Source organism: Takifugu flavidus, chromosome 3 (genome assembly GCF_003711565.1).
Source record: "Takifugu flavidus isolate HTHZ2018 chromosome 3, ASM371156v2, whole genome shotgun sequence".
NCBI classification, from domain to species: Eukaryota; Metazoa; Chordata; class Actinopteri; order Tetraodontiformes; family Tetraodontidae; genus Takifugu; species Takifugu flavidus.
This window is the reverse complement of record NC_079522.1, coordinates 18,744,275-18,866,170: the sequence shown is the minus strand read 5'-3', so window position 1 is coordinate 18,866,170 and position 121,896 is coordinate 18,744,275. Positions and strand designations below refer to the sequence as shown.

Sequence of the window (121,896 nt, the reverse complement as noted above, 5' to 3'; positions counted from 1 at the left end):
GCCCGGCCCTTTAATGAAGGAGAGTTTGTCAAAAAGTGCATGGTCAAAGTTTGCGACATCGTGTGCCCAGATAAAAAGCAAGAAATTATAAATGTGAGCCTGAGCAGAAACACCGTGGCTGACCGCGTGTGTGTGCTTTCCACTAATCTACATGAACAACTAATAAAAAAGGGAAAAGATTTTATTGCATACTCCCCTGCTGTGGATGAGAGCAGCCACACGTCTGATACTGCCCAGCTGTCAATCTTCATCCGTGGAGTAGACTCAAGCCTGTGCGTCACAGAGGAACTTTTAGGATTAAAATCAATACATGGCACCACCACAGGAAAAGATATCTTTGAAGAGGTATCCAAATGTATAACTGAAATGAGCCTGCCTTGGGATAAACTTGTGGGACTGACGACAGATGGTGCACCCGCGGTGTGTGGTCAAAAGAGTGGATTGGTCGGCAGGAATCAGGAGAAGATGCAGGAGGAAGATGCAGGTGAACTTACAGTTTATCACTGTATCATATATCAGGAAGCACTCTGTGGCAAAGCTCTGCAAATGGAACATGTTATGAGCTCTATAAAGCGAGTAGTCAACTTCATAAGAGCCAAAGGTTTGAATCACCGGCAGTTCAAGTCTTTTCTGGAGGAGTTGGATTGGGAATACAGAGATGTGCCCTATCACATAGAGGTGAGATGGCTAAGCAGAGGAAAAGTACTGAACAGATGTTTTAAGCTATGTGAGGAAATCTGTCAGTTTATGGTTAACAAAGGGAAGGACACAACAGAGCTGAGAGATAAAAAGTTTTTGTGTGAGCTTGCATTTCTGTCTGACACTGTGAGCCATCTCGATGTGCTTAACCTGCAGCTTCAGGGACGGGGCCACATCATCACAGACATGTACGCAGCAGTGAGGGCCTTTAAAACTAAGTTGTGTCTGTGGAAGACTCAGATGCTGCAAGGAAACTTGGGTCATTTTCCGTGCTGCCAAACCATGGCAGAGCAAATTTCTCCTGCTGTGCTGCCTAGCGCAGTTTGCTGAAAAAAATCAACGCACTCAGCGCCGAGTTTTCCCGGCGATTTGCCGACTTTGAGGCTCAGAAAGGGAGATTTGAACTGCTCAGTAAACCGTTTGCGATCGACGTGGATAGCGCACCAACCAGCCTCCAAATGGATCTAATTGAACTCCAATGTAATGACATGCTCAAATCAAAATATGACTCTGTTGGTGCTGCGCGGTTTCCATGTTTCCTCCCAGACACAATGCCTCAATTACGCACCCAAGCTGCTCAGATGCTCTCAATGTTCGGCAGCACATATCTATGTGAACAACTGTTCTCTATGATGAAGGTGAACAAAACACCTCACAGAAGTCGACTCACTGATGAACACCTTCACTCCGTCCTGAGGCTTTCCTCAGCTCAGAGCCTGACCCCAGACATTGATGAACTTGCATCTAAGAAATGATGCCAGGTATCTGGCTTAGACCAATGTGCAGAGTAAACCAGAGTGTAGCAAACTGAGCTTGAATATATCTGTTTCTTATGCACTTTTTCTACTGCAAGGCATGGTCTGTAAATGGTTGAAATGTTGGATTTTTATTGAATGACATTATTATTTTTGGTTCTTTTGTTGTTGGCTTTGAAAAATATTTACTTTAAAAAGGAACTTGAAAGGATACGGGGAGAGACATACTTTATTTATGTATTTAAATAAGGAATTAATACCACTGATGTGTCTTTTATTTCAAATTTAATTTCTCATGTATTTGTAATATCAAGCGTTGGTTTTTCCAGATTCAGTGTATAAGCAAAACTAAAGTTTGTTTCCATATGAAAAGGTTAAACATTACATATCAGTTGCAGTTAATTTTTCAATAAATGTTGAGTTTGGCCCGTGACTTTACTTCACCGCTTAATTTTGGCCCACTGTGAATTTGAGTTCTAGGGCCTTTGTGCAATACTCTGTATGCAATACGCTGATATTTGTCACGTGAGAGTTTTGACCAATGAGCTCAATGGGAGTGTTTTTATTTGCATTGTTGCGGCCGAAACTGGTTGCTTGTTCTGCATCGTAACAGCGCAGTAACGAAACCCCGGTAAGTAAAAAGAGAAATGTCCCTCAAATGTTAGCATGTGTGTAAGATATATCAACAATGCACAACGATATTGCTACAACAGCTTTTTGAGGTTTTTAATTTTGTTTAACACACAGCACAATGCCGCGTTGGTAAGCTAACAGCTAAGAGTGGCTAAACAGCTGCCGTCCTGATTATTTTATAGAATATAACAGTAAAATAAAACAATCTGTTTACATTGAGTATCTGTCATACCGTAATTAGAATATGTTTTTAGTTGCTGAAAATTGTATTGTAGGGTGAAATGTAACGGCATCGCCAATAGGCCCGGCGCCAGCATGAAGTTACTGCCCACTAAACATTAGACGTCTGATGGACGTGCAGGATATGTCTACTCTATATATTGCATCCGCCGGGCAATAACCGTTTCTGGACCTTTACAGGACGTGCAAAATACTTCTTATAATAAATTAAAAAAAAAATTAACCCTTTCATACAGGTGAAATGTGGAATTTTGAAAACATGACCTTGCCAAGAGGCTCCAGTAAAAATTAAACATGCAAAACCCACAAAAACAAATCGACAATACACCCCAAGAAATGCACATGTTCAGGGATAAGCATGGACAATCTTTGTATACATGATAAAATTTTGGATACATTTTTCATGTGAGATATTAAATGTCATAGAACACAATTTAATCTTGAAACAAAAATGTTCCTAAAATGTACATGTTTATTCTTTATAGAAAAAGAATTTTCTGAAAGGAGATCCTTTGTGAATTTGAAGTGTTCATTGGATATTGAAGTTGGCAGATCTTTGACAATGGTAAATATTGCTTCTTCTTTTTTTACAATGTCAATTTGTTAAAGGCTGTCTGGTTATATGAAAGTGATTGAAGGTTGAGTATCCGGCACATATTTTGGACTATTCAGGCTATGGCACATTTTTGCCTCTGAACAGTATTTAAAAATTTGTGAGAAGAGGAACTCAATCCGAGAGGATGACATGCAGCAATGGTGATCTTGGAGCTGAGGTGAAGGCTACCCTGGGTGTAAGTCAGGGGTTGACATACCGTATTTTCACGATCATAAGGTGCACTGTATTAAAATGCGCAGTCTCAGTTATGGGTGCTATTTCTGTATTTAAAACATACATAAGGTGCACCGTATTATTAGGCGCATGCTGAAACATACAGTAAAAAATGACAACGGAAGTAAAACAGTGAGTTTCGAGACATTTATTGAACAAAATATTCATTCTTCCGCCACAAAACCATCAAAGTTTTCATCTTCTGTATCTGAATTAAACAGCTGCACTATTTCAATGTCCAACATCCTGAATTCCTCTTCTTAATCATCTGAATCGGACTCAACGACCGGTTCCGGTTCAGCATTGATTTTGTGAAAGCTCTTCCAATACATGAAGATGGTATCATAGCCCATGCGTCTACAATCCACCCGCATATGGTGGCATAACTTGCCCACCGCTGCCTCATAGTCTTTGTGAAGGAGTGTTCGCCCTCCGTCATCCAGCGCTCTGTCTGTTTCCGTGGCAGCTGAGAACCACGGTGAACGACGACTTCTCGTGCCCCATTGTGCGTATCGCCACTGTGCTGGTCCCTTTTTCTCCACTTTGTGGGTCAAAGGGTTGTTAAAAGTCAGAGGGATCTCATCCATGTTGGTGATGTGGCTGGGTGCGGTTATCTTGTCGCGGAAGATGGCCACCCTCTCCTGGTTAGGGTTAGGGAAGATGGCCTCCCTCTCCTGGTTAGGGTTAGGGAAGATGGCCACCCTCTCCTGGTTAGGGTTAGGGAAGATGGCCACCCTCTCCTGGTAATCCGCGGGCAGCCGCTGCGCAACAGTTGTCCTTGCGCGTATCGAGAGATGCCGCCTCCTCATAAAGCGAAAACACTAAGATTGCTCGATTGCCATTTTCAGCCGCATATTCGATGGCCTGCAGTTTAAAGTAAGCCTCATTCATACGCGTCTCGCTTGACCGGCGCCATTTTAGGGGATCCTTATGCGTAGGTGTGCCGCTAATCTATTGGCGGAGCGTTTACCGTAGTGCACCCACCAAAGGCACACAGCAGATTTTGGAACTCAGTCCACACACAAAGCGCTCCATATTATAAGGCGCACCGTCAATTTTTGAGAAAATCTCAGTGTTTTAGGTCTGCCTTATAGTCGTGAAAATACGGTACTTTAACACTCAAAGAGCCTTTTGGACCCAGTTTCCATAAAAAAGAAATTGCCAGGAGCTGCAATTCTTTTTTGACATTTAAAATGTACCGTATTTTCCGAACTACTTTTTTTCCATAGTTTGTCAGGGGGTGCGACTTGTACTCTGGAGCGACTTATATAAATACATTATTACAGAATTTCACATGTTTGTTATTTTCACACTGACAACCACAAGAGGGCGCTCTAGGCGTGTGTACCTAAGGAACGAGTTCCTTTAGCGATGCAGAAGAAGAAGCGGTGCTTTGTCTATGGAGTTAGACTTGATTGTTTGGTAACCTTGCTCGGATGTTCTTTATGGTATAGTTATCTGAATAACTGTTAATATGTTACGTTAACAAAACAGACACGTACTCATAGTACGAATAGTGTTTTGAATTTATGTAATAAATAAAGTACTACAGAAAATTACATTTTATTTCTGTATACAACAAAACTCTCCTGAACCAGAGTGTTCGGTGTGTTCAGGTGTGTTGTCATGTCTACCATAAAAGTGCAGCTTTTCCAGTTACTCTGGCTGTTCTAGCTCTGAAAAGGCTAGCCCTTTGCTGCTCAGGAATGTTTAACAATTTCCAGACATGCAGTCAAATGCCTTAGCGCAAACCTTCTGGACAGCCACATCTTTGTAAGACAGCAAGACATTGAAGTACATACTTCCATCTCATCCAGTGACAAACGAAACTGAAGGCTCTTTAAAGTTTTTGCTATTTACAGTCTGAATGACAACATTCATCACCTGTGCATTCCGGCCGAAGTTTTTGAGTGCACAGTGGCAGTTATTGGCAGGTTTGCAATAAAATGTCAGCCACTTTCTGTCCTCTCTTTCTGAGTAATGGTGAGTGTGTCAGGCTATGGGAGTGAGTGATTGTTAGGAGTGTATTTTCCAAACCTTTTCTAATTTCTAACCTATATTGTCACCCTGGGTGGTGTTTAATCACATTGGGGAGCACTTTTCTGTAATTGTTGGTCGTTTGTTCACTGTCTTTTTTGGAATTTTTTGGCTGGGAGTCTCAAGGTTGGAAAAACTAACCCACACACATGCCGTCAAACTCTCCTTACCGGTGTGTCCATGGAGGTGTGTGCTGTGGGAAGGATTGTGGGTCACAGAAGCATGAAGTCTGCTTCCAGGATGAACAGCACGGTGGTGGTTTTTGTTGACTGCACCGATAAGGCTGATCAGCTGGTGGAGGCTGTAGTGGTTTCGAATGTCCCTCCCTTCCTCTAGAACAAGTTATGGCTGCGGGAGCTCAGCTGACATGGACGCGCCGTGTTCCCGATGAGGTGGATTCCTCTGGGCTGCAAGTCCCCACTGCTTAGACATCCTTTAGAAGACAAGTGTCCATAGTTCTAAGCAATAACAAAGACATCCCAAACAAACAAACAAAGAAACAAACAAAGAGATCCCCCCAAACCTGCTGTCCAGGATACAGGCGTTCATGGTGGATTTTCTCTGGGACTGTCTGTTTTGGATATCATAGGAAGGAGGACTTGGCTTGGTCCACCTGGAGAGCAGAGGAGCGACGATGTCAGGCTCCAGTTTGTCCAAAAGCTGCTGTGTGGTCCACCGGATCTGGTCTGGAGACCTGTGGCTAAAGCTGTGTTGAGGCGATGTAGTGGACTGGGGTTGGCAGCACCCATGTTTCCCAATGGACCTAAGAGGGGTCAGAATGGATGACCTCCCAGGGTTTTATCACAGACTTTCTAAGGTATGGAGGTTGTTTACACAGGGGAGATGGGCTACCTGCAACTCCATTTTCTGGCTTCTGGAGGAACTGGTGAGCTATGGGACCCATTTCGGGTGTGAGGCAGGACCACAACTGGCCCAGAAAATGCATAAGGCTGGTGTCATCCCACTGGGGCAGTTGGTGAACGTGTGTGGGCCCCGGTTGGACAATGCAGCAGCACTGGCTCGGCATGCAGGCGTGAGGTCAGTGAGGGTCCTGAACCAGCTGTTGGGAGGGTGGAGACATCAACTGGAGCTGATAAGTGAGTTCTGTAAAGGACGGAGGCCAGCTAATCATAACGACCCTTTTCTGGACGTGAGGTTAACACCCGCGTTGGGGAATGTTCCTGACTCGCAGCTGCTTTTGAAAAACGTGCAACCTACAATGGAGGATCCTTCACGGGGCTGAGTGTCCATCCTGTGACCACAGAGAGATGGTGTTCCACTGTTTCTCAGAGTGTGGTCGCCTCTCTGTGCTGTTCTTGATGCTCAGTCAGATGTTCTCCCTGCTTGGTGAAGCCTTCTACACAAACTGTCTTTATTATGGGTTTCAGATACAACAGGAGAGAGAAAGCTACCGTATTTTCACGACTATAAGGCGCACCTAAAAGCCTAGAATTTTCTAAAAAATCTACGGTGCGCCTTTTAACCCGGAGCGCCTTTTGTATGGATTACGGTAATATTGGTTAATCGCGGCTACCGTAGTCAGTAGGCGTGGCCGAGGTAACAGCAGTAAATTCAGTCCGAAACCGTTTCTGTCTGTAAAGACCCCAAAATGGCTCCTTGCAAGAGACGCGCTTTTGACGCAGAGTTCAAACTGAAGGCTATCAGTCACGCGGTTGAACACGGAAATAGAGCAGCGGCAAGAGAATTTAACGTGAACGAATCAATGGTGCGGAAGTGGAGGAAGCAACAAGACGACCTGCGCCAGGTAAAGAAGACTCAACGGAGCTTCCGAGGAAACAAAGCAAGAAGTGGATTAACAAAGGAACTCCAGCCGCTAGATATTGGTGTCAACGGGGCATTCAAAGCTAGACTGCGAACTGCGTGGGAGCGGTGGATGACGAACGGCGAACACACGTTCACCAAGACGGGGAGACGGCGCCGAGCGTCATACGTCACTATCTGCCAGTGGATCGTAAATGCCTGGGCATCGACCGTGGTCCGAGCTTTCGGGAAGGCAGGGATTGTCACTGAAATGCCAGACAACACCAGCAACACCGACCCTGATGACGACTTTGACGAGACGGAGCCGGCCATGTTGGACGCCGTATTCGCACAACTGTTCAATTCGGACACCGAAGAAGAAGAATTCGAGGGATTCCTGGATGAGGAATGAACTGCTAAAGTGATCTTTACGTGTTTCTTTTGTGTGTTTACAACTTAACAAGGCTGGTCATACTGTGAATATGGAAATTACCGTTTGAACAACGTTGTTATATTGCTATTGTTATATTGCTATTGCTATCGCTTTGCACTACTTCGAGAGTTCGAGTTACCGTATATTGTGTTTGCACTAACGTTTGATTTACCGCAACGGTACTACGTGATAAAAATGTTGCACTAAATCGAAGATTTATTAAACTCCACTATCCACTTGTGATAAAAATGTTGCACTGCCTGTTATAACTCGCTGTTATTAAACGAACTGTGTTACGCGAAAAAACTACGTCACTCGGGAAAAATAATAAAACAGCTGTTTATTCGTTTTGGGAGTGAATAGAGTTGTGAGAACGACGGTTTGCATTCTATTAATAAAGTTTGACTGACTTATCTGGCTGTTTTATTGACATTCCTTTTAGCGCAGCTCGATCTAGTGAACGCGTCATGAAACCACAGGCACTACGCAGTTTCTATGCTATGCGCCTTATAACACGGTGCGCCCTGTGTATGAAAATATTTCTAAAATAGGCTGTTAATTGAAGGTGCGCCCTATAATACGGCGCGCCTTATGGTTGTGAAAATACGGTAAGTGCCAGTTACTGAACTTCCATATGGGTCAGACAAAACTGGCCTACATTACATCTACATTAACAGGAGGAACAAGATAGGCCGATCTCTGGACTGGGATCTTCAGACCATCTTCTGTAGGATGGTGAAAGCTCGAATAAGAACGGATTTTAATTTTTACAGAGCAACACACAATTTTTTATGAGTTTAAGAGCGCATGGTGCCTCAAAGATGAACTATGTCTGGTGGAGGTCGAGGAGCTGGTCTTTGGAGGTCTCATCAACTGAATGTCTTTTTCTTTTTGTTTGGATCATGATTTTGTTCTGAAAATTACATAAATTAAATTGAGTTTTTGAAAAATCAATCAAATCTGTGTGTGTGTGTGTGTGTGTGTGAGAGAGAGAGTGTGTGTGTGTGTGTGTGTGAGAGAGAGAGTGTGTGTGTGTGAGTGAGAGAGAGATGGAGGCATATCTGGTTTTCTGCACAATATGTCTTTGAATAGATAGCCACAGGTTGGCGACCCCTGGTGTAACTGATTGTGAGGGCAGTGTAACCAGAAGCTAGGGCCTTAGCTCTCACATTGCTGCAGTGGTCTGGACCTAAATCCACTATCTCTGCTAATAGCTGTATGCATGTTTGAATGGGTGTGTGGTAGGGTTGATCTGGTTTTTACTTTTTCATTTAACTTCCATGTGAAACAATTTGTATTACATTGTATATATTAAAGTTGCATACAGATAAAGCTTGAAGTGTAAAATTCAGTTTACTCTTTCATCCAGCCTCCACCAATGCGTCATCGTTCCATGCGTGTCTTCATGAATGATGACCGACATGTTATGGCTAAACATTCGGTCATCTACCCAAGTCAGGAGGAACTGGAAAATGTACAAAATATGGTATCCCACACGGAGCGAGCCCTTAAGGCTGTGTCTGACTGGCTGGATAAGGAAGAGAAAGGAAACACAAAGTCTGAGTCTGACAGCACAGACAATGATAAGGAAAGGTTAGTAATTTTCATGAATTCACGACTGAATTAATCCATAAACAAGATGTGTAGTTATTTGTGAAGTTTTTTTAAACTTGTTTTCCTCCATCTGTTTTTATGACAGTGAAAACAAAGATCAGGCTACACGCACTCTGCGTGGTGTAATGAGGGTGGGACTAGTTGCCAAGGGCCTACTCCTGAAAGGGGACCTGGACATAGAGCTGGTTCTTCTATGTAGGGACAAGCCTACTAGTGATCTGCTGAAAAATGTATCAGAAAATCTTGTCACACAACTCAAGGTAAGAATATCAACTGTCCGTTATGTATTTTCTGTTATTTTTAAGGTATAATAAAATTATTTAATCATTTCTAAAAGTTGACATGCATTTGTAAAGATGCTTTATATAATTGTAGCCCTCTATTCCAATGAGGACCAGAATACATATTTTAATGATGACACATAAAGTACACGTTTAAATTTGTTAACTAAATACACTCCTGCAACATTAGATGCATCAAGGAACAGGACAGATTACAAAGTTAAACCCAAATCGAGTATAGTTCCATTCTGTGATACATGAGCAGGTTAATGCTAGTAGTTGATTTAAAAAAATAAATAAAGAAAATCATGCAAATCTTCTGTCAAGGCATTATATAGTGTATATAAATCAAAGAATATCGATTTCTAAAGAGCATCACAGTTCAGGAGAGGAGATTGTATAGGAGAAAATGGCAGAGAAAGATGAAAGTGTGGAGCAAGGAGAAGAGATCAAATGTGGCTGAATTTCAAAATGAATGACAATGAAAAAATTGAATGCAGAATACTGTCATGAATAACACAATTCATTACAGATGGGTCTTATTGGGTTTATTTTCATTTTCCCATTAACCCAGACCGTTGTACCCTGTGGTGTCCTATTGTGATAGTTGAGGGCCAGAACTATGAACCATTTCAGGACAAACAGCACTGTAAGCTCTTTCGGCAAAATTTCTTTGAAACCTTGCAGCACAAAAAGGGATGATATTGTTCTAATCTTAACAAATGAAGACAGATTACTTTGGTAATAGCCCCCTAAATTTCTGATTTTTACACTTCTCAAAGACCTGCCTTCTGACTCTTGAGGTGTTTATGCACCAAACAGCACCTGGTAATATGATCATTCGGTGTCCTCTTAAATTGGTTGCATAGGTTCATCTTTGTGGCAGCTTTTTAATTCAGTTTTTACAAATCATACACATAAAATAACATCTTTATTGTCCCCAAAGTTGCAGCAAAATTTGTGGAAACATCAGCTTTTGGTGCTTTGAGCACATGCTTAAAAATTTTGCCTGTAGCCTTTGTCCTTTTAACGAAGGACAGATATCTTTTGGATGTTGGTATGTGTTTGACAGGTGTCTTCTTGCATAAGTAGGATGTCACTCAAAGGAGGGGGGATACTTTTAAAGATGAATATGACTGATATTTTAAAATAAATTTTGATAAATCTATCACCCCCCAGGCCTTAATGGATATTTCAAAAGCAATAAAACAAGCAATAAAAATGTGTAATACCTTTATTTTCATTTTGGGATTTTCCGTGCAATTTTCTAGGCATAACATAACAGACCATAGCTGAGTACCATAGGTTCTTGGCTTGTTTCAATTTTTTTTAAGTATTAAAAATGGCCATGACTATGACACAATACATCTGCATCACATCCAATATTGGATACATGATTTTTCAAGGTTCTGCCACAGCTCTGCTTTGCAGTATAGAAATATATTTATGTATAAATGATATATCGTTGTTAAGTCAGCCCAACTTGTGACTTGTAACAAATTGTACCAAGATATTGAAAGATCCCTGGGAAGTTAGTTCCTATAACTGAGTTTATCCTTTTTTAAGGAAAGTGGTTTATGTCTTCAATATTATATCTTCAGGCAACAGAAGACAAGTATGTGGTGACAGCGAAAACAAATGAAGCTTGCATAATTATCAAGAACAGCAAGGTGCCTCCCCTTACTCTGACTATTCACCTGACCTCCCCAGTGGTTCGGGAGGATGTAGAAAAGGTTTCTGCTGGAGGTAAGTTTAAACAGAAGGACCTTGAGCTGACTGCTGAAGATTTTTTTTTTTTTATGCGGTTCCCCAACACAAATATTAGCAAAATGAAGGCTCACTGAGAATTTGCCCAAACATGGAAGAAACTACATTGTTTGCATGTTTTTGTCATGATGGACAGTTTGCATTGCAGCAAAAATGAGTAGCAGAACATGCAGTAAATATTGACCCAACAAATGACCAATTTGGTCTCTGACATAACAGTGAAGGCTTATGGTCACAGATTATGGCATGGGGCACTGTAGTTATGTCTAGCTTCACGCAGTTCAGCCTTGGTTATAACTTAGGTTGATGAGCATAAAGCTAACTACTGCAAAACAAGGTTTGAAATTAGAGGACAAAATTGTTTTTGCATTATAAGAGTTTGATAGTGATGAGTATTTCTTTGTATGTAGGGGATTAACCTTGACATTATCTGTATCCCTGAGCTAACACTGATACCCATTTTGGCTCTTTTTTAAGCCATCAGTTTTGCTGCAGTGTGGACTTGTTTAGATACACCCCTTTTGTGCACTTGATAACTTGTGAACCTCAGGTTCAAATTCTGATTCTCTCTGTCAAGCCTTCTAGTTTGTCAATTTATAGGGACGCTGGACCTTTGACCAACTGGCCGCTCTCTGTCTCGGAAGGGGCAAATTGCAGTGCACCCAGTATAGGGGAAAAGGGGAAGGGGGTTTTACCTCCTGTTAGTAACACCTAAATTAGAGCAGACCCTACCTCCCTCAGAAGCACTGTATGACGTATGAAGGGGTGCAGTGATTGTCAGTATGTTTAATTTTTTTACCAATACAACACAAGTACATGAGTTAAATAGAATAGAATACAAAATTTTAGTGGATTTGTTTTGCAACACAGTGTAACAAGTAATTGCACTTTAGAATTTATTTTAAATTTTGCTTTACACATACAGGTTGGAGACTTTTGCAGATGTATTGACAGACTTATTAGAAAGAGTAGTTAGATCTATTTGGTCACACAGTTGATTTGGTTGATTTTTTTGTTGTACAGAAAATATTTTCTGCGTATCATTGCACCTCTTTACCATTAAAAAAAAATCCTACTTTAAAATGTTGGTACTGTAAATACATGCAATAATAAATACATATTTTATGTATTTATTTTATTGAACATGAATTTTATTTTCTACTAAATACAGCTAATGACATCACATTACTCATAGTACTGGGCTTAGTTATGCAGGGAGGTTAAAATAATCATTCTGGAGAGATGTCTCCCCCTTCTCTTTCTCCTCCTGCCTGTGGTTTGGAAAGGCTGCTTGTGTTCCCCTTGGCCGTCTGACAGAACTCCCCTTGGTCAAACTGTACCTTGTCTTCTTATTCCACCTGCCAATAGAATCGCTTTCAGTCAACGATCCCCTGGATGTTCTGGACAGGCAGAAATGCCTAACTGCCTTGGCATCTCTTCGCCACGCAAAGTGGTTCCAGGTTTGGATCTCGTCTTTGTCTCTTAAACAGAATTAGTTTAAAGTATGGTTTTATTGTTGAATGTTCTTTTGCCTTTAATTTGAACATCCCATGTGTATATTGTATATTTTGTTATTACTCCTTTGAAGTGTACTTAAGGTGATTGTTACATAGGAAACCTTTATGATTAACCTAGTCATGTGTATACCTTCTGAATACCACTGCAGTATAGATATTACTGGAGTGTTGCATTTCAAACTGACTCAAGACCATAGTGATGAATGTTTATGAATCTCAAACTATATTAAATGAGTTTAAAGATATATGCATACTATATTGTGAATATATAGACCATATTCTGTCCCCATCTTTTCTGGGTAATTCTGGGCAAGTTTTGTCTTTTCAGTGTCCTTACCACTAGTGGTGGTTTCTGCACCCACACAGGGTTTTCCTGTATTATGGCTGATTGCACCCCACACTTATTGTAATCAAAAGGTCGACTTCTTATAGTTCTTTGTGGTTTGTTAAATACGAAGAGTGTGCAGGCAATACCCTTTTCCTTGGCCTTTCTGCTCAAAATGCCTTCAAAGTTTACCTATTTCAAACTGAAAAGAAGAATTTTCCGACTTTAAGGGCTGGACATTTTTACCGAGAGGAGACAGGCTACACCAGTGCAAGCGAAAGCTGTCACAGCCCCAAGAGGCCACTACTCTGAGACACACTCTAAGAAGGTGGTGCAAATACACAACATGGGGTCTTGTGGGGTATTCACAGCTTTGAGGTGTCTGGGAACACTAGAATTGGCAGTCACCTTGGTAGCCCTTACTCTTCAGATGAGAGCAGGTTAACACTGACCACATAAAACAGATTTGAGAAACTCACAGTTCATACTGCTGCCTGCAACATCTAAAGCATGACAGGTTGGTTAGTAATGATATGGGGACGCATATAGGGCTGGGCTGGAAACGGTATCATTATATACGTTTTTTGTATCGGTTGATATACACTGCTCAAAAAAATGAAAGGAACACGTTTTATTGAGCATGGAATCAAATCAATTGAACCTCTCTGATAATGATCTGATTGGTTAAGTGGCAGAGGGCATTGTTAATCATATCCAGCTATATTGGTTTTGATGGACTTAACAACAGGTGCACGAGAGTAGCAACAATGAGAAAACTCCCCAAAATAGGACTGGTTTTATACATGGAGGTAATTTCAAGTTACTCCCTCCTGATCTTTTTGGCTGGTTTTCCACTAGTGCTGGTTTTGGCTGTGATCATTATCACTACTGGCATTATGAGACGATTCCTTAACCCTATAGAAGTTGCACAGGTTGTCCAACTCCTCCATGATGGCACAGCCACACGCGTTGTAGCAAGAAAATTCAATGTGTCTCCCAGCACAATCTCCAGAACATGGAGGAGATTACAGGAGACAGGAAGTCACACTGGGAGAGCTGGACAGGGCCATAGAAGGTCTTCAGTCCATGAGTAGGACCTATACCTGCTCCTCTGTGCAAGGCAGAACAGGTTGAGCACTGCTCATGCCCTACAGAATGACCTCCAACAGGCCACTAGTGTGAAGGCCTCTGCCCAAACAATCAGAAACAGATTTCATGAGGGTGGCCTGAGGGCCCGACGTCCCGTAGCAGACCCTGTGTCCACTGCCCAGCACTTTGGAGCTCGACTGGCATTTGCAAGAGAACACCGGAATTGGCAAGTCCCCCACTGGTGCTCTGTACTTTTTACAGACGAGAGCAGGTTCACCCTAAGAACCTGTGATAGACGTGAAAGAGTCAGGAGAAGACGAGGGTAACACTATGTTGCCTATAACATCGTTCGACATGACAGGTTTGGTGGTGTGTCAATGATGGTCTGGGGAGGCATATCCATAGAGGGACGCACAGACCTCTACTGGCTAGAAAATGGCAGTCTGACTCCGATTAGGTATCGGGATCAAAACCTTGAACCCATTGTCAGACCCTACACTGGTGCAGGAGGTCCCGGGTTCTTCCTGATGCACGACAATGCGAGGCCTCATGTGGCACGAGTGTGCAGGCAGTACCTGGAGGATGAATGAATTGATACAATTGAATGGCCTTCGCGATCACCTCACTTAAACCCAATAGAACACCTCTGGGACATTATGTTTCGGTCCATCAGGCACTGCCAAGGGGCTCCTCAGACTTTACAGGAGCTCAGGGATGCCCATACTCAGATCTGAGAGGCCATGCCACATGACAACATCTGTCGTCTCATTAGGAGCATGCTGCAATGTTGTCAAGCATGCATACAAGCACGTGGGGGCCACACAAGATATTGAGAAGCATTTTGACTTGCAGAAATTGAATTGTGGAAAAATGGACTAGCCTGCCGCGTCATTATTTGACTCTGATTTTCAGGGTGTCTATACAATTAAAACCTCTGTAGGCTGAAAACTTTTATTTTGCTTAAAGGATGTGGCATTGCCCTGTCTATCTGTATAGATATCCAACATAATTTTTTGATGTGGTTTCAAAGTGTTCCTTTAATTTTTTTAAGCAGTTTATATATATACTGTATATACAGTGTGTGTGTGTGTGTGTATATATGTATATGTGTATATATATATATGTATATGTGTGTATATATATATATATGTATATATATATATATGTATATATATATTCTGCTACCAAAACACCTTCCATGTTTTGTCTGCACTGGGTCTTGAACCGAGAATCTTCTGTTTTTCAGCCCCTCAACAAAAGACTCAAATAATGTAAACAAAAGTACAAAATGAAAGAATAACATATGTAACAAATACTTAACAATGTTTAACAAAATAGTGAATTCTATGAAAATGTAAACAAGCCAAGAATAGTGCCAAGAGTAGGTGCAGTGTTATATGTTAAGCAATATAAAAATGGCATGGAAATATGAGGGGGTACTGATTGTAGGGATGCACAAGTTCTTTTCTGCCATCCGAGACAACCTGGAGAAATTATGTTCATGTTTTCTCCACCAGTCCAGAGGAGTATATTAAAGAAGCTCCCCAATGAATTCGGTTTCTTTTTCAAGCCCAATGGCAGAGGTGGTCCGCTGGTAGCCCTCCTTCTGCACTTTGGTCTGTTGCTCCCTGCCTGGCCTTGCCTGTGACCCTGGTCCTAGCCCTGGTCTTCATCCATGATTTCAGACACCAATCTCATTTTAACAGCCCCTACCTTTTCTGGATTGATGTATTGGAGCTTATAACCTAGGGTCCACGAGGGTAACCATATCAAGGAGATCAACTGTGTCAGCACAAGCATAGTTTTCATCAAGAGAGGCCATTATTGTTGTTTTCATTTCTTTTGTGAGCTAAGTGTCTCTCTCACTAACTTTCAGCAAATTGGAGCGGAAAAAGTGGAGCAGAGGTTTAATGTAAGAAACTGTCACATGCTACTCCCCAGAAAGGGAGTCTGTAAGGTTTAATGCTGCATTCATTGACTCTCAAGAATGTCAATATCCCACTATGTTGGGATCAGGTGTCTGTTGTGTTTGTCAGAAGAGAGAACTTCAGCGATGGCCTTTTGTTGCTCTAGAACCCTTTCCAACATCTTCTGTCTTGAGTCCTACCTAGTTTTTGACTCTATGACCAGCTTGTGTGTGGAAAAATGGAGATGTTTCTGTGATTTGAGATACCGTTGCAGAGTATCTCTCCATGGTGGACTGCTGCTTGTTAGGTAGTGCTGCGGCTGTAGACGTTGGACGTTGGCAAATACGTATTTGCTCCAAAGCTGGGCTGAGGTAGTAAAAAAAGGTTTGTTGTTTTGCCACTCTTAGTGGGGATGATGGTCTTACATACAGAAAGTTACAGACCACATTGGGCTGACTACGGTCCGATTTGTTGAAACCAAAAATCTGCAATATTGATGAGCTGATTTTGCTCGGTTTATTTACAATTTCTTTGCGCACTGCGGCACTCATTTACTATTTCCATACTCCATGTGAAGAACCAAATTGAGAAAATGGCGAAGTTAAACATACTGTTACATTATTGACTGTTAGCATTTCACTTTAACTGATCAGTGATCACTCTATGTTGACAGGTTACCAGAGAGCGAGTGCCTTTATTCAGGCAACCAACTGCGCTTCACAACTTCTGGTTTCTAACAGCAAAAGAAAATTATCACGCATTTTATCAAATGCATTTTTATTGATATTGACTGCATATCTATCGTGGAACATATCATTATCTTTTTTTCTTTTTTTTTGGCCCAGCCCTAGATGCATGTCCTTAAAAGGGTCCACACAAACTTCCATTACCAAACAATATGCTGGAACATAGTGCCCTGGGTTTCATCGGAAGCAATACAAATTAATGCTGGGTATATGTAGCTGCAGTATTTCAACACCTGAATAATGAAGGCTATTGAGTGGGCGGCTATTCCTCTGACCAAAATTTAGGAGACCATCTAATCAAAAGTATGCCTCCCAGGCATTGTAGGCTGTGCATTCAGGTGTGTGAATGCTTGCGGAAATCCACATAAATTGGATCAGCCTGTGGAACAGTTTTAATTTTTCCCCTTTGAATTTAGGTGATTGTATTAGGTGATTGATTTAGGTGATTTCCACTGATGCTTCTTTGATTATTTTGTTCTCACGTGGTTACACTATTTAATCAATGAAGATTTTCAATGACAAAATTTAATTAACTGAGATCTGGGATGTGTGATCTCCTTTGTTGTTTATCACAGTGTATATTGTTATGTGTGTACAGTATTAATAGCTTACATAAATGATTCAAATTTTAATAACTTTCCAAATCATACACAGTTTTTTTACGCTTTGATTAACCGAAACAAGACTATTACATCTTAACGTGCTTTTCTCTGGTAGTGCTCTAGACACGTCACTTTTTTTTTTTAAGAAACAATTTCATCTACTAAATTTTATTGATGTTCCGCTACATCTTTTTTGAATGGATTCAAAGGTTTAATTGACACCCATAATATTGTTTGCTATGAACATGCGCTCACAAATGTGATAATGTTTTTTGAATAGGGTCAGGAAAGCAATATTGTCATAATTATTTCCATACAGTCCATATGAATTCATTTGTATACTGTTTCTTGTACCTTTGTTGCCTCTTGTGCTTTATACAGTTAAGTGCATGTCTCGATCCAATTTGTTTTCCCAGGCCAGAGCCAATGGCCTACGTTCTTGTGTCATTGTCATCCGGATCTTACGGGACCTTTGTGCCCGCGTCCCCACTTGGGCACCGCTTCGTGGATGGGTGAGATGTCCTCCATTAGGAGTTGTATAATTTAATATATTTTGCAATCTTTTTAGCTTTATGTGGTGTCTATATTTCTGTCTGCCTGTCTGTCTGTGAATGATCACATTGTTTTTATTGAGTTGCTTTTTTCTTGACAGAAAATTGAGTCATTTTGAGAGTGCTGCTAAACAACATGGGGGTTTGATACTTGGAACTGTATCATAGACCTTAAAAAGTATATTTTCCTCATGGAATGCCAAGGGAAAATGTAAAGCACCATTTGATCACTGGTTTATAGCGCAGTGACCAAAGATTTGTGACACATAAAAGTATGGATATGTCCTTCCATGATATGCTCTGTAGCCTCTGGAGCTCATCTGTGAGAAAGCCATTGGGACAGGGAACCGTCCCATGGGGGCAGGGGAAGCTCTGCGGAGGGTATTAGAGTGCCTGGCTTCAGGAATCCTTTTGGCAGGTAATTATGTATGCCTCCTCTGTGTGTTTTAAGTGTTTTGTTCATAATGTTTTTAATATATTATGCAATATCCATGCTGTAGATGGAGCAGGAATCTCTGACCCATGTGAAAAGGAGGCCATAGATGCAATTGATCACTTGGATCTACAGCAGCGAGAAGACATTACAATAAGTGCACAAGTGAGTCGGATAAAACACTGTGTATTTGTGTATCTGTCTATTTTATATGGTGGTTAATGATAAACCAAACCCCATTTCTGGCATTCTCAGCATGCTTTAAGACTGTCAGCATTTGGACAACTTCACAAAGTGCTTGGAATGGATCCCCTTCCTTCTAAAATGCCCAAAAAGCCTCGTAGCGAAACACCTATTGAGTACACAGGTAAACTTTGACATATACACATCAGTAGGAGCTGCTGTTCTGTTTTTGGTTATTTATTTATTTTTATTTTTTTAAGATTTCTGTTATGTTGGTGCATTTTAAAATGTGCATAGTATGATCTTGTGGTAAACGTATATGTCTGCAATTCAGTGCAAATTCCACCCAGCACAATGTACAACCCTTCAATGAAAAGGCCTATTGAGGAAGAAGATGGGACTGATGACAAGAGCCCAAATAAGAAGAAGAAGAAGTTGCAAAAAAAATGTAAATACACATAATTAATATGTATTTATGTGTTTTATTCAACTCTGAACACTCCACATGTGTATGAAAATGGGGAGTCGTTATTTTTTTGTTTTCCAGAGCCTTTCAAGTCTTTTTTTCAATTTGTAATGTTGCAACCTTCTGCTAAAACAAAAGAAAAACTTTTAATATTTGCTAATCAGTCTACACTCCATACCCTACAACTGAAGTTTAGAAATATTTACAATTTTTAGAATTGTTTGGAAACATCAAAAGGCAGAAACAAAGATATTGCATTCACACAAGTCTTCACTTAGTGCGTTGTTAAAGCCCCTTTGACAGCGGAGGGTTTACACATTACATTACATTCTGTCAACATTATGGACCCGAGCTTATGTGGTTGTTTTTATGTTCAGATTTAATGGGTGATTTCTGTAAACAGCTGAGTGAAAAAATAGATGACGGCACACTGAAATGCAGTCATTCCAATATTAAATACAAACTGCCCTAATTTTGTTTATTATTCTTAAAACAGCAGGCTACAGTTATGTTTTAGGTATGTGGAAGTTTATTTTTATTTGATTAATTTTTCCACAAAAAAGGCAAGATGGACTCTGTATAGTGGTTGCTTAAAGCTCATATTTTGGAGGCCAAATATCTGGTCCACTCTGAGGGGCAAGAGCACCTTTGATACTGTTCAGTATCACTGTCTCAGCTGCCAAAAAAACCACTCCCAACCACATAATGCTGCTACTGCCATGCTTGGCTGATGGATGATGTATGCAGATGATGTGGTGCCTGTATTTTCTCAAAATCAAGCCAACCCTGAGACTTGGTTGTTTCAAATGTCCAAATCAATCAATCAACAATCAATCAATCATATAGCATCTTTTACAATCAAAATTGTTTCTAGGCGCTTTACAGAATCCCAGGGCCTGACCCCCAAACAAGCAACAGTGGCAAGGAAAACCTCCCCTTTAACAGGAAGAAACCTTGAGCAGGATATAGGGGGACCCTCCTGCTGCTGGCCGGCTGGGCAGAGAGAGAGGAGAAGGGGGAAGGGCAGGTAGAGGATAGAATAGGGAGGAGAGGAGAGAATAGGCAGGAGAGGAGAGGTAGAGGAGAGAATAGGTAGGAGAGGAGAGGAGAGGACAGGTAGAGGAGTGAATGGAGAGGTGAGAATAGGCATATATCATAGAGAATACATACAGAACTACATATCAGAATTATGGAGGTACATCTGTGGTAGATTGTGCCTCGAGACAATCCTGATCTCTAAAGACAAATCTTTTGACCTTGTGATTTGGTTTTTACTCTAAGACTTCAAATTCAGCATTAAGACCATGCACAGACAATACTGTGTGTCTTCACAAATTGTGTCCATTCAATTGACTTTACTGCAAGTGGAGATCAATAGTTTTACAAATTACACTCTCCTTCCCTATTCCTCATTCACTATATAAGGAATTGGCTTGAGTACACTACTTTGTACACTCAGTGATAAATCGGTCAGCACTGCAGTAGTGTTATTTAGTTTAATTTACTGATTAATAAATGTAAGATACATTGGTTATTTGCTTGTTGGTTTACTATTATGTCCTGAAAAGTTAACTTAATAATTAGCATCATGTTTAGCTTCCCGCATGTCACTTGTAAAAGATTATGGGATATATATAAGTCAAGGAGCATCTTCTTGTTATAAATTGGCAAAAATTCTGTTTACATCTGGTCACCCTTTCAGTATTAATAGGATATACTGATCAGTGATAGTGAATGTATTCATATTAGATGGTGATGAAAGGGTCTGGAAAATAAATACAAAACGTACATATATTAATATGTATACACATATATACCTAAATACGTGTGTGTGTGTGTGTACATATACATATGTGATTACTTGCTTCATCGCTGTGTTTTCATTTTATCAGCTCCAGAGGAAAAGACCGATCTTCCACAAACTATGAATGCATTGATGAGGCTAAATCAGCTGAAGCCAGGTCTTCAGTATAAATTAGTATCTCAGACTGGCCCAGTTCATGTTCCTGTCTTTACTATGTCTGTGGAAGTGGATGGAACAGTGTTTGAAGCTTCAGGCCCTTCTAAACGTACTGCTAAGCTTCATGTAGCAGTGAAGGTGAGAGCAGCATAAATTCAGTACAATTAACAGTGCATTCCATACTTTTCAGTCTTTCACATTTTGTTAAGCAGTAGAAATTGTTTGCTCTGTTTCATATCCCAGAATGACATGTAGACAGAATTTAGAGTTATTTCTAAATTACCTAGATGCTTAAGGTTGAGGAAAATCAACCTTAATCGCAATATTATAAAGTCGCAATACTTTATAAAAACCGCTTCACAGCACTGAGGACTTGGCTGATAAATCAACGATCTTTATCTCCTACATTGTCTTGACACAGTGAAGACGTAGAACTGAGCAGAGCCAAGTAGGCGTGCTTTTGTATTGTTTCCAGGCAGAGTCCTGGTTTAAATCAAGTGGAACATCCCTGGAGAGATCTGAAAATTAGGGATGCCACATTTTTATGCCTTCAAGTCATTTGCTATTGAGTATTGGTGAGTCCCAGTCCGGTACTTTGGCAATGCAGAATAAAATAAATACGTCCTAGTTATGCCTTCAGATTTCTTTTTATTATTGAAACAATGAACGGATCTATAAGTCATACTTATAGCACCAAGTTTGAAAAAAGTTGTGAAACTTGGAGTGGAGTTAGTGAAAAATTCAATAGTATGGGATTGAAATAGCAGAAATTTTAACTGCCACCACCCAATGTTTATGTTAGGCCCCCTCAACACTGCTTGTAGCTTTATGATTGAAACAACAAATATTAGACAAAGTATGTCTATTGGCTAAATGTCTTTGCCTTAGATGTTGCACTGTACTTTCATTCTGGGTGTGCATTTTTCTTCCCACCACATGGAATCCCCATTTTGCAGAAATTGCATAATGATCTAGCACTATCTTAACGATCCAGTTATTAGTGTTTCCAAATGGCGGCCATTTGATTTGCTTTTTCGAGCTTTATATCTGTACTTTCCTAGACTACCAGTGACTAACTCATGTCTCAGCTCCCTGCCACTAGCGTTAATGAATTGTACGCTTACTCATAGGAATATATGATATGGTGCTAAAAGTCTCATCTCCTCCTTGCTGACATTGAATGTGCCATAGAGCCTTAATAACGTGACTAAAATGTTCCAGCTTTATATGTCTATGCGCCTATTCTTTACTTTCTGTAAATTGCACATACTGATAACGTAATATTGCATTTTTGATATATCACTGATCCGGATCTTTTCTACATGATTACGATCCTTTGAAAATCATTTGATCAGATCAGGACATCCTTAATGGCCAACAACTAAAGGTCCAACTTGACAAAACCTAAGAGGCTCTGCAGAAAAGAATGACTCCAGACTGTTTGTCTGGAGTCTGTAACTGCCACCAAGTAGCTTCATATGTATTTATGTTTTTGTTTATGTATTTATGTTATGTGTCATGATTTCTGGGACATTGAATGAATGAGTAAAGAATTAAGAAATATCGCATAAGTGTGGAAAAAAATGTGGAAAAAGAGTTTTTCTGAACACTTTCCAACTGCATCTATTTTTGTTATTAAATTTTATTTTCCAATGTTCTCATGTCATCTTTTACAACTTGTTTTTCTGAATTAACTGTAGGTTCTTCAAGACATGGGCCTTGCCACAGGAGTTGAACTAAAGACTAAACCAGTAATGTCGGAGGATGAGGTCATAATGGCCCCTTTAGAAGAATTAAAGACGGTCATCAAACCTGTTGAAACAACTTCTGTACCCTCATTAACATCCAATGTAGAGGCCCCTGATACTGCAGAGGTAACAATTTACTCTATGACAGTAAGTAAAAAAAGTTCTTGAGATTTTCTTTTTTTACCAGTCATAACTCATTTTGTTTAGACTGTCCGGCAGCAGGGTCCAATTTTGACTAAAAATGGAAAGAACCCTGTAATGGAGCTGAACGAGAAACGACGTGGCCTCAAATATGAGCTAATTTCAGAGACTGGTGGCAGCCATGACAAACGCTTTGTAATGGAAGTGGATATAGACACTCAGAAGTTTCAGGGCAGTGGGTCCAATAAGAAGGTTGCCAAAGCCTACGCTGCCTTGGCTGCATTGGAGTGGCTCTCCAGTGAGGGATCTCTGGCAGACTTATCAAAAAAGAAAAAGGGACCACTCATGGTGAGCACTGAGACTACCGTACCTAACTAAAGCAGATGATTTAAGCTCAGAATTAGAATTTATTATACATCAAACTGCCTGTATGTAAAGTCACACTTGTAAATTATAATCTAACTAGAAAAATAATTGGGGGAAAATGTTTTTTTATTCTCGGTGTGTAGTGGTTTAGTAAAGATGTACCTTAACTTCTGAAGCAGAAGCAGCAGTTGTAAATTTATGAACCTTTTCACTCATTATAACAGTATTAGTGTCACATTCAATGTAATCTATTCTATCCTGCTTAAAATCATGTCTATATATTGGATTTTTATTTATATGCATTAACAGTGTGGTGCTCACCTTCCAGTCCGCTGGTATAAACATGTTGAAAAATCCTTGTTTTGTAACAGCATTCTCCAGCCTTTAGCATGATGGAAACCCTAGGAGTTGGAGATCCAGCTTCTTCACATGGCAGAGGGCGAGGTGGCCGAGGTCGTGGAAGAGGCAGAGCATTCCATAATGGCCAAGGAGGTAGTTGATAGAGTAGATGGAGTTTATATGGTGAGAAAGGGAGCATGTCTAACATGTCATTTTTGCAGGTGGCTATGGAACATATGGTTACAGCAACAGTCTTAACAGTGGATACAGTAAGTATTTATTTAATCCATTATAGTGTACTTTAGTCAAAGGTTGATTTACCAAATGTGTCCACGTGTAAACAATGTGTTGTGGAAAATGTCCTGATGCAGAATAATTAGGATTATCCCAGTTTGATGATTTTACATTTCTCTGCTTTAAAGCCACAGGATTGAAATCAGTTTTTGTCAAGCACCTCCCTTATTCAAGACTACCATTTTCCTCTTTGGCAGCCTGTTCTGTGGACTGACCTACTTGAGTGTGAGAGGGGCAGAGAAATCTAAAAAAAATCCAATTCCATTTAAACTCAATTTGATAAACACAATCAGATAATTCATTTAACTGCCATAATTATGGCATCAATATTACAAATCTAATTTTTTTTCTTCTCTGCCCTGTCTCACTCTTTAGGTGACTTTGTGTCAGACTTCTGTGGCTACAATGAGTTTGCAACATAGATCTTCTCCTACGAGCTAGCAAAATATATAGACTTCCATAGAGAGCATAAAAGGAGACAATTCACTTGTAGTGGTCCAGCAGCATCTTGATCTCCTTCATCTCCAAGTGCACACCCAGAGGAATAAGTGAAAAGGAACACCTCTTATGACATTTATATTTCCAAATGCAGTGGATTTACCTGAAGACCTGGGAACCCCACTGCCATAAACCACTGTATATCTGTTCTCTGGGAAATAAGACTTCATTTGAGTTCAGGAACTCTGCAAAAATGCTTCCTTTAGATAATTTTCACTTTGACCTGTGCTAAGATGATCTTTAGAAGTAAAATAGTTACCGTATTTTCACGACCATAAGGCGCACTGTATTAAAAGGCGCATGCTGAAACATACAGTAAAAAATGACACCGGAAGTAAAACAGTGAGTTTTGACACATTTATTGAACAAAATATTGATTCTTCCGCCACAAAACCATCAAAGTTTTCATCTTCTGTATCTGAATTAAACACCTGCACTATTTCAATGTCCAACATCCCGAATTCCTCTTCTTAATCATCTGAATCGGATTCACTGACCGGTTCCGGTTCAGCGTTAATTTTGTGAAAGCTCTTACAATACATGAAGACGGTATCATAGCCCATGCGTCTACAATCCACCCGCATATGGTGGCATAACTTGCCCGCCGCTGCCTCATAGTCTTTGTGAAGGAGTGTTCGCCTTCCGTCATCCAGCGCTCTGTTCGTTTCCGTGGCAGCCGAGAACCACGGTGAACGACGACTTCTCGTGCCCCGTTGTGCGTATCGCCACCGTGCTGGTCCCTTTTTCTCCACTTTGTGGGTCAAAGGGATGTTAAAAGTCAGAGGGATCTCATCCATGTTGGTGATGTGGCGCGGTTATCTTGTTGCGGCAGTAGGTGCGGAAGATGGCCGCCCTCTCCTGGTTAGGGTTAGGGTTAGGGAAGATGGCCACCCTCTCCTGGTTAGGGAAGATGGCCGCCCTCTTCTGGTTAGGGTTAGGGAAGATAGCTACCCTCTCCTGGTAATCCGCTGGCAGCCGCTGCGCAACAGTTGTCCTTGCGCGTATGGAGAGATGGCTCCTCCTCATAAAGTGAAAACACTAAGATTGCTCGATTGCCATTTTCAGCCGCATATTCGATGGCCTGCAGTTTAAAGTAAGCCTCATACATACGTGTCTCGCTTGACCGGCGCCATTTTAGGGAATCCTTACGCGTAGGTGTGCTGCTAATCGATTGGCGGAGCGTTTACCGTAGTGCACCCACCAAAGGCGCACAGCAGATATTTGAACTCAGTCCACACACAAGGCGCTCCATATTATAAGGCGCACCGTCGATTTTTGAGAAAATCTCAGTGTTTTAGGTGCGCCTTATAGTCCTAAAAATACGGTAATTTCATTGTTGCACCTGCTGTATTTGGTACTAACAAAGAGGTACAGCATAACACTCATAACAGCAGTTTGTATTCAACTTATTTTAATGTTAATTCTGCACTTTGTGTCTGCCAATTGCATGAGGAGCTATTCTACTATACTGATTGCAATATTCCATGTGTTAGAATATCACCAGGGCTTCTGGATTTATGTTTGTTAAATAAAAGGAATAACAGCCTTCATTGTAGTGCCAGTCATCAATTTTATGGAAATATAGGTTTTCATGCCAAGTTTAAGTATGTACCATGCATTTATTTCTCAGATTCCTTCAACTTTGATGGTAAAAAGGGAGAAGGTGGGCTATCCAAAAGCCCATCGACCTCAGGATCAGCACAGGGATCATACTACCAAGGTGATGGCTACAACACTCCCACATCTGCAGCCAAAGCCCCTAAAAAGAACCCCCCCTTCCATAAAGGAGGAAAGACTCTTTTTCAAGGACCACTAGGGACAATAAGTGCGGGGAATTACCTGTCTAGCAGTGGTTTAGGGCAACCATCCAATAACCAATATTGCCAGGTCTATGGACAGGGAAAGAGAAGTTTCAGCCACAGCCAGGGGAGTACAAGTGCATACACTTGCAACACAGCCTACCCAAGCCAGGTGACGGGGGGTTCTGGAGGAGGCCAGGAATACAGCTATGAAGGTGAGATTGCCTTTTGAGCACATGTTTTTGATCCCAAAGCTGGAATAAGGTGTCATAGCCTTGGGTGCAGCAATCACTACTGGCAATATGAGCCCACCCATAGGTATCACTACTATCATTTGCAATTATTACAACAACCACCACTGCTTTTCTATCATTTCTTTTGTACAGTTAAGGGCTATATATTTATGTGCTATATGTTTATGGCCAAAATTATAATCAGGATTATTTTATCAGTATTGAAATTGGGATTATTAATCTCAATTATTTCTTGTTAATTGAAGATATTTTTTGCACTTTTAAATAAATAGTATGTGAAGAAAGCAATTCTATTCAAAATGAAGTCTCAAAAAAATTTAATAAATAATTTTTTGAAAATACCCTACAGGCTTACAAAAGACAAATTGCCATTGCATAATGGACTTATAAAGTGCAAAAATACTAAAGCCTATGCATCAAAGGTACTTACTGCAAGAAATGGGAACATACTACAGGCCTACAAATTTAAAAAAAACATCTGTCCACATTTTCTGAAATTCGAGCCAACCTGAGGCAGGTCACTATATTCCCCCAGTGCTAAAGGCTCTTTTCCGAGGGGGCATTTGTTACATGTGTGGTCACGTATTATTTGGCCAGTGTTGATAGTCACGGTAAACTCAGTGGACTAGGACGGGTTGAGGTGGCTCTCCCAGTGATCTCCTTTCTCTCCAATATGCTGGGTGTATCCTTTGCTGTGTTTGAAGTCTCACTATTAATTGGGCCCGTCTTGAAAACAAATGTTTAATGAAATATATTTGACATCCAAATTCAAAATGTATATTAGAGCACATTAATTAATAGCACTTTCATTAGCACATTTTACATTTTTTAGTTTTTCTTGAACTAATATTCGCTATACTATGTATCTACAATTATTTACATTACTCACAGATGTAGTCATCTCAGATGCAAGTCTGGCCTGGATTGGTGCAACCCCTTCCTCATTTATGTATCACAGCTTGACTTGTGGATTCAGAGATGAAACCAGATCGAAAAGCTTGTGTCTTACATTCTTCTTTATCCTATTAAATTTAATCCAGAAGGTTGGGAGGGAGGATTTCATCATGTTTGAAAACCATGATTTCCAGCCATATTATATCAACAATGGAGGCAAATGCATTCAGGATGCTGACAGGTTTTTTTCAGAGATGGTGGCAAAATTACAAGTGGGGTTCTAACAAGAAAGCCTCTTCTGATCTCATTGAGTGCCATTGGTGTGTGTGTGTGGTGTGTGTGGTGTGTGGTGTGTGTGTGTGTGTGTGTGTGTGTCGTCCTCGAACATTGATGAACAATACTGTATGTAGATTTTGCTTTTGAAGTGGAAAGTAAACTCATTCAACCTGCCTTCATCTTCCATCTTGCTGTTGTGTTTATGCTTCTACAAGTAACCTCAGTCCCTTATGTTTTTGGGTTTGTTACAATCCTTGCACCCAAGCCTTTTACGTTTACATAAAGTATAAGCTACTCATTCTGTCAGCAGAAATACCTTATCTATATGCACGCATATATACACACATACACAAATGTGCATAAATATACACATGTATGTGTATATATACACGGATAGACAGACGTGTGTATATATATTGTGTGTACAAGATGTTTACCCTTTAAAGTGCACATTATTGGAAGACATTCTGACATATGCAAGACGAACTAATAATGTTTTTGTATCTGCATATGTTGCCAATGATAGTGTTACTAACATTTGTTTTACTTGAAACTATTTGTAGGTTTCAGCAATCAGTCCAACTACAACTCACAGGGTGGCGGAGAAGGTGGCAACCAGGGATTTGGCACTAATCACTCACATTACCACGATTCAGGTGGCTATATTAGAGGAGATGTAGGGATTACCAATTACCAATACAGATAGATTGTGACATGCTCTCTGGATTATTGACATCAATTATACTGTATTAGTTTGTGATTCCTAAGAAAGTTACAGATGGCTTGTAGGTGTTTATTGTATTGGCTTAAATTGTACTTTTTTTCCATGTTAACCTCAGTTATTTTGTGCTGATTTACAGCTGAACGTACTGTTTGGTGTTGTAATTACTGATTTTAGGAGTTTCTTTATTTTCAGAAAAATTATTTCTGATGGTTAAAAGGCTGATAAACTTTGTAATGCTTTGTGGTGTTTAAAAATTGCAAAAATCTGTTATTTTCCCCCTCCAGTAATGTGTATTTCTCATATACACTATATTGTCAAAAGTATTTGCTCACCCATCCAAATAATCAGAATCAGGTGTTCCAATCACTTCCATGGCCACAGTTGTATAAAATCAAGCACCTAGGTATGCAGACTGTTTTTACAAACATTTGTGAAAGAATGGGTCACTCTCAGCTCAGTGAATTCCAGTGTGGAACTTCGATAGGATGCCACCTGTGCAACAAATCCGGTTGTGACATTTCCTCATTTCTAAATATCCCAGTCAACTATCATTTGTAACATGGAAGTGTTTGGGGACAACAGCAACTCAGCTACGAAGTGGTAGGCCACGTAAACTGATGGAGTGGGGTCAGTGGATGCTGAGGTGCATAGTGCAAAGAGATTGCCAACTTTCTGCAGAGTCAATCACTACAGACCTCCATACTTCATGTGGCCTTCAGATTAGCTCAAGAACTGCATGCAGAGAGCTTTATGGAATGGGTTTCCATGGGCGATGGACAAGTCTGGGTTTGGTGGTTGAGGAGAACGATACTTGTCGAACTACATTGTGTCAAGTGTAAAGTTTAATGGAGAGGGGGATTATTTTTCAGGAGCTGGGCTTGGCCCCTTAGTTCCAGTGAAAGGAACTCTGAATGCTTCAGCATACCAAGACATTTTGGACAGCATTCAACTTTGTGGGAACAGTTAGGAGCTCTTCTTCTTCCAACATGACTGTGCGCCAGTGAACTAAGCAAGGTCCTGAAAGACATGGATGACAGTCTGGTGTGGATGAAGTTGACTCTTCTGCAGAGAGTGCTCACCTCAACCTGATGAATTGGAGGGGAGACTGAGAGCCAGGCCTTCTAATCCAACATCAATGTGTGACCTCACAAATGGACTTCTGGAAGAATTTTCAAAAATTCCCAAAAACACACGTGTGGACAGCCTTCTCAGAAGAGTCGATGCTGTTATAGCTGTAAAGGGTGTACTGATGTCATATTCAACCCTATGGATTAGGAATGGGATTTCACTTAGGTTCAAATGCGAGTGAAGGTGGGTGAAGGAATACTTTTGGATAAATAATGTGTGTGTGTGTGTGTTCTTATGTTTATTATTGTTATTGCTGTTATGTAATTCAATTATTTTTGCTACAAAATTTGGTAAGACAGTTTTAATAAAATCTAACATTTAATGACAGTTTTTTGTTTCTTTTTTTAAAAGGTTCACAAACTATGTGTTACACCAAATCAAATCAATCTTTATTTATATAGCGTCTTTTACAATCAAAATTGTTTCAAGGCGCTTTCCAGAATCCCAGGGCCTAACCCCAGACAAGCAACAGTGGCAAGGAAAAACTCCCCTTTAACAGGAAGAAACCTTGAGCAGGACCGGGCTCATGTAGGGGGACCCTCCTGCTGATGGCCGGCTGGGTAGAGAGAGGAGAGGGGGGAGGACAGGTAGAGGATAGAAAGGAGAGGAGAGGAAACCATGACCCAGTGGGGTGACAGGCCTGTCAGGTGATCATGTTTCTGGACCCCGGCAGCCTTGGCCTATAACAGCATAGCTAAGATGTTAACCTAATGATTAGACGACCCCCTAAGTATGATAATTTGTCTGTCTATGATAATAACTGGAACTACAGAATTAGTAACAATAAGCTTTTTCAAAAAGGTAGGTTTTAAGTCTGATCTTAAAAGTAGAGATGGAGTCAGCCTCCCGTACCTGGACAGGGAGCTGGTTCCATAGCAGGGGGGCCTGGTAGCTAAATGCTCGACCCCCATTCTACTCCTAGAAACTATGGGGACCACAAGTAGACCAGCATTCTGAGAGCGGAGCGGTCTATTGGGCTGGTAAGGTATCACTAGCTCCTCCAGGTAGGATGGAGCTAGGCCTCTGAGGACCTTGTAGGTCAGAAGAAGGGTTTTAAAAATTATTCTAAATTTAACGGGCAGCCAATGAAGAGACGCCATTACAGGAGTTATGTGATCTCTTTTGTCAATACCTGTCAGAACTCTGGCTGCAGCATTTTGGATCAGCTGGAGGCTTCCTAAAGAGTTGTTTGGACACCCTGATAATATAGAATTACAATAGTCCAGCCTGGAAGTAACAAAAGCATGAATTAACTTTTCAGCATCATGCTGCGTCAGTAGTTTCCTAATCTTTGTGATGTTCCTCAGGTGAAAAAAGGCACTTCTAGAGACTAATTTAATGTGTGAGTTGGAGAGATTTTGATCAAAAGTTACTCCTAGATTTCTCACAGAGAGACTAGATGTTAACGAGATCCCATCTAGAGTGATCATGTGATCTAATCTATCCCTGAGAGGTTCAGGACCAAACACCATGACCTCAGTTTTTCCTGAGTTAAAGAGGAGGAAATTTGAAGTTATCCAGGACTTTATGTCTTTAACTTCACTAACTTCTCTGTCTCCTCTGGTTTCATGGATAAATAAAGCTGAGTGTCATCAGCATAACAATGAAAATGTATCCCATGCTGCCGAATAATGTTCCCTAAGGGAAGCATGTACAAGGTGAAGAGGATTGGTCCAAGTACAGAACCTTGAGGAACTCCATGGCTAACCCGACTGTATGAGGAGGGAACACCATGGAAATGAGCAAACTGGTATCTATCAGACAATTGTGCTCCATTCCACCCCCTGCAGGACAAAGACAGACACACCCAGAACCCCAACACCCTACTTCCAAACCCGCACCTAACCCCAGCACAAGACTGGTTCACACATCATCGGCAATTCGTTGCTCAACCCTCCGTGGTAACAGATTGGCCCAAAACTCTTTTCTGACTGGCATGTTTGGTTATTCCTATTCTCGTGCCTTGAACTTACAGTGTCTGTCCTTTTTGCAGTTCTTCAACTTTGTTGCTTGATCCTACCCATCTCGCCAAGCCAACTTCAAACTCATTGACTTTTATTTTTGTGAATTGTGGGTTTCTACTGCCAAACCTCAGTAAAGACTTACACCTGACTCAGTAGTGTGTGTATATCTGTCTTTGGGGTTCAGTTCTTGTCTGACGTTCTTAACACAGAGGTCAACAACAATGGTAAAGCAGGTCAAAGAATGGGTCGTTGCCTTTGTGTTTACAAGAGGGCAGTGTGCGATAGCCATTTTTAAAAAAACGTTATTTACATATTTGCAATGCACGAGATAAAAATCAAGTGATATATTAGTAAAACCTTACTCAAAATACAGAATAGCAAAAGGAATGCAGAGGGAAAAAACATGAAGTAGAAAAAATATCTTAATCTTTATCTTTTGCAATTTTTTTTTACTGAATACAAACTATGAATCAAATTAAATGGATTTAAAGAACACCCATAATCCAACAACTACAAACTGCTTTGAAGACAGAAAGTCTGTTTGCATTCATGCTATTTGTGTGAGTTGAATAGTTAGATTTAATTGACGTGGAAGCACCCGTGATTATAAAGACATGAGGAATTTATGGCAAATGGAATAGGATGCAGATTCTAATTATAAGAGAACTTGAAACATTTCATAGGAAAGTAGAAAAGAGGAAGTAATCTTTTAAAAAGATTTTAAAGATTAGGATATTCAGGATTGAAATTAACACACTTGATACATAAATGAACAAATGCAATTATTGAATGCAGTAAGTGGGAAACAGAAAGGAAGGAATTAAAAGATAAAGTATGAACTGCATTGACTATGGAGTCAAATGATTTAGCCTGTTAGGGAGAAGGGACAAAATGAGAGAATGATCTAATGTTCTGGTGTTCTTCTTAAAAAGTTACAGGACGTAAATGCCGGAATGATTTGTGTGTCATCTCCCGCTTTTTTAAAAAATTGTTTGATATATTTAGATTGTAACTTGTAGTGCACGTTACCATGAGGTTGCACACTCCAGGACAGTAGGTGGCGATATAAACATTAACAAGTTGGTTGCGACCCGTAAGGAACGTAGAGAAGGAGATGTTCTGACACCTTCTCTTTGCCATGGCGGACAGTGGCGTTGTCAAGTCGCTTTTGCAGTTGCTTGAAAACTTAAACAATGGCATTGACAGCTTGGAGGCTGCCAGTAGCCTCGGCGTCGACCACCAGGCCATTGTTGGCGCTGTAAAAAGTCTGCAGGCTATTGGAAATGTGAGTTTCTATTGACTGCACATTAGCGAGCGTTATCTCGTCTCTATTATGGCTGATGCAACGTACAGTGCAAAAATTGCTTTAAATACTTTTCGTCTTCCTAAAGGTAATTTCGTGGCAAAAGTATTTTAGATTTTGTGTCGGAAATTTACTGTATTGCTATTTGACAAATACTAAAATGCTAAAGACTGAAATCTTATACCCCAGTCATATTAAATCAAACTTTAAAGTGTCTATTTTAAACACTCTTTTAAATCGTCGTTTTTACTGACACTGCATCCACTGTATCACTATTCTTTCGTGCAACCTAGAAGGCATTGTTCTGTATTAATTATCAGGTAATCTCTGCTGAATTGCGCTCCTCCAAACACTGCGGACTGACTGCGGAGGGTACAGAGGTAGTTGAGCAAGGCAGTCATGAAGCTCGGGTTTTCAACTGCATCCCGCCAGAGGGCTTTCCACACAATGACCTGATGGTAAGTGCATTCACATAGGCTGTCAAAAAATCTATATCTATAGATATATATTAAAGAGAGCCAGTTCATTGATTGTTAAACTGTACTTATTTTATAGAAATTGCCCTTTGGGAAAATTGGTTTCAGCAAAGCTTTGTTAAACAAGTGGATCCGACTTGACAAGACTTCTGAGGGTGGCCCAAAGATATTCCGAAATGTATGTATAATATGTGGCCCAAAATTGTACCATTAATGTCACCTCATGATCATCACTATTTTTCTTAATGTTCATGGGGCACGATGTTGTATTGGCCACTAGGTAAAGAACATAGAGGATCATGTCAGAGAGAAGCTGCTTTTGGTGATGAAGGGCAATGCAACTGAGCTGAATGAGAAAGACAAGACTGAATTAAAGAAGAGAACACTTCTTTCTGAAGTGTAAGTGGTAATGTTTCACTCACATACCAGTCAGGGCACTATTATTATCATAGTAGTGATTCAAATGATGAGTTTATGCTTCAATACTTGGCATGCTGTTTGTATGTTATGTTCACAGGGAAAAAGTATATTGTTATGGGCTCTCGGAAAATATAGTCGCTCTGCAACTCTTTTAAATGAATCTCAATTTTGGGTTTTGTACCCATCCATGAACTTTAGTTCTTTAAGATACATAAGCATTCTGGTGGTCTCTGCATCAATCCAATAATACGTTGGCAAAGTGTTATTGGAACTGGTTGCTATTTATAAAGCTTTTGCATCTAGGTTAGCTAAATATCAGTGAAATGATACGCATGCGCACAGGGCAGTTCACCATCCACATGCTCTTGTAAGTCGACTCGCAACCTAGCGATCTGGGGCTGGTAGTGTCTCTACATTTGGACGACTATGAGCTGATTGTAGTTGAGCTACGGTGTCCAACACTTAGACACACCTTGTGACAAGTTTAGGACTGGGGCAATTCATAGTCATCTATGCTGGTTAAGGCCTTATTATGCTTTTCCATCTGTGTAGCTTACAGGGGGTTTGCATTGGTATTGTAATAACTGGAACCGCCACAGAGACGCAATTTGCATCCATAAATTGTGCCTACACAGATAGAGGGGAGTAAAGCAGGGAAGTCATCATTGGTTTGCGAACATCATTTCTGGGTGTCACTTTTCCGACTTTACTTTTTGTTTTGTCGTAGGTTTTATTGTTTTAAGTTTTGTAATCTAAATTTGTTCAATATCAATTTAAATTAAACAAAGATGCTGGTTATTTAAGCAAAACATCACAACAGACCATCTTATACACCCGTCATACCATGGCTGGAGGGCGTTCTTAATTAAATTTAGCTTCTGCGGATTGTGTATCGACTAAAAACTGTCTGTGTTTCTGAGGAGGCACAAGGAGTACCTGGGATGGAAACTGATGAAAATACTAGGTCTGTGTAGCTGAGTTCACCATAGCTTTCCTGACAGGATAGTCACTAAGACCGTCATTGAAGTGGTGATTAGTGATTGTCCCAACGTCCATCAAGAGCCTGTTGTCCTCAAACCAATCTAGAAAGTGCTTCGTTGTATTATGAACACTGGCAATCTAGTTACAAGTCAAGAGCTATATTTTGATGTGAAATGCGGTGGCCTGTGAGCTGGGGAGCTCAGTGGAAGAAGTGGGCTGTGCGGTGGACTTGAAGAGAGCTTTGAGGAGTGTCTGGGGGGTCCACTTCAGGAGTAGGCTGAGAGGACGCTCGCTGACCAGAGGTGCGAGATGAAGAAGGCAAACCATCTTTTTTTGTGCCATTGCTGGCGCCTGGAGTGTCACTGAGCCTCATTAAAATGGGCTGATCAGAAGTGATGACACTTGTGTTGTCCCACATATACATATAAGGCTCTCCAGAATCCAGACAATCACCAAATTTGAATGAGCCCTTTGAGTCCATTATCAATATTTCCAGAAAATTGTAGGACATGGATATGTAGGACAAAACGCAAATTAATTTTGTGGAGCTTTGACAACCAAATATCTGCTCTAACAAACTGTGTCTCCCTCTCTGCTTAGGACGGTAAAATCATACTGGATTGTAAAAGGCAGCTCGTTTAGCACAACATTAACTAAACATGACACAGATCTCACCGCTGAAATGATTGTAGCGTAAGTAATACACTTGTATGTACGTATGTATTCTACCTTACTATAAGTGAGAAATAGGGAGAAATGACTGATGTAGCTTGCTTTAAAATGTTTTTTTCTGACAGTTTTTTTTTTAAATTTGGCAGTGGCAGCTGGAAAGGCAAGAAGTTTAAACCGTATAATTTTGATGCCTGGGGTGCGGCCCCTGATTCTGGCCATCTCCATCCACTAATGAAAGTGAGAACAGAGTTTAGGCAAATCTTCCTGGAAATGGGGTGAGTAGTTGGTACTATAACCACAATTTATTCACAGTTCATCTTAGTATAGTAATAGTAATTGCTCAACTAGGCCATTTAGTTGGAATGCAGTTATCTCTCTTCAAAAGCAGCTAAAACTGATCGTTTTCCCCCCCTTACAGATTCATATTGATTACCAGTTGAATTCTTCTCTCACCCAGGAAACATTGAACAAAAATGCTATTTATTGGCAAACTAATACTTATTTGTGCTGTGCAAAAATGAGAATCCATCTGTATTGGTAGATGCCCTCTATTTAGCAAATTATGTTGCTTTTGTCTTTATATATATTGGCTTCTTGTTTTGTTGCATCTTTAACTGACTAAAGGTCAATTACTAGGTTGTAGAACATGTTGAAAATGGTTATGACACTCGCTTCAATTTGAATCAGATTTTTGATAGTTGCAATATCAAATCTACAAATTCATTATTTAGGTGTTTGTTTAATATGAAGATTTCCAGGCTAATGCATTTCCAGACTAATGTTTTCACAGATTTAAATTACAGAAACTTTTTTTATGTCCTGTTTTAGTCACAGTCAAAATGACCTCCAATCTGTTTGCATTTTAAGCTTCACAGAGATGCCAACCAACAATTTTATAGAGAGTTCATTCTGGAACTTTGACTCCCTGTTCCAGCCCCAGCAGCATCCAGCTAGAGACCAGCATGATACCTTCTTCTTGTCTGGTGTGTTTCATGGTTTCCTCAACTACGCATTAGTTGTATACAAGTAATTTATGGAAATAATTTTCTTTCTGAAATAATTTTTTTAGACCCAGAAATCTCCCATGAATTTCCCCATGACTACCTTGTGAGAGTGAAAACGGTCCACACAGAAGGAGGTTTTGGTTCACAAGGGTGAGTTACATGCTTCTTTAATCCTGCAGGTCTTAATGCCCGGTACAGACGTTTTTTTTTTTTACCAACATTCTTTTTATTGTTTTCACAATATAACAAGAAAATACAGAAAAAATACAGAAAAATACAGTTACATGGTATGAACGAACATGTCAACGCCCCACCCCCGGTCATTACAGGCTTTCAGTTTCCTGGTTGGGAATTAAGTTATACAAGAAAAAAATAAATGATCGTAAAACAAACACTTCTGTGATCTTAAATACTAAATACTGCAACGCACTACTATTTACATGTCCCCAGGTGTTTCCAACATATGAGACAAGTCAGTCCTCGATACATAACTGATAAAGGGGTCCCAGATCCGATGGAAGTTATGCTGTTGGTGTTTTATTGTATATGTGATTTTCTCTAGAGGGAGAGTTGAAGACAATTCAGACAACCACCTCTTCACACTTGGGCTACTGGTGTTTTTCCATGAAAGGACTATTACTCTCTTTGCCATTAATACACTTAAATCTATAAATATCCGTTGATGTTTTTTAAGCTTCAAATTATCTGGTTATAGACCTAATATAAACAATGGTATTCGTTTATATGGTATACCATTCGAACTAATGGTATTCGAATTTGTAAAATATTTTGAATACATTGTTTTATTTCTTGCCAGAATTTTTGTATTTTTATACATTGCCAGATACAATGGAAAAATGTACCCTTTTCCCTCCCACATTTAACACAAGTATCAGTAACTGTTAAGTTTTTCTGGAGTGATATATGTTCGCATCAACCAGTTGTATTGTAATATTTTCAGCCGTGTGTTAGTAGATTTTGATTGTGCTCGAGAGCATGCCTCACCCCACTTTTCTATTGAGATGTCCTCCTGCAGATCTTCTCTCCACACTCCCAGCCGCCCTGCTGATGTTTCTGTACTTTCATCTACTAAACATTTATTTTTCTTGGTTGCTTGGAGGAGGAAGTGGAAGGTTTTGAAACAAATACAACAATTTGGGCATTATATTCATTTTAAGGACGTTTATTTTTCCTATGAGTGACATGGGTAAAGGTGTCCACCTTTCCAATAATTTTGAGATTTCTTGTAGTAAGGGATCATAATTACTGGCTACAATATGTTTGAGTTGTGGGACAATTTGAATTCCTAGATATGTAAAACAGTCAACAATTTTAAATTGACTGTTCTAGGAGGGCATTTACTTTCTAACTGATTTAAAAGCATTATTGACAATTTCGATTTGTTTAATTTATATCCTGAGATTTTCCCAAATATATGAAGGAGTTCTAATAATTCAGGGATTGATTTTTCCAACTTTCTAAGGAATATGATTACGTCATCTGCAAACAGAGCCAGCCGGTGTTCTTGTGGTCCAATTGATATGCCGTTTATATTTTTGTGTGTTCCTACTGCTATTGCCAGTGGTTCTATAGCTATAATAAAGAGGAGAGGGGATAGGGGATCTCCTTATCTACATCTCTTTGTATCTTAATGGTTTTGAATATATTACGGTTAGTCATTATTTCAGCAAATGGTTCTGTATATAGTAGTTTTATCCATTTATTAAAGTTGTCTCCAAAGCCAAAACGTCTGAGGATTTCAAATAAATAAAGCCATTCCACTCTATCAAAGGCTTTTTCCTCATCCAATGACAGAAGCGCTGTATCTGTTCCTCCCTTCTCCTCAAATAATATATTCAGGATTCTCCTAACATTATGGAAGCCTTGTCTACCTTGTACAAAGCCATTTTGATCTTTGTCAATAATTTTTGGAATTATTTTCTCCAGTCTCCTGGCTATTATTTTACTCAAAATTTTTAAATCCACATTTAAGAGACTGATTGGCCTAAAGTTTTCACATTTGTTATTTGGTTTGCCTGGTTTTGGTAATAAAGTGATTAGGGCTCCCCTTAATGATGTTGGAAGAATTCCATTGTGAAATTCACATATCAGGACCCTCAAGCAGAAAGTGCGAAGACTGGAAAGGAAGTGGCATTCTTGTAAAATAGACAGCTATCATGTAGCCTGGAAAGACTGTCTATTAGTTTACAAAAAGGCCCTTCGCAAGGCTAGAACAGCTTATTTTTCTTCTTTAATTGAGGAGAATAAGAGCAACCCCAGGTTTCTTTTCAGCACTGTGGCCAAATTAACCAAGAGTCACAGTGTTTTAGATCCATGTTCCCTTAGTGGTGAAGACTTCATGAGCTTCTTCACTGATAAAGTTCTAGCCATCAGAGAAAAAACTAACCAGGCCATCCCAACAACTGGACCATCACCAGATGTGCTGACTGTGGGAACATACAACCTGTATGTTCCCACAGTCAGCACATCTCCAACGAGCCCTTAAACTCCTTCAGCCCTATATATTTTTCTGAGGCGTCATCGCTATTTCAGAAATCCAAGACCACCACGTGTCTTTTAGATCCCATCCCAACACATCTGTTGAAGGATGTTTTACCAGTGATAGTCAGTTCTGTCCTGGACCAGATCAATGGTTCTTTAGTGACAGGTTATGTACCCCGGTCCTACAAGGTGGCAGTGATTAAGCCGTTGCTTAAAAAACCATCACTGGATCCTGATGTATTTGCAAATTATAGGCCAATATCCAACCTTCCTTTTATCTCTAAAGTTCTTGAGAAGGTGGTGGTGACTCAGTTACTGCTGCACCTGCAGAGAAACAGCCTGTTTGAGATGTTTCAGTCGGGCTTTAGAGCTCATCACAGCACAGAAACAGCACTTCTTAAAGTTACTAATGATCTTCTTATAGCTTCAGATCATGGACTGGTCTCTATGCTGGTTCTGCTGGACCTCAGTGCTGCTTTTGATACAGTTGATCACAGCATCCTGTTACAGAGACTGGAACATGTGATTGGGATTAAAGGGACAGCACTAGACTGGTTTAGATCATATTTATCAGATAGATACCAGTTTGCTCATTTCCATGGTGTTCCCTCCTCATACAGTAGGGTTAGCCATGGAGTTCCTCAAGGTTCTGTACTTGGACCAATCCTCTTCACCTTGTACATGCTTCCCTGAGGGAACATTGTTCGGCAGCATGGGATACATTTTCATTGGTATGCTGATGACACTCAGCTTTATTTATCCATGAAACCAGAGGAGACAGAGCAGTGAAGCTTCAGACCTGTCTTAAAGACATAAAGTCCTGGATGTCTTCAAATTTCCTCCTCTTTAACTCAGGAAAAACTGAGGTCATGGTGTTTGGTCCTGAACCTCTCAGGGATAGATTAGATCATATGATCACTCTAGATGGTATCTCATTAACATCTTGTCTCTCTGTGAGGAATCTAGGAGTAACTTGTGATCAAAATCTCTCCTTCAACTCACACATTAAATTAGTCTCTAGAAGTGACTTTTTTCACCTGAGGAACATCACAAAGATCAGGAAGCTGCTGACGCGGCATGATGCTGAAAAGTTAATTCATGCTTTTGTTACTTCCATGTTGGACTATTGTAATTCTTTATTATCAGGGTGTCCAAACAACTCTTTAAGAAGCCTCCAGCTGATCTCCAGCTATTGACAAAAGAGATCACATAACTCCTGTAATGGCGTCTCTTCATTGGCTGCCCGTTAAATTTAGAATAATTTTTAAAACCCTTCTTTTGACCTACAAGGTCCTCAGAGGCCTAGCTCCATCCTACCTGGAGGAGCTAGTGATACCTTACCAGCCCAATAGACCGCTCCGCTCTCAGAATGCTGGTCTACTTGTGGTTCCCAGAGTTTCTAGGAGTAGAATGGGGGGCCGAGCATTTAGCTACCAGGCCCCCCTGCTATGGAACCAGCTCCCTGTCCAGGTACGGGAGGCTGACTCCATCTCTACTTTTAAGATCAGACTTAAAACCTACCTTTTCGAAAAAGCTTATTGTTACTAATTCTGTAGTTCCAGTTATTATCATAGACAGACAAATTATCATACTTAGGGGGTCGTCTAATCATTAGGTTAACATCTTAGCTGTGCTGTTATAGGCCAAGGCTGCCGGGGTCCAGAAACATGATCACCTGACAGCCTGTCACCCCACTGGGTCATGGTTTCCTCTCCTCTCCTTTCTATCCTCTACCTGTCCTCCCCCCTCTCCTCTCTTTACCCAGCCGGCCATCAGCAGGAGGGTCCCCCTACATGAGCCTGGTCCTGCTCAAGGTTTCTTCCTGTTAAAGGGGAGTTTTTCCTTGCCACTGTTGCTTGTCTGGGGTTAGGCCCTGGGATTCTGGAAAGCGCCTTGAAACAATTTTGATTGTATAAGATGCTATATAAATAAAGATTGATTGATTGATTGAATGATTGATTGATTGATTGATTGATTGATTAATCTATAATTTTATTTTCCTGGTTTAGGTACAAATATGAGTGGAAGACAGAAGAAGCTCAGAAGAATATCCTTCGAACTCATACTACAGCTGTTAGCGCACGCATGTTGTATAAACTGGCACAACAAGTGAGTATCATTTTTGATGATCACTATACAGATCACTATACAGAATTTACACAACTAACTATATTTCAAACTTTTAAAAACTCAGCTAAACCAAAATTATTATTTAGTCATAGTTTTATTTTTTTGAAGTGCCATTAATAGATTTAGTTTTACACACAACTTAATAAATAATCAAGATTACAGCAATCGCAGTGATTTGGAGTGAAAGGCATGCCAACTACATGCAGCTTTGTTGCTTCTGTGCCCTCTAGATATGCACATTGCTTTGGGTTTTTTTTTTCTGTGAACAGCTTTTGACAAAATTACATATTTACAAGGTGAAAGTTTGAGTGTTTTTGTATTATAATGTTCTAAAGTGTTTATTACCGGTACTTAGAAGGAATTTATTGATAATTAAGGTAATCAGTCAACTTTATTTGCATAGCATTTTTCATACTACAGCAACACAAAGTGCTTTACAGCGATAAAACACAACAAAATAAAACAATACAAATAAAATAAAATAAACTCTCCCTCTCATTTCCCACAATTGCAATAACCAGAATCCACGCAAAAAAACACGTACATACATTTGAGCACACACCCGCACATAAAGCATACTTCAGGAAACATGGTACAGCACCGAAGACCCAAGTGAGAAAACAACTGGCCTTAGGAGCTGTCCATGGCTAGGTGTATCTCAGCCCATTGCCACAGGAAGTGCCAAGCAAAACACGCCAAACCTGGGAGCTTCCTGGCATTCCAGGGCCAGCGGGGCCCCAAGACATCCTCCACACGGGCCGAAAGACCAGACACAAACTTTGATGAGAATGGCCCCTCACAAGTAAAAACTGGAGCTGTGAATTAAATACAGAGCAATGCAAGTTTAAAAAAAAAAACAACAGTTTAAATACTCTAAAATAGTGTAAAGTGTAAATAAGATTAGCATTAACTAAAAGCTAAAGATGAGTCTTTTTGGGAAATATCAGCAGTTCCTGAGGTCCTGACGTTCTCCAGCAGGCTGGTCCATAAACGTAGGTCATAAAAACTTAATGCAGCTTCAACCTTGGTTTTAGATCTAACTTTGGAGATAACCAAAAGGCCGGTGCCAAAGGAGGGTCGATATGGTAAAAGCAGGTCTGATAAATATGAAGGCCCGAGGCTATTAAGACATTTAAAAATCAACATTTTGGGAAGGCCAGTGAGCAGAGCATGAAAGTAATTTAGTATAGAGCTAATTATATTTCCTTTAAATCCATTTTGATGGTGTGTAAATTATTTACATTATGTAAACCTAAAATCATGACACAGTTATAGTCCTCACTAAAAGGCTGAAATGTTCTACCTTCCAACTCTTTTACCAGGAGGAGTTCAGTCCTATCAAGTATTTCTCCATTGACCGCGTGTTTCGAAATGAGACCTTGGATGCCACCCACCTTGCAGAGTTCCATCAAATAGAGGGTGTTGTTGCAGATTATGGGCTCACGCTAGGAGACCTCATGGGCATCCTGCACCAGTTCTTCACAAAATTGGGTCAGTCAGTAACACCATAAATATAAGCTAATAAGAAAATATAATGGTTTCAGGCTCATCCCTCTTATCCTCATATCGAATTAATATAGAAACAACTTTCTCCTGCATGTGAACAAAATTAGTGGCTGATTGGCACGAGTTGATTGTCATCACCTGTTAATCAGATTAAGTGATGAGGGTCACTAGTATTTCAGTTCTCATCGTCATGAATATAGATTCCACAGGATCATCCTACAGCAAGAAAGGCCTGCTTTAACACTCAGAGCTTTAAATGTAGTTTGAAATGTAACGGAAATATGGCAAAGTCTATAATGCCTTATCTGGTCAGGCTTTTTCATTAGTGAAAATTGTGGTTAAAATATTTGAGGTCTGATTATTTGCCAATAAAGTTTGACTGTGTAACATTCTGTCATGAATATTGCTAAAGTTACTCAAATGGTTGATTTCATTTTTTGTAGGAATTACAAAACTGCGCTTCAAGCCTGCTTATAATCCATACACGGAGCCCAGCATGGAAGTGTTCAGCTACCATGAAGGTATAGTTATATATTACTATGTAATATATAACTACAAGAGTAGTTGCGAAAAATTAGGATATTGGTTAAAAAGTGTGAGGTTTAATCACTTTTTGCATATTCAACTCTTACCAGAACCAGGCAATCAGACCTAACCTATAAAATTATATAGAGAAACATAAATCTTATTTCACCGTAGACAAACACTCAAGTAGAACTGGAATATCATTTGAGTGTATGTCAGGTTTATTATTATTTTAAAATCTATTTTGCAATTTTTAGGATTAAACAAGTGGGTGGAAGTAGGAAATTCAGGTATCTTCCGACCAGAAATGCTGTTACCCATGGGACTTCCTGAGGATGTATCTGTGATTGCTTGGGGGCTCTCACTGGAAAGGTAAGTACAGTGGGACCTCTACTTACGAATGTCTCTACATGCGAAATTTTCAGGTTACGAAAATGATAATTGTCTTTGAGCAATATCCCTCAATCTTGCTGTATTTCTTGTAACATACAGGCCCACCATGATCAAATATGGCATCAATAACATCAGAGAACTAGTGGGACACAAGGTCAATCTACAGATGGTCTATGACAGCCCTATTTGTCGTCTGGAGTCCTGAGCTTTTGCTTTCGGTTTGTTTTGAATTAATAATCCCACTCAATTTACTAACAAGACTGCTTCTTGATAAAAACCTTTTGTATGTGGGATTCACATACAAAAGGGATTTGGTTTGAAACTTGCTTGATCGCAGAACAGAATTCTGGTACAATTTGTAAGTCTTGACAACAGAGCATTTGGTGTGACATTCTCCATTTCTGTATTGCTCAATAAAATGTTTTTTCCAAATACAACTAGATTTTTGTTATATTTCAGTTTGCCATTAGTTTTGATTTTTTTTTCCTTCCTACACAAATCCACATGAGATTATTCTTCTCATAAAATGTGCCCAATGCAGACTTCATTATGCATTTAGAAGACTGTATGATAGTGGAAAGCTCCCGAGGCTGAGGGCCTGAGGGAGTATACAGGGCCCTGGCCTCGAAGGGCGCCAGAGAGTCTGACACCTGATTTATACTTTTTTTTTTTTAAAACAACAGTGAGGCATCTAAGACACCAATAGAATTGGAACCAGGGAGGGAAGGGAAGCCAAAGTAATTCACCAATACAACAAATTAAGTAACAGTTACATGAGCAAAAGAGGCATAAGGATGGTCCTCATGACCATTCGTTAAGGTATAAAAAGACAGGCAAACTGGTTTTTAGTTCTTCCTTGGAGCTCTCTTGGGATTGCTCATGTTTATTCTCTGCTGTACCATCACTACTTTGGCGGAATAAACATTTTGGATTTTACTATTCTGTGCTCATTTAGACTCTGTATTTTTCTTATCACGAAGACGAGGAAATCGGCACGTCAACCTCATTCCACTGTATTACACGTGTGTGTGTGTGTGTATGTTTGGGTGTGGATGCACGTGCATGCAAATCATGTGTATTCCTCAGATTATCTATACAATACTGCGATGTAACTGTCAACTTTCCACAGCTTATTGCCACATTTAGACTTTGGATCAAGTTTAGCTTGAGTTACCGGTACATTGCCTTACACTGCATTTATTGTGGGAAAATGCCCCAGAATGAGTACGATGACTATGAAAATCAGTCCCATGAAAACCAAAACAAAAGATGCTCTAATTGAGTGGGAGTTCCTTGCTTTTTCAACAGAGTTTCTTGTAATGTTAAATGTGGGTTGTTTATGCAATTTCATGTGAGGAACTGTGAGGAACTGCTAGTCAAGATAAAATGTGATGATTTGATACTATGCAGTAAAGTCTTAAGAATCTTTCTCCTCTCCTCCCCTTTTTTGTTTTCTGCTAGGATGGGCCTGACAAACCCATCCTGTACCATTATGAATAGTAAGAATTTATTTTATAAATTAATCTTGAACCCGACTGATCGGGAACCTGTAAACCGATGGACAATTACAAAACAGACAAAAACCTACTAGACAAAAGAGAAAGGATATATATACATATATATAAAAAATCTCTTACTGGGCAGTGTCTCCTTCAGACTCGGGTCCTCTATCTGAGGCCTGGGAGTCTAAGGTTTCTATGCACTATGTTAGCTGTTCCTAGGAATGCCCTCTTCTGAACAGAGATCTCTGATGTGGTTCCTGGTATGTGTTGGAGCCATCTACTCAGCTTGGGGGTTACTGCCTCTAGTGTCCTAATCACTACTGGGACCACACACATTCTCTCCATCTCCTCTTTCAGCCCTTGGTACTCCTCCAGCTTCTCACGTTCTTTCTTCCTGATGTTGCTATCACTTAGGATTGCTACATCTATCATCACCACTGTCTTCTGGTGTTTATCTATCACCACTATGTCAGGCTGATTGGCCATCACCATCTTGTCAGTCTGGATCTGGAAGTCCCACAGGATCTTGGCCTGCTCGTTCACCACTTTCGGGGGTGTCTCCCACCTGGTCCCTGGGACCTCCAGTCCGTACTCAGTGCAGATGTTCCTGTACACTATGCCAGCCACCTGGTTCTGCCGCCCCATGTATGCCTTGCCTGCCAGCATCTTGCACCCTGCTGTGATATGCTGGACTGTCTCAGGGACATCTTCACACAGCCTACACCTGGTGTCTTGTCTGGTATGGTAGACCCTGGCCTCTATTGTTCTGGTTTTCAGGGCCTGTTCTTGTGCAGACATGAGTAGTGCCTCTGTGCTTTCTTTTCCAGCCACTGGCATGTTTTCTCATCAGCAGCCAATTCCTTTGTTGATGGCACATACCATGCATGGGCTTATCCTTCCATGATAGCCCCTCGGGCTACTCCTCCTTGCTGGGCTTTTGTTGCCTGAGACATTCACTCAGCAGCTGGTCAGTGGGGGCCATCGTCTTGATGTATTCTCAGAGGCTCATTGCGTCCTCCTGGACATTAGTTTGTACACTTACTAGTCTTCTGCCCCCTTCCTTTCGCTTCGTGTACAGCCTCAGGACACTGGACTTCGGGTGAAACTCTTCATGTATGGTGAGAAACATTGTTGTCTTGATGTCAGTGGCTTGGATCTCTTTCTGGCCAGGATATTTTGCCAGTGGGGTATCTGATTACTTGCAGGGCATAGGTTTTAATGGCTTGGATCTTATTCTTACCATTCAGCTGACTTTTCAGGACCTGCCTTAACCTCTGTAGGTATTTGGCTGTGGCTGACCTCCTTGCTGCCTCCTCATGGTTACCATTTGTCTGCGGGATCCCCAGGTATTTGTAAGCATCCTGCACTTTTGTTATGTTCCCTTTAGGTAGTTCGACCTCATCAGTTGGGATCACCTTTCCTCTTCTAGATATCATCCGCCCACATTTATCTAGTCTGAATGATTTCCCGATGTCTTTACTGTAGATTATAGTCAGGTGAATCAGGGAGTCAATGTCACGCTCATTCTTGACCTACTGTTTGATGTCATCCATGTTGAGGAGGTGGCTGATGGTTGTTCCACTTGGGAACTGGTACCCAAAGCCACTCTTTGTGATGATCTGGCTGAGGGGGTTTAGACTCATGTCTATGGTGTTTGGCAGCATGGGATAAATTTTCATTGGTATGCTGATGACACTCAGCTTTATTTATCCATGAAACCAGAGGAGACAGAGCAGTGAAGCTTCAGACCTGTCTTAAAGACATAAAGTCCTGGATGTCTTCAAATTTCCTCCTCCTTAACTCAGGAACAGCTACATAGACTGGAACATGTGATTGGGATTAAAGGGACAGCACTAGACTGGTTCAGATCGTATTTATCTGATAGATACCAGTTTGCTCATGTCCATGGTGTTCCCTCCTCATATAGTAGGGTTAGCCATGGAGTTCCTCAAGGTTCTGTACTTGGACCAATCCTCTTCACCTTGTACATGCTTCCCTTAGGGAACATTATTCACTGTTCACAAGTTCCCAAGTTAGTGCACCACAATACTGTAGCAGTACATAAGATAGAAACCATCCTCTTCAGTAAAATCTTCATTTTAGGGCGTGAGCCTCTCAAAATCAGCCATTTCAACACCCAAGATGTGAGCCCATGGAGGAGGGAAAAACAAATGAAAATTCCCAGCCGCTTGAAATTGAATTTGTCTGTGGATAGCATTGTACACCAATTGAATATCGAACTTGTATATGAACAATGATGCATTATTCTCATTTACAATCTGCTCCATTGGGGAGTAAAAAACCCTTCTCTGGTTTTATGACTTAAATTGCAGTATACATTAATGGACTTTATGACAGGAAGATTTCAAGGGATGGGAAACCCATCATGTGAAGCATCTGTGGAGTCATAAATCATATCCATTAATTCAGTCATAAATAATTTTTGTACAGGCGTAGATTTATACTCTCTGTCTGACTATTTTATACATTTTACAGCATCAGCCCAGCTGTTTTCGGGCCAATTTTTGCACTTCACAAAAGCCAGTGTTTTTTTTAACCACAAATCATACACCATTTTAAAATTTCCTCCACTATACAGTTTGCCAGGGCCCGCTTTGACCCTTAGTTCAGCCTCATAAGTTTCTGAAACTTGCATAAGTTCCCATCATTTGAGTTTCATCATTCCCATCATTTTGAGCGCCAGATGTGCTCGATCACTGTTAACACCTCATCCATTAAGCTAGAAATATTTACCAAACACTCCTCTCACTTTAGATATTTTTAGTGATGGGCAAATGATACCGAGGCTTCGGAGCTTGTGTCACTCTTCCCGAAGCGGAGTTATTCGAAACACTGTGTCGGAGCTTGTACGAAACACCAGTGTCACGTGACCGATGACGTTCGCTGTTTCGCTTCGCGCTTCATTGCTTCAAAATGTTTCAAAGCCTTTCATTGGCTCAGCCTTTCAGTATGTGTCATTGGCTCATGGCGTTTCAATGCATTCTGAGACAGATTTGAGTGGTTTGATGGCATATCAGCTATATAAGATGCATTAATATGCTCCAAAATTGTTGGGTTGTGAGGAGATAGAGATTTGGAGAGTGAGAGTTAGAGTATTTTGGCAAGTTTCATGGCGAGTACCACCAATAATCGACGTTCTAGAGTTTCTGAGGACAAATAACTTTTCTGCTTCTGTGAAAAATCATTCCAAATCAAACATAGGACAAAAGGCAAACCATTATCTTTAAAGGTTTTCCTTAAAAACACTTCACACACACAAAAATAATGTTTCTGAATTCAAACACCACGAGCAAAGTAGGAAGGATCTCTAATCCTGTTAGGGACTTTTAGTAGTTTTTAAATAAATCTCAAAGTGTTCAATGAACCCTTAACCAACACCGAACCCTTAATATAATTTGCATTTATTTTTTGGGTTAATCTTGAATGTGTTGAGTATCTGCATATTTTATTGTAAAGACGATATAATCATTATTTGGTATGAATGAACAAAACCCCTGGATGAGCACACAATTAACTTTTATTAGTGTCATGGGATTGAAACGGTGCCAGTGCTTCAGTCATGCTCTTTGGAGGTTGCTATGGCTTCAGCCGTCCACCAGATGTCACCGTCACTGAAGTCTCGAAGCTTTGAATCTTTTTCGACACAATTGTTAGGAAAGCCTCAGTGCTTCATGAGGCTTCACTTGCCCACCCCTAGATATTCTACAAATTTGTATTTGCATCTGCAACCAGATGCGACACCATAGAGGTTCTGTAACATTAGAGGGGGTATTTAAATACTATGGTCGCTGTGATTATAGCTTTTTACCAAGTCATGTGTGACATATTTACCCTTAAAAGTGCAATTAAATCTTTCAATCACAGGAGCCTTGAGCTTGCTGGCTGTAGTGAAATCAATAATACTGTGTTTCTTCATCAAAAACTTTTGTTTTCTCCATTCCAGCCTCCTAACCTTCAGCCACCTTCGGAGTCTTGTCTCTTAGTTATTGCCCTATTTGACCAGAATTAGACAGTTATTTGTATATTGTGTATTGTGCCCAGTGACTCCTGGTGGTCTTAATGCAGCTTCTTCTTTATTCATTGCTGACAAGACCTCAAGATTCTTTAATGCTGCATTACCACTACTGTAACCATACCCTTTTCACCCTTTAATCCAAGTCCAGTTATTACTACGTTAATCTGGTAAGAGTGCTAAAAAAGAACCTTTTAAGAGAAATAACATTCCAGACATTTTTATAAGATGTCTTGTCAAGCTAGACAACATACAGTGTGTGTACCAAGTTAATAATTTTTGCTAAAAAAAAAAAAAATACCCTTTACATTTTCTGTCATTGTTGAAATACTTTTCACACTATTCTTTTTTTAACTTTTGGGCTACTGGTATAGAATAGAATATACTTCATTATGCCTGAAGGAAAATATTGTGCAGTATTGCAAAGTACACATTTTACAAATGGGAATTGGTTATTGAAAAATGTGATATGATTTCAAAGATGAAATATGATAATGCAGTGGAAAAATATTTAGTCCATCACTTTAATGTTACATTTAAAAAAATATACAACAAATTACAGTTTAGCATAAAATTAAGACAAAACAAGGTCATAAAGGAAATTCACATTTTTTTCAGGAAAATCATTGCAATTAAAACTCATTTAGAAATAACAGGAGCAAAAAATATTTCTGTCAAATACAAATCACTGGATACCATTAAATTACATGCAGGCTTAGTGATTTGTATATTGCTACACAATTGCACAGTATTTTCTTCAATTCCTTTTTCTTTTTTGCCCTCCTAAAATTGAGCACTGTTAAGAGAAGCTAATAAGCTACTGTATTTATAAATATTTTCTTTATTTTATTGATGTATATGTGTTAAAAAAAGATTATGTGTTTGGTTGTAGAATTTGTGGAAGAAGGTGTCGAGTATATTACTATGATGTAACACACACATGCCATCTTCTAGTATACTATGACTCAAGTCAGTATATGTAACACACTACACATATCAAACCCAGCATTAAAATATTAAAAATTGAATATTCAACAAAATACGTTGTTCCAACAGTGGTACACTCTCTTAGCGTTAAATTATTTATGACAACAAATATAATTCTGGACAGGTCTTTTTATTGGTCCAGGGTCTTGCGTTATTTCTTATTGCATGGATCTGACCTGATTTGTGTTTATTTTGAAGTTAATGTTCTGAATCAACAGTCTATTGAAGTATCTGTTTCTTTCACTTGAATTGGGCCAACACATCATTGAAGATGTTGAGGAAAAGGTGAACATGGTATTCCTTAAAAATCAGCGCTGGTCGGAAGCGAATTGATCGATCCCCACATCCACCCAGAAGGACACCTGTCAAAAACAATGTTACAATATTGGTATTTATGCAGTATATGTGATTCAACTTGACAATACTACTGGATACGTTTTACATTTTTTTAGTCAGGACCCTTCATCCCCAGAATAAGATGAAAGGTGGCCTGTTGATCAAGGACCTGGACTTTGAATCTAGCTCTATAAAGGACTAGCACCAAGAGGCTTTGATCACAAAGCTCCTACTACATTGCAAGCTTTACTCAATCAATCAATCTTTATTTATATAGCGTCTTTTACAATCAGAATTGTTTCAAGACGCTTTCCAGAATCCCAGGGACTAACCCCAGACAAGCAACAGTGGCAAGGAAAAACTCCCCTTTAACAGGAAGAAACCTTGAGCAGGACCAGGGTCATGTAGGGGGACCCTCCTGCTGATGGCCGGCTGGGTAGAGAGAGAGGAGGGGGGAGGACAGGTAGACGATAGAATAGGTAGGAGAGGAGAGGAGAGGTAGAGGGAAGGGGGGAGGAGAGGAGAGGCATAGAGCATAGAAATACATACAAAAATACATTATATTGAATTAAATTGAATTGAATAAGCTGCTGGTTGAGTGGGTCAGCAGGGTTGGAGGTCAGTATACAGCTCTGAAGGCGGCGATACCTGTAAATGGATACAGAAGGGGGGAGGGGGGGAGCAGAAAAACTACACAGGAAATTACTACTAATCCAACTAAGCCCATATAATCAGCCGGCTCTATGTATGCTACATTGCACATTAGATAAAGATTTTAAGATCATATCTGTCCTCCCTTCTCTGCCTAGCTGGCCTTAGGCAGGAGGGTCCCCTCATATGAGCCTTGAGTAAGACCAGGCTTGCAGGGTTTTTCTATGTCACTGTTGTTTCTTAGGTGTCAGACCATGGGTTTCTGCAAAGCACCTTGAGATGATATGTAAAGATGATCCTTACTCTCAGCCACACCCAAAACTTTCATTCAAGTATGTATAGTGTGACCTCAGAGGGCCGTTTCTTGTAAAGTCTAAAATTTCTTGCCCATTAGCAGTTCATCCAACAACCTACTGCTATCTGAGCTTTACTAAACTGATGCATACTCTGAGCTCGAATCAAAATGCTCCTAGTAGTGTGGAGCTCGATCTAAGTGAAACCGAACCAAATACATCCATTCATAAAAATACAGCGTAGTTTGTTGAAATTTATGACTCGCATCTCATCTCACACTACAATCTTTTTCTGGAGGAAAAAATAATTTTATTAAATTATTATTTATTACTTATATTGTCTTTTGGAAAACAATACAGCAGAACCATCATGCTCTTTTAGGATTAAAATGAGTTGGTTTATTACTGTTGCTGTTTACTGACCTGATTCTGTCTCAATCAATCTTTATTTATACAGTGTCTGTTACAATCAAAATTGTATCTAGGCACTTTATAGAATCCCAGGGCCTGACCTTGAGCAGGACCAGGCTGTCTGTTGATTTACATTTGTTTGCCTGTTTGGACTTCCTACTGGTACAAAATTAATGAAATATTTAGACTTTCTGATTGGTCACTAAACTTGTACATAATGATCACATAAAACTATGCCTGCCTTTAAATTATACATTGGTCTAATTTTGAATAATTCAGATGAATGACTGTAAGAGGATTTGAATGACTGAATAGCTGAATAAACATAGATGAATGGCAATGGTAGTTCATCTAGTATATGAATATATATTATATATATCCATTTTCTACAGCCTTTTGCCCTTCAAGTGGTCCCAGACAAGTCACGTGCTCTCTACCCAGCCGACCATCAGCAGGAGGGTCCCCCTACATGAACCTGGTCCTGCTCAAGGTTTCATCCTGTTAAAGGGGAGCTTTTTCTTGCCACTGTTGCTTGTCTGGGCCTTGAAACAATTTTGATTGTAAAAGACGCTATATAAATAAAAATTGATTGATTGATTGATTGATTGATTGATGGCAGGGCTAGCAGACCCAACCATTCACACTTAATTGATCTTAGAAAATAACCTTTCGGGTCGACCGATGCATTGTCTTTGAACCATGGGGAAAGGGAGAGAACCATGCAGACACAGGAAAAACAGGCAAACTTCACATAGAAAAGCCTCAACAGAACAGAAAAGACAAGAAACAGAAAAGAGACAATGGTACTGACAGCACACTGCCCCACATAGACAACTCTTCCCGGATCGTTTTATACATTAATGGCATGTCCTTTGTAACAAACATTAGCAGTTTAGACATTTACAACTGTACACTCACTTTAAATAAATGTTTGCACATGCAAACTATGTGCAATGCACATTTATTAGTTCAGGAATTACAGTCAGTAACTCAGTTTTTATAAGCTTGAAAGATATCAATATATTCATCCATCCATCCATCCTCTACCGCTTATCCGGGGTCGGGTCGCAGGGGCAGCAGCCTAAGAAGAGAAGCCCAGACTTCCCTCTCCCCAGCTACTTCTTCCAGCTCATCTGGAAGGATCCCCAGGCGTTCCCAGACCAGTCGAGAGACATAGTCTCTCCAACGTGTCCTGGGTCTTCCCGGGGGTCTCCTACTGGAGGGACATGCCCTGAGCACCTCACCAGGGAGGCGTCCAGGGGGCATCCTAACTAGATGCCCAAGCCACCTCATCTGGCTCCTCTCAACGCGGAGGAGCAGCGGCTCTACTCTGAGCTTCTCCCGGATGGCAGAGCTTCTCACCCTATCTCTAAGGGAGAGCCCAGCCACCCTACGGAGGAAGCTCATTTCGGCCGCTTGTACCCATGATCTTGTTCTTTCGGTCATTACCCAAAGCTCATGACCATAGGTGAGGGTAGGAACGAAGATCGACCGGTAAATCGAGAGCTTCACCTTTTGGCTCAGCTCTCTCTTCACCACTACGGACCGGTGCAGAGTCCCTGTTACTGCGGACGCCACACTGATCCGCCTGTCGATCTCCTGCTCCATTCTTCCTTCACTCGTGAACAAGACCCCGAGGTACTTGAACTCCTCCACTTGGGGCAGGATCTCCTCCTTGACCCGGAGAAGGCACTCCACCTTTTTCTGGTTGAGAACCATGGCCTCGGATTTGGAGGTGCTGATTTTCATCCCAGCCGCTTCACATGCGGCGGCGAACCGATCCAGTGATAGTTGGAGGTCACGGGCCGATGACGCCAACAGGACCACATCATCTGCAAAAAGCAGAGACCCGATCCTGAGGTCACCAAACCGGACCCCCTTAACACCATGACTGCACCTAGAAATTCTGTCCATAAAAATTATGAACAGAATCGGTGACAAAGGGCAACCCTGGCAGAGACCAACCCTCACCGGAAACGAGTTCGACTTACTGCCAGCAATGCGGACCAAACTCTGACACCGATCGTACAGGGAGCGGACGGCCCGTATCAGGGGGCCCAACACCCCATACTCTCGGAGGACCCCCCGAGGGACACAGTCAAATGCCTTCTCCAAGTCCACAAAACACATGTGGACTGGTTGGGCGAACTCCCATGCACCCTCGAAGACCCTGCTGAGGGTGTAGAGCTGGTCCACCGTTCCACACCCAGGACAAAAACCACATTGCTCCTCCTGAATCCGAGGTTCAACTATCCGGCGGACCCTCCTCTCCAGTACCCCTGAATAGACCTTACCAGGGAAGAGTGTGATCCCCCTATAGTTGGAACACACCCTCCGGTCCCCCTTCTTAAAAAGAGGGACTACCACCCCGGTCTGCCAATTCAGCAGCACCGCCCCCGATGTCCACGTGATGTTGCAGAGTCAAGTCAACCACGACAGCCCTACAACATCCAGGGCCTTAAGGAACTATATTCAGTCAGAATATATTCAGTCCTTGCATATCAGGGAGCTTTTTAAAAAAAAAGAAATAACAGCCTAATGCTATTTCTAATGAGAATAATTTAACTTTCATTAATAGTCATGTTTTTGGCAAATATGTCTGAGGCTGATATATTGTCAGAAGGATTTATAAATCAATAGATTACCTTTTTTAGTATAGATAGCTGATTTGAACAAAAGATTTGCAATACAAGGTAATACAAGGTCGGACATTTTAAATGGACAGATATCCCTAGCTGGATGTATGGACAATTCTAAACTTGGCAACAATGGCATCTTCCCCAAGGGTTGTTGCTGCATTCTTAGATTTTTAAGAAAAGTTGACATTAGATGGTACAAAAGTTATGCTAGCACAGTGCCATGCGCTTGGCTGCCGACTCATCCAGCGGTGTATGCTGAAAACAATAAAGTGATCAAGAACATGAAACAAAATAAACTATAATTAACTGTATACCTTTGTCTCTTGTCTTGAGCAGGATACTATTGCGTGTTTCATCATCACAGACATCAATGGCACAAAATGTTCCCTGCCCTCGAGCGCAGCTTAATATTCCGGGGTATTGAACCTAAGGAAACATTTAGATATATCTATTGAAAATGTTAAAATACAAAGACCACAAGGTCATTAGTATTGTCATTAAAATATGTGTCAGTGAATGAAACTAATTCAACACAACTTTATATACCATTGGTACAATCAAGAGCATTTCAGCATCTGCATCTGCAAGCATTTCAGAAATTCAGTGCCTGACCACTGGGCAAGCAATATGGGCAATATGGGCTCTTAAGAATAAACACTCCAGATGATGGCAAGCAGAGTAGGATGAAAGAAAGGGGGAATAAACCTGCTAGTATATGTATAGTATAGATCTGCTTAAAAAACAGGGCAGATGAAAAACAATCTGACCTTGTGGTTTTATAAGCCAAAATGGTGAAAAAACTTCATAACAAACTTGAAAAATGAAATTTCATTCTAAGGAATACACCTAATTAAAGAAATTATTACAGGATACGCCTCTAATTAGCAGAGTGGGGACAAAGGAGTAAGGAAAGGAGAGAAAAGAGAAATAAATTAACACTAATCATAGGAACAAAAATAAAATCAGCCACAACTTTAAGGTGATTACGAAACTCCAATTTACTCATGTTGGCAAGCAGCAGTGTATCAAGAGAAAGCATGGGTAACAGTAATAAAGACCCAACTGAGAACATTTTTTGAGAATAAATACAAAATTTTCCACACTTTCAGGGCTAGAGAAGTAAAAATATCAAAAAGTTCAATTTAACTTGTCTGAAAACACTGACAACCAACATGAAAACATACAAAATAATGATAAATAATTTATGTTGTCAAATCACATAGAATTTGTTAGCCTTTTCCCCACTTTTGAAAAGCAAGCTCATGGTTGTTATATAAAATGGTCAAAATAGTTTAATTTCACATGATTTTAGGGTTAATTTTGTTTGTATCAAAAATGATGAGCTAATTATAGCACCACAATTTTGTCATCAATATTCACTCATACATGGTGCGTCATTAATTTTAGTTCAATAAAGAACACTACCTGTAGTTCTTGAAGGCCATCTAGCAAGGCTTTTCCAGAATGAGTCACTTGTTCCAGAAGGTTTTCTCTGCGAATAACATTAAGAACCTCAAGTAGAAACAAGTTCTTTGATGGGTCACCCATCCATGTATTAAAAATCCGGTACGGCTGAGGAGAAAAAAAGCAAAAACTGGGATTGAGAAAACAATAAGACTTGATACAGTACATTTAATTTAAAAAATACACATAATAAAGGTGCTGCAATTAAATAAAATATTGAAATCCTCCAAAATCCAACCTTATCAGCTTGTAATTCATCCTTGTGATAGTATCCACCAGTCAGAAGTTTCTTGCTAAAGGAAACAATATCAGCAGGGTCATCCATGCCCCAGTGCTCATGTGCCCAAAACTTTCCTGTGGAACCTCCACCAGTTTGGACTTCATCGACATGGAAAGCACAGCCATGCTGAAGTGACAAAAGATTGACAAGTCAGACCTTAATTTTGAATTTATTAAACTTTACTTTAGCCATTTGATTTTTTAAGTTTAACAAGGCAGATAATCATTACACTTTTTGGCAAATGTTGCATCCTCCATCACCCTCGTTCTTTTGACAGTGGCATTCAAGACTATCTTAAGTAGAGGATGCGAAGGTGGTCAGGGCAGCAAAGTCCTGACCACCCTCGAACACTGGCAAGGAGGGGTTGAGGGATTTCATGGGCTTGTTGTCCCCAACTGCCAACAGGTTGTTCATCACTGAACACAACGCTCAAACCTACAAGACCCTGAGGGACCAGCAGGAGGCCAGTTACCATGTGAGCCATTTACCTGTCCTGGACCACCAGGGACTCGTAGCCCAAGGGTCCCTATGAATGGCCCGCTGCTCTGCCCAGCAGCCTGGGCCCGTTACAGCAATAAGTGTTAGAGGTAAGGGGTTGATGGAGGCATGTAAGCCTGTCTCGCACTGGTGAGGGTTAGTCAGGGAAAAGCTTTAAATTGTCTGGTGGTCTGGGAGAAGGTAGAGGAATCCCATTGTAAAGCAATGAAGAACACAGCCTGGCAACCTGCTCCACTCTTGTTAGGCACTACTGTCTTTTTATCTTCCTAATAAGTGATTATTTTTCTTTGAACCCCTCCCGGTGCCGCTGCACTTCCTCCTGGAGCCATTGTTCCTGTCTCATCATCATCCAGCAGCAGGTGCTCCCTATCATATGAGTCTTCTTAATTCCATTGTGGATGTCCTTCGCCTCCATTAGCAGCCTGTGTGGGTGAGACTCTGAATGGAATATGTACCAATTGAGCAGTGTGTAAACCTACTGGAACCACTATGGGTATGTGAACTGTGGGATGACCTGCTCCGGTTGCTGCTCTAAAGGAAAATATTAGTCGGTGGAGCTGAGCACAGAGATAGGTGGAATTTAGCTTGGAGGGTGAGGCATGCTCTGATACTGTATTATCTATGATTTTTTTTAGGTTGCGTTGAATCTGGCCGGAAGCACCAATATTCAAGAATTAGACTTAAGAATTATTACTAGTTGGGTGGCAGATTATGGACTAGATTAATTTGCTGCCAAAGAGTTGGTCAGAATTTGTGGGTTGTTACCAGAGAGTTATTGCTGTTGCGTTGGGTTGATGAATTAGATCATTATGGAGCCAGCCAGGAAGTGAAGTCACTCCTTATAGCTATGGTGTATCTATACCATGTACTGTATGTTAAAAGTTATTTCCAATTGACTTTTTGTATAGGTCTGGTCCTTGGTGTGTTCCACTGAGCTGAAGTGTTACGTTAATACTTTTTCCATGATTAGGTCCTTCACTGCCAAACATGGAGCTGCTGAAAAGCAGGTTAACACAAATCAAGGTAGACAATGTAATAATTTCATTGATAACTAGAGACAGTAGCATGTAATATGTTGTGTTCCAAGATATTCCATGAGCCTGTTTCATTGAAATGTATTTTGGCATGATTTTTTTGTTTGTTTGTTTTAACCATTTACTTATTGCATTGTTTTTACTTGTCATAGTGGACCGGAAGAAAGAGCTCGGGCTCTTATAAATATGGTGGTAAAACACTCGCAATCTTTTTTGTTCATTGTGGATGACTGTGGATTCAAGAAGTTTGTGGGATTGCTTGAACCCACAGATGTTCTTCCCACCAGAAAAGCTCCCAAGAACATGGTCCTGAAGATATATGAGAAGGAGAGAACCAAGGGCAAGGCATAAGTGGTGGGGGACGAGGCTGCGAGTCTCAAAGAAGATATGTGGGTATCCATTAATATGAATGCATATCTTGCAGTGACCTGCCATTATGTGGAGGACCCTGTGAAGCTGAACCAGATACAGCGGCAAACATTAGTGCTGCTGCCAGGTCTCTTATTGGAGAATGGGGCTTTGAGGGAAAAATGACTTCAATTGTGACTGATGCAGGAGCCGATATGCTTGTCTCTGTCAGAATGCTAAACCTGAGACATGCACCCTTGCCCCAACCTTTTTAAGATGGCCAAAACATAATTTATGCACATCAGCATCTTTTGTACCACGTGAAAGGATATTCTCCCAATTGTGAGCAAAAAACAAAACTGGTTAAGTCCAAATACCGTTTGAAAAAAAATGTACCTCAATAAAATCTTTGAGTGTCCCCATCCTAAATCAAAGTAAAGATCCAACCAAATTGAGGTGTGTATGCGCCTCTTGTTCACTAATTACCCCGTGTAATTTAATTTGACTGCAAACCTGAAGTGCAAGACTCACTTTTCGCCAGAAGAGGACACTATAACTGAAGCTTTGAGTAATTAACTTATTTTCGAAACAACTGGGCCAAGTGGTTCAGTGGTTTACAAAAGATTCATTCACCCAGTTATTTACTAGCTACAGACATCATCTTAAGGTTGTTAACTAAAGCACAATGTTTAACTTTTTAGTGTAGTAGGGGGCTTTGTGATCAAATCCTCTTGGCACTGGTCCTTTACAGAACCAGGATTGAAATCCTGCTGGTGCCATCGCTGGACCACACCTTGCAGGCTTTCTTACAAAATGTGTATACACATAGTTTGCCATTTTTTGAAAGATTTGTGCCAATATTTTGTCCAAACAAACCAAGTTTTTCAGTGATTTATTAATTTTAGAAAAGCAGCTTCTTGATATTTGTACCTTGCGTGCAATATTGCGAAGGCTTCGGAAGAAGTCCGGAGAGGCGTGGTTATCTCCACCTTCAGCCTGGATTGGTTCAATCACAATGCCAGCAACAGGCTTTCCCCTCTGTCGCCACTTCACAATCAAATCTTCCACCTGAAGATAAACAAACAAAAAAATCAAGTAAAAATATGGATCTTAATCTTTGACACAAGGAACAACGCCACTTAATTATGCACTCTCCACATAATATACACACGTCTTACTTACACTTTAACGAGTGAAGTTTACATTTTAACAGATCTTGTTAAATGGAGTAAATGGTTTCAGCAAGGGTTTAAAACAATAATATATAACACCTTCAAAAAATAACAGTCTTGGCAGCCACTTGAATGTGCTTCTGCACTGAATCCATTATTTAGATATGGACTGTACAAGGTTACCTTTAATAAAAAGGAGACATTTTTAATCAATTGCACACTACCTCCTGTAAATAATACTGTACACTGAGCCTTTTTGCTTGAACATAGAATCTAATAGTTATCTAATATAATAATTATATAAGTGGATCTGATTGGTTTACATGTACTTTCATTTTTCTTTTGGAGTGAACTTGTACATACAGACTCAAAACTTCCTATTATTTGAAAACCTATTTTCTATTTAAACATAGCCAAGTCTACAGTCTTAGCATTAGCTGTCCTAATGTGGCATCTAACAGACTTGCATAATAGGCTACATGCTACTGCTGTTCTTTTTGTTTCAACAAAAAAGTTTTGTATTGTATTGTTTTTATTTCCGTTTAACACAATGATTTGCAAATCTTTTTAAACTTATATTCCATAGAATACACTACATAGACAAGATATTTAATAATAAACCCACCTTATTGTTTTTGACAAATATTTTGATTTTGATGCTTGCAACATGTTCCAAAAAAGCTGGGACAAGGGCAACGACAGACTTGTGAACAGGTTAATCGGAAACAGGTCAGTGTCACTAATGGGTATGAAAACAGCATCCCCAAAAGGTACAGTTGTTCACAAGCAAGGATGAGGAAAGGTTCACTACTTTGTGAGCAAATAGTCCAACCGGCTAAGAACAATGTTTCGCAATGTAAAATTGCAATCCATTGCTGGTGTCATATACTGTAATATCTGCGATATGTGGGTGGGATGGTTGAGGGTGAGCGAGTTGTCTCTATTTTGTTTTATAATGTATTGTCTTTATTGTACTGTATTGGGCAGTATTGTATTGTAATGTATTGTAATGTCTGTATGTCTTAGTATGTAGCAAATGTTGTATTTTATTTTTCATAATTCTGTATGTGTCTCCTGGATCCACTCGAAAATTAGATGTTGCATCTCAAGGGGCTATCCTTTAATAAATTCAAATTATCTACAGTCCATAATATCATCAACAGCAGAAATCATTGCATGGAAACAGCAAAGCCAAAAAACAGCATTGAATTGATATGACCTTCAATGCCCTTCAAAATGATCATTCTGTAAAGGATATGACTATGTGGGCTCAGAAATATTTCAGAAAAACATTCAATTAATGAAGTTTGTTACTACATCTACAAGTGCAAGTTAAAACTCCACCATGGGCCCGAGCTCATCTGAGATGGATGGACACAAAGTGAAAAAGTATGCCATGGACTGACAAGTCATCATTTCAAATTGTTTTGGAAATCACAGGCCATGTGTCCTCCAGTTCAAAGAGGAAAAGGACATTATGCAATTTTATCAGTGCAAAGTTTAAAATCCAACATCTGTGATAGCATGAAGTGTTTTAGTGTCCCTGGCCTGAGGTAAATTGCACATCCATGTAGAGACAATTAATGGTGAAAAGTATATACAGGTTTTGGAACAACATACACTGCCATCCGAGCAGTTTCTTTTTCAGAGACATCCAGGGACATTCTGCATGTGGGTTCCTTGTAAAAGAGTGCGGGTACCAGACAGGCCTGCAGTCCAGACCTGTCTCCAGTTGAAAATGTATGGCGCAATATGAAGCACAGGGAGTCGGTGTGCAACTACGCAAAAACGATGTCGGACTCCGTAGCATTCTCTGGTCCCCTCCCCAATCTGGCCAGCGATGAAATGTTTAGTTGCAGTTTTTGGGGAAAACCTGGTCTGATTAGGAGAGACAGTGTCCATCCCACACGGGATGGTGCCTCTCTCATTTCTAGTAACTTGGCTAATTTTATTAGACCCAAAGTCACCTGACAATCCAGGGTCCAGACCAGGATGCAGAGTTGTAGTCTTACACACCTCTCTGCTGCTTCCATAGAACCCCCATCCACCAATAATAACATATTTAACACTATAGAGGTAGTCTCTGTTCCACGGTTAAAAGTTCACCAAGCACAGTGCAGGGGAGCGGTCAATCACCATAATCTTATTAAAATTAATACAATAGCACAAATTGGAGAAACTAACATCACAATTAAATGTGGACTATTAAATATTAGATCTCTTTTGTGCAAATCCCTGTTGGTGCACGACCTGATAGCGGATTATCACATTGATTTATTTTGTCTGACTGAGACCTGGCTTCAGGAGGAGGAGTATATTAGCTTAAATTAATCTACTCCTCTTACCCATCTTAATTATCATATTCCTCGTGCTATTGGTCGAGGAGGGGCAGCAATCTATTACTCCAAGTTATTAATTAATCCTAGACCAAAACATGGCTACAGTTCATTTGAAAGCCTGACTCTTGGCATGACCCATCTGAACTGGAAGGCAGAAAAGCCACTTTTGTTTGTAGTTGTATATCGGCCCCCTGCTGGACCACATTCAGAGTTCCTATCTGAGTTCTCTGATTTCTTATCTGACTTGGTCCTTAGAACAGACAAAGTCATTATTATTGGAGACTTTAATATACATATAGACATTATAAATGACAGCTTTAGAAATGGCTTCATTTCATTACTTGAGTCAGTTGGTTTCCTCCAGCAGATAAACCAACCAACTCATAGCTTCAACCACACCCTATAGCTAGTTCTGACTTATGGTGTTGAGGTAGAACATGTGTCAGTGTTCCCTCAGAACCCACTCCTGTCAGATCATTCTTATTTTTTGATCACTTTTACATTTATGATTAAGGTTTCTTCTATGCTCAGTACACAGTCTTACTATAGCAGATGTCTTTCAGATAATGCTGTAGCTAAGTTTAAGGAAGTGATCCCTGTGCCAATCCCAGGACCACTGTGTGTTTCCCCAGGGATCAATCATTATAACCTTAGCCCTGCTGAGGTTGACTCTATTGCTGAAGGTGCAGCAACCTCACTGAGAATCACGCTTGATTCTGTTGCCCCCCTGAAAAAGAAAATAGTAAAACAGAGGAGGTGTGCCCCCTGGTATAATTCACATATCAGGACCCTCAAGTAGAAAGTGTGAAGACTAGAAAGGAAGTGGTATTCTTGTAAAATAGATAGCTATCATCTAGCCTGGAAAGACTGTCTGGTACTTTACAAAAAGGCCCTCCGTAAGGCTAGAACAGCTTATTTTTCTTCTTTAATTGAAGAAAACAAGAACAACCCCAGGTTTCTTTTCAGCACTGTGGCCAAATTAACCAAGAGTCACAGTGTTTTAGATCCACGTATCCCTTCTTCCCTTAGTGGTGAAGACTTCATGAGCTTCTTCACTGATAAAGTTCTAGCTATCAGAGAAAAAGCCAACCGGGCCATCCCAACAACTGGACCATCACCAGATGTGCTTACTGTGGGAACATACAGGTTCTCCAACGAGCCCTTAAAATGAAAAATGGCGCTGTCCCAGGCGGCAGCCAGTAGTAGCACTCCCTACACTTAAATGTTCTTTTTTTTCGTAGTGTTTGTTATACTTGTTTAGATTCTTTTATATTTGGATTTTCTTTCTTTCTTTCCATTTACAACTGGAGTATTCAGTTGCACCATGTTCTGGAGGCTCGAATACTTTTTTCTGTTTTGCGGTGCTTGGGTTATTCGTGGCCCCCATCAGCTGTGCCGAGAAGCGGACCCGTATTGTTTACACACGAGACCAGCTGATGGCTCTAAGACCACCATCCTTCGTGGTCGGAGAGAAACCGCAAATCCCGAAGGAGCTGAGGAGGAAACAACGAGGGAGTAAGGCTGGGGTTAAACAGAGGACGAAGAGGCGACGTTTAGGCAAGGCTCCTTACGCATATATGCCTACACCTCGGTATGAGCGGAACATTAACTGATAGAGTCATACCGGCTCAGACGTCGCCCGGGTCAACAAGGTCCGTGTCAGGGGTCAGGGAACCAGGGCTGCCTGATGTCAAATTGGCTACTGGAACAAGGCATTCATGGAGCAGGGCAGAGAACATGGTACTGATGGAGTGTTACTACGGGAGTAACCCCAGCAAGAGAGGGTACATGCAGAGGATGTGGGAGAGATGGGTACTTCGAAACCCCACATCCTCACTGACTAAGAAGCGGCTCTTAGCTCAGTGTTCGAATATCCGCAATAAGAAGCTGCTATCACAGCTAGAGATTGACGAGGCACGGCGGTCTGCCTCACCCACGGTACAAAATATGCTACGGCAGGGGGAGCCAGGACGCCAGGTCAGTGTGGGGGTGATTTCATCACCCCCCAATATCGAGATTGGGTACACAGCCCCAATGACAGACGGAATCGGGACAAGGGCAGCTGACCTGAGAGAGAGAATCATGGAGTCCTGGGGGAACCCAACTACCTCCCTGCCAAGGCTAACACACAAAGTACCAGATGAATCTCTGCTGGAAGACTTGAACACGGCGCTGTCAACCATCCCTACCACTACCATCACTGAGACCAATCAGCTGATGTATGCAGTGGCAACGGTAATCCTATAGATGCTTGGCTATAAGATGAAGAGCATGAATAGCCATAAGGAGCAAATGGCCCCATGGAGGAGAAGACTAGAGGCAAAAAACATGGCAACACGGAGAGAAGTCAGCCTCCTAACAGAGCTGAGTAGAGGCGTGAATCTAAGGACAGAGCGGCCCAAGAAGTACAACAAACTGTCCATACCTGAGGCACTGGAGACTGCTAAGCAAAGGCTCACAGCCCTGGCTACCCGACTAAAGCGGTACACAAGAGGAAAGTAGAGGAAAGGAGAATAAACATGGTGTTCTCCACTAACCCAGCAAAGGTCTACTCTCAATGGCAGGGCAACAAGATGACAACAGACCCCCCCAGGGCTGAGACGGAACAATACTGGAAGAGTATCTGGGAGAAAGAGGCAACGCATAACACTACTGCCCGATGGCTGCAAGACCTACAGACTGAACACAGCCAACTCCCAGAACAAGACCCAGTAGTCATCACCTTAGCAGACATCCAAACAAGAGTGTCCAAAATGAAGAGCTGGACAGCACCAGGGTCCGATAAGATCCACGCCTAGTGGCTTAAGAAGCTGACTGCACTCCATGAACGCCTGGCAGCACAAATGAACCAGCTGCTAACATCAGGGGACCACGCAGAGTGGCTAACCCAAGGCCGAACAGTCCTCATAATGAAGGACCCCCAGAAGGGCACAATACCGTCCAACTACCGGCCCATAACCTGCCTCAGCACCACATGGAAGCTCCTATCAGGCATCATAGTGGCTAAGATCAGCAGGCACATGGATCAATACATGAGCAGAGCACAGAAAGGCATAGGGAACAACACCAGAGGTGCCAAGCACCAGCTACTGGTCGACAGGGCAATCGCCCAGGACTGTAGGATGCGGCACACCAACCTGTGCACTGCCTGGATTGATTACAAGAAAGCCTATGACTCAATGCCGCACACATGGATACTAGAGTGCATAAAGCTGTATAACATCAACAGGACACTAAGAGAGTTCATCCAGAACTCCATGAAGCTGTGGAACACGACTCTGGAGGCCAACTCAAAGCCAATTGCGCAGGTGAGCATCAGATGTGGCATATATCAAGGAGATGCTCTGTCCCCCCTGCTGTTCTGCATAGGCCTAAACCCCCTCAGCCAGATCATCACCAAGAGTGGCTATGGGTACCAGTTCCGAAGTGGAACAACCGTCAGCCACCTCCTCTACATGGACAACATCAAGCTGTATGCCAAGAACGAGCGTGACATCGACTCCCTGATTCACCTCACTAGGATCTACAGCAAAGACATCAGGATGTCATTCGGGCTAGACAAATGTGGGCAGATGATATCTAGAAGGGGAAAGGTGATCGCAACTGACGGGGTTGAACCACCTGAAGGGAACATCACAGATGTGCAGGACAGTTACAAATACCTGGGGATCCCACAGGCAAATGGTAACCATGAGGAGGCGGCTAGGAGGTCAGCCACAGCCAAATACCTGCAGAGGTTAAGACAGGTCCTGAAAAGTCAGCTGAATGGTAAGCACAAGATCCAGGCCAAGATCTGATTACGCCCTGCCAGTAATCAGATACCCTGCTGGCATAATACCCTGGCCACTGGAAGAGATACAAGCCACTGACATCAAGACAAGGAAGCTCCTCACCATGCACGGAGGGTTTCACCCTAAGTCCAGTGTCCTGAGGCTGTACACAAAGCGAAAGGAAGGGGGCCGAGGACTAGTAAGTGTCCGAACTACTGTCCAGGAGGAAACAACAAGCCTCCAAGAATACATCAAGAAGATGGCCTCCACTGACCCACTGCTGAGTGAATGCCTCAGGCAACAAAAGCCCACCAAGGAGGAGGAACCTGAGGGGCTATCATGGAAGGACAAGCCCATGCATGGACTGTACCACCGACAAATTGAGGAAGTGGCTGATATCGAGAAAACATACCAGTGGCTGACAAAGACCGGACTGAAAGACAGCACAGAGGCACTACTCATGTCTGCACAAGAACAGGCCCTGAAAACCAGAGCAATAGAGGCCAGGGTCTACCATACCAGGCAAGACCCCAGGTGCAGACTGTGTGGAGATGCACCTGAGACAGTCCAGCACATCACAGCAGGGTGCAAGATGCTGGCAGGCAAGGCATACATGGAACGGCATAACCAGGTGGCTGGCATAGTGTACAGGAACATTTGCACTGAGTATGGGCTGGAGGTCCCAGGGACCAGGTGGGAGACACCCCCGAAAGTGGTGGAGAACGAGCAGGCCAAGATCCCGTGGGACTTCCAGATCCAGACTGACAAGATGGTGGTGGTCAACAAGCCTGACATAGTGGTGGTGGATAAACACCGGAAGACAGTGGTGCTGATAGATGTAGCAATTCCGAGTGATAGCAACATAAGGAAGAAGGAACACGAGAAGCTGGAGAAGTACCAAGGGCTGAAGGAGGAGATGGAGAGAATGTGGGGCATGATGGCAACAGTAGTCCCAGTGGTGATCGGGACACTAGGGGCAGTAACACCCAACCTGAGTAGATGGCTCCAACAGATACCAGGAACCACACCAGAGATCTCTGTCCAGAAGAGCGCAGTCCTAAGAACAGCTAAGATCTTGCGCAGAACCCTCAGACTCCCAGGCCTCTGGTAGAGGACCCGAGTCTGAAGGAAGGAGGTACTGCCCAGGAGGGCGAGGAAGAGTTTATATATATATATATATTATATATATATATATATATGTATATATGCTTATAATATATGCTGTATATATGCTTATAACGTTCTAATCCCTTTTGTATTTATTTATTCTGTTTCTATACTTTGTAAATACAAAACCTAGTCTACAGTTATATTAATCCACGTTAGGCTGCTACTACAATTCAATTTCCCTACGGGGATGAATAAAGTACATCTTGAATCTTAAACTGCTTCACTCCTATATATTTTTCTGCGGCGTCATCGCTAATTCATAAATCCAAGACCACCACGTGTCTTTTAGATCCCATCCCAACACACCTGTTGAAGGATGTTTTACTATTGATAGGCAGTTCTATCCTGGACCAGATCAATTGTTCTTTAGTGACAGGTTATGTACCCCGGTCCTACAAGGTGGCAGTGATTAAGCCGTTGCTTAAAAAACCATCACTGGATCCCGATGTGTTAGCAAACTATAGGCCGATATCCAACCTTCCTTTTATCTCTAAAATCCTTGAGAAGGTGGTGGTGACTCAGTTACTGGAGCACCTGCAGAGAAACAGCCTGTTTGAGATGTTTCAGTCAGGCTTTAGAGCTCACCACAGTACAGAAACAGCACTTATTAAAATTACTAATGATCTTCTTATAGCTTCAAATCATGGACTGGTTTCTGTGCTGGTTCTGCTGGACCTCAGTGCTGCTTTTGATACAGTTGATCACAGCATCCTGTTACAAAGACTGGAACATGTGATTGGGATTAAAGGGACAGCACTAGACTGGTTTAGATCATACTTATCTGATAGATACCAGTTTGCTCATGTCCATGGCGTTCCCTCTTCAGAAAGTAGGATTAACCATGGAGTTCCACAAGGTTCTGTACTTGGACCAATCCTTTTCACCTTGTACATGCTTCCCTTAGGAAACATTATTTGGCAGCATGGGATAAATTTTCATTTTTATGCTGATGACACTCAGCTATATTTATCCATGAAACCAGAGGAGACAGAGCAGTTAGTGAAGCTTCAGACCTGTCTTAAAGACATAAAGTCTTGGATGTCTTCAAATTTCCTTCTCCTTAATTCAGGAAAAACTGAGGTCATGGTGTTTGGTCCTGAACCTCTCAGGGATAGATTAGATCACATTATCACTCTAGATGGTATCTCCCTAGCATCTACCGTATTTTCACGACCATAAGGCGCACTGTAATAAAAGGCGCAGTCTGAGTTATGGGTGCTATTTCTGTATTTAAAACATACATAAGGCGCACGGTATTATTAGGCGCATTCTGAAACATACAGTAAAAAATGACAACGGAAGTAAAACAGTGGGCCAGATTCACGAAGCGTTCTTATGAACAAATTTGTTCTTAAGTCCCACTTACGAACAGTTTACGAAGATTGTGGCATTCACCAATTTCTTCTTATCCTGGATTTATTCGTAGGTAAGAACAAATCCTACGAACACTCAGGAGTACTCTTGCGCACATTTCAGTGCCGACATGTTGGCATGGTTGGGTTTTCTTCTCTTGTGCAGTTCAATAAAATTCAATATTACAATGATAATTATGTCATATTTATTTATTTATTTGTTTATTTCCTATTTTTGGTGATTTACGGAGAATTTTAAAATTACGTAAATGTGCCAATGACTTAACATTAATCAACCAAATTGGAAACCATGCCAAAACTGTCTTTTTATTTGATTTTATCTTGATTTATTTTATTAGGGGATCGAGGATATGCCCTGGCTCCCTGGTTGTTGACGCCACTGACCAACCCTCAGACTCCACAGGAGTTTTATTCAATCAGATGCATGCGCGCAGTCGCTCCACCATTGAACGCACCATCGGCATGTTAAAGGGGCGCTGGATGTGTTTGGACACAGAGCCACAACCCCGTGAGGATGTGCGTCCTGACGCAATGATGGGGCCAGACTGCAGGCACGCGGTTCACGTTCGAGCGCGATTAATTGCCCGTTTGTGAATAAAATGCATTATTGTCACAATCCGAGCACAGCTTTTACACGTTTATTTTTTTTACATTCTTCTTTTTTTTACATTCTCGTTGATTTCTTTAAGCGTGTTGGCTATAGTCATCAGGGTTGAGGCAATTTTATCAAGCGTGTTAGCCATCCTTTCTTGATTGTTCAACACGGCGTCAGAAATCAGGCGTGGAGAGGCAAGCTTTGGGCATTTGGCTGCTTTTTGCGCTGTCTACAGGGTCCTGCTGCAGTTCCTTTTATGGGCATTAGTGGGCGGTGACTTATGCTAATCGTATGTTAATTAGACTCACCTGGCACGCGCTTTCAACTTACAAACAGATGGCATTCATCAATCTAAGAACACAGCTGCGAACAATTCTGGGGCTTACGAACGCGTTGATGAATCCGACGTAGGGTTTTCTTAAAAAACTTCTTAATAACAACTTAAGAAAGAATCTAAGAAGATTCTTAAGAACATATTGGTGAATCTGGCCCAGTGAGTTTCGACACATTTATTGAACAAAATATTCATTCTTCCGCCACAAAACTATCAAAGTTTTCATCTTCTGTATCTGAATTAAATAGCTGCGCTATTTTAATGTCCAACATTCCGAATTCCTCTTCTTCATCACCTGAATCAGACTCACCGGTCGGTTCATCCATGTTGGTGATGTGGCTGGGCACGGTTATCTTGTCGCGGCAGTAGGTACGGAAGATAGCCACCCTCTCCTGGTAATCTGCGAGCAGCCGCTGCGCAACAGTTGTCCTTGCGCGTATGGAGAGATGTCGCCTCCTCATAAAGCGAAAACACCAAGACGGACCTCCTTGGAAGTGCTCAATGTCCATTTCTGCAGCAATCGCTTTGGCCTTTTGCCAAATGGTCACAGTAGAGACGCCCCTTCCAGTTGTTCGCTGTTCCACAACCCACTGTTCCACTCGGTCTTCCAGCTCAGGCTGCCAGCTCACCTTGCTTTGTTTCCGTGGAAACTCAGCTTCGTCTTCCTCACTTGGCGCAGTTCATTTCCTTGTTTTCTCCACTTTCTGACCATGGACTCATTTACATTAAAATGTCTTGCAGCTGCCCGATTGCCATTTTCAGCCGCATATTCGATGGCCTGCAGTTTAAAGTAAGCCTCATAGGCGTGTCGCTTGACCGGCGCCATTTTAGGGGGTTCTTACGCATAGGTGTGCCGCTAATTGATGGGCGGAGCGTTTACCGTACTGCACCTACCAAAGGCACACAGCAGATTTTGGAACTCAGTCCACACACAAGGCGCACCATATTATAAGGAGCACCGTCGATTTTTGAGAAAATCTCAGTGTTTTAGGTGCGCCTTATAGTCGTGAAAATACGGTAGTCTCTCTGTGAGGAATCTTGGAGTAACTTTTGATCAAAATTTGTCCTTTAACACACACATCAAAATAGTCTCTAGAAGTGCCTTTTTTCACCTGAGGAAAATCACAAGGATCCAGGTTTCTCCTGGAAATTATTAAAAAATGATTTCAACAACAAGCAGACTGTAAAACATTAAACAAGACATCCTGCTTGTTTAATGTTTTACATTAAACAAGCAGGATGTCTGTTTTACATTAAACAAACAGGGCATATCCAGCAGGACAGCACTGATAAGTTTAGGCATCAACTCTCTGGAAAAACACACACCGCTGCAATAGCATAGACACAAGTAGGTAATATATTATAGACCCTAAGTTATAGGCAGTCGAGAACTCTGTTGCAAAAGGAAATTTTTATGTTGCTGAGAGAGGACCCTATGCTTAACCTTTTAGGAAGTTTCAAAGATCCTGTTCAAACCAACCTTTTTCTTAGGCACTCAAAAAAATGGAAATAAATGTTTGTTTCCTACAGAATGTGTAGTACAAACCTTTGGCTGATATTCAGATCAAATCTATGATAAATTAATGTAAAAAAAACCCCATGAAATTCAAAAAGGTTATCAAATTCTCACCACTCTATCTTAAGACACAGAGTAATATTTTCTGCACACAAATCTGCCTACCTCTTCTAGGCAGCGAGCTTCCTCTTGCCCATTTTCTCTAGTGAATTCCTCTAAGGGGTACTGCAGTCTGGGAAATGGGGCTATTGGCCAGTCAAATGATGGAACATCCAGTTTGTGGATTGATTTGGAGTGTGTTGTAGCCAAACAACCTTTAAGCGAGAGACCAAGAACTATCAATATAACATATATAACATACAGTATAAAAAATTAGCTAAATAAGTTAAATATAGATGCATGTTTCATATCTGGACATTATACTGACAAGCACATATGGTTTTAAAAAATTTCCAACAAAAATACATGTATAAAAGAATATCAGCAATGTATTTTATATACCCATGGTTCTCCCATGGAAAGCTCCCATGAATGATAATATACTGAGGTCCGGACAGCCTGGAGCCTAAGGCAGAAATTCAAAAAAGTAAAAAATAATAAATAAAAAACAAAGAATATAAAAAATACACATTTTGGATAGGTTATAGTATAGTATAGTCAAGTATAGTATAGTATAGTCGGACAGACAGACAGACAGACAGACTGACTGACTGACTGACTGACTGACTGACTGACTGACTGACTGACTACAAAAAAGTCCTACAATTTTAGAAGAGAAAAATATAAAAAATACACATTTTGGATAGGTTATAGTCAAGTATAGTCAAGTATAGTATAGTATAGTATAGTATAGTATAGTATAGTATAGTATAGTATAGTATAGTATGACGGACAGACAGACAGACAGACAGACAGACAGACAGACAGACAGACAGACAGACAGACAGACAGACAGACAGACAGAATGAATACAAAAAAGTCCTACAATTTTAGAAGAGAATTTCTTTCACTCACCTGGTTTATCATGCATGTGCTGATGTCTTCATTAGATGGAGTATTCTTACCTCTTTCCTTGTTCTATGACAGAAGAAATTAACTTACTCCCAAGTTCTAAAATTATTTTGGAAGTCTATTTCTAAAAGAGGCTGCATGTCCCACAGTGAGCAAAATACACATTACAGGAACTTCCTGAAAGAAAATCCCAGATCTGGTCGATTTCCAACATAACACTTCATGTCAATTGTATTTTTTTTTAAATACAGTTGACACAATATTGCATAAATGAATTCAATTAATTAATAGATACTCATGGAAATAAGATTTAAGGCATGTGGACTGGTATTGCCAAAAATAAATGTAAAGCACACATCAATAAATTAACGCAGAGTGCACATCAGGATAAAAAATAACAGTACAGAAACATCACTGACAAAGTGAAATTACTGTGAAAATTGTGACACAAACCATAAATTTAACCTAATGACACAAAAGAGATCTATGATCTTGAAATATTAAGAAATGTTGAAACTGCACTTTGCTGGGGTTTCACTATTCCTTGAACGCTGTCTTTGATTATAGCACTCTGATTATCTGAAATGTGGTATGAAAGGTTTGTCATACTGCTTTTTGGCAGATGATGCCCTGATGCCCTACTGAGGAAGTTGGCAACCAAGTGTGAAACCAAATGCGAGGCCATGGTCCTCGGCTAGAAAAGGGTGGTTTTCCCTCTCCAGGTTGGTGGAGAGGTCCTGCCTCAAGGGGAGGGGTTCAAGTATCTCGGGGTCTTGTTCGCGAGTGAGGGAAAGATAGAACATGAGATTGATAGGTGGCTCGGGGCAGCCTCTGCAGTTATGCAGTCGGTGTACCGTCCCTCTATTCTAAATAAAGAGCTTAGTCAAAAGGCAAAGCTCTCAATTTACTGGTTAACCCATGCTCCCACTCTCACCTATGGTCATGATCTTTGGGTAGTGACCGAAAGGCCAAGATCACGGATCCAAGCAGCCAAAATGAGTTTCCTCCACAGGGTGGCTAGGTGCTTCCTTAGACTTAGGGTGAGAAGCTCAGGCACTCGGAAGGAGCTTGGCATAAAGCCGCTGCTCCTTCTCATTGAGAAGAGTCAACTGAGGTGGCTCGGGCAAATGTTTCAGATGCCCCCTGGATGCTTCCCTAGGGAGGTGTTCCAGGCATGTCCCACCAGGAGGAGGCCCTGAGGCAGACCCAGGACACGCTGGAGAGAGTACGGTAAATCTCTCGGCTGGCCTGGGAGCACCCCAGAATACTCCTGGAAGAGATGGGCGAAGTGTATGGGGTGAGGGCTTAGGCTGCTGCCTCTGTGAACCAGCCTCGGATAAGTGGAAGAAGATGAGACGAGACGAGACAGGACGAAGGTTGTATGGATTGCATCACTGTTTACTTACCCTATACCAGATAAACATTGCTTTGTAGGCATTTTCATTGGAGCAAGAGCCACAAGCCATAGTCTGAACACGGGTCATACCACTAGGAGCAACCTGATTAAAATAAAAGAGTTGGCATTACATACTTATATACACACAGGGAACGCCAGTATTTCAATAATAATGCTTTTGTTTTGTTTATTATTTTTCCTTCATACATACTGATGAATATGAAATAGTATAATCAAGATCACTGAAGTGCAGACCTTCAGATTACATCCAAGTTACTTAAATAATTTCAACCCAGAATGACAAATTGAAAAATTAAGTTAGGCATATATATATATATACACACATACATACATATATACATACATACATACATACATTTACACATAGTCTGAAAATAAGCAATGTTCACACATTTATAAAATAAAAATGTTTATATGCATGGTACTGACTGATAAAAGACTTTGAGTGATCTTGTCTGGAAAGTTGTGGGGCGGCAAGATTCCCAAAGCAGGACGGTTTACAAATGTACTCTAAAAATGGAACCACACAAAAACAAGATTTTGGTGAGTAAAAAACATTTAACATTTCCACAGAGTACAATAACATGAGCTTTTTAACATAAGCAGTATTGTCTGAGAAGAAAAGATGCCTTTACCCGTTACCATTGCATAAATGCAATCAATTAATTAATTAATTAACTTTAATTAATAGATAGCCATAAGTAAAGGGTCACTTTTCCAATTCATTGTTGTGATATGTTGAAACAATTCTGCATTGTGTATTGAAAAGTAATTCAATTTGCACATACTGTGGCATGCAAGTTTGGGCACCCCTGACAAAAAGTTCTGTAAAAGTGAACAATTCTTCAAATCCTAGATGAACTGATTCCCAAAGGGAATAAAGTTAAAGAGGAATATTATTTTTTTAAACAATATTAGTGAGGGTTTTTTTTGTTGTTTTTACAATTTTATAATGAAACAGAGTAAGGAGCACCTTGAAAAAATGGAGGAGATTTCAGCTCTCTGATTTCTTTAAACAAGGTATCAATTTGGCCTATTGAGAGTGTTTACATTTCAAAATTTCATAGATGTTTGGTGTCCTCTTATGTTGTGTTTAGAAGCAACAAACACAGACACTGTGAAAAGTTGCCTTTTGTTATTTCAAAAAATAAAAAGATGACAAAAAATAATGATCAGTAGCTGCCTCTTCAATATCAGTTACCTCATCTTGTTAACATTAAACATGGTTTTATTTAAACTTAGCAAATGAGATTGAGTTTTGTTTAATCAATTATATGCTAACATTTTATTAAAGCTCCACTGGAACACAGACAAAAACTTTCAAGTAGCAGTCTGGGGCCCTAACTAGCCTGAATTACTTTGGATGATTTTGAGAAAATCACTTAATATATACAGTGCAGTCAGAATGTTTCCAGACTTTCTAACCTTTTATTCTAATAAAACCTCATGCAAAAATGTAAACAAAAAAGCAAATTTAGGAAAAATAACTACAATATTGTATTGACAAAAATACCCTTAATGTAAAATAAAAATACATCTTTTGGCTTGTGTGTGTGTGTGTGCGTGTGCGTGTGTGAGTGTGTGTGTGAGTGTGAGTGTGAGTGTGAGTGTGTGTGTGTGTGTGTGTATGCATGCACATGCATTTGAATGCCTACCATATTGTTAGGGTTAGACATCAGTTTAAGAAGGGCTGGATGGTTGTATCCTATAGGAGGACAAAGTGGGAGTGGACATTGATGTAAGAAAATCTGTTTTTGTTGTGAAATTGTTTATACTAAACTTACATAATAAATATAAGAAACTAGTCAAAATCAACAATTTAACACGTCTTCAGTGACCAGTTAAAAACAACATTAGAATAATGAGTATGAATAGATTTATATGAAAGTTCAGATTGATCTCACTGCATGTCTACACTGATATATGGGTCAAGATGCAAGAAAGAATACATTTATTGTCTAAAACAATAGTTCAAAGCTTTGCTACCAACCAATTGGGATGGATGAGATCTGAGTGTAGAGGTCCAACATTCGGTTGTCGTCCACATCTACCAAGTAATTACCCCTGCTCTTTTCATAGTTACAAAAGAAGTTGATTGCCCCCACATTCTAAAAAGACAAATGAAACATATTAATACAGAATAGCAATGGTGACATTCATGACAGAGATAGGTGAATAGAAAAACATAAAAATCCAGTGCCACTAAAAAGTATGTGAACCTTGTGGAATTTCATGGTTTGGCTGCTTTGCCATAAAATGTCATTTGATCATCAGATAAGTCAAGGGTAGTGAAACATATATTTCTTCAACAAAGAATCTGATCTTTATGAACAATCAGAAAAACCTCACAATGCTCGTTGGGCCCTCACCACAGTAGAATAAGGAAAGAGATCTACATGTAAAAATCACACCTGTCAAAATTTTAAAAATACACTGCTCCACTTAATTGCCTAGAGAGGAAAATACAGCCATCTTTTGTCAAGAAGAGATAAACATCTGTTAAGATTTCATCCAGTCCGCTGCTTGTCTCAGGCTCACCCAAGAGAACCTGCGGCAACGCACCGATCCCTATCAAAGCCAATAACCAGTAGGATGTTTATACCTAGGCATAATATTATAGTGTTATTAAGTGCTAAAACAGTTATCCCAAACAGTGGGTTGTTTCAGAGAAATAATGTCATGCCCTGTCAAGCAATTCTCTGATCAAGCTGCTGCGTGATAAAATATTGGCCCTTTTTTTTCTTGTTGCCAATTCTGCTTACATTTCACCTGTTTCCAACTAGCCCACTAATATGCATATCACCACATTACCTGTAACTTCAAGTGACACTTAGTTGTCAGCTCAGCAAACTATGCACATTTTTACTTCCTCAGTTCAAGACTCAAGGGGATTCTCAGCCAATTTTACATCAGGCAAAACAACCTCTTGTGAGACACTCAATTTTGGGGCTCTGACAAGCCCATCTTTCATTATTCTCATGGCTTACGCAAACACTCACAATGATAGTGTATCTTTGTATGTACTGTGGTTTTAAGTTTAGTTTTAAGTTTTTTAGTAGTGTATTGTGTCATCTGTCTTGTTATTTGGGATATTGGTGTTTGTTGGATGAAGAATTGATTCTTGGTGTGTTTGATTGAATAATTTTCTTAAATAAAACGCATACAGTCACATACAGTAACGGTCTTTAATAACAACAAAGATTTAAAAAAAATTAAAAAACGACATTGTTAGAGACAGACAGCAGGTCAGATTCCCAGGGAGCAAATAGAGATGGACCCTCAGACAGTAAAGTCTATTCTGGACATACAGGGGTAGGAAAGTTCTTGATTAACACATTTTTTTGGCTAGCTGGTCAGGGTGTTGATGAAAATAGGCCACCAGTTTGGTGTCCAAAATCTGGCAAACACAACCCCCAGACCTCTTTTCTGGACCATAATCCATCCCAGTCCACCTGGTACTGAACCCCCTCTCCCTGGAAACTCGCAAGTACTATGTGAGAGTGGGACTCGAGGCGGGGGGGAGGTTATGGACTATGATTCAGAGAATCAAATGCGCCTCTGAATGAGGGTGCGGATGAGTCTGACTGGATTTAATATATTTTATTCTGAGTTGAGGTCGGGTTGGAAGTTTCGGTGTTACAGATAGAGACATGGTGAACAGGCTGGGTCAATACTACTTGAGCGAGCTGAGGAAAAATGCTAGGGAGGTATGCATGATACAGAGCACAGTCTAGCATTGTGGATCTGTGACCAAAATACTGTGGCTGACTGCAAGTGAATTCAGTGCAGGTGTGTCTGATTGCAAGTGGATGGGTTGCAGGTGTGGCTGATTTGTGAGCTCTGTTTGGGCAGAGAGGTAAGGTAATGGAAAGTACTGAGAGGATGTAGAGAATGGCAGGTGAGGTGTGAGATAAATAGAAATGGTTAGAGAGATATAGATATAGGATAAACTCACTTGGATATCTCCCAGCTGTTTCAAGAGATCCTGCAGATATAAAAAATTTAACACTTACATTGGTGAATGTTGTGTTTTGGTCCCGTTGAAGATCTCTGTGTGTTTGTGTGTTACTTGTGAATGAGGACCAGGAACTGTTGTTTTCATGGAGGGTCCATCATAGTCAAAGTCCAAGTGAGTGCTTGTTGCTGTCTTACTGAAATATCTGTAGACTGGGGTAGAAATCATAGAACAATAATGTTAAGAGAGCAGGTACATCGCTGTCATCCCAGATCATTCACCCTACATACCGTATTTTCATGACCATAAGGCACACTGTATTAAAAGGCGCAGTCTGAGTTATGGGTGCTATTTCTGTATTTAAAACATACATAAGGTGAACGGTATTATTAGGCGCATTCTGAAACATACAGTAAAAAATGACAACGGAAGTAAAACAGTGAGTTTCGACACATTTATTGAACAAAATATTCATTCTTCCGCCACAAAACCATCAAAGTTTTCATCTTCTGTATCTGAATTAAACAGCTGCACTATTTCAATGTCCAACATCCCGAATTCCTCTTCTTAATCATCTGAATCGGACTCAACGACCGGTTCCGGTTCAGCGTTGATTTTGTGAAAGCTCTTCCAATACATGAAGACGGTATCATAGCCCATGCGTCTACAATCCACCCGCATATGGTGGCATAACCTGCCCGCCGCTGCCTCATAGTCTTTGTGAAGGAGTGTTCGCCTTCCGCCATCCAGCGCTCTGTCTGTTTCCGTGGCAGCCGAGAACCACGGTGAACGACGAATTCTCGTGCCCCGTTGTGTGTATCACCACCGTGCCGGTCCCTTTTCCTCCACTTAGTGGGTCAAAGGGATGTTAAAAGTCGGAGGGATCTCATCCATGTTGGTGATGTGGCTGGGCCCGGTTATCTTGTCGCGGCAGTAGGTGCGGAAGATGGCCACCCTCTTCTGGTTAGGGTTAGGGTTAGGGAAGATGGCCGCCCTCTCCTGGTAATCCACTGGCAGCCGCTGCGCAACAGTTGTCCTTGCACATATGGAGAGATGCCGGCTCCTCATAAAGCGAAAACACTATGATTGCTCGATTGCCATTTTCAGCCGCATATTCGATGGCCTGCAGTTCAGTTCGAACTGAAGAAGCCTTCTGGATAGAAGGCAAAACGTCTTCAAGAGAAGAAACCCAGTCCAGTTGACATTGAAAATTACCTTGGATACAATGACCTGGATGATTGAGAATCTACACAGACATCATTTTAGGGGATCCTTACGCGTAGGTGTGCCGCTAATCGATTGGCGGAGCATTTACCGTAGTGCACCCACTAAAGGCGCACAGCAGATTTTGGAATGCAGTCCACACACAAGGCGCTCCATATTATAAGGCGCACCGTTGATTTTTGAGAAAATGTGTTTTAGGTGCGCCTTATAGTCGTGAAAATACGGTAATATACATGCGGGGTTAAACAAAACATCCATTACACTGCGCTGTTAAATGTGTGTGTGTTATTCAAGTTCCTTTTATGCAGTTGTTTTAACAACAAAATGTGATTCCCTTAACAATATGCCACACTTCACTATTGTGAAGTGAAGGTTAATCCTTTAAATTGTAAATATATTTCCATGATGTCAAACTGTTTATGAATAAATATTTGGTGTATAAACAGTTGTTTCTTTAATTTGTGAAATTCAAAATGTAAAACTAAATGTAATTCTTTTTTTTTCATGTTTTAAAAACAAATTGCTTAACTGGGCCATTTTTGTTTTAAACACATAATTATCTATTCCATGGACATTTAAATAGGAATTTACTTTGCAGAAGGGCTACATCTATGGGATACTTCTTCGTCCTGACCCGTTTCAAGAGACTATATTTAAGAACATAGGACCCACACATTCTAAATTTGATCAATTTAGTGGTAGAGCACATGTGCAAGAGTAAATTTTATTATTAGTATAGATTTTGCTGTCTACAATGGTTGGGAAATTTTTCCATACAGAATGTCTTGAAATGTGTGTGGGGTTTTTTAAATGAAGCATGAGGCAATTACCTGAAGCGCCGCACCAAACGTTCTTGAGAGATTTGCCAAAACAATTGTTCATCAAAAAAGATGCCATGACAAAATTGCTGAAGAACAAAAATGAGAAGCATTAAAAAAATAATAAAAAAGAGGCCAAAATTGTCCTTGTGATCAATTCACCAAGTCACCTACAGAAAGATATTTAGAATAAATGAATGTTATAAATATAAGAAAATTCAAAGGAAAGAAAATTAAAGGAAAATATTCTGCTGTTTTCTTAAGACCAAGAATAACAAGATAATTCCAGTTATCGCCTTTCACAAAGAAATCTCTGGAAGGCCCCACATAGATACATGTACAGGGACACATTCATTCATGAAAAAAGAGCACAGAACATAAAGACAGTATCCTGGCAACCCATCCTGAACTGGATGGAACTGGTTTGGAGTATTGGAGTTATGCAACGCTGCACTTTAACAGCAGAAGGACTGGGCAAAGTGTCTTTATGATCAGGCAATGGAGGGTTGCAGAGAAAAACACTGCATTTGAAGTTATCCTGACACTTGTGTTTATTCTGATGATAAGATATGTTTGCCAAATTGCCTTTTTTGTTAATCTGGGATTATCTTTTGAGCACCATTTTTTATGACTTGTGACTTTTATGACTATGACGTTATGACTTACAAATGATTCCAAATTAAGTTAAAAACACCATAGATATTCAAATGTAAGTTGCAGTTAAATGGCCATGAATTTTGTTACATCGTGCACTGCTAGAATGGGAAAAAAAACAGAAAAGTAATGAATTTTAAGAGGTGAGGCTTTGCACATCCTTGAAAGTTAGCACTTTCACTTAATGTTTCCTTATTACATATGCTTTTTTTTCTCAGCAAGATTCCCTTTAAAATTATCAGTTTGCTAGTTTAATCCTTGTTAAGATAGACAAGTATTTAGCAGAGACTAACAAATGAGGTGCCGCAATTTCCAGACTATAAACCGCTGCTTTTTTCCTACACTTTAAACACTGCGGCTTATTCTACTATCACAACTATTGTGAATCAGTCATTTTTATTAACCCTCATCAACATGGAAAATATTAGAAGAAAAGCATATGATGCAGCTTTTAAGTTAAGAGCGATCACTCTGGCGGTTGAAGAAGGAAATCGAGCTGGCACACGTAATCTTGGCATTACGGTAATCAATGGCGAGAAGGTGGAGACGCCACCCTGAAGAACTGACCCAAAGCAAAAAGACAACATAAGCTTTTAGACGTAAACATCGCAGGTGGCCCGAACTTGAAAACTTTCTGGAAGACTGGATCAACACACAGAGAGCAGGCGGCCGCGGTGTTTCCGCTGTACAAATCAGACGGAAGGCAAAAGCAATCGCCACCGCGATGAAAATAAAAGATTTTAGAGGTGGGCCATCGGGAGTTTTAGATTGTTCATTGTTTGAGTAAAAGAGCATAAACAACGTGATTTGTGTGTAGCTAATACAGACGTATATTTCAAGGTAGCTGCATTACAGACACCGTTAGAAGAAAAAAAAGCCGGTAGAATATATTTGTTTATGTTGCTAAGCGGATTAAATTAAAAGAAAAGTTAAAAAATCCTGACGTGATAAAAATTGGATTTAAGGTCTGTATAAACATACAAGTGAAAAGAGTGGCTGTTGTTTCTCACCTGTCTGTCACTCGTCAGTGACTCGTCTCTTACGGTAATAAAAACATATACCGGTACTGAATGTTTTCAATCTAATTTTTCATATTACTACGTGGGATACCTGCGGCTTAAAATCCGGTGCGGCTTGTATAAGTACAAAATTGATTTTCTTTCTAAAATTAGATTATGCTGCTTTTAATTAGGTGCGCTCTATAGTCTGGAAATTACGGTAATTATTTAAAATGGTTGATTTTGGAGATGGCTCGGGTCATATACAATGAATAGGACATGTTGCATTCTCTTACTCAGCAGATAGTTGTTCTCCAACACTAATAAAGGTAATCAACAGATTGTTTGAAGTTATGTAGACCAACTAGATAAACCAAATTGCAGATGGACTTAACCCGTCCCATGAGGAAGGTTATCAGTACAATTTGAATGAATGTCCCAGAATGACAAAATGAAGACTGAATTTTATAAAATTTTGCTATAACACTTGAATTTTAGCTCGGAAACCTTTATTTCTGTCAATCATCTTTGAGATGTTCAAGGGGGGACTTTCATATTCTGTAGTCAACACTTTTTAGGTAGGTAATTTTAGGATTAATTTTCTAATAGGGCAACTAAGTGCTTTTTGGACAATACAAAGTGCTAATAAAAATCCAATGTAAATATTTAAGAAGGTAGGTTCGAGTCTGGAACACAACTAATACGCTGTAAGGCACTGGTAAGGGTGTGCAAGCTATGAAAATTAGGCAGTGAACCCGAACCATGCAAAGGCAACTCATTTTAAATGTCAATCCCAACATCGTCGACAAGGAGCACAGAAAACAACCGCAAACGAGGAGACCCGGCTTCCGCTGAAATCAAAGGATGTTTCGTTTTATCAGTCGAGCCGTGAAATCCGAATTCCCTCTATTCATTCATTACGGTGACCAATGGCGTTATATTTGAAGACAATTTGGAACAAAGATTTCCCTTGATCGCCATAAATGCATCGTGACTTGTGTCGTTTATGAGAATATTGTTGGGGGGGTAGACTAATGAGTGCATCTGGAAACCGCACATGAAGGCATTATTATTCGCATGTCACATAATCAACATAATAAACGCAACGGTCTAGTTTTAATGAATTACGAGGCACCTGGTGTTGAAATTAAAAACCGCAGCCCGATGCGTTGACAGTTAAAAGGCAAAATCACTCACCGCCGGCTGAATGAATGCGATGTCAACGGGTAGTTACCTCAAGCAGCTGGCAATTCAGTCTCGTCTTAGAAAAGCGATGTCACCACGAATCACCCGGTAATTGCAGAAACCCAGAATTATACAACAGAGAAAGGCAAAGTCCGCCTCCTCGTGATCTTTCTTCTTCTTTTCCATTTGGCCGTGTGCTAAACAGCGCCAATGTACATTACTGCCACCAACTGCGACAGACTTGTGAAATTATGAGGCAGGGATATTTTATTGTTTTAATGCTTGGTTTGTACTGATCACCAATATAAAAGTAGGGGACAGTAGGGTGCGTGACTTCATAGCTATTTGACGTCAATTGCAAATAGCGGCACTCACAACCGACAGCATGAAAGACCCAGAAAGTCGGGAGCCATTAACCCATGACCATGAAAACCTCTGATCCACTCACCTCATTAGACATAAGAACGCGTAGATTATGTAGGTATCTAAAGATTAGCTAGGACCAAACCATGAACAAATATTAAGATAAAGTTTCACATTATCTAATCAGAAACTAAACAGAGCCCATTGTTCCCCAAACGTTTTGGGTAACAAGATTCTTTTTCTCAGATCTGAAAATGATGAATATTAGCGTATTCACAATTATACTTTGTCATTAATATTCGACATTTAGTCTACTAATTTAGCATATGCACAATGACTTGATTACAGGACAAAGACAGCCATTGGGAAGGCAATATCTACTCAAGATTGAAATTTTCAGACACTATTATGCATGGCATAGAAAGTGGATAGAAAATCAATCTTCATCCTCATCATCTATCCATACTCTGGACAACTGGTTTTGTGTCTTACGACACTGGGCTGTAAAACACCAGATTTCACACTCTGCACTTGATGATCCTGTAAAATTAAAATCCCATGGGAACCCAGAAGAGCCAGAACCACAAGATATGCCAGGTCAGCCACAGTATTGGAAATGAGGTCTGTCTCGTTTATGGAAAACAATCAAAAGACAACTCACACATTACCCCGTGAAGACACTGAAAGAAGTAAACACTTTGGAGTTGTCTCAACATCGATGGTGTTCTGCGGTTCAAAAGAAGCATGAACACTCTCTACACTATATAAATATATAATTATATAAATATGTATAGAATATATTCAGCCCCTTTCAATGTATACTGCTTTGTTCTGTTCCTACATAACTCAATTGTTTTCTCTTCCCATATATTCATACACCAAGGCAGACCAAAAGTGCCTGCAGCTGATGGACTCGTCAAAATTCAAGACCAAGGCCAACTCTAGACCGCAGAAGCACAGATGCCCAAAATGATTTGACAGCGGAGGGAAGACTTCTTCTATACATACATTGTGTATAAAATTGACTTTTTCCAATCCAGTGCACAACATGTTAGCTTTTACAGATGAATCTGGTCTGATGTTGTGGAACACGTCCAAAACTACACCTGTGAGGCCCATGGATAAGTTCAATTAACTATCAACTAACATTCATGTTAAATAACGTTGTGCATGTCATGTGACTGATCTTATGCATTTATGTGGCATTTTTAGGTCAGCGGATTTCTCTGCCTTCATGTATAACAACATAAGCTTATCTTCTGCAAATACCATGTGTGAGATGCCTACCATAAATGAACATTCCCATCCTCTGTCTTTTTAGTTTAGTCAACACCCGCAAGGTATCCTTTTATCCTGGGGTGTCTTAAAGCCAGTTTTGGCAACCAGCCAGTCATCTGGGATCCCATAAATTGGTCTTCGCATCCCCGGGACCCGCTTTAAGGTACAGTGACTGTGACTTTTCCATTTCCAATTTCCATGATGGGGCGGTTCATACTTACCCGTTTTAATAAAACTCAGTCATGGCCACAATTGCGAAAGGTAAGTATTTTTGTATAACACCTAATGAACCCTATCACCACATAGTTATAGCACCCGTAACCTGCCTAATAAGGGGGATTGATGCTAGGTTTGATGCAGTGGGTGCAGCATAACAGTCGCTCGCCACACATACGATTCAATAGCTGGCTGTTCTGCAGGAGGGAAAATTATGTTACAACAGTATCTTCTCTTAGGCATCATAGGAGGTAAATGTGGAGCCACACACTACACTACAGATGGCTACAATGATGTCCTACATAAATGCAGCACACACTAGTCATTTTTACGCCTTTTGTGCAAATTATCTCAATTTCAGTGACTCCAGTATTTGAGTAGTGATCCCTCGTTTATCGCGGGAGTTGCGTTCCAAAAATAACACGCGAAAAGTGAAATCCGTGAAGTAGTCAGCTTTATTTTTTTTTTATTATTTTACAATGCAATACTGAACTATAGAATGAAACCAAAAATCAAAACCTGTTTTAAAGCCCAAAATTTGTTTAAAACAATAATTTTAATCTAGTAATACAAGGTTGGAAACATTGTCACTTGCGTATTTCCCAGTCCCAGCTGTGCCTCTTCGTCCTGACTCCGCTCCGCTGGAGCGTCTGTTTCTACTGAAGGCGCAGGAGTCTTTCTCCGAGAGAAGAACATTGTTATGGGTAGTTGTTGGCGCTCTTTCTTTTTCTGAGCAAGAAGATTTTTATAAACGGATATGCCACCTTCGATTATATTTGAGAACTGCAATGAACGACTCGCAAAAAAAATCCGTGAAGCAGCGAAGCCGTGAAAGATGAACCGCGATATAGCGAGGGATCACTGTACTTCAAACTAATGTATCTGTGAGAATATTTATTCCAAAAAATAAGTGCCTGTTTCCAACCATCACTTAAAATGGGAGGATGTACTATATAATCATCATAACAAAACCAGTTATTTTTATAATGACAGAAGATCCTTTAATAAATTACATGACCACACAATCTGGATTTTCATGTAAGTACAATTTTACACTTAAGACACATTTAAAAAAAATGTCAAATAGATGATGAACACAGATAAATAGTACTTACCTAACTGTATATAAACAAACTGTTCAACTTTACTGAATAATCAAGCTATTGGTTTATCTCAAATGTCATTGCCTTATTGTTATGTCCAATGCCTGGAGTGAACAGGTCCTACTGGACTCTGTACTTGTAAAACCAGCAGAGGCCCTGCGTGAAATTCCACCCCAGGGAGACGGAGAGGATATAGACGAGGCCAAGAAGTGCAAAAGGGTAAAGGAGCACAACGGTGTTTGTCAAGAAAGGTAGAGCTGTGTGGATAACAGGGGATATTTATTAGCACAGCTTCAAATTCCTAATTGGCTTAGTTGTCAATTATGTTTTCTTTTGATCAGCAGGCTAACAAGAAAACTAAACAAGTTGAATAAAAATCAAACACCAATATGAAAATACATATCCAGAAAGGGCAAATTCACAGTAGTATTTTGTTTTTACATTTCTTAATAAAATTCTATATGAATAGAACTTACCATTATACCCCAAGAATGTGATGTAGAGATAATAACCTATGGCAACCAGCCACAGAGTATTGCCAACAAAGTAACCCAGGAACCAGTCAGAGTTTATGACCACAATATCTATAACATGCAAAAAACACAAATGTAAAAGCAGTGCAAATTTAAATAAGATATTGTGGTATCGGGTGTTAATATACAATGATCAGTCATAACAGAAAAAACACTAATTATGTCTTCATTGTAGCAACTGGAATATATTAGCCTTCAAATAAACAGCTTTTCCATTAAGTGAATGTGTTAGCAGATGACAAAAAGGCAAGCATAAGGATTTTAGCAAGTTTAGGACCAAATTGTGACAGCCAGATGACAGGGTTGGTACATTTCCCAAAACTGGAGCTCTTATAGAATGTTCTTGTTCTGCAGAGTTCCAGACCTGTCGGATATGGCTACGCCAGCAATGGCATGTGAGCATCAGAACTGGACCATGGATCAATGGTAGAAAGTAGCCTAGTCGGATAAATCACATTTTCTTTACATTTTGTGGATGGTTGGATATCTGTGAGTGCAAGTTTGAATGTGATCCTTTTTTATTTCCAATTCATGATGATAGTTAGAAGAAGGGGGAGGAATAGAAAAAGAAAGAAAATGAAAAGGAGGACAAGGGAGAAGAAGAAGGAAGTTGTAGGGTTTTCTGAATAATAAGAAGGTTCTTTGTGCTTTATCTGGCTCACTCAATGTATCCCCATGGTTTGACTGGTAATTAAGATCTCTGCCTTTTGACCAAGCTATTTCTTTACCATGACATACCAATGCAAAAGTCAACATTATTACTGATGATGCACTGATGATGTTGTTCTCCCATTCCTTTACTTCCTCAACGGTGTATTACACTGTATAAATGAATAACTCAAAAAAGACAAATTCCATTCCACATTCCATTGTCATCCTGTATTTGAAATCAAACAAGGACCCTATTGTATAATAGCATCAGACGGACCTGTAGTGAACATGTTTTACTCACGGTTGATGAAAAGAAGCTGCAGGAAATGAAGGATGACTAGAAGAGGATAGAAAGCATTGAGATGAACATCAAATGCATAGCCCCACTCCACATCAAAGTTTCTGCTTGGATGTTTCAGCAGGTACTGGTTGGTGATGAGCCTGGAATATTTTACATCAAAAATTACATGCATTTAATCTCAATGTATTGATATGGATTTAATGGATTTGTACAAGTACTATATTAGCAACTTTCTGACAATATTGAGGTGTTCCCAATGTCATTTTTTTATTTTAAAAATCCAGGTTTAAAACATTCTCTTTTCATACACATATAGCTATGTGTTGTAAATTGTGTTTTTTTTCTGAATTTTATGCCTTTACTTCTAAAGTGCATACCATAATTTCCGGACTATAAGACGCTACTTTTTTTCTACACTTTAAACACTGCGGGTTATTCTACGGTGCGGCTTATTTATGGTTTTTTTCGTGGCACTCTATCACAACTATTGTGAATCAGTCATTTTAACTAACGCTCATCAACATGGAAAATACTAGAAGAAAAGCATATGATGCGACTTTTAAGTTAAGAGCGATCACTCTGGCGGTTGAAGAAGGAAATCGAGCTGGCGCACGTAATCTTGGCATACATTACGGTAATCAGTGGTGAGAAGGTGGAGACGCCACCCTGAAGAACTGATCCAAAGCAAAAAGACGACAAAAGCTTTTAGACGTAAACATAGCAGGCAGCCCGAGTTTGAAAACTTTCTGGAAGACTGGGTCAACACACAGAGAGCAGGCGGCCGCGGTGTTTCCGCTGTACAAATCAGACGAAAGGCAAAAGCAATCGCCACCGCGGCGAAAATAAAAAGATTTTAGAGGTGGGCCATTGGGGAGTTTTAGATTGTTCATTGTTGGAGTAAAAAAGCATAAACAACGTAATTTGTGTGTATCTGATACAAACGTATATTTCAAGGTAGCTGCATTACAGACACGGTTAGAAAAAAAAAGCATTTACCGGTAGAATATATTTGTTTATGTTGCTAAGCGGATTAAATTAAAAGAAAAGTTAAAAAATCCTGACGTGATAAAATTTGGATTTAAGGTCTCTGTATAAACATACAAGTGAAAAGAGTGGCTGTTGTTTCTTACCTGTCTGTCACTTGTCAGTGACTCGTCTCTTACGGTAATAAAAACATATACCGGTACTGAATGTTTTCGATCTAATTTTTCATATTACTACGTGGGATACCTGTGGCTTAAAATCCGGTGCGGCTTGTATAAGTACAAAATTGATTTCCTTTCTAAAATTAGATTATGCGGCTTTTAATCAGGTGCGCTCTGTAGTCTGTAATTACGGTATTTAAATGTTGAGCAAATCAAATTAATGATTGGATCAAATTAATCGGAAAGATACTTTGTAATATCGCAAACATATTTATTTGCCTACATAAAAATCACAGAGGATACTTACCACATAATAGTTGATATAAGCAGACCAACTCCTATGCAGTCAACAAAGATTACCCACAAAAGCAGCTTTAGGGTCTCCAGGAGTCCCATGTCAAGCACCAAACCAAAGCCTACTGTTGAAACTGTAAAGAAAGGATTGAAATAGACAAAAAAAAAAAATAGGTGCAACTAGACATAGCCTTTGTCACATTCTTACCACACAGCCAGATGCTTAACAGGACTAGGAAAGCAGGATCATCCCTGGCCCACTGGTCTTTTGTCTGTTTCCTGTAGTGGAAGTTTCGGTAAACTCGCTGTGGTGATGTAAACAAATAAAACATCTGCCACAAGGCAAATTCGAAGTCCATCTGGTGGAAATGAAGCAGTCGTCTGAGGTATTTGTAGCGCTTGGCTCCAGCTGTGTGACGTGCAGCATCCCTAGAACTGAGGGTGCAACTGTTTTGTGTCGAGGTGGTCGGCAACATACTGAAGATGGGGTAAGAGAAGACATAATTTAATTATAAAGAACACTATACAGTGATCCCTCGCTATATCGCGTTTCATCTTTCACGGCTTCGGTGCTTCACGGATTTGTTTTGCGAGTCGTTCATTGCAGTTCTCAAATATAATCGAAGGTGGCATATCCGTTTATAAAAATCTTCTTGCTCAGAAAAAGAAAGAGCGCCAACAACTACCCATAACAATGTTCTTCTCTCGGAGAAAGACTCCTGCGCCTTCAGTAGAAACAGACGCTCCAGCGGAGCGGAGTCAGGACGAAGAGGCACAGCTGGGACTGGGAAATACGCCAGTGACAATGTTTCCAACCTTGTATTACTAGATTAAAATTATTGTTTTAAACAAATTTTGGGCTTTAAAACAGGTTTTGATTTTTGGTTTCATTCTATAGTTCAGTATTGCATTGTAAAATAATAAAAAAAAATAAAGCTGACTACTTCACGGATTTCACTTTTCGCGTGTTATTTTTGGAACGCAACTCCCGCGATAAACGAGGGATCACTGTATTTGCATTTGGAAACAAATGAATTGAATTTAAGAGAAGTGTCAATATGGCAACATTAAGGTAAAATTAATACAGTACCATAAACAATTAGTATATATAGAGTGTGACATTATATAATTACAGAATCATAATATATAAAAAGTGTTGCACTTATTATGGTTCTCTAATTCTGATTCAGAAAGTTGATCCAGGCTTGTGTTGTCCAGATATTTCTTGTGGAAGATGCAGTACAAGTAATTAATTTGACTATTTTCCCCTTATTCTCAAAAGATAATATTTCTTAGGCATCCTATTTATCGCCCAACATGAAATCAGCTTGACATTTAGACTCAATGGCTCTAAAAGATATAATACAGAAACGACTGGATACTTTACGTCCAGAAAATTTAAAAAGGATAGATAATGTGGATTGTCTCACTTTATTTGGTAATTAACAGTTTTAATGAATCAATCAATCTTTATTTATATAGCGTCTGTTACAATCCAAATTGTTTCTAGGCGCTTTACAGAATCCCAGGGCCTAACCCCAAACAAGCGACAGTGTCAAGGAAAAACTCCCCTTTAACAGGAAGAAATCTTGAGCAGGACCAGGCTCATATAGGGGGATCCTCGTAGAGAGAGAGGAGAAGGGGGAGGAGAAGAGGGGAGGACAGGTAGAGGAGAGAATAGGCGGAGAATAGTTTGCCACGAAGAGAGGTAGCGATGGGAAATTTTACTTCCGTGCTAAGACGGACGCTTTTTTTGGGTGTCCACGAAAGCGCCGAAAATACACTATACACGTTAAGGCGAAGTCTACACACTTAAAATATAATACGTCGCGGAGATATGTCATCATTTCCGTGACTGCACTGTCAACGTCAATTCTGACCACCCCACACTAAACAATATCACACACGAAGCTTCTAATGATTACTTATACCTACATTCGTTTTTAGATTAACTACATTCGAGTCACAGTACTTCCTTTTTGTTTCTGGGCGAGAATCGTGTACGCTTTATGACAAGACACAATTAGCATATTGCTAACTAGTTTTTAGAAACGAAGTGACTTAACATGCGTGATACTGGGAATCACATAAACAACTGTAACAGCAACCTTCAAATGATGCTCTGCTCCTCACCTTAAAGCACTTCTTTATACTTCTTGTTTAAAACAAAGCAATGGGTCGCTTACTAACAAGTCTAGCTACGGAGTTTTCAAAACACGCCCCTACAAAACACGCCACTAAAGGGCTGAGTATAGTAGAGAGTTCTTCTGCTTCTTCGTCTGCTTCTTCTTCTGCTGCTTCTTCTGCTGCTGCGTCTTCTTCATGGGAACAGCCTGTGTTTGTATTACCGCCACCTTCTGGACTGGAGTATAGAGCGGAATCCTGAAGCCTAACCCTGCTACTGAGCGGTACTCAGCGGTACTTTGGGCCAGATTCACGAAGCGTTCTTACGAACAAATTTGTTCTTAAGTCCCACTTACGAACAGTTGACGAAGATTGTGGCATTCACCAATTTCTTCTTATCCTGGATTTATTCGTAGGTAAGAACAAATCCTACGAACACTCAGGAGTACTCTTGCGCACATTTCAGTGCCGACATGTTGGTATGGTTGGGTTTTCTTCTCTTGTGCAGTTCAATAAAATTCAATATTACAATGATAATTATGTCATATTTATTTATTTATTTGTTTATTTCCTATTTTTGGTGATTTACGGAGAATTTTAAAATTACGTAAATGTGCCAATGACTTAACATTAATCAACCAAATTGGAAACCATGCCAAAACTGTCTTTTTATTTGATTTTATCTTGATTTATTTTATTAGGGGATCGAGGATATGCCCTGGCTCCCTGGTTGTTGACGCCACTGACCAACCCTCAGACTCCACAGGAGTTTTATTCAATCAGATGCATGCGCGCAGTCGCTCCACCATTGAACGCACCATCGGCATGTTAAAGGGGCGCTGGATGTGTTTGGACACAGAGCCACAACCCCGTGAGGATGTGCGTCCTGACGCAATGATGGGGCCAGACTGCAGGCACGCGGTTCACGTTCGAGCGCGATTAATTGCCCGTTTGTGAATAAAATGCATTATTGTCACAATCCGAGCACAGCTTTTACACGTTTATTTTTTTTACATTCTCGTTGATTTCTTTAAGCGTGTTGGCTATAGTCATCAGGGTTGAGGCAATTTTATCAAGCGTGTTAGCCATCCTTTCTTGATTGTTCAACACGGCGTCAGAAATCAGGCGTGGAGAGGCAAGCTTTGGGCATTTGGCTGCTTTTTGCTCTGTCTACAGGGTCCTGCTGCAGTTCCTTTTATGGGCATTAGTGGGCGGTGATTTATGCTAATCATATGTTAATTAGACTCACCTGGCACGCGCTTTCAACTTACGAACAGATGGCATTCATCAATCTAAGAACACAGCTGCGAACAATTCTGGGGCTTACGAACGCGTTGATGAATCCGACGTAGGGTTTTCTTAAAAAACTTCTTAATAACAACTTAAGAAAGAATCTAAGAAGATTCTTAAGAACGAGCGCATAGTTCGATTGAGGGCCAGGTGAGTCTAATTAACATATGATTAGCATAAATCACCGCCCACCAATGCCCATAAGAGGAACTGCAGCAGGCCCCTAGACAGAGCCAAAAGCAGCAAAATGCCAAAAGCGAAAAAGAAGTCGGATGGAGCGCAGCAGGTGAGGAGAAAAAAAAACTTTAGTAGTACAGAGGTGGAGGTACTGCTCACCCGGAGAAAATCGTACTGCTCACCCGGAGAAAATCGCTTCTATTCAGTAGTGTTAGTGCTGGTTATACCGGCACTAATAAAAAGGAAATATGGGCGGCAATCACAAGTGCAGTGGACGCAGTGTCGGGAGAAGGACGCTCAGTAGCGGAGGTGAAAAAAAAATGGTTTGACCTTAAATGTGAAACCAAAAAAAACATAGCTAAATTCCGACGGGAGACGCAACAGACTGGAGGAGGAACATCACACATCAAAAGCCTGTCCGAGTTTGACCAGCGCCTCAGGGCCATCATCGGAGAGACGGCACTCTCAGGTAGGCTATATGGGGCAAATCTTATACTGTAATTGTAATGTTATTTATTTTAATTGGTTGTTTAATTTCCCCACCTCTTTAGGTGTACCATCGGCTGAGTGTTTGGATACAGACCTGGGCCCCGAGGCAACACTGTCACCCCCTCCCTGTGCATCATCTGCACCAGAGGACTCAGAAGGTTATTTATTTTCTGGAATAATAGCTTTTATTTAAAAGTTGTAGTACCGGAGGAATTTACCATTGTGTGTGTGTGGTATCGGAATACGTATTGGACTGAGGGTCGCAGCCATGGCTTGACTTATTTGCCTATTTATTCAAGTCCCACAGAGCCAACCTGTGGAAGGACAGACGGACCCCTCCTGCAGCAACACGCGTCCTCGGTCCCTTGCCTCTCCACGCTTGATTTCTGACGCCGTGTTGAACAATCAACAAAGGATGGCTAACACGCTTGATAAAATAGCCTCCACCCTGATGACTATAGCCAACACGCTTAAAGAAATCAACGACAATGTAAAGAAATAAACGCAAAAGCTGTGCTCTGAAACCGGTCTCTTTTTTTTCTTTTTCAAGTGAATCAAGACTGTTAGACTGAAATTGTGACAATGATGCATTTTATTCACAAACGGGCAATTAATTGCGCTCGAACGTGAACCGCGTGCCCGCAGTCTGGCCCCATCATTGGGTCAGGACGCACATCCTCACGGGGTTGTGGCTGAGGGGGGAGAGGGACACCATGCTTCATAGCGATGTTGTGCAGGACACAGCAGGCCATGATTATCCTACAGACCTGTAATGGTGAGGGAGAGTAATAAATTAGATGAATAAACGTAATAAGATTTTATAACAAAAAATAATTACCCTCTCCGGTTTGTACAGCAATTTGCCACCTGCTGTGTCCAAACACATCCAGCACCCCTTTAAAATGCCAATGGTGCGTTCAATTGTGCAGCGACTGCGCGCATGCATCTGATTGTATAACATTTCCTGTGGCGTCTGAGGGTTGGTCAGTGGTGTCAACAACCAGGGAGCCAGGGCATAACCTCGATCCCCTAATAAAATCAAATAAAGACAGTTGAGAGAAATTATCATAAAAGATACTTACCAATGAGCCATGCGTCACCAGCTGCTCCTTGTTCCAGGTGTGTTCCCACGGAGCTGTTTTGAAAAATAAAGGAGTCGTGTGCTCCTCCTGGGAACCTGGAGACCACGTTTAGTAGGTGGTTGTTGGCGTCGCAGATGAGTTGGACGTTTATGGAATGGTACTGCTTGCGGTTGAGGTATGGGAAGGGGTCTGGAGAGGGTGCCTTGATGCTTACATGGGTGCAGTCTATTGCACCAATGGTGTTCGGAAGCCCAGCGATGTTATGGAATCCTCTTTTGACTGTGACCTGATATTCTGGGTGGGGGGGTTACTTGATGGCATGGTTTCCAATTTGGTTGATTAATGTTAAGTCATTGGCACATTTACGTAATTTTAAAATTCTCCGTAAATCACCAAAAATAGGAAATAAACATCCATCCATCCATCCATCCATTCTCTGCCGCTTATCCGGGGTCGGGTCGCGGGGGCAGCAGCCTAAGGAGAGAAGCCCAGACTTCCCTCTCCCCAGCTACCTCCTCCAGCTCATCCGGAGGAATCCCCAGGCGTTCCCAGGCCAGTCGAGAGACATAGTCTCTCCAACGTGTCCTGGGTCTCCCCGCTTGTACCCGTGATCTTGTTCTTTCGGTCATTACCCAAAGCTCATGACCATAGGTGAGGGTAGGAACGAAGATCGACCGGTAAATCGAGAGCTTCGCCTTTCGGCTCAGCTCTCTCTTCACCACAACGGACCGGTGCAGAGTCCGCATTACTGTGGACGCCGCACCGATCCGCCTGTCGATCTCCCGCTCCATTCTTCCCCCACTCGTGAACAAGACCCCGAGGTACTTAAACTCCTCCACTTGGGGCAGGATCTCCTCCTTTACCCGGAGAAGGCACTCCACCTTTTTCCGAGAACCATGGCCTCGGATTTGGAGGTGCTGATTCTCATCCCAGCCGCTTCACATGCGGCGGCGAACCGATCCAGTGATAGTTGGAGGTCACGGGCCGATGAAGCCAACAGGACCACATCATCCGCAAAAAGCAGAGACGCGATCCTGAGGTCACCAAACCGGATCCCCTCAACACCATGACTGCACCTAGAAATTCTGTCCATAAAAATTATGAACAGAATCGGTGACAAAGGGCAGCCCTGGCGGAGGCCAACCCTCACCGGAAACGAGTTCGACTTACTGCCAGCAATTCGGACCAAACTCTGGCACCGATCGTACAGGGAGCGGACAGCCCGTATCAGCGGGCCCGACACCCCATACTCTCGGAGGACCCCCCACAGGACCCCCCGAGGGACACGGTCGAATGCCTTCTCCAAGTCCACAAAACACATGTGGACTGGTTGGGCAAACTCCCATGCACCCTCAAAGACCCTGCTGAGGGTGTAGAGCTGGTCCACTGTTCCACGCCCAGGACGAAAACCACATTGCTCCTCCTGAATCCGAGGTTCGACTATCCGGCGGACCCTCCTCTCCAGTACCCCTGAATAGACCTTACCAGGGAGGCTGAGGAGTGTGATCCCCCTATAGTTGGAACACACCCTCCGGTCCCCCTTCTTAAAAAGAGGGACTACCACCCCGGTCTGCCAATCCAGCGGCACTGCCCCCGATGTCCACGCGATGTTGCAGAGTCGAGTCAACCACGACAGCCCTACAACATCCAGAGCCTTAAGGGACTCTGGGCGGATCTCATCCACCCCCGGGGCCTTGCCACCGAGGAGTTTTTTAACTACCTCGGCAACTTCAGCCCCGGAGATACGAGAGCCCATCTCCAGGTCCCCAGGCCCTACTTCCTCACTGGAAGGCGTGTTGGTGGGATTGAGGAGGTCCTCGAAGTATTCCTTCCACCGATCCACAACATCCCGAGTTGAGGTCAGCAGCACACCATCACCACTATACACAGTGTTGACAGTGCACTGCTTCCCCCTCCTCAGACGACGGATGGTGGTCCAGAACCTTTTAGAGGCCGTCCGAAAGTCGTTCTCCATGGCCTCACCGAACTCTTCCCATGCCCGAGTCTTTGCCTCGGCAACCGCCGTAGCTGCACTCCGCTTGGCACGCCGGTACCCATCTGCTGCCTCAGGAAATAAACAAATAAATAAATAAATATGACTGAATTATCATTGTAATATTGAATTTTATTGAACTGCACAAGAGAAGAAAACCCAACCATACCAACATGTCGGCACTGAAATGTGCGCAAGAGTACTCCTGAGTGTTCGTAGGATTTGTTCTTACCTACGAATAAATCCAGGATAAGAAGAAATTGGTGAATGCCACAATCTTCGTAAACTGTTCGTAAGTGGGACTTAAGACCAAATTTGTTCGTAAGAACACTTCGTGAATCTGGCCCTATGTTTTGTCTGGTTTCTGACTTTTTGATGCTGATCAATGCACTACTTGAATGTGAAGCTATGAGCCTGTATCCAGTCCAGTGCCATATAAATGGTCAACAACTCACCTGTATATACTGTTAATAATAATTATTTTATTTACTACAATTTGCATCTCTGGAACTACCATTGCTAAAGCTATATGTGTTGCTCTGATTTGGATGCATCTGTGTTTACTTTAATTAAATGCCTGTAGATTTTATTTATATAATTGTTTTCCAGCCTTCATTTGTCCATCCAAAACTTTCTATTTTACGATTCTTTTTTAATGTACTCTGATTCAAGATTCAAGATGTACTTTATTCTGGATGGTTTTCTCAATGTCCCTTTAAATGTGCCCAATATACCGGTACCATGTATGATGTTTGCTGTCTTCTTATTTTAGAGGCATTCACCCACCTCCACTTCGGGCTTTGTAGGGCTGACACTGGTGCGGTTTTCTTTACAACAGCACACTCAATCTTTCAATCTTTATTTATATAGCATCTTTTACAATCAAAATTGCTTCAAGGCGCTTTACCGAATCCCAGGGCCTAACCCCAGACAAGCAACAGTGGCAAGGAAAAACTCCCCTTTAACAGGAAGAAACCTTGAGCAGGACCAGGCTCGTGTAGGGGGACCCTCCTGCTGATGGCCGGCAGTCTTAGTGCCTGATATTGAATGAGATTAAGGTTTTGTCTTTTGGCTTTGAGGCAGATTCTAACGCAGACCCGAATAAACCTATTGTCATGGCATGCATGTTTGGTTTGTGTTTTGTTTTCCTGGTTTTCTCACTGGGGGCATGGTGGATTCGCCTGGGTACCATGCGCTGGTGACCTGAAATGGTTTTCACTTCACAGGTGTGCCCTGCCAGGGTTACTTAGTGGAATTTCTTGCCTTATTAATGGAGTTGGGACCTTCAGTTGTGTTGTGCAGGAGTCAGGTTGTTGCAAAGCAGATAGAACTATTGGACAACTGTTCGAATTCATATTATGGTAAGAACTCATTTCAGAGAAATGAGTGGTCATCATTACTCTAGAACAGGGGTTGGCAACCCTCGCTGTCCTAGTGGCTCCTGGAGGTTTTTCAAAAATATGAAAATGGAAATAGTTGGTGTAAATATATTTTTTGTTTTAATATAATTTATGTAAGAGGAAAAACATGATAAACATTCTTAATGTTTTCCAATGCTGTAAAAATGTGTATAATATTTCATTTCAACAATCAATCAATCTTTATTTTTGTAGTGTCTGTTACAATCAAAATTGTTTCTAGGCGTTTTACAGAATCCCAGGGCCTGACCCCCAACAAGCAACAGTGGCAAGCCAAATCTCCCCTCTAACAGGAAGAAACCTTGGGCAGGACCAGGCTCATGTAGGGGGACCCTCCTGCTGATGGGGCCTGGGTAGAGAGGGAGGCGAAGAAGGAGGAGGAGAGGTAGAGGAGAGAATCAGAGAAATTACCGGTAATTATAATGACCCGACAAAACACGACAGGTTGGGTCCAGCAGGGCAGGGCAGGGCAGGAGAGGAGAGGAGAGGAGAGGAGAGGAGAGGAGAGGAGGAGAGGAGAGGAGGCCCAGCAGGGCAGGACCTGTTGCACCTTCAGCAACAGAGTCGAAAGAGAGAAGAATGATCAAAGAATGATCTGACAGGAGTGGGTTCTGAGGGAACACTGACACATGTTCTACCTCAACACCGTACTTCAAAACTAGGGTTAGAACTAGGTTTAACAACATCTCATTATAATGGACTTAACTTAAAGCACCATTGTACAGCAGAGTAGTCACGTGGTGCATCATTTTCACCAGGATGTGCTGCAGGGAAAATAAACATTTAATTATGAATGCCCGTTATGTATTTGTAGCCTACTTATCATTTTGAAAGTAGGCTAATATAGCTAATACAGACACTTACAGCATGTGTTACCTTCATAATAAGGCTTATTATGAAGACAGATTTGTTTTTTGTTTCTTTGGTCCAATTTGGCTCTTTCAACATTTTGGGTTGCCGAACCCTGGTATAGGCCATTCAAGGCTGCAATCAAGGCTAACAAACTCAGAGTTTTAACTCTGGCATTGAATTTTATTTTACTCTTCATTACCTACGCAGATACTGAATACTGGATTTGGTTTATGTTGTAGTGTATTGTTACCTAAGCATAAAGTACAGTATATGGTCTATGTTTTCAGTTTAAGTTTTTAGTTTGATTTTAGTGTGATTTTGGTATGCTTCGGTATGCGTATCCGTATGCTTTTGTAATACATGATTTGCATATCCATCTGCATCAGTTATATATGTTTTACGTGTCTACCTACATCAGTAGGATGCATCTGCTTCTGCTTCTTATGTGTTTGTGGAAAATCCACAGGTAGAAGACTGTAGAATAGTAGAAAGTCCCTTAGGCTGAGGGCCTGAGGTAGTACACAGAGCCCTGGCCCTGAAGGATGCTAGAAAGTCTGACACCTGATCAGGCTCTAGTGCCTAAGACACCAAAAGAATTGGAACTAGGGAAGGGACATGGACGAGAAAGGCATACATAACTTTTGACACCAACAGAAAAGGTTATTGATGAAATTATGCCAAAGTAGTTCACTAATAAAAACAAATTAAGTAAAAGTTACATGAGTAAAAGAGGCATGAGGGATGGACCTCACGTCCGTATTTTAAGATATAAAAAACAGACACAAGCACTGGTTTTTCAGTATTACCTTGGTGCACCCTTTCATGTTTTCCATGTTTGTACCATCGCTGTTTTGGGGGAATAAACATTTTGGACTTGACTCTTCTGAACTCCTGTGCTCAACATAAATAATTATCAAAGATAATTATTTGACATTTTCAGTATTGTGGAAAAATTTTGACACCAATATTGGTTCAAAATCACCTATATTGTCAAGGAATCTTTAAAGCATTCATTTCAAGTTGCACTGGTCACAAAAACAAAACAATACAAAATTGCATGAAGACAATGAGCTGTGACCAACAAATTATTTTAATTAATTAATTCAGTTTCATTAGCTGTGCTTGGCATTTAAACCATTTTGAGAGAGTAATTTTATTACACACAAACAACGACGCACACAGATGACACAATTTATGCGGGTTCCAAACTGAGATACACGAGGACAAGACAGGGGTACATTAGGATTAATGGGGTTCATTGAACATGATGCTTTCACATTGTTTTTTGTTTTGTTTTTTAAATATAAGGCCAATGTAAACATTTAACTTTTACTCCTGGAAAGAAGAGCAACAGTTTCCTATAAATTAAATTTGTTCAGAGGATTAAAGAAATATTAGAATATCAGCATATTAAGCAAAAAACTCTTGTTTGAAATGGAGAAAAAATGTTTTTTTTGGGAGTTTTTTTCTTTGATTAATCAGAATACTGGTTGTAGCTGTCAAACTCTACTTCACTTCCATTGTCATAATAGGCCTCATTGGGGTTGGTACAGTACTTGTTGTCATAGACCTGGCGGGGCAAGCCATAGGTAGTCATACCCTGCTGTGAAGCCACTTTGTTGGTGCCCATCTGCAAAGAGATTGTAGTGGTGTCACAGTTCTCCAGCTCCAGCTTCCTATCAAAAATGTGCCTTCTTGTTCCTGGCGCTGTCATACCCGCCTGGTGGATAGTGGGGAAAAATAAGTAATGACATAAACATATTCTAAATAATAATGTAAACAATTACAACAACTCCTACAACTACTATTACAATCACTACTACTATTCAGGCTTTGTCGCTTCTAAAGGGATGTTTCTTGCAACCACTGTTACTTTGGATGGATATTAGGTTTCTTTCAAGTTTAATGATTGGGAAAAGGGCTGGGACTACTAGATATGTTTTACACGTACTTTGATTATAATTGTAAAATGTAATTTGATTATTATTCTGGTACTGGTATATCACAAAGATATTTTGGCAGTTGGAAAGATTTCAGAACATTTATCTTTCTGACATTTTGTTATGCTGTAGCATTGTGCTGTAATAACGCATTCAATTATTCTCTGATCAATCCACACCTAATATTCCACAATTACAAAGTTAAAATAAAATCTTGGAAATATTAAAAAAAAGAGTAAAATATGTCACTGTAGTGTAACAGCCTGTATTTAGCACTTAGTTAAAGCAACACTGGCAGTAATTGGTGTTTCCAGTCTTTTTGGCCATAACGTTACAAGCTTTATAGAGCTGGATTTAGGGATATCGGTACTCAACATTGCTTCTCTGCAGATTCCCTGCATTTATAAAGTAAAATTCCTAAAGACATGAGTTGTCTCTACGCCACTCCTGTATTATCTTGACTGTGTGTTTGGTATCATTGTCTTGTGGTAGGGTGAACCTTCAGCCTAGCTGCTGGGAAGTATCAACGCAAGATGTGGCCACCACCATGCATCACCAGGGGCAAGAAAAAGAAAAATGCATAAAGGATTATAGTGGTTTGTGCTATGCTTGTTTTGTAGTTCTGCAAAAATAAACAATATTTTCATGTTTAAACTCTAAGACTTTTCAAATGCAATGTAAAAATACTTTTTGGAGAATAGATGATAGATGTAATTTTCAAGATAACATCTATCATGAAATAGTTTTGCAGTTGGCGGTCCCAGATCATTTGCTTTTCTTCATCAACACTGTTTCACACATTGCAAAAAAGCAAACAAACCAAAAAAAATCCATTAATTTTCCTGAAAGTGACAAGGACAATAGCAATGTGCAATATATTCTGGCCCCCAACTGGCAACTTTATCTGTATGCATCTTTTAGCAGACGAACAATATTCAGGATACCTCTTTTCATAAAGAATTAACGATATGCCTAAAATGATGTGTTGTACAAACTTTCATGATTTTCTATTGCCTCAGCCAGCTGTTCCTTAAAACTATTAATTGCTGTTAAACTCTACCTCAGTACAAAAGTGTTTCAGCGTTGTCAACTAAACAATACCTGCTCCAAATTAAAGGAGTTAACCAACCTGACCAGTGAAGCAAGTGGATGATGGAATTATAACTAAAAGACATAGTTTAAAAAAATATATAAAAATCATTTTGTATTTTCATCTTACATTTTTAAAATAACAGAAAAGGAAAAGTACTCAAAGCAAAGGTTTGGGTACCCTGCGTATTTTGTACTTAGTAGAACCCTCAATTATCATCAGAGGTTGTAAACCCTGCCCCAGCCATGATACTTTCATTTCCTGTTTGAGAGATTTGCTCTATTTTTCTGACAACAATTCACCAAAGATTCCAAGACCACTGTGTGTACCTCTTGAATCTGTTTACAGAAAGTGTTAAATAAACTTACATAGTTATGCTGATGATATCCAATGGAACCAAACCAAACCAATCATTTCGTGAAACTCCAGATCTGTCTCAAAGACATAAGGGCCTTAATGACCAGAAAGGTCATACAGTTGAACTTAGATAAAACTGATGTTCTCACACTATGCCCACAAACACCAGATAAACTTATTCTCTAGTGATGTACTCTAGTGATGTTTGGCATTAACCTGCCTCCCATTAACATTTTAAGGAAGCTTGGTGTGTTGTTTATTCATGATTTGTCTTTAAATACCCATCTTAAACATTTCGCAAGGTCCACCTTATATCACCTGTGCAACATCACTAAAATTAGAAACTTCCTGTCCCAAAGTGATGCAGAAAGATTTGTCTATGCATTTATTTCCTCTAGGCTGTGATGCCATTGCGGACGGACCAGCGGGAGCACTGACAATCCCGTTTGCATATCTATTTTCAAAATTCATGTAGAATTGAAACCAAATAAGAGAATACAATAATTATTTTTGCATATCATGCTAGTGCCTAGGTGGCGCAATGGTAAGTACCATTTGATTGGTGCTCACTTCAAGTTTTGCATTGCTAAACTTAAGATGGCAAAGTGTAAATACGACCCAGGGTAATGTGAAATTTTGTTCATTGAGGTTAATAAGGGACAGAAATTCAAAAAGTGGATCATGACTTAATGACCATGGGAAAACCTGGGTCAGAGTGAGAACAATTAGGAACCCCTGACGTAAAGGGACATGCCAAAATTTGTCAGTTTGTGAACTTTCCTACCAGTGAAAATAGGATACCTCTCAGGAAAACTAAAGAAAGATTTTAGACCAGAAGAAAGACTGACCATCTAGAAATCTTGTTAAAGCTGGCATACACAAGAAGGCTCAAGACTGAACAGTCACAGTCAGAACTATTAACATCTGGACCGACAGCACTGGAAAACCCGCTTCAAAGCTACAATGGACAACAATAGCTGGTACACAGAGACCATTAGGATTATATAAGCTGGGGTAAACCATCAACCCTGTTTTGTTGCTGAGGTACACATGAAAATCTGAAATAGATGTAAGGCCTTCAAATCGACAGATGTGAGTTCACCAAGGCTGCTGAGAATGTATACTTCCCTGTGACCCCAAGGATGTTGAATTATTGGTAACATACATATAGGTTTTTAATGAATGAGATGAATCCTCACATGACAGTATATCCAGATGACACTTCATCTTAATGTCCTTAGGGTGTCTATTCCTCTCTTTCTGTCCGGCATCCATGCTCTAGCTCCTTTCCCTTTCTCTGTCCACCCATCAGCAGGAGAGTCCTGCTGATATGTAAATAAGTGAAATACATGAATAAAGGATCATTCTCACCTGACTAGCTCCTTTGTTGGTGCCCATCTGTAGGCTAATTGTTGACTGATCCATTGGGTTGTCCATTGCCATTTTGGCATCATAAAGGTGACGTCGTGTGCCATAAGAAGTCATGCCCTTCTGGCTTGCAAGTTTATTGGTGCCCATCTAAAGATGGCAAAAGGAAAAACATATATCATCATACAATATCAAAAGGTGTAGCGTATCACTAGTTTTACTGATGCATCTGAACAAATGAATCTAAAAAAATCGAATAATTTTCAAAATCTCCATGGACTCTGCAACCAATATTTTTTGCAGGTATAACCCAAATCCAAATGCAAAACAGGACAGGAAAAGGTTAGTCAAAATAATGATATTCCTAAACTACTAGGCTTAGTCAGAAGATTATTTTTGCTCATCGCAATACTTTTTGTAATTTGCTTATGTTGCAGCCCTTAGCTAAAATAATTATTATAACAAGTGATGATGATAATACTGCTGTATTTTCACGACTATAAGCCGCACCTAAAACACTGAGATTTTCTCAAAAATCAATGGTGCGCCTTATAATATGGTGCGCCTTGTGTGTGGACTGAGTTCCAAAATCTGCTGTGTGCCTTTGGTAGGTGCACTACGGTAAACACTCCGCCAATCGTTTAGCGGCACACCTACGCGTAAAGATCCCCTAAAATGGCGCCCGTCAAGCGAGACGCGTATGAGGCTTACTTTAAACTGCAGGCCATCGAATATGCGGCTGAAAATGGCAATCGAGCAATCTTAGTATTTTCGCTTTATGAGGCGGCATCTCTCCATACGTGCAAGGACAACTGTTGCGCAGCGGCTGCCCGCGGATTAACAGGAGAGGGCGGCCATCTTCCCTAACCCTAACCAGGAGAGGGTGGCCATCTTCCCTAACCCTAACCAGGAGAGGGCGGCCATCTTCCGCACCTACTGCCGCGACAAGATAACCGGGCCCAGCCACATCACCAACATGGATGAGATCCCTCTGACTTTTGACATCCCTTTGACCCACACATTGGAGAAAAAAGGGACCAGCATGGTGGTGATATGCACAACGGGGCACGAGAAGTCGTAGTTCACCGTGGTTCTCGGCTGCCACAGAAATGGACAGAGCGCTAGTTGACGGAAGGCAAACACTCCTTCACAAAGACTATGAGGCAGCGGCGGGCAAGTTATGTCACCATATGCGGGTGGATTGTAGACGCATGGGCTATGATACCGTCTTCATGTATTGTAAGAGCTTTCACAAAAGCATCAACGCTGAAGCGGAACCGGTCGGTGAGTCTAATTCAGATGATGAAGAAGAGGAATTCGGGATGTTGGACATTGAAATAGCGCAGCTGTTTAATACAGATACAGAAGATGAAAACTTTGATGGTTTTGTGGCGGAAGAATTAATATTTTGTTCAATAAATGTGTCGAAACTCACTGTTTTACTTCCGTTGTCATTTTTTACTGTATGTTTCAGCATGCGCCTAATAATACGGTGCGCCTTATGTATGTTTTAAATACAGAAATAGCAACCATAACTGAGACTGCGCCTTTTAATACAGTGTGCCTTATGGTCGTGAAAATACAGTAATGCTTCCAATACTAATAATAATTCTAATAATAATAATAAGATTAATACATATCAAGTAAAAACAGATTTTTTATTGGTTAAAATTTATTTAAAATTATAAATTAAAATATTGCATTGACCTAAGAATTTAAATTCATATACGGTAATAAATATATGTCTTTATCATCTTAGACTTTTAAGATTCGACTTAAAACCTTCCTCTTTGAAAAAGCTTATTGTCATTAATTCTGTAGTTCCAGTTATTATCCTAGACAGACAAATTATCATACTTAGGAGGTCGTCTAATCATTAGGTTCACATCTTAGTTATGCTGCTATAGGCCGAGGCTGCCGGGGTCCAGAAACATGATCACCTGACAGGCCTCTGTCACCCCACTGGGTCATGGTTTCCTCTCCTCTCCTCTCCTCTCCTCTCCTCTCCTCTCCTCTCCTCTCCTCCTCTCCTCTCCTCCTCTCCCCTAACCCCCCCCTCCTCTCCTCTCCTCTCTTTGATTAGATATGTTTCTACAACTTGCTTGGAGTTTGTTATAAATTTATACAAACATATGTATGTCTGTGGGAAGTCTCTCAACTGACATATCAGCTAAAAGCCAACCAACCAAGCCTTTTAACAAATTTGCAAAAATGTCTATTAGTTGTTGACTGGTTAGAGGATTTATTTATTTTTAACAGCAAATTGAAAGGGTCTGTAAACATTCCAGCTGCACTCTGTAGTGACTACCTGCAAATGAAAGCAATTTAAATTCTTTTGCTCTGACCTGCAGGCCTATGATATTGCGTCCCTCCCTTAGTTTCTCTGGAGAAAAATGCCGTTGTTGTTTCTCAGCATATTTCACTCCAATGTCATAATTGGAGTGGAACCCTTTGGATTTGGCCTAAGACAGAAGAAGCAGACAAAAATCAGGAAACGGTTATACACCCCCATATTGTGTGTGTGAGGGAGAAGAGAGAGAAAGAGAAAGCAAATGTGTTTGTTCTTGTACTTGCTATATATTGAGTACCCAAATATTCATTCTACTGAGGACATTTTGGGAATTGAGGACATTTGGCTGGTTCTAACAACTTCAAAGGAGTGTTTGGGGGTCAAGAATTGGGTTTTAGGATGAGGTTATAAATTGGTTTAGATTAATGTTTTTGTGTGAAAATGTAAAGCTTTCATTCCATTTCCAATTTGTCCAGTTAGAGAGAATAAGTGAAATGCCCATTAATTTCAATTTTAAAAATTGCTCAACCAGTGCATATTACCATTCCTGGAAACCAATCTGAATCATATTGCTGCGTTATTGTGAGATTTGGCAAAAGATAAAATAAAATTATAAAAAAATTCCTCCTTATTGTAGTCATAAAAGTCAAATACTGGAAATTTAAATTAAAGTGTAAAGAAAAGATACTACTGATAAAATGAGCTGTCTTGCCAGAGGTTGTGTGTTAATTCAGAAGACCAAAAGATATCCTATATAACAAAAACAAGAAGTCACCCTAAAGTCACTGTTGGGACCTCACTGCATGGCTTGAACAAAGAAAGGCCTACAAATGACACAAAACCCCATCTCTAAGACCAAGGTGCCATAAATTAATTAACAAAACATGAGAAATTTGAGAATTGGGCTTGGCTTCAATCCAAATCATCATTGCATGTCCCCAGGGTTTCTGCAGAGCACATCTGTGATATCAAAAGATTTTATGAAACCCGTGTGCGCCAGAATCTCTTGCTCTTGTCCAAAATGGAGATCAATTTAAATACGGTAGTAACAAATCTGCTGTGTGCCTCATGATTTGCCATGGATGTGATATATACATATGCTGGTTAGCATATTAGCATGACCAATACTATGTATGATAATGTAAGGACTGTGTTGTGCATAAAAACAATTAATATTAAGTTGTATGCCTATGATTTGCCATAGGGCTGGTGTAGTGCTTTGTAATTTTGCTAGCAGGCTAAATAAAATGCTAGTTAGCGAAGAGAAATTACTTTTTACATTTGTAATAAACGTCTTCAAAAGAAAATAAAAACAGTCCATTTGACACAGAAAACTACCTTGGATATTTGTAATAAAAACACATTGTAGCAAGCCTCAATCCATGACTCAATGTCTCCCACATGAACGTGCAGGAAGGCTCGATCTCGTTACTCTGATGCGCATTCACAATGTCAAAAATGATTAATGAGAACTCAGATTAAAAATAAATTGTAATGAATAAATAAATAAAATAAATAAATAAATTGATTGTAGAACTGAACATGATTTAGATAAAGGAAATTTTAAACGTCCTTATTAGTAGGTTTATGTAGCAACAAGAAAAAAAAGGATTTTCCCTATGGACTTACAATGTAAAAGAGATGTCTATAAAACTGTTGACAGGACAAATCCAGCTATAAACATGGTCAATTACTGCTATTTGTATTCTATATGGTTAAATCATTGATATTGTTTTTTGAAAAGCTTTACAACGCTCAGGCCACCCTCATTAAATCTGTTTCTGATTGTTTAGGCAGAGGCCTTCACACTAGTGGCCTGCTGGAGGTCATTCTGTAGGGCATGAGCAGTGCTCAACCTGTTCTGTCTTGCACAAAGGAGCAGGTATAGGTCCTGCTGATGGACTGAAGACCTTCTTTGGCCCTGTCCAGCTCTCCCAGTGTGACTTCCTGTCTCCTGTAATCTCCTCCATGTTCTGGAGATTGTGCTGGGTGACACATTAAATCTTCTTGCTACAGCACGTGTGGCTGTGCCATCATGGAGGAGTTGGACAATCTGTGCAACCTCTGTAGGGTTAAGGAATCGCCTCATAATGCCAGTAGTGATAATATCTCAAGCCAAAATTAACACGAGTGGAAAACCAGCCAAAAGAGATCAAGAGGGAGTAACTAAATAGATAAATAGATAATACCTCTAAGAACCTCCTTACTGAGGAGTAGTAATTCAAATATTGCCAAGTGACATAAACCTTACTTCAATTAAATCGTTCCAAAAACAGGAGAACAAAGGCTAAAGAGTCTTCAATACATGTCACGCAAACCCACAAAATCATAGTATCTTAAAGTGTGTAAAAACCTTGTCTTTGTGTCATTTATTAAGCAATTTTATTCATTTCATTTCTTCCAGTCCTCCATCTAAAAGCATGCTCATCCTGGAGCCATCACTCAAATCTGCGGTTTTGTAACTGTACAGGTCGCTGACTTAACGTGAAATAAAATTCATTTTCTGATCTTTGGAAAGATTTTTCAAATATTAAATGTCCATGACTTAAAATATAGAAAGGTGTACTTGACTATGTTTGGAGCTGGAGGTGAACTTTCAGTGGTTTTAGAGATGTTTCTTTTTCAATAAAAGCCTATGGGGAAAATACTTTATTGGCTACGATGGGATTTTATCTGCAGTATTGTGAGTGGCCACTGGAGAAAGAAATCGTCGCCTGGTTGAAGTGGTGGACGTCTACTAAGTAGTCGTAGAACATACGTAGGCTTAGATGCAACAATAACCATAGCAACAAAAACTCCCAAACCACGTTTTCTGTTATTTTAGTTTTTTTTTTTTTTTAATTCATACAATTAGTTCACTGCAATACCTTTTGCTCGCAATTGGGTGGCTATTGTGATCACGTGCGTCCTTTCGAAGTGCCCCCAATCGCACGCAAGTCTTAACCATTACCGCCACCTAATGGCACGATGCACATACTGCATTATTTTGGTGGCGTTTGTATAGAGCATGTTTTCGATACGTTGTGGAGAACTGTTTTTCTATGGATTATGAAAACGTCCTATATACGGGTCTCTGTGAGGGCTAGGTTAGGGCTAGGGTTAGGAGTTGGATAATGTTAAAGTCTTCACAAAGATATAATTACAAGGATGTGTGTGTGTGTGTGTGTGTGTGGTGTGTGTGTGTGTGTGGTGTGTGTGTGTGTGTGTGTGTGTGTGTGTGTGAGAGAGAGAGAGAGAGAGAGAGAGAGAGAGAGAGAGAGAGAGAGATCTTACCATTCCTGCCAGAGCTATTAGTGTACTTTGGACCTGAGTGTGGTTCATATTTTCAAACAGGTCATTGGCTTCAAAGATGTCATGTGGCTTCAGTCCATAGTCTGTGATGGCACGGACAAAGTTCCCTATATTTTCCAACTTAAATCACATAGACACAGACACACAGAGAACATTAAGTAATAAAAAACTGAATTGTCCTAATTTTATCACATATCTGTATGTCAGTGACACACTTAGCGAGGCCAAATTTTAAAGCTGTCATAATGCAGGGTTGCAGCTTACATATACACACCGGGTCCCCAGCTACCAGAGGTATAATCTGATTTAGATAACATTAAATCAAAACAGTCAAAATCTGTCAAATATGTATACTATAATATACAGTCAAATAAATAATGAAAGTAGATAAGTAAAAAAATTGCATCATAATTGATAAAATGATGTTAATATTATTGCAGCCAATCTAATTTTAATAATGAGGAGTATAAAGATATATCTGGAAAGTCTAGTCACTGGTTAATACCCCATGATAATAAGAAATGTACAATAACTCTTTCCAAGGTTTTTAATGCATAAATAAATATTTAGGGGAGGGCATCAATACGCTATTAAAGGCGCCATAGTCACATCCAAAAAGGCATTTTTGACTGAATCCAGATTAGAGCATTGAGGCTTGGTTAATAGCAAGCATGGCAAATTACAACAAAACAATCACATGGCCACTTGGAGCAAGGCAACATTCACTTTGACAAGACAGCAGTAGAACAACATTGACAAACAACAAAAGTCTGAAGGCAGGGCAAAAAGTAGCAAATATGAAGGTGTTAAGTTTCACTAAGAGTTCAATTAACACAAACAGAAATTGGAGTAAATAAGAAAGTTGGGTGTCTTGTGTACAGAGAAATTGAGATGGTTTAGGACATGTACAGACACAGGGGAGTTAATACTGGGGGATGAGATAAAAGTAATAAATGGTGATACTGCTGTACAGAAGGCAAAAAAGACTTTTGGGTTTGTTAAAGAGGATATGCAGTGGTGAAGGGAGGAAAATGCATATAACTGGCAATGGAAGTGCTTTACAGTTGAATGAAAATGTCATGTGCCCGCATGTGTATATTATAGTAAATAAATATAAATATAATAAATATGATAATAAATAAAGGGTCTATAAAAGATATATAATATAAAACAGTGTAAGAAACATATCTGTGGCTAAAGAATTATGTTCCTTTTGATCAGCTTGCATTACCTGGTGCCAGTTTTGACTGGGGTTGTTAATCTTTTTGATAGAGCCTGGTTGAAGAACATTAATAAGTCTGTAAAGAAAGAGAAAAATAATGAAATGCATATTTGTGAGGTGCCAGATGCAATGATATTAGACACATCTCCAACAACTCACTCGCACAGAATAACTCCATCCTTCAGGCTGTCCATGAAATTGTCCCCAATCCTCTTGCTTGTCACATCCTCAATCCAAAGCCTTAATTCTTCTTCTTTTTGGGAGTCATATTTTGCTGCAAGCTAATGGGAGGATGGTACATTTAAGTTCAAATATGACTGCATTTTTATTTTAACAACTGTTTTTAAACTGTTTGGTACTAAATAACGGGAAAGGAAGTATTATTATTATTATCATTGTTGTTGTTGACAAATCATTTTTGAAGTCTTTTTGACATCTGTTCAGTTTCCTTCTTTGCATTGTTTAATAGTTATGTTATACTTTATATTATTTTGTTGTAATGCCAGCAGAATATTTGCTACTGCTGAGAACAATTCTTTTAGGACTCAACCTAAATCCAAAAACTAGTCTCCTGATCATTAGTTAATAATGTGGGGAATTACATTAGATGTACGGACTCCTTATTGTTATTGTACTTACTACTTAATTAGATACAATAGTGATGTTTATATTTATCAGATTTTTTTATACTTTCCTTAAATTAACCATGAAATACAGAGAATGGAACGTACAAGTGGTTTCAATTATCGCTTGAATAAATTCTCCCTTCCAGGTGAAATAAACATTGGTAGATTGTCAAATCCTCTTAAAATTGCAATTTGTTGTTAAAGTCAAATTTGAACACAACTTCACTGCAACACTTTCAGTTATGGATTTATGCATGGGTCAATGATATTTCTCTCCTTCCTTCTCTCATATTTCCAAAAACTGCTCAGTTGGAGAGATTGAACTTGTTTGTTTCCTTGCTTCCAAACTAAATTTAAAACATTGGACAATGCAGAATGTCAGTAAGTTCAGAAGATTATATAGATGAATAACTACTCTCTTTACAAAAAAGTCAAAAATAGTTGCAGTTGACTAGACTAGAATAGTTGACTGTCACTTTTCATCTGGATATATGAACAAAACAAAGCTATCAAGATGTGTGATCAAGTCACAGATTTTAGCAAGAAGTATCAAAAACAGTAAATAAACTTGTTTTCTCCTACACATTTTGGACTGCAAATGGACAGTACAGTATATTAGGATGATGTTTCTGTACTGACACTAAAATCAGTCTGATTTAAACTCCACATTTATTTATTACAAATGAATCCCATGATACTAACATTTACACATATACATTGTTTTTCAAGGATTCACAGTTGTTTTATATACCTATAAATACATAACAGGTAACCAACACTGAAACTTAAAAGATACATCTCCTGGATGCACTGGGACACATCATCAGTGATGTAACATCATCAGTGATGTAACATTCAAGGTCACTCGGTTTTTGTTCAACTCCAGCATCTAAACTGGTTGCATTAAACTGAAAATGTTAGAAGCCAAATTTTTCCATGTCACTAATGGGAAATGTCTTAAAACATTTAGTTGTTACAGCAGACCATGTAAGCAAAGGTTCACATAGTATGTGACCAAAACATTGGTGATATTAACTAATGCTAGAAATTATAATTCACAAATATGAATAATAAAAAAATCATCATTTACTTAGAGTGTCACCCAAGTAGTATCCACCTTGGTTTGTCAGCTTTGTTTAACTCACGTTCATGTTATTTTACTTAAAATGATGAAAGGTCTTTTTACCTTCCAGTGCCTTTCCAAGCCAAAATGCTTTATTAATAATGGTAAGGAAATTTTGAAATAGACAATCGAGTGTGAAAAGTCACATTTTTCTGAAGTAATTGCATTTCTTGTGCACTTCTTCATATTTAATCTAACCTATTGCTTACTGTATTTTTCATGTTTACCGTTATTTTTTCTCTTAATTACTACACACAGGTATAAATACACAAATATTGAAATTCGATCTTATCACATCTTCTGCCATATTATATCTTTTTATTTTATAGGCATCCAAAACATTTGCTTGTGTTTATAGAAAATCCTGGAGTTGAACTTAATGCATTTTATTTAGAATGTACTTTGCAACTTAAAAATCTACCAGGTAATATTATAGACATTGGTATACAATTAGGAGCTCAGAAGTTTAGCACATACCCAGTATATAGCTATTGCCATTAAAACAGTTCATCATGCCAAACACTGTAAAGATGTCCACATTTGGAAAAAGTGAATGAATTCTCTTTTTTGCTCTGACTGTGTACTTTTGATTGTGCTAATGACAAATCTTAACATTTTTTGAGATAACCAAAAAGCCATGTTGCACACTGTAGGGAGACACTTACGTAGCTTTATTCAGCTTCTATTCAGCTTCTATTCATTAAACATATAGTCTAAACATTTTTTCCTGAATCACTGAATAGGCAATAATCCTGGTTTGAGTAAAATTTGAGTAAAAAAGATAATTGATGTGTTTGACATCAGCATAAAATAAGATTTTTAAAAATAGTTTTACAAGTAAGACTTTTTTTATGTGAGGATAGTTTCTTCTGCCAATGAGTATTGAAAAGAACCCAGTATAAGTAAATCTAATATGATTAAGATTTATTTTAAATAGCCTTAATAAATTAGCAATAATAGTTCATACTTGACAATCTTTTTTACAACAGCGTTAATGCTGTGAGGTACCTTACTCTTGACCTCAGCAGAGAGTCCAAAAGCCGGGCCACTTCTGAAATGTGTTGTCATTCTGTTGTTATATCTCTCCTTTTTGATGATCTAATGAAGGACTGGCTTCAGAAACAGAGCTCTCTGTCCAGGAAACGTAAAGGTTGTAAAAAAAAAACCCAGCACAAATACTTTTAAACTGTGGCACTTTCTCCTGTTGCTCTCGAGTTTGTATCCACACTATGTCTGGTCTTTTTTAAAAGCTTCCCCTGAGTCACCTCTGATTGGCTGGAGACGCCATCCTATTTGGACAAAGGCTCTTCCCCACACGGGTGGGAGAGGGAACGCCACTACCCTTCCTGGGTTGTCGAGATAGTCCTCGAGAGGTGCAATCCAGCCGGGTTTTCTGTGTTGCCAGGTAGACAGAGCTTTCACGTGGGATCCCACTTCAATTGTCGAAAGTATTTTCCGCCTGGTAGGACAGAAATACTGGCTGGTTCCTCGCCCTTGTCTATTGGACAGACTCCTATTTTACCCTAGTACCATCTTTTATTGTTTGCGTGTACTCCATATACATTAAAAAAAGCAAAATTGTGGACTTCTTCCTTTGTAAAAACTTTATTAATTGTTCAGTAATCCGTTTTACCAGAATGAAATCATATTCAGGCTAATATTTCTATACTAAGTCTTGCTTTGTAACAGGCAAACAATACAAAGTCTGCCAATATGTAAATGATTTCCATCCAAAAAACTGGCTAACCTGGAAATTAATTACTTTTTTTTAAATTACAGTTTCATTGTCCTTGTGACGGTCTGCATTCTCTCCTCTCTTCTCCTCTCCTCACATTCAATACCCAAGAAAGACAAAGCAAGAAAATCATTTTACATCAAGTCACTTACAAACTAAACAAACAAAAAAGAAGATACCAAAAGTGTGTAAATGAGGAGACTGTTTAACAAGGATTCAAGACTTGAGACTTGAGTGCTCAGCTGGAGTCTGAGGAGTTTTACCGAACATGGTCACGAAACACACACAGCAAATATTTCATTGTATTAGTGGAGCACATTTGCAGAGTGACTATACAGAAATAACATCTGCATGGCATCACTAGATTTGTGACAAATACTATTAGATTAGAAAGAATATCCTCAGAATCCTCTGAATTGGTGTTATTTAGATAATATAGTTCATGGATATCTGATATTCAACCAAAAATATATAAAAATCCTTTGCTTTCATTCTTATTCATTGTATTGTGAAGTTTATACACTGTAAATAGATCAATAATTCAATATACCATTTATATCCATTGAGTGTTTACACATTTTTCCCACTAGCACTGAAAGGTTTTTATGGTTGTTCTCTGTAAGGACATGAAAGATTACATTTTTAAGTTCTTATTTTAGGCACGTTTGTTGATAGCCTTGACCTTTATTTAGATGACAGTCAGATCACAGTTTCTGAAAATTCACTGCAGAAAACCATACACACATACACATTCAAGAAAAGTATGGTTTTAATAAAGTTAATATCAGGAGCAAATCTTGGACTTTATTTATCAGTAAATTAAACATTGTTCCATAGGTCAAATCCAGGTTTGTTTGAACACCCTGTCCCACTGTAGACATTGAAATTATGATACCATGAACTCAGCTGTCCTGACTCTGAGGACTTCTAACCATAAATAGCCAGATAGGACTGAGTGTGGAGAGGGTTTTGTCCACCAGAAGCAGCTTACTAGAGAACTAGCCTTCCAAGTCTCTGAAAGTCCACTAATCACCCCCATATCTATCCTACATGTTTCAAAAGGCAAGGGTCTCTTTCCATTTTTTTCTTTTACAGTTCTTGTCTCTGAATCCTGCTTGTCTGCATATTTTTGTTTTATGACACTCATTTGGTGTTTGTGTTCCTTTCATTAAACAGGTGAAACTGATAAACAATAAAACTGCTTTGTTCAGTTTAGTTAAAATTACAGAATTTTACATTTTTGTCTAACGCTCAGTCGTCATCTATTTTAAATATGTAGACAAAGTAGGTTGAACAAGTAGTGTAAAATCAATGACATCACTGCATAATTTTAGGTTTCCCAAATTAAGCTGTAATGTATTCACTTTTACAAATGGCATGACATTTCAAGTTAGCTTTACCTCAAAGGAGCTGCAAGCCAGTAAAAACCAGCCTCGAGTGGACCGTATGGCAAATATCTAACTCTTATTTTTAGTATGAGGAATTTATTTTTCACATCTGGCTCAGGCACTTCCCTTCTCCGATCATGACCAAATAAAGTGTTCAAACTCCATGTGTCTGCTTCCTTCCCTTTGTTTATATGACCCTTGCCTGCTGTGTGTCTGTTGCACATAAATGAGCAAGACTTTGCTGGTGCAATGTTTTACAGATGAAGGATTATATAACATTTTCTGACGATAATCTGATAGAGTTTATGCTGGCTGCCTAAAACACCTTTATTCTTAAATAATTGCAGAAAAATTCAAAACCAGCTTCAGCAAATATATAAAAATCTCAACTATTTTACAAAATCACACAGATTATTCGCACTGGCAGAGCTATGTTGGTTCTCAGTGCAGAATTAAATAGTAACAATCTACTGTGGAGGCATTTGATCACTATCTGTATCTCTCTATCACTACTAACTTGAGTGATTGCTTGATGAGGTAGCAGATTATGGACTATCATTCCAGTCAGAGAATCAAGGTGTTTCTGGAGAAAGATGCGGATGGATCTAGCTTTGTTTTATGTTTCATTTCCAAATTTAGATTGGTAGGAAGCTTACAGCGTTACAGGTTACAGTGGTGATGAGTTCATCGTTGCTATCAATGGCTGCCTACAGGTGTGTATATGCACTATAGCTGTGGGATAATATATTGTATGTATATACAGCTGTAACTAAAGTTACAGTCATGAATAAAGGGTAGTTGCTTGTGGATCAAATTGCTTTGTTTGATTGATCAAGGAATGTGGTCATGAGGGCCCTTGATCTGTGTCGCCTTTAGTCCTCCCCCTTGGGGGGGTGAAATCGCTGGTCCTCAACCATTAGGGCTTTCATACAGTGGTCATTGACTGTCTTGAGGACATTTGACCTTTGAAGGGAAGCCTGATGATCCTCTGTGTCGATTTCGGGTAACAGAATGAGTCGTGTGACAGGTTTTGTAAGTTTTGTCTTTAATCTTGACGGTGGCTGTTTGAACCCGTCTGTCTGCTCCCGAGTGGGTGTCTCCGCCCACTGGCCAGACTGCTCACGGAAGCTGTGGGTCAACTATCAGAACCACCTTGTCCAGAGCAAGCTGGTTACTCCTGGCCTGCCATTTTGACCAGTCTTATAGACTTGGCAAGTATTGTTGGATGAAGATCAACCAGAAGTTGTCAGCTAGTAGAACTCCCAAGATCATTGTTGGGGTTGCACCGGTATATGACCTACAAGGAACTCGGCCCTGTTCAAGTTGAGTAAACAAAGAAAAATTGTTCTTTTCTAACTTTTTTTTTTTCATTTTTTGGCCACTCAATGGTTCAGATAACAGTATTGGGGGCCTTAAAACTATAATCTTTGTATTTGAATTTTGATTGTTTTCGAGAGAATACCCACAGGTAGCTGAGTCCTAGATGGTGGTGTGGTGATACAACAGTGAATTAGCATACTGGCTTTCTTTGGCTATTCATGCATTTTTGTTCTTTTGTTGGCCAATCAGCTGCACGTTGAAAAGAATCGCATGCTACTTAAGCAACAACTCATGTATTTAAAGTAGGCTAGTAAACAAATTAAATCAAGATGGACCAGGAAAAATGTAACAAACCAGAAGCTATAGCTAAGTTAACAATTGAAGATGGACACGTGTGTGAGGGTTTGTATGGGAGACCTTGTGTGCTCTTGGGTCATGACCAGATGCTTTCAGGGGTGTGGGTGTTGTGGTTTGGTTTCTGGTCGGCACTCGGACTTCTCACCTCCTCCCCTACCTGCAGGAACGGCATCCAGGGGCGGGCCGGTCTCTGAAGAGCGCTGAGCCTCCAGCGCACCTGCAGCTCTTAAGCCTAAATCAGCGCCTACTTAAGTCCTCCCCTCTTTGCCTCCGGTGCCGGATTGTTGTTCGTGTTTTTGAACCTAGCTCCAGCTCCCCTCTTCTAGCCCTTCACCTCATTTATTCTTTCGTTTGGGTAAGGTTTTCCAGTGCTTAGTCACCTCTTTCAGTTGTTTCTTTGCTCAACGTTTTTTTTCCCATTTCGATGGTGACTTTTCATTTGCCTTTTCTGTTGTTACTTTCTCAGGGTTTTCGTTGTTACTTGGTTCGATAATTTTTTGGATGTTTTGTCAATAAAGAACCTTTCTATTTTCACTCTGCATCTGGGTCCTGGCCTCCTTAACTGTTCCGTAACAGAACAATCCGGCCAACATGGACCCAGCAGAGTCAGATTTTTTGAGGAGAGAGCTCTCCACGCAAGCAGCACGAGTGAAACAGGCTGAGTCGTCTCTGCGCCAAATGTCGGAGCCAATGCAGCGAATCACGGCCTGCGTCTCCCAACTCGGCAGACAGCTGGTGGCTCTGGATGAACGACTTCCCCGCACCCCAAACACCGCTGCGTCAGGTCCAGCTGATGGCTCGCCGATCAACCCAGCTCCACAGCCACGAGAGCCCTATATCCCTATACCAGGCAGGTACTCAGGAGATTTAGGGACATGCTCCCAGTTTCTGCACCAGTGCCAGTTAGTGTTCGCTCAGCAACCTCTCACTTATTCCACCCCGCAAGCTAAAATAGCCTTCGTTATGAGTTTACTTACCGGACAGGCCACCGCCTGGTCCGTAGCTATCTCCACACAACATCAGGAGCTAATGAACGATTACACCAGGTTCATAGAGAAGATGAAATAGGTTTTTGATCACCTAGTAAAGGGAAGGCAGGCTGTAAACTAGCTGCTAGACCTACAACAAGGTAATTCTTCTGCTTCTGATTACGCCGTAAACTTCTGCATTTTAGCGGTGGAGAGTGGGTGGGGAGATTCAGCTTTGCAGGCCATTTTTCTCAAAGGGATGGCAGGGGAGCTAAAGGATGAATTAGCGGTTCGGGATGAGTGCAATTCTCTCAACTCCCTCATCGACCATCCACCAGCTGTAGGAGGGGCTAAGTTGAGCAGTATCTCTTCCTCCTCCGCGTCGAGGGTCCAAATTCAAGGTACAATCTATCTCCATGAACACTCAGTTCCTACTAAAGTGCTAGTAGATTCCGGTGTCAATGAAAATTTCATTGACTCAGACTTTGTTAACTCTCATGGCATCCCCACCTATGAATTGGCGACCCCAAAAGAGGTGCACTCAGTTGATGGCAAGCTACTAGCGCTAGTAACGTGCAAAACGGAACCCCTGAAATTAATTCTCTCCAGCAACCACCATGAACACTTGGAGCTGTATGTCATTACCACTCCTCTGAACTTCGTCATTCTGGGAATCCCATGGCTTAAGCTCCACAACCCTCACGTAGATTGGTTCACAGCCACCATCCGCAACTGGAGTAACCATTGCCACGCCCACTGCCTTAAGTCAGCTCTGCCAGCCAGATCCACAGTCTCCAGCACCCGAGGAGATAAATTAAACTAGAGTTCCTCCAGACTGCCATGACCTGCAGCAGGTAAAGCCTCTGCCTCCTCGTTTCCCCCCCACAGACCTTATGACTGCTCCATAGATTTGCTTCCTGGCGCCACTCTCCCCACCAAGAGACTTTTTCACCTGGCCAAGCCAGAGCGGGAGGCCATGGAAAAATACATCACAGAGTCAGTGGCAGCTGGTCTCATTCGCCCCTCCTCGTCTCCCGTAGGGGCCGGTTTCTTCTTTCTGGAAAAGAAAGACAAATCCTTGTGCCCATGTATCGAGTATACAGGACTGAATGACATCACTGTAAAAAACAAGTACTCCCTCTGATCGACTCCGCCTTCAGCCCCCTGCACACAGCTACGGTGTTCACTGAATTAGACTTGAGGAACGCCTACCATCTCATCAGAATCAGGGAGGGGGGTGAGTGGAAAACAGCATTCAACACCCCATTAGGCCATTTTGAATATTTTGTGACGGGTGCAGTTTGGACCCAAAAGCCGCACTCTGAAATGCTGGGACCGTTGGTAATGACTTTTATTTGTACACAGGCAAACAGGAACTCAGGCAGACAAGGAAGCACAGGAAACAGTCCGTTCTTCAGGCTCAGGGCCCATACAAAGTCTGTGGGTCTTAGGCTCGGGGATTGGGTTGAGCAGAGCCGGAATGCGGAACCGAGGGGGAGGACGTGAACCCTCGGTACCGTACAGTCCCGTTTACAGCGGGCAGGAGTGACAGAAAGGAGCTTACAGGAGATGAGGCCGATGATGTAGCAGAGCAGACTGGGGATGAACAACAGCGAAGTTGGGGCCACGCAGAGAAGTCAGGACCAGGTGAGCAGAGAGGAACTAGAAACACTGAGGCAGAAGTCATGGTCAGGGACGGAAGGCTGGTGAGTTTACCGGGAGACAGGCGGTGCAGGCAGGTCAGAGGCAAACAGGTTCGGCAACAGGAGGTCAGGCAGATAAGTGCTGGAGAGTTTTACATGGAGTTTTGCATGGGGTTGTAACATCTTTAGTGATGCCCTTTGGATTAACTAATGCTCCTGCTGTGTTTCAATGTTTGGTCAACAACGTGGTCAACGTTTGTGGTCGAGGTTGATGCCTTGGACTCCAGGGTAGGGGCCGTCCTCTCCTAGTGCCATCCCACCGACAACAAGCTTCACCCCTGCGCCTTCTTCTTGCGCCGTCTCTCTCCAGCGGAATCAAACTACGACGTGGGGAACTGGGAACTCCTAGCGGTGGTCCTGGCTCTGCAGGAGTGGAGGCACTGGCTGGAGGGAGAGACTCAACCTTTCATCGTGTGGACGTACCACAAAAACCTCGCCTACCTGCGCACCGCTCACTGCCTGAACTTCCGACAGGCCCTCTGGGCCTTGTTTCTAGGCAGGTTCCGTTTTACCATCACCTACCGCCCCAGCTCACGGACCACGAAGCCAGATGCACTTTCCCGCCAGTTCTCCTCAGAGGAGAGGGAGCCCTCCAAGGAGACCATTCTAGATCCAGGGTGTGTGTTGGGCGAGGTCCACTGGCTGGTTGAGGTGGAAGTTCAGGAAGCTCTCCAGGGACAGACGGTCCCAGATGGACGCCGGCTGTTTGTCCTGCAGTCCGCCCGGTCGTCAGTGCTCTCATGGGGGCACACCTCCCGGATAGCCTGCCATCCAGGAGTCCACTGCACACTGGCCCTCATCCAGCAGCGCTTCTGGTGGCTATAAATGGCAGCGGACGTCCGGACCTTTGTTGCTGCGTGCACAGTGTGCACGCGCAGCAAGTCCTCACACAGGCCCACCGCAGGACTCCTGCAGCCATTACCCATTCCCCCTTGTCCCTGGTCCTACATCGCTTTGGACTTCATTACCGGTCTGCCCCCCTCTGAAGGTAACAACACTGTACTGACAGTGGTCGATCTCTTCTCCAAAGCGGTACATTTTCTTCCCCTCCCTAAACTTCCCACCGCCTTGGAGACGGCAAACCTCCTGGTACAGCATGTTTTCTGACTACATGGAATCCCTCAGGATATCGTGTCCGACCGCGGACCCCAGTTCACCTCACAGGTGTGGAAGGTGTTCTGCCGGGCCCTGGGAACCACCTCCAGCCTCACTTCAGATTACCATCCTCAGTGCTATGGGCAGATTGAACGAGCGAACAGAGTTTGGAGTCCTCTCTGCGCTGTGTGGCCTCCCACCTCCCATCCTCCTGGGCCTCGCACCTACCCTGGGTAGAATACGCCCACAACTCCCTCATCAGCTCAGCTACCAATCTGTCACAGTTTATGGTTAACCATGGTTACCAACCTCCATTGTTCCCTAGCCAGGAATCCGACACGGCGGTACCCTCTGTCCACGCCCAGTTCCGCCGGATCAGACGAGTGTGGCGGGAGACCCGGGCCGCACTGGGAATGATGGCGGAGCGCAACCGATGTCTGGCGGACCGCCGCCGAGCACCAGCACCCAACTACCAGGTGGGCCAGCAAGTGTGGCTCTCATCCCATGACCCCCCCCCCCACGTCTTATTGAAGGCCATCCAGCCTACACGGTCAACAGGATTCTGGACGTACGTAGGCGAGGGAGGGGGTTCCAGTACTTGGTCGACTGGGAGAGGTACGGCCCGAAGAGCGCTCCTGGATTGAGCACTCCCTCATCCTTGACCCGCAACTGCTGCGGGACTTTTATCGAAGGTTCCCGGTTTCGTTCGCCTTTTCTGTTGTTACTTTCTCGGCGTTTTCGTTGTTACTTGGTTCGATCATTTTTGGGGATATTTTGTCAATAAGGAACCTTTCTGTTTGCACTCTGCATCTGGGTCCTGGCCTCCTTAACTGTTCCGTATCAGTGGGACTCCATGACTTGAGATCCTTTCATCTGCAGCTGAAAGTGGCACATGCCTCCTTCACCTTCGGCATGGGGTGGAGTATTATTGTTAGTAACCTTTATTTGACCAGATAAAATCCATTGAGATCAGATGCTCTTTCACAAGGGTGACCAGGCAAAGAGGTCAGCAGCACATGTCATAGGAAAAGTTACAAGAAAGTGATAGTATGGTTTAAAACAAAGATGCAATGTTGTCTTCTGGCTCTGGAGGATGGTGGGACTTCGGGTTGCCTCTATTGTAAATCCTTCAGGCTGAGAAGGTGTGGCTGACCAGTATGAGGGAGTGAGGAAAAAATTAATAAAAAAAAGACTGAAAAAGAAGACTGTCAGGAAGCTACCCCCCATACACATTAGACACCTAGGGCTTTCTTCACTTCAGCATATAAATACAGGTATTTGCAAACACACAGGTGCAAACACAAACATATTCACACTCTAGGGTTATAACCACTTTATTTATACATGCATAAATATAAATAAATAAATGCATACTTTCATACATACACACACACACATATACAAAAAAAATAATCTCATCATTGCCCTCCTGAGCGGTGCCTCCTTCAGACTCAGGTCTTCTACCAGAGGCCTGGGAGTTTGAGGGTTCTGCGAAAGATTTTAGCTGTTAGGACTGCGCTCTTCTGAACAGAGATCTCTGATGTTGTTCTTGGTATCTGTTGGAGCCATCTATTCAGCTTAGGGGTTACTGCCCCTAGTGTCCCAATCACTACTGGGACCACTGTTGCCTTCACACCATGTGCTTGCTGATCTTAGCCACTATGCTGCCTGATAGGAGCTTCCATGTGGTGCTGAGGCAATACCCTACTGTATGAAGAGGGAACACCGTGGACATGAGCTAACTGGTATCTATCTGATAAATACGATCTAAAGCAGTCTAGTGCTGTCCCTTTAATCCCAATCATATGCTCCAGTCTCTGTAACAGGATGCTGTGAACAACTGTATCAAAAGCAGCACTGAGGTCCAGCAGAACCAGCATAGAAACCAGTCCATGATTGAAGCTATAAGAAAATAATTAGTAACTTTAAGAAGTCCTGTTTCTGTGCTGTGGTGAGCTCTAAAGCCCGGAGCCCAACCAGAAGCCATCTCTCCCACAGCAGTAAGTTCCTCCAAGGACATGTTAGCATCCAGGGTAGACCAGTCCCTCTGGCTCAACCGAGTAAGTCTCTGCAGTAGCGCGCCCTCGATGCTACAAACCTCTTGAAGTGGGGATTTCCTTGTGTTCATGATCAGAAAAAGGCTTCTCTTTGGTTTTTTTTAAAAACAACAGGTGCAGAATTCATTAGTGCTTCTGAAATACCGGTAGTCAGCCCCTGCCACTATTTGATCAGCACCTGGCATTAATGACTTCCAACACTGTTCTGTATCCATTGTTATCATATCTCATACATCGTTGAGACAGTTGTTTACAGATATGTCTTTATCAATCACTCATTATGACATTTGCCATTATGACATTTGCCATCATTAGAGCAGAGACTCTCTTTGTCCCGTAGACTTCATGTCTCAAGGTCTTCTCTTAATATAACAGATTACATTGTTCATTTTCTTATAAGCTAATTAAAAAATAACTCCCTCTAAGCCAAGGAAAAACACACATTTCCCCCCCTTTCATGATATATTATCACAAAAAGGCATTCCATGTTATCTTATTGATTCTCTAGCCATGCAGAGTCAAATCAATCATGTCAAGATAACCATCTGCACAAATTCAATAATCAAAAGATGTAAAATGTCCTTTACCTACAAAGACTATTCCATGCGTATCATGTTGTCATAATACCAATAGTTGACCTCACACTGGTCCAACATTCTACTTAATAGCACAAGCATTATTTTTCGGACTGAACATACATTGGTCATACTTGCATGCACTAAATATCAACCTTGTCTAATCTATTAAATATCATTCCGTTGTTGTGTTCACTAAAACAGAAGGCACAGGATATAAGTTAGTTACATATTGTAAAAAAACAAAAAAACAAAACCGAATATATAAAATCTTGGTCGAAAAGCACTCACTTATGATGTATGATTCCAGGTAGTTTTTGTAATTAACCTGTATTCCAGTTTAACCAGTGATGAGATGACAATTCAGTGGCCATGACCAGTCCAGTAATTTTTGGTGTTTGTTAGCTTCTTGATGAATGGGACAGAGCTGGTTGTAGAGCTTCTTGTTCTGGCGGGTTTTCTCTCTCTATACCTCTTGTTAGCTTCTGCTTGCCTCACACCTGTATGTACTATCTTGAGTAACTCAATACGTCCTTGAGGTAGGGACCTAAAAATGTACTCTTCTTTGGGCAGTTTAACAAACTGCTCAAAGGTCAATTTGATGCGGGCGTTACCTGGCTGCTGTGAGGAACTTGGTCTAGGAGCTTGTTTCACTGAGGCATTAAGTTGACCGTTGGAGTCATTCACATTCAATCTCACTTGGGAGCATAGCCAAAGATGGAACTAGAATGTGGTAAAGCGTGTTGAGATCAGGGAGAATTTTCTACCTATCCCCGGTCTGTGGAAGAACAGTGGAAGTGGACACTTGATCGGGTTGTGAGTGGCATGAAAGAAGAGGACAGGGAGAGAGAGAATTGGATGCAATAAAAAAGTTGTGGAAGGAAGCTCAGAAGCAAAAAATACTTACCCC

At 40.7% G+C, this 121,896-nt stretch overlaps 6 protein-coding genes and 3 long non-coding RNA genes across 19 annotated transcripts; 5 read left to right on the top strand and 4 right to left on the bottom strand.

Moving 5' to 3' along the window:
* The first annotated feature begins 1,995 nt into the window (after positions 1–1,995).
* Positions 1,996–29,616, top strand: ilf3b (interleukin enhancer binding factor 3b). Of its 7 annotated transcripts, none has more exons than XM_057028630.1 (18): positions 1,996–2,085; positions 2,813–2,892; positions 8,757–8,980; positions 9,087–9,261; positions 10,884–11,028; positions 13,122–13,219; positions 17,652–17,747; positions 18,093–18,204; positions 18,287–18,384; positions 18,475–18,586; positions 18,737–18,850; positions 20,761–20,966; positions 22,529–22,702; positions 22,784–23,065; positions 23,455–23,575; positions 23,644–23,691; positions 25,845–26,228; positions 28,001–29,616. In XM_057028630.1, the coding sequence occupies exons 2-18, from the start codon at positions 2,890–2,892 to the stop codon at positions 28,141–28,143; spliced, it is 2,535 nt and encodes an 844-aa protein (XP_056884610.1). In that variant the 5' UTR covers positions 1,996–2,085; positions 2,813–2,889; the 3' UTR covers positions 28,144–29,616. The 7 variants fall into 7 exon arrangements, with proteins under 7 accessions (XP_056884610.1, XP_056884611.1, XP_056884613.1 ...); XM_057028631.1 differs by lacking the exon at positions 13,122–13,219 and adding an exon at positions 12,418–12,509; XM_057028633.1 differs by lacking the exons at positions 25,845–26,228; positions 28,001–29,616 and adding an exon at positions 24,092–25,764.
* Positions 29,617–32,331: 2,715 nt separating this feature from the next.
* On the top strand, positions 32,332–43,602 carry farsa (phenylalanyl-tRNA synthetase subunit alpha). The gene is made up of 13 exons (XM_057028642.1): positions 32,332–32,538; positions 32,877–33,014; positions 33,112–33,210; positions 33,313–33,431; positions 35,034–35,126; positions 35,252–35,380; positions 35,973–36,088; positions 36,175–36,259; positions 40,621–40,720; positions 42,064–42,232; positions 42,691–42,768; positions 43,030–43,144; positions 43,265–43,602. Exons 1-13 carry the CDS (start codon positions 32,392–32,394, stop codon positions 43,368–43,370), a joined length of 1,494 nt encoding a protein of 497 aa, XP_056884622.1. The 5' UTR covers positions 32,332–32,391; the 3' UTR covers positions 43,371–43,602.
* A 5,608-nt stretch (positions 43,603–49,210) lies between these two features.
* Positions 49,211–81,408, bottom strand: abat (4-aminobutyrate aminotransferase). Of its 4 annotated transcripts, none has more exons than XM_057028639.1 (16): positions 81,222–81,408; positions 78,348–78,424; positions 76,408–76,505; positions 76,294–76,323; positions 74,329–74,446; positions 73,994–74,043; positions 72,768–72,848; positions 72,328–72,420; positions 70,925–70,987; positions 70,412–70,475; positions 70,076–70,224; positions 58,572–58,709; positions 55,720–55,887; positions 55,443–55,589; positions 54,332–54,443; positions 49,211–50,049 (listed from the first exon to the last, which is right to left on the bottom strand). In XM_057028639.1, exons 2-16 carry the CDS (start codon positions 78,412–78,414, stop codon positions 49,928–49,930), a joined length of 1,500 nt encoding a protein of 499 aa, XP_056884619.1. In that variant the 5' UTR covers positions 78,415–78,424; positions 81,222–81,408; the 3' UTR covers positions 49,211–49,927. The 4 variants fall into 4 exon arrangements, with proteins under 4 accessions (XP_056884619.1, XP_056884620.1, XP_056884621.1 ...); XM_057028640.1 differs by having other exon boundaries at positions 78,348–78,505; positions 81,185–81,400; XM_057028641.1 differs by having other exon boundaries at positions 78,348–78,505; positions 81,222–81,400.
* On the top strand, positions 60,061–88,008 carry LOC130523382 (uncharacterized). The gene is made up of 2 exons (XR_008949880.1): positions 60,061–60,416; positions 87,586–88,008. It is a non-coding gene; the product is annotated as an uncharacterized LOC130523382 (long non-coding RNA).
* LOC130523378 (uncharacterized) lies at positions 79,554–84,025 on the top strand. The gene is made up of 3 exons (XR_008949876.1): positions 79,554–79,735; positions 82,419–83,398; positions 83,885–84,025. It is a non-coding gene; the product is annotated as an uncharacterized LOC130523378 (long non-coding RNA).
* unc50 (unc-50 homolog (C. elegans)) lies at positions 84,005–89,362 on the bottom strand. The gene is made up of 6 exons (XM_057028645.1): positions 89,190–89,362; positions 87,265–87,533; positions 87,070–87,190; positions 85,618–85,757; positions 84,609–84,716; positions 84,005–84,389 (listed from the first exon to the last, which is right to left on the bottom strand). Exons 2-6 carry the CDS (start codon positions 87,530–87,532, stop codon positions 84,253–84,255), a joined length of 774 nt encoding a protein of 257 aa, XP_056884625.1. The 5' UTR covers position 87,533; positions 89,190–89,362; the 3' UTR covers positions 84,005–84,252.
* Positions 89,363–90,717: 1,355 nt separating this feature from the next.
* On the top strand, positions 90,718–91,660 carry LOC130523473 (myb-related transcription factor, partner of profilin-like). Its single transcript, XM_057028829.1, has 4 exons — positions 90,718–90,756; positions 90,813–91,116; positions 91,199–91,294; positions 91,436–91,660. The coding sequence occupies exons 1-4, from the start codon at positions 90,718–90,720 to the stop codon at positions 91,636–91,638; spliced, it is 642 nt and encodes a 213-aa protein (XP_056884809.1). The 3' UTR covers positions 91,639–91,660.
* Positions 91,661–91,710: 50 nt separating this feature from the next.
* On the bottom strand, positions 91,711–92,194 carry LOC130523430 (uncharacterized). The gene is made up of 2 exons (XR_008949884.1): positions 91,975–92,194; positions 91,711–91,903 (listed from the first exon to the last, which is right to left on the bottom strand). It is a non-coding gene; the product is annotated as an uncharacterized LOC130523430 (long non-coding RNA).
* Positions 92,195–97,553: 5,359 nt separating this feature from the next.
* On the bottom strand, positions 97,554–111,028 carry cnn1b (calponin 1, basic, smooth muscle, b). 2 transcript variants are annotated; one of them, XM_057028734.1, is made up of 7 exons: positions 110,797–111,028; positions 108,199–108,320; positions 108,049–108,115; positions 106,800–106,937; positions 103,582–103,698; positions 101,240–101,386; positions 97,554–98,201 (listed from the first exon to the last, which is right to left on the bottom strand). In XM_057028734.1, exons 1-7 carry the CDS (start codon positions 110,854–110,856, stop codon positions 97,956–97,958), a joined length of 897 nt encoding a protein of 298 aa, XP_056884714.1. In that variant the 5' UTR covers positions 110,857–111,028; the 3' UTR covers positions 97,554–97,955. The 2 variants fall into 2 exon arrangements, with proteins under 2 accessions (XP_056884714.1, XP_056884715.1); XM_057028735.1 differs by having other exon boundaries at positions 110,802–111,018.
* Positions 111,029–121,896: the final 10,868 nt, after the last annotated feature.

Bases quoted from the DNA above. Each gene is read 5' to 3' on its own strand.
- LOC130523473 (XM_057028829.1), top strand. From the start codon at position 90,718: ATGCCAAAAGCGAAAAAGAAGTCGGATGGAGCGCAGCAG. The intron at 91,117-91,198 runs GTAGGCTATATG...CCACCTCTTTAG, and splicing joins CGGAGAGACGGCACTCTCAG to GTGTACCATCGGCTGAGTGT. The intron at 91,295-91,435 runs GTTATTTATTTT...TATTTATTCAAG, and splicing joins TGCACCAGAGGACTCAGAAG to TCCCACAGAGCCAACCTGTG.
- unc50 (XM_057028645.1), bottom strand. From the start codon at position 87,532: ATGTTGCCGACCACCTCGACACAAAACAGTTGCACCCTCAGTTCTAGG. The intron at 87,191-87,264 runs GTAAGAATGTGA...CTTTCTTTACAG, and splicing joins GTTAAGCATCTGGCTGTGTG to TTTCAACAGTAGGCTTTGGT. The intron at 85,758-87,069 runs GTAAGTATCCTC...AAAATATTCCAG, and splicing joins CTTATATCAACTATTATGTG to GCTCATCACCAACCAGTACC.
- ilf3b (XM_057028630.1), top strand. The intron at 8,981-9,086 runs GTTAGTAATTTT...TTTTTATGACAG, and splicing joins ACAGACAATGATAAGGAAAG to TGAAAACAAAGATCAGGCTA. The intron at 22,703-22,783 runs GTAACAATTTAC...CATTTTGTTTAG, and splicing joins AGGCCCCTGATACTGCAGAG to ACTGTCCGGCAGCAGGGTCC.
- cnn1b (XM_057028734.1), bottom strand. From the start codon at position 110,856: ATGACAACACATTTCAGAAGTGGCCCGGCTTTTGGACTCTCTGCTGAG. The intron at 108,116-108,198 runs GTGAGTTGTTGG...CTTTCTTTACAG, and splicing joins GATGGAGTTATTCTGTGCGA to ACTTATTAATGTTCTTCAAC. The intron at 106,938-108,048 runs GTAATGCAAGCT...ATGTGATTTAAG, and splicing joins CCAGTCAAAACTGGCACCAG to TTGGAAAATATAGGGAACTT.
- farsa (XM_057028642.1), top strand. From the start codon at position 32,392: ATGGCGGACAGTGGCGTTGTCAAGTCGCTTTTGCAGTTGCTTGAAAAC. The intron at 42,233-42,690 runs GTCAGTCAGTAA...CATTTTTTGTAG, and splicing joins CCAGTTCTTCACAAAATTGG to GAATTACAAAACTGCGCTTC. The intron at 42,769-43,029 runs GTATAGTTATAT...TGCAATTTTTAG, and splicing joins AGTGTTCAGCTACCATGAAG to GATTAAACAAGTGGGTGGAA.
- abat (XM_057028639.1), bottom strand. From the start codon at position 78,414: ATGGCATCTTTTTTGATGAACAATTGTTTTGGCAAATCTCTCAAGAAC. The intron at 74,447-76,293 runs GTGAGTTTATCC...TTGTCTTTTTAG, and splicing joins AACAGCTGGGAGATATCCAA to AATGTGGGGGCAATCAACTT. The intron at 72,421-72,767 runs GTCAGTACCATG...TATTTTAATCAG, and splicing joins TCACTCAAAGTCTTTTATCA to GTTGCTCCTAGTGGTATGAC.